Raw genomic sequence first — 138,000 nt, forward strand, 5'->3', positions numbered from 1 at the left:
TCCCAAATAGCTTTGACATTTGGCCCTCTGTTTTAGCGTTCAAAGTCCTCCATTACAGGCCTTCGCTCTAGTTAACTGTTAACTCGCAGCTCCCTTTGTCCGTGACCTTTCATGTGCTTGCAGTTTCCTGAACGACACTGAACACTAATCAATATGGGGATGCTGTGAAAGCATGAGGCAAGCCTGCGACAGGAGCTGAAACGTCTTTGTGGAGTTCATTTCCATAGGGGAGAAAGAAACCAAACACAAAGATGTTCTGCTCACTGTGACTTTCCCATAGTAAATTCCTGGCACCCAAAAGTAAAGCAAACAAGTAAACAAAGAGAAACCGTACTAAAAACGAATTTTCTAGGGACTTTAAGAGTGGTAGATTCCCCTCAGCATTGCCCAACGCCGTGCTTGCCCACTGTCACAGGACAAGGAAGAGGCCACGTGGCGACACAGACCCCTTCTCCATACTCACACACACACACGGCAGCTGTACCCAGCCCCGGATCTACCAAATAATCAGATTATTTCTTCTGCATATTGAGCAGGAAGAGAGGTGGTTGCTATGTCTTCTTAAGGAAAACGCTCAGCTACTCAATAAAGCAGGACGTTTTGTAGTAAGTTGAGTAGATAGTAATTTATTCTACTGTCCATTTAAAGTCCAGTCTCACAATAATAGATGGACAGCATAAGATGTGATAATGATAAACACATCCTACACTGCAACAAGACTTAAAGCTTGCTTTTTTGTTCCCTGATATTTGGAAAGTACTGTCAACATGTGGCTTACTAAAATGCTAAGAGGAAGGGCTGAGCTTTCATTACTGATTATACTTAGCACAGCACTTGTATTTGAATTCTTCACGTCCATGCGCATCCTGTTCCTTCAGAAAGATTTCCTCACATGCTGTTATTTATATTTTTAAATGCTTTATAACATTTTCTTTTCATTCTCTAAAATGTTTTTTCCTTTTCCTGAACGGCAGTTGTGTTCAATGCCTCCTGCAGCCAGCGACACGCCCTGCAGAGCACAACACACGATCAAGCACACCCACCCTGCGAAGCAAGGCGCCCACCCTGGCACGAGTGCTCCCAGCGCGTCCGGGAAGAGACGCACGAGGGTGAAACCCGGCGGCGCGTACCCCGCCGCACAGCATCCCCGACAAAAGCTCCGCTGCAGCTGGGAGCAAACGCACCCCGGTAGCAGAAGGGCCATAAGTGAGTAAGCACTGCGCCTTCCTGAATAGTCACTGCACATTCCCAGTTGATGAACGAAACCTAATTGACCTAAACGATGACTGTACGTACCCAGCTTTACCTTTAGCAAACAGTGCTGCTCATGACCCACTCACAGCACTTACGGTACATTCCCAGTGCCAGCACCGTAGCACAAGCCAGAGGCTAACATAAAACTCAGCCGTGTGTAAGGAATCACAAACAAAGCAAAAGAGGAAATCATACGTGAGTCTTACAAGATGTTATACTGTCCAAACCCACGCTGCAGGGGTAAGGATCGAGGTTACGCTTTCTTGGGAAGGAGGAAACCTTGAGGTTACAAAACAGAGATAATCAAAATTATCAAGGATTAATATAAACTGTTCGAATGTGAGGTTAAAAGTAAAGAATAGCACATCATCTAGGAATCAGGAATATCTAGGAAACGTGGAGAAACAACAAATTTATGGAGTAAATATCCACAAAGTTTATTTAAATAAGGCACTTTTTGGCCACTTTTTTCTAGGAAGGAGGTACCAGTTTTGTTGCTGTGAGGCATTAGTTAGGAATCCAGAGCGACTCATCCATGATCTGATTTATCTACAAGAAAGTGAACTGGAATGAGGAAAATATTCTTTTTTGCAAGAAGAATTATGAACACAGAATTAGGAATGAAGAGATTTGTTTGCTAATTTTAGAGCTGAAGCTCGTCTTACTCTGCAGTCTTAGGTGAGTCAATTCACCCCTCTGCTTCAGTTTCTTCGTTGACAAAAGAGTTCTGAAAATATTTACTTACTGATTTCAGAGTAGCAGTTTGGCTCAATTAATGTTCCTAATGCGATCTGAAGAGAAACAATAGATAGTTTCAGGGCTACTGTTGTCAGGAAAATGTTAGTTTATTGCTCACATGAAAAAGAGAGTTAACTTTTCCATCAGTTGTCGGTATCAGTTTACTCATTCCAGTTCTACTGATGTGACAACCACCTCGAATAAGCCCGTGCTTTGAGGTCCCACTCTAATACACAGCATGATGTCAGCAGCCGCACCCAGCTGGACTGCGGACAAATTCCTGTCCTTATCTCAGGCTCACTAGAAGCCTCCTGTAATTAAACAATATTGTGACGAGGGTCTTATCTCAGGGCATTAACTTCTTCTTCCCTTGGCAAGGATGTGAGTGAGCCGGACCCAGCTGGAAAGCTGTCCTGGCGCTGCTCTGAGCCCATTGCTTCCTCCAGAGTTTGACCTTTTCGTTGCAAATAAAATCTCCACAGTGCGAGCTCTTACTGTGTTGTGTTCTTGAGCCTCCAGCCTGCAAAAGGAACGACTCTTCAAGGGCGCCTCAAGATGTGTCCACGTACGAGCAAAGTGCTTTTGTAACCACTTCGGCACCCTCTTGGCCCCTGCGAGCCGATGCCTTTGCACAGGACAGTTAATGATAGCTAACGATACCGGGGCCTTGCCAGGAGCCTGGGCGAGCGCTTGGTTGTGTAACTCGAACTTCATAGGTACTGTTTTGGTTTGTTTTTTCCAGTGCAGCTAGTGCCCGCCGGCTATGCCTGGGTAATTGGTTTGACCTCATGAGAGATGAGAATTGTCTCATTAATTTCAGTGGCTTGTTCAGTTTTGGAGCACAATGCAAAGTGCAGCAGAATTTCGTGGCCGATCAGTTAGCGATCTGCTGAATACGCTTGCACAATGCAATTGGGCAATTCAGATGTCTGAGATCAAAAAAAAACCAATTAGGTATTTTTATCTGTTCCCTGGGGGCTTCTGAGGGATTGTGCCTTGTTATCTCACCCCTAGGATTCCTCCAGTTTAGTTTTGAATATTCCCAGCACGAATTATTCTCTCTTGCTTTGAAAGACTATGGTATTGATTAACAGCTCTGATTCTTTGGTAGTTTTTCTCTGCTTGTTTCAATCTGAATTTCTTTTTTTTATCCAGGTATGGGCCTTGTTTCTGGGTGAAAGGAAAAAATGGAAAGATATGCATCTCTAAGTACAGAGACGATGACAGCAGGAGGAAGAGGAAGAAAGCTACAGAATAAATTAGAAAAGCAGTATGTTGCAGACAGCATATTTAGATTGCTGTCATTTCCCTCTTTTGCTTGCCCTGCTTTTAGACTTAAAAGGCAAGAGTAGTTGTCATTTTTTCCTGCGCTGTAAAATCTAATGTACACCATATGTGAGTGACAGCACTTCTTAATACAGCAGTGGTCACACTTTAAAGTCCCTGACCGATGCCATCCGCTGGGGACATTGTGCAGGGAAGGACCCGGGGTGGTGCGTGGAGCAGCGTGGATCGGCCGTGTGCCTCGCGTTAAACCCGGCAGGGATGCGCTCAGGCACCAGTGTCCGTACTACAGGCAAAACAGCAAGACTGGGGAAATGTCTCACTTAAAGAACGGGGGGGGGGGGGGGGGTGTGTGTGTTCTTATTTTAATTCCTCAGCCTCCAATAAATCTGCAGAAAGATTTTCAAGAGAAAGTGAAAGAGCCAAGCTGGCACCAAAGGAGCTCATCCTCTGCCGGGGAGGGGTGCAGGTCCCAGCGGTGCAGGCTGCTCCTCCTTCCTTCACGGGCACTTTGAAGCGTCAGACTTTCCCCAATCTGTCACTGCGGCTTGACTCTATTTCCAGCAAAAAGACTACACTGTGTGCACCAACATAAGCTGTTATTATTGCGATGCTGAGAATGCAAGAGATGCCAACAAAACCCGACGCACCGCGCCCGCACGAGCAGCCATGCTGCGGCCTGCAGGCCCGGACAGTCCCGCTGGCTCAGCCGACGCAGCCCGTGTCCGCAGGCAGCTTGGGATGGCCGCGGGGGAGCCGGCAGACTCCAACACGCCTTGCCAACGCGGGCAGCCGCTGCGGGCAGCCAGCCGCCAGGCCTGAGCCTGCTCTGCCGGGCAGGATGGCCCCCGGGCGGCCGCAGAGGCCAGGAGACCTGCGGCTGTGGGGCAGCAGGGGCTGCCAGGGCCCGGAGGGGTGCCGAGGGGGCCCTTGGGGTGCTGCGGGCACCAAGAGGGCCAGCTGAGGGGGCCACCGGGGCAACGGGTTGCCGGCAGGGGCCATGGGGGGCTGAGGGGACCACCATGGGTTGCTGGCAGGGGCATGGAGGCCTGAGGGGACCACATGGGGTGCTGGCAGGGGCCATGGAGAGCTGAGGGGACCACCATGGGGTGCTGGCAGGGGCCATGGAGAGCTGAGGGGACCACATGGGGTGCTGGCAGGGGCCATGGAGAGCTGAGGGGACCACCATGGGGTGCCGGCAGGGGCCACGGGGGGCTGAGGGGACCACATGGGGGGCTGCCAGGGCCCTCAGAGCTGCGGGGCGCTGCGGGCATCGAGGGCGCCCTCAGAGCCGCGCGTGCGGAGGGGACCCCGCGGAGCTCGGCGGGCTGCGGGGCCGTGCCCGGGCGGCGGGCGGGGGCGCGGCGGGGCAGGCCAGGCCGGCGGGGTGCCCCCGGGCCGGCCGCAGCCCGCAGCCCCCAGCCCCGCCGCCCCCGGGGCCGCCGCTCCCGCCGCTGCCCGTAACCCGGCGGCGGAAGCGGCCGCCGGCTCCAGCCGCCCAATGGGCTGGTGCTGCGCGGCGGCGGGGCCCGTCACTTCCTGGCCCTGCAGCCGGCGGCGGCGAGGCGAGAGCCGGGGCCGGGGGCGGCGGGGCCCGCAGCCTGCCCGGCGCCCGCCACCAACATGCCCTTTGACTTCAGGAGGTGAGTGCGGCCGGGCGAGCCGCCCGCCCCCCCGCTGCGACCGGCCTCGCCTGCCGCTCGGCGGGGCCGCCGCCCCCGGCCCGGCCGCCCCCGGCCCCGCCGCCCCCGGCCGGGGCAGGCAGCGCGGGCGGCGGTGGGCGCCTCCCGCCCGGGAGCACCCGCTTGTGTGAGGCCGCTCCGCCACAGCGAGGCGAGGGCCGGGCCCGTGACCGGCTGCGGGCGAGGTGAAACCCGAGGGATGGAGGGAGGGATGGGAGAAGTAGGTCTGGGCAGGGAGGGGACGTGGGAAGCTGGGAGGCTCTGCCCAGCGGGCGGCTGTTACGATATGAGGCTGTTGTGCAAAGCAAAGAGGAGGTGTGTGGAGTTTCGGGCTCCCCCGGGCAGGAGGGGTGGAGCAGCGGGGCCCCGGGGGCGACCGCCGTGCCTGGGGCAGAGGCCCGCGGCGGGCTCGGGGCCAAGGCGGTGGGCCCTGCTCCTCACACAGGCCCTGGGCTCCCGCAGCGGCTCCGGGAGGCTGCTGCTGACGGGGAGGCTGCTCCTTACCGTGGCTCTCTGATGGCCAGGGAAGAGCGTCGGCGGCTCGGGCCCGGTTTTGGCACCTTGAGCAGGTGTGAGCTGTGGGGTTTGGCCTCGCTGCAGGGCGCCGGCGTCCCGTGGGCCGTAGCAGGCGGTTTCAGATACCAAAGCAGAAGCGAAAAAGATCCCTTTGACTCAAACGGAGCTGAAATAGTAACTGTGGATTCGTTTTCTTTTTGAGCCACTCCTGAACCAAAGACTTGTAACTTTCCACATTCGTAGGTGCCACGGGGGAGACGCACAGATGAGTTTTCTCATGTAGATTCTGCTAGAGCACTAACGTTACAATGAAAAATACATACGTTTTGGGGAATTGAGAGGTGCAGTTGTTGTTTGATGCTTCTCATGTAGGACCGTCATGAACCATACATTTGCACCCCTTTGAGATGATGGGGGAAATGGTAATATTGCAGTTTTAGTTCTCCCAGACAAGAGCTGTGTATTGTATTTGTGCTGTACTTCTAAACGAGGCCTCTCATTTATACAGGCTAACAGGATCCTGTATGTGATCCGTGGGGCACTGTTGAACACAGAGGCAGTTGCTTCTGAATGAAAACTTGCTGAAGCTGGAAACAGCATCTGCTGGATCATGTGGGATCCGGGGCCCAGAGCCCCGATTCTGCTTTTGTGTAAAATTTGGTAGAAAAAATTCTTCTCAGCTTTGGAGAACAATAAGGGATCCTGGGTTGTGGCTGTCAATCTGCAAGAGCAGATAAAGAAAATGTTATTTCAGATGTCTTTGAAAATGTAATTTTCGTTGGGTCTCAGAATGTGCATGTGGAAACACTGGCTCACCAAGAGTAATCATCTTAAGAGACAGCACTAGTGCCTCGCTTTGGAATGGAACAAAGACATTAAGTAAAGGCTGAGTTGCAGAGTTTGTGTTAATGAGTTACAGAAACATAGAGGCATCAGTTCGGATCTGCATTTGAAGGATTCACAGTCACAAATAGCTTCTTTGCCATTCAGATTGGAGGATTAGAAATAGACACTTCAAAGCACCTTCTGCAATAATGTCAGCTTACTGAACTTCAGCTTTTCTGCAGAGATGAATTTTTAAAAGACTGCCATTGATAACAAGAACTTTATATTTAAAGTACACAGAAACTATTGTCACGTGCAACAAACCACTTTCCTGTTTTAGAAGCATGAACAGCGTTCAGGACCAAAATTTTTGCAAAGGTTAGAGACTATCTTTTAGCCATTGTGGTTTTTGTTCATTGTGCAGTCAGTGGAACAAAATCTGCTGAGGTTGGAAAATTTGGTTGTCGTAGGTAAAGTATGATGCATACATTAAAAAAAAACGTACAGTTACTTCCTGACAGCTACAGAATATACAATATAATACTCTTAGAGAAATAAGGTTACCACCTGTAGTAAGTTTCTGAATGGAGAGGTGATGTTTTTCATCATGTAAAACGCAAGGTTTTCTTTCAGAGCTTTCAACTGGATGTTCTCTGTGGCAGGTACAGTTTGGCACCGTCTTTAGCACGCACTTTAAAGTGGGTGTTATGCCTATGTATGATTAGAGGGTTGGATTGTTAAGAAACGTCTAAAATTGCCCCTACAAAATTCAGAGGTTCCAAGTGGAAAGGCGTTTTGTTCTTCTGGAGGCCACAGATTTCCCAGGTCTGCGTTGCTAACGCGTCTGAAGAAATCATGGTCCTTAACTGCTCTGCTAGGGCATTTGGGAAGGCAAGTTCTGTTTTTGTTGTACCCTCCCCTCACTTAGAGCTTTTATTTTTGATGTTTTAGAGCGGCAGGACATTGACAGCCAACATCAGTTGTAGAGAGGGACATAGCAGACCAGCCAGAAGTCTGGGACTCGAGCTCTGTTTCCACACAAAATAGCTCTAGGAGGAATAGGTTGCCACAGTCTCATCTGGAGAAGATAGGGACACAAATGATAATTAATGAAAACAGCCCATGACCGAAAAAGTCCCTATTCTTCACCAACTAAAAGTCAAAGGAAGCATTTCTGTCTATGTGACTAAATCTCTTTCCTGTCTCCTAGACTTATGCGTTCATATTTGGCCCGACTGAAGAACCCAAAGTGCTTGAACGTGTTTCTTGGAAGTTGTCTCTGTGGGTCAAAGTCTGAGGCATATTGGTTGATATCAAATATGGAAGTAGCTTGTTTTGCTACTTGTACTTTTTTGTAATGTACTCTTTTTTTTTTTTTTCTGTAGGACTTTTGTTTTCTTGGCTTATCAGTGGTTCCCTTTGCTACAATGAAATGCATTTAATTTATAAATAAAATAATATTTTCACAGTAAAGTAATTTCAAGTGAATAATAATTATTCTGTCCCAAGTATCTTTAGGGTTTTAATTATACTTAGTACTTACCTAATGCTTTTCATTTTTCAAAGCATTTCATTTGTGCTAATCTCTACAGCCCTGCTGCGATGGTGGAAAGGAACAAAGTTTTCAGCTTCCAGATTGGAGCCGTCATTACAGGTCTGTTCAATGCATGTCACGAGACACCAGCCCTCCTACAGAACTACTAAATCAGTTTGTATTTCCAGAAGGCCTGGGTCTTTCTTATTTTTTAAAACCTATTTGGCTGTAAAGGAGAGACAGATTTTTCCCCCTGGTTTGTTAGAACTTGGGTCAGCAAAGCAGGTTCGTACTTGATTGGGGATTTTGAGCTCTATTGCTGGAGCTGAAAGGGTATTTCCCCCTTGAGCCTTTAACACCCGGTGTCACCTGCGTACTTGCAGCATCTGTGGATGGTTAAAATGATAATTAGATTCAGCTGTAAGCCTGGGTCATCTTGAATGGTGATTGTGGGCCAGAAGGTTTCTCACACGTTGTGTGAGGCGGTTAGCAGGGGGGCTTAGCTTCGGCAGCAAACGCCAGTCCTGGAATTTAGGGTGCTCTGGTGTTGAGAATTACAGAAGTAAAAATGAAGTGACTTCTGTGCACTGGACGTGGACGTGGTAGAGAGACACGTTGCTGCAAGTTCTCTTGAATCTGTTGGCTTTTCTTGGCATCTGCCTATTTGCATGCGTTACTGATGGCTTTGTAGCAGATGCTGAAACTTCTGAACTGTTTTGGTAGCTTTAACTGATTAGACTGAGAAAAACTAAAATAGACCACTCTGAAATCAAGTTTTTGTTCTAATTGTGGGCAATTCTCAGTTGTGCTCTGGCCACTTTTTTGGCATAGAGTGACAAATACCCATGAATCCTTATTTTTATATTTAACTGAGAAATTCAGAATTTATTTCCCATGATTAATCATTATGATGTTTTTATTAGTTTTTTTGTTGTTGTTTTGTTATTGTTTTTTACAGCTTGATAACCTGAATGAGGTAGCAGTATGTTATACCTGAATTGTGGAGGTCATGGGAAAGGAGCCAGGCTTAGAAGGGATTTAGATTTAAATGCTGATTTAGGGTGGAAGTTCTTTGCGGCAAAGACTCTTATTCCGTCTGCACGGTACAATGGGCCCCCGTAGTCAGCCGTTCTTTGGCACATCGGTGATAAATGATACTGTTTATGTGGGTATTCTGATTCAGATATAAACAGCATTTTCGTTGCTTTGGGACATAGGCAGGTCTATGTCTTTGTTAAATCAAATTGTCCAGTCTTAACCGAGGCTGACACGCTTCCAGCCTTATTGCTTTTAGGAGAGGCAGTATGTTTTGTTTTAATTTAGACCTAAGAGTTGTGATGGTTAATAGGCAAAGTGATGCTGGAGACATCTGACCTGGCACAGTTGCGAAAGCGGTGATATGGACTGCTTCAGCAACGTCGGGGAGGTCTGTTTGTCCGCCTTCGATTCCCAACCAGATTAGTGAGGACAAACCGGTGGATTGTAGGCGATTTGGAGTCTAAGGAGAAAAATCTTTTCCAAACTAAGCAACCCCTTGGACAACAGTTTCTCATTTACTTGTGAGCCTAAGGAACATAGCTTTATTTTAGTCTTCAGGCTTAAGGAAAGAAGGGACAAATCTGTCTTTCGCAATCCTACTGTTTTTCTTTCAACAGGTTTGTGAGGGTCACGACTTAAAATCTTTCTGTAACCCCTCAAATCTCACTTAAACTGGTGTGGGATTTGTTCGGCCTGTGTTTGAACGCTTGCCAGTTGTTAAGCAGAAATGGTGACTGCACGGTGCTTTGGCACTGCCTAATATCAAATGTTAGTGGCAATGTACATATTTGCTCAGGAGTTTTAATTTGGAATCTCTTTGTGAAGTCTCAACCAGCTCTGTGTTTCTCGTCGGATTGTGGTGCTCTGTATTCCATCCACCTCCTCGCTCTCTCCCAGCACGTTGTTTTAACTACCTGCGTTAACACGCACTAGTTCATTTGGCAAAATTACTCGCTAAACTTACTTTACAAATGAGCTCACAGTGCCTTTCCTATAGACGGTCCATGGTGGTGATAGCAGCAGGTAGGTGTGTTCTTGGCTTAAACAATGTGGGGAGGACAAGAAAGAAGAATAAACAGCTAAGGCTGGCTGGTACGGCTTCTCCTGATGAGATGAGTTGTGCCTGCTGGTTTGCGTGCTGCGATGGCACATCAGAAAGGTCTGCGTGCGCCCGGTGCTGAGCTCTGCACGGTCACGCTCACTTCCACAGCCATGGACTTGCACAATGATTTTGTTCAAAATCTTAAATCCTGTACGTGATTGAGCTGGTACCCATCGCTTCCTAAATTAATGTCTGCATTTGTAGCTAGTGGCTGTAACGTTGTTCTGTGTTGGTGAGATAGCTGCCTCTCTGCCCTTGGAAGGGACCTGCGCTTTTTCTCTCTAGCTACTGAAGCGGCAGCTCAGCCCTGCCGAGCGCCTGGTGACTCTTGCAAGCGTATTTTCATCTTGAACTGCAGCCACGTCTGGCAAGCATGTTCCACTTCACATTGTGCAATGTCACTGGTAAACAAGCCTTCCAAGCGGTATTGCTGCCACCTTACGTAATTACCAAAGTTGGTTTTGGTGCCAGGCTGTACCATGACTAACTTTGTTTCAACAATAGCCCTTTGAGGGCACCTGAGAAATTATTCTGCAGTCACAGCAGTCAGATGGGCAAGCAGAGCTGTACAGACAGAGTCTATTGATGTTTATGCCACAAATAACTGATTATACATAGCCCGCGTGTGTGTAAATATTTCTTCCTAAGTCTCCCTCATGCTTTATTTCTCTTAAAATGTAGTTGGAGCAGCAAACTTTTCCGAAGTACTGAAGTATTAAGGTCTGCCTTTGTAGGAAAGTTTTGTATTGTTCCTTCTGAACTTTAACTGTCCCCCTTTGTTCGCTCGTTGATGACACAGATGCTTTCTTCATGCCATCATAGTTCGTTGCTGTGAAAATGACTGAATCACGCTGTAAACAGAGCTGAAGCAATACCACCAGCGTGGAGCGAGAAGCTGTCGAAGCTGTTGAGCTTCTATTTTGCAGTGTGCATGTGTATTTTTTAGGCATGTAGTTCAAATGGTGGAGGTGGTGAGAAAAGAATAGTCTTGCAATGAAAGAAGAAATAGTAGAATCATCTGGGGGTTTTTGTCTTCTATCCGAGCACAAGCCCTGAAGTGTTGTCTAGGTGTTCCTGCACTGAGCCAGCTGCCCCCAAAATGGAAAACTTGTTCTGCCAAAACATTATTAACCACAATCTACAAAATCTTCCTTATACTGAAATGCTGGAGTATTTTAGTAGTGATCACGGGAGACACACGCAAGTAAGGGCTGCAGTTGGACCGACGGACGGTGGGATTGGCTGCGTTGGAACTGTGTGTGTTTGGGTGTTTGCTGCTTTGTTTGTTTGGTTTTTAAGGGTGTTTCCAAATAAGATGTATCTAGTTTAATCCAGAAAAGCCAGGAAGATTGGCATTTAATAGAAGAGTCTTCAAAATGTTAATATAGACAGGCATGTGTTACTACTAACAGGATTTCAGGCAGTCATGGTTGCTTGGTATTTATTTGCCAGTCATATCCTAAGGCAGATCGCTTGCCTCCCTAATTGCTGTCCGTTTCTGTAGACCTCTGTGTGCTGTGAATAAAACCAGGTTGGAGAGCCTGCTAACACACCAGTACAGCCAGTAATGTCACTATGGCTTTGTGTTTTCTGAGAAAGGTGACGTCTCAGAGCCTCACTCGGATTCCACGTCACCCTAAATCAAATGTGACCCTACTGAGCTGAAATCTGAATCTGGCTGCTGCATTGTAACAAGTTAAATCTGGACTAACAAACACTGGTAAGCCTGGTCCCCAGCTACCCGTTGCAGCTCTATCTTGAGTCTTTGTCAGTCACGTTTTGTAGTGGGATAGCATCAGTACGGACGTTTCTTGGAACCTGAGTCAAAACCAGGAATTTCACTTGTTGAAGTGAAAGTTGAAGTTGCCCCTAAATCTTGAGTCTTAAGAATGGCTTTTGTCCTACAGAAATTGCTTTGGAGAAGGAAGACTTTGTGGTGTGTGTGTATGCAGCAGTGAACACCGTTGTCTACTCCCTCAAGTCAGGGTTCTCCCATTGACTCTTTTCAGCTTCAGGCAGGTAGCAGTCCCTTTCTGAGCCTCAGCGACTGATTTGTTTCAAGGGGACCTTGCTTTGTTTGCTCGCTTCGCAGAGCAGTGGCTGCACGGTTTTTCCTCGGAGTGGTTTTCCTGGCCTGGTCCAGCATGAGGTGGTGAGCCGTGCAGACGTCTAGGGCTTTTCCTTATTGATATGGAGAAATCTCTCTGTCATGCAGTAGGGTATGGATTGGCCTGGGTGCTTTTGAGGGAAGCTTTATGAAGACGGAGCTATTTTCTTCACCCTCTTTGTTTGTTTGTTTGTTTTTAATGCTCCAAATGCTATATTTGTTCATGCTGTTTTGTACAAATCGCTGATTTGTGTGCTGTCCTAGTGCAGCTGGGACTTAAACCTTTCAGAAAGCAGCATCCGCAAACAAAATTCACACAGTTTTGATGCTAAATTAATCTTACCAGATCTTGTTTCAATGTGTTCAGCAGTACAAGGCAGCAACAGAGCCTTAATGTTTTGTGATTCCTAGAAGCGATGGGAAAGGCTATGGTACAACTCTTTTTTTTTTTTTTCTTTTTTTTTTTTTTTCCCCATAGCTGTGTCCTGGTTTTGCTCTGAGTTGTGTGTAGGTAATTTCTTGGAAATCACAGTCCAAGTTTGAATTTTGTTAAGTGTCTGCTAGAGATCAGGACTTTGTGTCTGTGGGGAGGGCTGAGGAGTTGGCCACTGAGGCCAGTAGCACTGGCAATACTGGGAACCAGCAGCTGTCAGCAGCGAGATGGAGCTGGAGGAACATGGCAGGAGGTAGAGGAACCCTGAGCTGGCAGGTCTCCAGTTGGGAAAGGGAGAGATGGATGTTCAGGACTGGGGGGCTCACAAAGGAGGGAACGGGTGAGGGACGGCGATGGGGGATGCGATGGTGGGAGGCACTGGGATGTGCTGGGGAGCTGCAAGAGCAAGAATCTCTGAGCTTAAGGGGGATGAAGGCTCCGCGACAGGAAGGGTTACAGTCTGCTGATGACATTCAGGTATCTGAACAATTTACTTAGTTTGGGGAGCAGCCATATATGTTTAATCCCGTCCCCCGTTATTTCTGCCTCTGTTCTCTCCGCCTGATCTCCAGAATACGGCACTGCCGCTCAGAAGCACAACCGCTCTTGCTTACAGTCCAGTGAAGGGCTGGATCCCTTGAAATACCAGTCCCCTTACTTGAACATTTTTTCTTCATGACGCTTTTCTCCTGTTTTGATGAAGCAGAGTATAGTTTGCTCACTTTATTAAAAATACATTTCTCTTCCATCCTTCATTTTGACACCTGCTTCACTGCCTAAAAGGAAATAAAATGCTTGCTGGCAGGACTCCACCATTGAGTATTTGAGATTATAAATACTTTCCTCCTCCTCATTACCTTTGAAATATGTTTGAGCCTAACATTTTATTTGGAAAAAAAATGTGATGTACTGCTTCCTCTCTTCCATTCTTCAGTGCCACCTAAAATAGTTTGCACTTTTGGTGTATTTCAGCAATAGCAATCTCTGTGTATTCCTGGGCGACAGAGAACAAGCTGTTTACGCACTGAAAGAACAAGAGCACAAAATTTAGAACACGGCTGACAAAAATGTGCTGTGCAGGACAGCAGAGTGGAGTCAGGGAGGCTGGCAGAAGAGAGAAACAGGAGAGCTAGCTCCTTGGAAAGAAAGACATTTGAACGGGAGCAGAATGTACTAATTTTTTGTGCTCTCTTTCTTCAAGTGCTGTGGGGATTGATAGTCTTTTGTCCTAGAAATAAATGGGTTTGTGTTGGGGTTTTTTTCCCTATACAAATCCTGTACCTGCTAGGTGAGTAGCAGACCAGATGACATAATGCTGCAGAGGCTGATGCCTCCGACGTTCTCCCGGCCCCTTTCCCTAAATGCCCAGTTACCCAGAGGCTGGATTATATAATTAATGACAGTCCTCCTGGCTAACCTTGTTTTCTTGTCCTTAGTACTCCTCCTTGTTTCAGAAACTTCCTCTGTTAGTTTCATTATGTTCTTGGAACTGGAATTAAGAGGGAGGAGCTGGCTGGCAAGGAAACCTATTCCTGCATTTCACTCCTGGGCTTAAAAGTGTGGAGAGTCAGCAGATAAAGAAAAAAATATTATTTGGAGGATCGTGCTTTGAAAACTGGTGTGATGTTGTGAGTCATACAGAATTTGAAAATTGCAGTCTTCACCTGCTTGCAGTAGATAAACTGGTTTAAAACCACATTAGCCCCTCCACCTTCTTGTCCGGTTCTTTACCTATCAGAGCTTGCCGAAAGTGTATCGGGATTAAACAGTTTCCAATGTAATTCTGAAGCCTTGAGAGTTTGTCCATTAAAGCTCAACTTCTGCAGAATGTGTGTTAATACCCTATTGTGTGTAAATGAGGACTAGCTGATTACTTAATGATGTTTGTATACTATCTGCTGTTACGCAGGTGTTAATCTTATAAAATGTGTTAATAACTGCTTGGTATTTACAAGTATCGGCTTATTAGTCCTGCTTTGAATCTTTATTTGCATCTTGAACTCACATTCAGGGCCAAGCTTTGGTAGCTTTATATTTGGTGTTTACTTTCCATGTGAAACTTAGATTACCAGGATCACTTATTTTACTTTCCACATGCTTTGAAGTTTGAGTCGCAATTCACAAAACCATTCATGATCGAGATTGTCCGTAAATGTGCACTCTAGGCACAACCCTGTTACCGAACCAAGGTTCAGCTCTTGCCGTACGCATCCAGTTTGTTTTCATAGGCATGTTTTCCCGGAGCTTTCCTTGCAGAGACCTTCACAGAAGTTGGAACTTTGATTGCAAATCGTTCGTATTTCTGCAGAGTTTTTCAGTTGTAGATTTTAACGGGCTTGATGAAAAGCGGGCAAATGTCACCAGGTGCCACTCTGAAAAATGAAGAAGAACGATTTAATTGACTGGAACAGAAATTGCGCGGTGAGTCAGTGCTGGGAGCGGAACAGAATTCAGGTCTGTTGGCTCCCACCGCTGCATCCCACCCGCAGGCCCGCAGCGTGGCTGCCCCAGAAGCTGTCCCGAGCTGCTCCCTGCGCGTTATGTTCTCATCTGCCGTCGGACAGGAAACACAGAAATGTCATTTAAACAAAGAATTAACAGTCGCAAAACGAAGCACTCGGAGTCAGTAGTTCCTATTTCCTTCCCCTGCTGCTGACTTCTTGCCGTTGCGTTCCCACTCTCTCAAACAGGGTGATAGATCTCACCTACTTTGTTGGAGGAAGAGTTATTCCTTTTTATCTGTGCTGGACTGGGTAGGGTCTAAGTGTTCTTGCAGAGTTGTCAGAGTACATGCTTGCCTTTGGATGGGAAGAAAAGCAACATGATCTAAAGACAGGATTTCAGAATGAGCTCTTAAACTAGTATTTCTCCATAAAAATAGAAAAATTAGTGCTTCCTATACATTTATAGAGGAAGGCATTAGAATAAGGCACCTCTGCTTCCTTCGGACTGTTCTAGCGTGAATTTACTGGTGTGTAGAAAATCTTCTTTCTCTGACAGATCTGTGGAACAAACTTCTGGATTTTTGTCCAGAACAGGTACAGCAAGGACCGTAAGAAATTGAAAATGCATAAGGAGTTGCTGCTTTTTTAGAGTTTTTAAGAGAGATTTGACTTAAAAAGATATGCTGTTCTTGATGTTTCCCCAATTAAAAACAAAACAAAATAAAATAACCCAAGAGAACTAGTTCTGACAGAACTTCTGCTCTCTAAATCTCATTGCTTGATTTTAATGCTTCCCAGTGTCGCTGAGGGAAGGAGACCCTCTTGCGTTGACATGACTTTGGAGGGAAGATGGCACTTGGGGTAGCTTCCCTCTCTGTCGTTCAGAGGTCTCCAGCCCTCTCACTCAGGGGTTGCATCTTCTCTCCAGCCCGTGCTTTCCTAGTTTAGGGACTCACTCCAAACTGCTAGTCAGACCACGTCTGACTTGGTTTTTGTAGCAGCTTTCAAGCATCTGGGGTGCATAAACCAGCCCACAAAACTGCTGAGTAGTCTCCTGTGTAACCTCTCCCGCCGTCTGCTCGGTCCTCTCCCTCTCTCCCAGGGGAGTCTGGTATGTCCAGCCCCTCTCTGGGTCACCAGGCAGGGCAGGGGGGGTCTTGCCCCGCTTGTTCCTTCCTCATCCTTGGCCCAGAGACTAGCTGCTCCCCAGGGCCATCTTCTGTAGTGTTCTGATTATGCAAATATTCTGTCGTTAGGCATGGAATGGGGTAACTGGTCTTTCAGGCCTTTTCTGCATACCCTAGGAGTCAGCCTGCTGTTACGGTGTTGAATAAAATCAATTTAACAAAGAAAGAGGTTAATCTTTTTCTCTCTGCTCCTGGTCACAGTAGTTCTAGGTATGGTTTTAACAACTGTGAACAATAAAAGTCCCCCCAACAACTTCAAACAGGTGCCTGGGATTTTATTTTTTAAGTAGGTGGTCTTTTGTTAATCAAAAGAGCCCTACGTGTGCAAACCTGACTCAGCTGTGGTGTTTGTTCTACCTTTACGTTTCCCTCGGCTTCAACAGTCCCACTGAAAACTAAATGGGTGGTTTTAGATTTATCCATTATACAAAAGTAAGAGCTTTGCTTTTAAAGACGTTCCTGCGAGTGTCTGACGTGCTTCGTAGGAGGGAACAGAGCGCAGAAAGGTGCGCTCTGTGTTAGAGGTGTCTGCGTTCGGTGGAGTGAGGGCGTACGTATAAGCCTGCTTGGTTTTATTTAGAGTTAAATGGCCTGCGAAGAGGTTAAAAGCTACTGCAGGGCTCCCGAGGGCTGCGTGCCGATGGCTTCTGCTGCTCGGTGGCGTGGGTGGCCTGCTCCCGCTGCCCAGCCTTCGAAGGCAAAGCGGGGATGCGTCCTCCCAAAGTCATTATTTGAGAGCAGTGACCCAAGGAAACAGAGGAACAGTTGCTGCCGGTTAAACAACCTCTTTTTTAAGCTCTTAGCCAAGTAATTTGATATTTTGGTTTAAAATCTTTTGTTCTTCCAGTAGCATTGGAGTATTCCATATGCTTTCCTAGTTTCTCTTAGTTCTTCTAGCACCTTGTAATTTTTTTTTTTTTAATGTCTGTCTCAATTAAAGAAGCCCTGAGAGAGAAAGTCCTGGGGCAGCCATTTCTTCCCTTCTTACTCTAGTACCTACAGCCTGAGAATCTGTTTTACTTCATATTTGTGTTGTGGAGCATGGGGAGGCGGCCGGGCAGGGCCCGGCACTGGGTGTTCCAGTGGGTGCTCTCCGTAAGCCAGCTCCTTTCGCTGTGCTGCTTCATGAAACCTCTAAAACACGTCGGTGAACACAGACCCCGCGGTACCTTGAGCTGTTGGGGAGGCAGGTTTTCTCTTATGCACTTTGTGCTTCTGATTCTTAAGCTTTGGTTAGATGATGGATGCCTCTGCCTGAGCAGTCAGCAGATTGCAGAGATACAAGTGCTCCTTGGCACAAAGCAGCATGCCTTTGGCGGGAGGGTTTCTCTAGAAATACCAGTGGGTGCTGCTGGAAGGGTGTTTCCCTGCTGCCATTAGTCTCCAGCCTTAATGATCTTGCTCTGACAGCAGTCTCTCCATAGCTTCCTTTTGAGTTCATGAATTCACGCAGAAGATATCCAATATGGCCTCTTTTTTTCTTTTTTTTTTTTTTTTTCCCCCCTTCTACCTCCAAGCTACACTGATTTTGGGGGGCAGAAGGAAGCTTCTGAGACAGATGTGGTGACTCAATTCTGATCTCTCCTTTGTAACCTCTGCTGAAGTTTTCCTGGAGAGAGAAAATGGAGTCTATTTGTGCACAGTCGTCTTTGAATGTCAGATGGACTTAATCCAACTTACATTTATCATGACTGAGTTTCTTCTTGCTTCCCATGTCCTCCTTATAAATGATAAAGCATTTTATGTGAAGTGAATTGCTGGATTCTCAAATATAAGTGGTATCTCTGCCAAGAGCCTTAATAGCACCAGGTGTTGAATGAATCCTAGTCTGTAAACTCTTCTGTTGTCTCTAGGGATGCTTCCTCCAGAGGCGGTAGCAGCAGTAATACATGGAAGGAAAGTTGTGTGGTAGCCCGTACCGTGGACTGGTTGAAAACTCTTCAGGGCCATCGTTCCAGCTCATTTCATGTGCACTTAAACATGTTTCCTCAAGTGGGGTTGAGGTTGCTCATTCTCCTCTCCCCACTTCACACCCACCTTGGTTTCCTGAACTGCTAATGCACCTCTTCTGTCGTGAAATGACAAACTTAAAAATAGATACAGCTATACAAGTCTTGTGGGAAGAGCTGGTTTTCTGTCTCTGCATCAGATCTATAGCTCCTGTGGGGAACCAAACAGAGGTGACTGAACCAACCATCTCTGCTCTCTGAATCATGTCTGTAATACGGCAATGTAACAGAAATGTTCGAGGAGGCAGATAGGAAACGGTAAGAGGAAGAATAAAAGTGTGTAGCGTGACAAATCCCAAGGTTATGTCCTTCTCTCCAGGCAAAATTAATCCTTCTCAAAGTTAAGGATGATTCGTCTCTTCAATGGCAGCTGAGTAGAAATTGTTAGTTGGCTGGATTCACTGATGTCTACATGGAATAATTAAAGAGTCTGGTGTAATTCAGAAGGATGTGGCCTAAAAATGGATTTATTTATAATGTCGAAATGGTAGGTGCTCTCAAAGAAGAGCAGACACTAGGTGTTTTCTAACCTGTTATCAGACAGAGCTGCCTCAAGATGACTCTTACGGAAAATGAAGTGGATGCTGGCATAGGCTTGACTGTCCAAGGTTGTATTTGGCAGCTGCCTTGCTCTTTGTGTGCCTTCCACAGAGCGTGCAGAGTTCATCAAAAGCAGTCTGGGGTGGTTGTTTTGGATGAATATACGTTCCTAGAAATGCACTGTGCAGCAGTTTTTCTATCCACCTGAAAAAGAAACCCAGTATAATTAAAAATAGAGTGCTTTATCTTCTTTTGACAAAAAGCACCTTTTTTTTTTTTTTTTAAGAATGAGTTTCTTAAAACTGAATGTGTCTGCTCCGTGTGGGATACCTCTGTGGTGTCGTATTTCTTGGACGTGGCAAGTGCAGAGTGTAACGGTAGAAATTCTCTCTTCCACAGTGTAACTCCATTTACTGGTGAGTACGTAGTGAATGGACTCTGTAAGGAACAGGCAAGCTCTTTCGTTACGTTAGTCAGGAATTGGCATGCGTGTGGAGAAACACCAACATCAAGCCGTCTTGGATTCGTGATATTTGAGGCCTGCAGCCGTACTGTGATACACTTTTCTTTGGTTTGCAAGAAGGACTTGAGAAATGGGAAAAACCAGCAGCGATATTGCACAGATCTCCAGTTTGTGGGAGCTGTGCTACATACTGTTAAACTGGGTAAGGGCATTACCGGCACACAGGTAGAAGCGCAAGGGGAAACAAGTTTTGAAAACTGCTTTAACCAGCTTGTTCCCCTGTGCAGTCGCAAGGTAACATTTCTTGCATTAAATGATTCTTAAAAGGCCAGCCTAATCTTGTCTCTCTTTGTAGAGCAGAGAGCTTGGCCTACGAAGTCAGCGTTAGCTGGTGTGCCGGGTTTTAGAGCTTGCTTTCGTGGTATACGAAAGGGTCGGTGGTTTTAGTGTGACACAGTCTTGCTTTTGAAAAGGTTCTGAAAAGACAGACTTATTCCTGCTTTCTGACTTACGCAGCTGTCTTGGGAGTGAATTAACCTGTATTGCAGATATTTGAATATTGTGAGAGAAGAGGGAATCTCAACAGAAATCTGAGTGATACAGCCCGTATCGATCCCCGCAGCCTCCCGCTGAAGTGCTGGCTGCCGCTGAAGACAGCGTTTATTATTTCTTTGCTCCTTTGTGCTGTGATTTAAACTTGAGATGATGTTTGACCAAGGGCTTTTGTTGATCCAGGAAGCCACCTCAGCTTGGGAAGGTGTATTATTCCTCATTTCTTCAGACAAGCAACCTGTCCCTCTGTGTATGTGTCATAGGTGCCTTCCCTTTCTCTTCTGGAATCTGCAGCCCCTCTGTTTCTCAGAGCAGTTGTGTTTCTTGCCAAGGAGGAAGCAATCGGGGATGGAGTTTTTGCTGACCCTAAAAGCCCTTTGGGACAGGTCAGGCTGCAAGGCTTCACCAGTTGGCTTTTTCTTATCTGGGTGTTCCCCTGCATCTTGGAAACCCTAGGGACATCTCCCCCATGCCCTTTTTCTTCTCTTTGAGAGACATTATGGTATCTGATGGATTATGATGGAGATGTTGCTCCCTTCTCATAATGAGTGAGCACTTGTCCAGCACTGGGTCTCCAACGTGCAGCGTGTTGGAGTACACCGGCTCCGCAGCTCTTCAAATTTCTTATTGCAGCAGCAACACAATCTTTATAGTGTTCTCAAAGTTAACTTTTTGTATCTATACTTGATCATCCCCCCTTTGTCTGGTTTAGTCAAACCTGCTGTAAAATTTTCAGTTTTTTGGTGAACTTAATAGTGAAGTTACATTTCTGCTGTTAAATGTGTTGTACTTGCAAGTCACTTCAAGTAGAGTTACTTGTTAATGAAGCAAATTGGTTTGGCAGCACTGGGCCGTCTCTTTTTTCAAAGATACTGATGTGTAATAAAATTAAGGTAGTTGTTCACTGTGCACTGGACTCGTTACCGATAGTGAGTAATGTCACCAGGAATTAGTGACCTCAACTCCAAATGTGGTATCTGCTGAAAAATAGGTGCCACTTCTAAAAGCTGTTTAACATGGGAGGTGGGGAATCCAGCGTTGTTTCAACACCCACGTTCTTCTGTGTGAATCACAGCTGTGGACCCTTGCTGCTAAGACAAGATGACATGATGTATTTACGCCACCATTGACTGGCTAAAGGTGGAATATCAGCCACGGTACTGATTTTTTTAAAATTATCTTTTAATCATCTTTGACATCAGAAATGTAATTTGCTGTAATGAATGATCGTGTCCTCTACGCACCATCCCCTTTCAGTACGTGCTGCAGAAGTACCTACGATAGAGCCAGTATGCTTCAAAAAGACAAGTAATGTTTAAATATTCAGTTCTTCTGGGGAAAGACATAATCTGCCTGAAGAACAAAAATGTTTTTCCACTGTCTGTGAGCATTAAAGCTATTTTTCTGAATCATCTGAGGAGTGGAAAGGGATGAAAATTAATCTGTTTGCTGCTGACTTGTGGTGCCTGAATTCTGTTCTGTGACCAAGTGCCAGATGTAATGTGTCGCACTTTTGCTTGGCTGCTTGATCAACTGGCATCCCAAATACAGTCCAAGAGCTGCAAAACAACCTTCCCCTTGCCCCTGAGTTACATCAGTAAATGCAGACCTTGCAGAAGGGCGCACGGAAGCACCCCGCTGCCGCTGGCTCCGGAGCTGTGTTTCGGTGCTCCGCGGACGGAGGTGAAGCATCTGCTCTCTCTGCAGCGACTCCGTGCAGTGAGTCGGTAGCAGAGGGAGGTTTATAAGCTGTACCCTGCACGTCGGCCCGAGGTGACCTGGCCACTGCCTTGGGAGAGGTGGGCATGCTTGAGGGTTACAACAAATGCTGCAAACTGAAGGAGGAATTAGTGTTTTTCCTTCTCTGGTATGAACCCCTTTAGGTATCAGAGTTTCCCTTTGCTACAAGACATTCAAATTTAACCACTGTCTAGTTAGTTATACTTACAAGTATTATTTTTTTAATTGCCTCAAGTTCTTTGCTTCTCGCTCATGCAAAAAATTAACAGCATCTTACAGAGATGTTACTGTAGTATTTTATTGAAGCTCTTTTCAGACTCCAGAGATGTCAGAGAGGAGTTTTCTGTTTGGAGAGGTGGTAATCTTCAGTGAAATAATGTATTTATTACTTCATTTCCTGAAATATTTCAGACCCAGCCTTGAAGCTGTTCAGGTGTATGTAAAGCACGCCCTGGCAGGAGGCCCTGCCGGAGCGGCTCCTGCTGAGGGAGCGAGCTCATCCCCCTTCTCAGGGCAGGCATGTGAAGTATCGGCTGCAGAAGAAACCTGCGGTGTTTGGGTAGACATCTTCTGCCCGCCCTGTCCGCCCTCTTGCACTGGCAATCAGAAAGATTTGAAAGGAAAGTCGGGAGTCGCCCCAGGGCTGATGATGTCAGCTTGCTTGGTTCTGTCGGGTCTGACCTGCCACGGCCTCTGCGTGGCCAGCCTTGGCCGTGATGGTTTGTGGCTGGCCCGCTGGGATGAGCACTGCTGCATCTGCCTCTGGCTGGTTAAACACTTTGATGCTTTCTGTGGCTCTAGCAGATCCTGAAAATTGAACACAAAGAGCATATACTTCTATCTGAAGAAAAAAAGTTTGACTGGCAACAGCCCGTATTAGTCTAGATATAGCTTTTGAGTCCATCTAATACTTACTGGCACTTGAAATCTGCCATCCTTCGGCTCCATTGAGGTGCCCGGATCTGCAATTTTACCTCACTGTCCGCTTGTGCAACTGCAATCAGGTGAGACCAAACACGTAATTTCTGTGTTTCTCAGAGGACTGTTGCACACCCGTCTCTGCCTCAGACCTCACTTGATCGTGCTAAGGGTTGTGAATTCTCTGTTTGAACCTATTTAAGAATGATCCTTGTGCTGCTCTTCTTCACAATGCTGTTTGACCAGTTTGTTGACATTCCTGTCAGGGAGGTGAGAAAGTTTTTGGTTATGTCTTTTCAGTGTTGGATTGAGAAAAAAGTACTGTAGCGTTCCCTGATGTTAGTTATGAATGCTGGTTCCTGTGAAACTCTGACATTGCCAACCAGCCTTTTTTTATTTCTTTGTTTGCAACCATGCTCTCCATTGAAAGAAAAGACCATAGATACGCTAGATGTGTCAGGAGATTCCTTTGTTATCCTGATGACAGCCTGGTTCTATCCTTAGCCTTGTATTCTGATATTGCAAGGTCCAGCCCTCCCTCTGTGAGGGAGAGGAAGAGCTTTCCTAGCAAAAAGTTTGTTGTTTCCACTCGGCAGCTATTACTTCACCTTACAAGTCTTGCCTTTCTAAGCGAAGGAAGAAAGTTGCCAAAAGCTAGATATAAATAATGTGCCGGTCGTCCTGTGGAAACAGCACGTGTGCGTGCTTTGGAAGCGTACAGTAACGTATCCCCGCGTGAAAGCGGGGTAAGCTGCTGCGCGGTACTGCGGGTTGAGAGCGCTCACTTAGCAGTTACTGCAGGGCAGTGAACGTGACGTAAATCTACACCCTGCTTTCTCATGGTCATTTCGGATATGACTACAAGACTATCAAAGCGGATTTTCACAGCGTAGTACAGCATGTCTCGCTGTGTTATGAGCTGGCTGGTATAACCTTTCTGAACGTCCAGTCTTCCTCCACCATCGGTAATATCTTCCACTGCTTTGAATGCGCCAGTATCAGAAGTCTGTAAGGCAGCTTTTGCAATATATAGCGCACGAGGTTCCTCTCTGTTCCCAGGGTACAAATACTCTTCCAAGTGACCAATGCCTCAGGAACCTGGAGGCTTATTGGAATTTTTCCTGCAGGTGCTTGCAGGAACATCTGACCTGAGGGCAAGTAAAACCTGTTCCCCTTTACCATGCGTGCAACTCCATGGCCTCCTCCCTCGTACATTACAAATCATCTCTGGTGTCTAATCCTCATGCTTTTCTCTTCCCAGGATGGTGTAAGTGATCCCCTGAAATTGCTTTAAGCTCTCTGATGTAGGCAAGAAGCTGGCGGCAAAAGCAGAGGGGTTTGTCTAGTGGAGCCTAGAAGTTAATCGGATTTTTAACCCTTAGGTCTGAGAGGAGCTATGGCTTTCCCAAATCTCTGATTTCTTGGGGCTTTGGGTCTCCTGTTACAATAACTCTTGTCAACTTTACGGATTTGTTTGAGAAGTTTGCTTGATTTACTTGTTTATTGTAATTATATGTAATCAATGAGATCATCTTTGGGGTTCCATCCTCTACTTACTGCTGGAATCTCCTATCTCTTCTGTCTCACAAACATACTTTTCAAGCTGTCATCGAATCCTCTGCAATTTTTATCTCCTTTTAACTCAGTTTAAATCGGAGTTACCAAGATAGCTCTGTTCCCTGGCCATGCCAGCATCTTCACCATTCCCTTCAAAGTTTGATGTCTTGCTATCCTTTTGGGCTTCCAGCTTGCCCTTCTTTCGAATGCATAAACCCAACTACTGTTTTCACCATCCTGGATCAGACTAAATAAATTGGACTTTCTCAAGCTATGGCCAGTATCAGATGCTTTATGGGAAGATGCCTGGTACCCTGAAGAGTATTTATCCTTTATCACAGTATAAACGCTCCTAATCCAGAGCATGTATTTTCCAAGCAGATGACTGTTCTCCCAGGATACATGTACATACCCAGTCCTTTTTCTTTTGGTTTGGTAGTCTCTTGGACTTACTGGTATCATGTGTCAGTGAGCAAAAGCTAGCCAGCAGTGTTTGTCTCTTATTCCAAACCTGTCTCTTCCCATTCCCTTGCTGTCAATGTTAATCGTTTTGGTCATTTCGGCATCCTTCTGCAAGCTTAAATACGCCTCCCCTGCTTGCCTTCCCTTCTGCTGCTCGAGTCAGGTTCTGGATGTCGTCCCTCAAGCTTCTGCCTTCACCCAGAAGATCTCAGCTGAGCTTTCCTCCTTCCTCCCTGCCATCCAGCCTGCTCTCGTTGCCGCTTTTGCATACGCTGTCCACTCTCGGTTCTGTGTTATTCCTTAGTGTCTGTCCTTACCTAAAAATGTGTTAATTCTACAAAACAAAGCCCTTAAAGCTGTATGCAGTTTTCCTGGGCTGTTCTGTACTCTTCCTGTATGTGCCGCTAGACTGCAAGTTCAAGGGTGGGACGCCGTGTGCCTGATGATGTTTGCCCAGCAAGCTGGGTGCGCTCACCGTGCTCATACGTGGAGTGGTCCTTAAAGTGCGTCCAGGGCCTCGTGCGATGGCTGTTGTGAATGCGCTGTACTGCGCTCGCAGGGAGGCTTCAGCCTGGAAGTACAGACCCAAGAGTTCTCAAAACTCCAGGCGAATCGGGTCCAGAGACTTGCTTAAAGCCCTTTTTAGGTGTGTGTCACGGCAGCAGGAGAGAGAGGGAACGTAACGTTGTGGTAGAGGAGTTGGGAAGCAGAATAGCACAGAGAGGGTGGACTGCCTTTTAAGCACTTCAAGCCAGGCGATCAATGTGGCTGGGAGCCATTGATCGCTTTCTGTAGTGTCTTTGCCTAATCCTAGCTTGCTTATGCCATGTAAAACTTAAGTAACACCCAAAGCCCACAAATCATGTGAGTAAAATGGCAGTCCGAGAGGAGAGAACCCTGCCATGACATCAACTTTCCACTGAGTTATTTAAAAAGCTAGATTTTTATTTTTTTTAATCCTGTGATGGGTCATCATTTTAATACTAGTAAATATTTCTCATTGTAAGAACAGATTTCCTTTTATAGTATCCACATGCTGCTGTTTTTACTGAATCCAGCATAGAGCTATTTCCTATTCCTAATTGTTCACTCGCACTCAGCCGTCCTTGCGTGCTCATGTGCTCTCTCTCTCTCTCCCCTTTTCTTTGTCTCTCAGCTTTTTTAGCCTTGTTGATCTATTATTGTGACTTTGGCGCGATGGCACCAGCTTTCAGCGTTTAATGGGCTGCGAGCAGCTACTTCCTCCGCCTGTGAGACCGTGATGTCATCAGCTCCTCTGGGCTGCTTTCGCATCCGCTGCTGCTCCCGCTTTGGTGTGTGCGGAAAGAATGTAAACAGCACTTTCCAGATGTTCTCAGGGCAGCTGGAGAGCCATAAATGGACTGTTTGGTTCAGGAATATTACTAATCTATTTGGGAGACGGCAGTGAATAGAGTCATAGAAACATATGGTTCCAGTGCGTATTCTGCGCAGCACGCTCTGTCAAGTGTAGCACAGCGGGTTGTTGGAACGGTTAAGTGATTCCATAGCGTGTTCAGGACTCGAGCTGGGGAGATGAACCATCTTTATACCTGTTCTCCTTCCCTCTCTTACCCTTCTTTCCTCCAGCTTCAACTCCTGAATGAAACACAGCAGCAATGTCCTCCCCATCTCACGCAAGGCAGATGCTGGTTTGTTCACCCCGAGTGCCTCCAAGTTGTAAGTGATCTCAACAGATGAAGAGTGAAGAAAAGAAAGATGATCTAGTTTTTAAACTCTCAGTATAATATTTGGTGTAGTAGGAACTACTGAATAAAGATGCGGCTGTTTCATCTTGGTGCAGTATAGAGTAGGAATTTGGAAGCTGGTGTCTCTCATGCCTCTCCAGGGCTGGAAAAAGCATCAAATCTCACCCACTTGTGGTATATCCAAACGAAGTCTATTTTGGGGGAGAACCAGTCACTTCCTCCTTTAGGGTGTGTGTGTGTTTTTAATGCATTAATTAATTTTTATTGAGTGGTGGAAAAACTGATGTCAGAGCTGCATTGCGGCTGGACGTGCAGGAACAGAAGGTTGTAGGAAATAATACAGCTAACATCATAAGGGCAGCGAAAGTTTAACCATGGAGAGTTTAAAATAGCAGAGCTGAGCCATATGGATATTAAAAGAGATGACTGAACCAAAACAACGGTCTAATATTAAACTACATTTTGCTGGGGGAGTAGCAAACTTCTTGGGTTGATTTCTCCTGTGTATCCAGTGTCCAAGGGAAGGTTTCTTGTCGCAACACCTTGATTTCTGGCTTGGGTGGTGCCAGTTTCTGGCTGTTGCAGGACACAAACTACAAGGGGCAATACAGGTTGTGCCTCACGGGTTTTCTGCCAGGCCTCTTTATTCGGGAGTCTGGAGAGCATCCGCTTCCTTTACGGTGGTCTGTAAGCTTGTCCAGCATGACTGCCTCCCTGGCACCTCTCTCAGTTCAGACTGTGCAGATCCAGGACGGCAAGGCGGAGAGAAGCGCGTTGGAAACCGGAGCCAAGAGGGAGCGCGGTTACATAATTGTACAAAAGAAAAAGGATTTTTTGTTTTGTTCTGTTTTCCCTTCTCATATCCTTCTGCGAACTGAAAAATTGTTGTTGGAAAGCTGGGTGGAAAAACTTGAGCATCATTCATCCCTGTGGGGACGTGAAATGCATTGAAATGTTCCACCTGTTTTATGGCTGTTGCTTTTCCTCTTTCAGGTTTGACATCTACAGGAAGGTGCCAAAAGACCTTACACAGCCAACCTACACAGGGGCTATTAGTAAGTAACGCTGCTTTTTGATGTCCTTGCATACCCCCTGGTCTAAAATTAAAGATCCTTTGGCTTCCCTGTCTCCGGGGAGTTTTTTGAAGGGATATTAAACACTGGAAAGGGTATCCCTTGTTGCTGTGACAGCTCATTTTGCCCAATCTGTCAGGTCGTACTAAATGGTGGAGAAGTTTGCATGGATTCAGAATCCCAGGAACAAAAAGTAGTAAAGATATATTGTCATGAAAGGGAGCTCCTAAAAGCTAGCGCTGAAATACCCACGCTGCTAGCTACTGAAGTAGCTGGAGAGCTTTTTGCTGGTGTTTTCCCATGAGCAGAAGCTGTGAGTCTGCTCCAAACAGCGGTGCGGGGGGATGACTGCACATTTTTTTGCCTCTCTCTGGTAGGCATCCCCTCAGTCAGTGTAAAAAACAGCTGGTAGCAGCTGCATTCACAGGTAGGGTGTGTGGGCGTTTGCTTGCTGAAGAGGCTTGAGAAAGCAAACCGCTGCAAACAGGGACCCAGGCTGTGGGTCAGTAAGGAGCAGCGTGGGTGGCAAGAAGCGGTGGCCAGCGGTGAAGGTGATTTGGGAAACACGTGTTTCTCTCACAGCATACTCAGGGGATTCGTCTGACGTTGTAGGTGGGACTAATGAGCAGAGATCTTATTTTGTTGTTATTTGTCATGCTTTTAAAGAAGAAAAATTGCTTGGTCAGAAACCACCGATAGCGATCCACTCTCGCTCCCGTGTATCAATGCATAGGCTTCGGCTGATACAAATCTCTTGCCTTGGGCCCCTTTTCCTTCCTTCCTCCTCCTGAGGGAGGCTGTAGGCTGAGTAATGCCATTTCACACAATTATATGCAGCGAGCGCGCTGTGTGGAGTGGTAAACATCGATCGGGTTGATCCTGCCAGGCCTGTAATTAGACGCCTAATGCAGCTTTCCTGTTCCATTGAACAGTGATTTCCTTTGATCGTGTAGCTGTGCTCCATTCATCCATTCTTGTAGATGGGTCAGTAGCCTTGTATGTCATTGCTGACGTGAGTGATGTCATATCCCTTGGTGACAGCAGGCATCAAATAGAACTGAGTCAGTAGCGGTGAATCAGTGGGCACAAAGGAGAGCCCGTGGTGAGCTAAGGAGGCCCCTCACTCCTTACTGTGAGGGCGGTCAAAGACTGGAAGAGGTTGCCCAGAGTGTTGTGGAGTCTCCATCCTTGGAGATACTCAAAACCCGGCGCTGAGCAGCCTGCGTTAGCTGGGCCTGCTCCGGGCAGGGGAGTAGGAGGGGGTGATCTCCAGAGGTCCCTGCCAGCCCCAGCTATTCTGTGCTTCTGTGAAGACAGCACATTACTCTAAATATTTACTTTCAGAGAGTCCTTGTCCTCCCTGTTCTCCTGGCCGCTGAAATGACTTGTATGTTGACTCCCTTTTAGGTTTGCTGAAACTGTGAACAAAGGGCTTGAATAAAACTGTTTGCTCATTTAGAGGCGTATGAGATTTAGTGTTTTGAAAGAACACTTTGAACTTGTTAGTGATCCTGCCTTCTCTTCTGTTTTGGAAACTAAGAGTTCCCACACTGTAACTGGGCTCCCTTTGAGAATTTGTCTTGTTATGAATCACCTGCAGAAGAGTATGTTTTAGAAACAAAAAAAACCATCAAAGGCCATCCAGTGTTAGGCTTTCTGATCTGCAGTAAACAGCTCAAGTGATAAGTCTGTTGTGGGAAGGCTTGAAGGCTGTGACTCTTACTTAAAATTATTAGCTGACTTATTTCTCTCTATTGTTATTTGCAGCTTCTCAGGCTTTGATTTTCTTCTCAAACTGGTTCTCCTTCTTTTTGTCATAGTGTTTTTAGACAGGCTGATATAAGCTTTTGAACCACGCAGTCAGCCAACAAACTGTGGTGGCTTTGCATGTGAGGATCTTGTGTGCAGCTTTCCTAATGGGCTTTCTGTCTGACCAAGCCTCTGACTTGTAATTTGAAAGCCAGTAATCTTGCGTGTTGTAGGAGGCCGTGAATGAGAGCAGCGCATCTCCATGCCAGTTGGAAGCCTGGGAAGGTTGCACGATTTCATGATAAATGCTTTAGGGAAGTCAGCTTGTAATAACGTTAGGGGCTTGGAGGTAGGGGAACGTTCTGCCTCATAAAAAAAATCTTTTAGGCTCTGGTAAATGTGTGAAACAACTATGGCTGCTACTGTATTTTGGCTTTCTTTAAGTCTTCCAAGGTTTACAGAGCAGATATAAAATAGCCCGTAGTAGCTGACCAGGGGCTGTTTTATATTTAGGCCCTTCCCATGCAACTTCTGCTGAAACTTTAGTTCAGTATCGCTTCTGGTGCTGAAGGCTTTCTGGAATAGGAATGGATTTACTGCAGGATTCCTACAGTTGTTTTTGGATTGTAAAAAGGCCTTTTTTTGAAAAGTTTGAGGTTTATTAGGGAAGAAGGAAGGGATCAGATTCCAGAAGAAAAGAAGTGGAAGGTACCAGCTCAGCTTCTGACCACCAGGGCTGAAGTGGCCCGCTCCTCTAGGAGAGAAGCAGCTCAGGGAGAAGCGTTAGGGTATTTTGGTGGAGAAGAGCAGGCGATCTCGAACACAGACAAGTGCAGAAGCCAGCTGGAGGGTTACTGAGTCTTTCTGTTACGTACGGGTTTGTAATTTCAAAAGTTGCAGTGAACGCGGCGTACAAGGTATTTCAAATCTGTGTAGCAACCCTTCCAGCTATCAGAAATTAGTAGGAGTGAAGGAACCAAGAACAGGCCACTGCAGTGTAATGGATTGAGGTTTGTATAGAACAACATACCCACTGCTGTGGACTTTGCTGAAAAGTGTGAAGGTACTCATTCCTTTTTCTCGCTAAAAATCTCTTCTTTCAGGCAGCGTTGCGATCCCTGTGCCGCTCAGCCAGTCGTGCCGTTCTTGTCCCTCTTCCACCAGATGCTTGTGCCAGTCTTTGCAGGACTCCCCCCCGTGCAGCGTGTCTGTGGTGCCAGCCCCCGGCCGTTCCAACAGACCTGACTACCGTGGTGACAGCTTGGCCATGTTTGGCTATGTGGGCAGCAGCAGCACGTGCCCGGGCTGGCTGACGGTTGGCATCTGGCTGGGGAGGAGCCGTCTGACTCCTCGAGAGAGGGGCCTGCAACTTGGACAGCTGCTGTAGCAATCCAGCTATTTAACAGTCAGTGGTGTGGGTGCATAGTTTGCATGCACATGTTGTATGCACACATGGTAATGTTATCCAGAAATACTCTATGCTGTTTGGAGGCTGGAGTTTTAAATACACATCAGGAAATATCAAAGTTATGATTCACATGGCATCTGTAACAAGACCCGTTCCTTGCACTTCATAACAGTTTGCTCCATTGAACAATAAATACTATTAATTTTATGCCTTAATATAGACATGGATCCACATTCTCAGTCTGCATGATGTGTTAAACACTTCGCGTTTCTTTCATTTCTTGTGGGGTGGGGAGGAAGAGTCAGGAATGTGCATAGATGGGGTATGTATCAGAAGGGATATGTACAAAAAGGTTAGGCTGTCAAAGCTAGCGTAGGGAAAAAAAGCTTGGGAGAACTTGCCATCCTTTTGGGATTACCGATTAGCCAACAGCGGTGTGTTCCAGTGTCTCTAACACCAGCAACCTTTGATGTATTGATCGTGTTATCATACTAGAGTTTTAAGAAACCTGTCTTAGATGGTCCTTTGAGCTCTGTGGGAACATGGCAGTGCTCTTGCAGTTGAGCTAAGCGTTATGCATTAATTGTTTTATTCTGTCTGATCCTAGCCTTTAATCTACTTTCCCAAATATAATACAGTTGTCAAATGTGGGTGGCAGGAACTGCACATTTGCATGGAAGCAAGTAAAGGCCTTCACTATGAAATAAGTAGCTGAAGCACTGTGTGCGTAAATTCTTATGCTGGGAACATTGCATGTGCCTGCAGCTCCACGCTAAGGAGAGGAGCTTGCATTCTGTGTCTGAAAAAACGTTGGCTCAAGAGACAGTTTAATGCATAAGACTTTGACGTAAGTCTCATGCCAAAGGCACCCCCGTGCCCTGAAAACGTGTGTGTACAAGAGGAGTTTAACACAAGAGCGGCCGTGCTAGGTCAGCGCAAACGCCCGTGTAGCCTGGTGCCCTCTTGCCAGGAGTGGTCAGCAGCAGATGCCTGAGAGGGAGCACGAGGGCGGTTAAACACGTCGCCAGGCTTCGGTCGGTTGGCAGGTCTGGGCCTCTTGAGCTAGAGGTGGTTCCTTTGCGTTTAGTAGCCCTCAATGGATTTCTTCTTCAGGGCATGTCTGATTCCTTTTTGAAATCTTACAGACCTTTTTTTTTTTAAGCATCCCCAACATCCATAGCCAAGAATTTTCAGAATTTAGTTAGCTGTTGCGTAAAGGAAAACCTCCTCTTGTTTTTAACCTCCCCCTTCCCTCCCATTCCCATACTGGAAGACAGTGAGTGGTCGTTCCCCCTTCATCTCCTTCAGGCTGCTCGTGGTTTTATATACCCCTCTCACGTCCCCCCTCAGTAATCTCTTTCACAGGTTGAAAACTGAGTATGTCGTTTGAAGACTGGCAAAAGCATTGAGGACCTTTTGAAAATCAGGTGTTTCAGGGCATTCTCACAGACTTAGGTTAGTGGAATTTTACTGTACCGTATTTGGTAAGTATTGTCACAAGCCTTCACTGCAAGAGCTGCATTGGAAGATGGACTTGAGGGAGCAAATACTTTGTGTACTGGAAAAAGAGAAGATAATTTGATGATGGAAATGGCAGAGAAGAAAGTTTAAAAATTGGAAGAGAGAGAGAAAGCTCTGGGAGAGAGTTTACAGTTAGTAGTGCCAGGCTTGTGCTGGAGAGCACAGAGGTCTAGCTGATGCTGTGGGAAGCCTTTACAGGCTGATAACAAGCAGAGAGGAATATGGGAAGCAATTAAAGAAGAAAGGGTTGTCTCTGTGTCAAATGCTCTCCCCTGCATACTGCCAAAGATCAGAGATCTTGTGTCCCTGCTGTTTGGTGATTAGCAGTGAGAAACACTGGATCAACTAGTCTTGTGCCTAGCTTGCTTTTTTTGTGCTCTTAAGTAGGTGTATATGTTCTCATAAGGATTTGCTGCTGTGCTTTACGTAGCCCTTTCTCCTCCCCTGCGCCGCGGGGTGCACCGTGCCCGTGGCGTAGCTGGGTTCCAGCAGTGGTGGTCTTCTGTGTCTGGACAGCCAGGACTTGCAAGCAACTGTGTGACCATCTGAGGTTTCTCTTTAGAAAGGAATATCCCCTCTTGCTTCCCATTTTCCTACTGGTCTTTGACTTTGTTCTTCCCTTTTCTCCCTTTCTTCATCCTAGCTAACAGATTGTTTGGCATCTTTTAATCCCTTGCACTCTTCAGAGGGTCAGTAAATTAATCCGCTGTTGAAATGAGTCTGAGGAAGGGGAAGCAGCACATTTCTCTTTCCTCAGAACTATAAACTGACTAATCTGAAGAATGAGGCACGAGGCTTTAGGTCACTCGAGGGTCTGTCTCGGTATTTGCCTCAAGTACCTCCTCTTTCCTTCCCATACCTCTCACATTCTCTACCGAGGGAGTTTGGACAGGCGCATTTTTATGGTAAAATTGCTCCCCAGCCGGCTGTTGCTTGAGCTTCCCGAAGGAATGGGTATTCGGGCTGTATAGGTCATGTGGAATAAAGTTGAGGAACAGGGGTTTTCTTACGTATTTCTCAGTCCCAATTAGTGGCTGTGGGGAAGTGATCATTTCCGAAGAGTGCTTGGTGATTGTAACTCTGCTGGGATGGAGGGCTGAGCCGGATTGTACTCCTGTTGTGGCAGCCCTGGACTAGCACGCCGTTTCCTGGTTTACTCCTTCGTATAGTGATTCGTGGTGAACTTGGGTATTTGATTTATACAAGTACGCGTTGCAGCCCTGTCTCCTTGAGCTGGCACATCCTTCTCTACTCCAATCGTCCCTGCTCCGTAGGATCTACAGCTCCCCTTCCTTCCAGCCCCTCCTGTGCGGGTCAATGACTGTGTCACTGCTGCGTGGATGTCACTGGACAACGTTTTGAATAGTTTCCTGATGAAGAGTAAGCAGTAATATGCCAGTTACTTTGAGTTCCCTCCTTTTAACTCTAGGTTGGCATTCTTAGAAAAGACAAGGGACTTGTTGTCCACGTACTTTGCATTCCCTTCGCTGGGAATTTTCCCTCTCTGAAGAGTCAATATATCGGCAAATGGAGAAATTAGAGCAGCGTCAGGCATTGGCTAGACTAGTCCGTTATCGCCATGTCTCTGCTGTACCTGCTCGGTCTGGTGGGGAGTGCAGGCCGTGAGATGACTGACACGGAGCCTTAGAACTTGTCAAAGAGCCAAAATGTCTCCTAATCCACAAAACACTGTATAGCTGACTATATGCTTTTGAAGCAAGGAGGTGTTGATTCTTTTTCCTTTCCGGAGGTTTTAGTAGTAATAGAATTACATTTGGAGCAAGGGCTCCAAAGAAATCATATTGTCAAGAAGGAGAGAGAGCTGGCAGACCAACATGGTGCTCTGGAGATGGAAAGCAGGAGCCTCGAGGAGATGGAAATCACAGGGGAAAAGGTGGCCCAAGAATTGAGAGACCCCGCAGGATGTTGGGTACCCAGCCATTGAAGTCACTGCTCTGGTGGCCTGGTCTGGGTCTGGGTCGTTGTCTCTAAAGACTGTTCTCGAGTGTGTCTGGGTGGCTTATCCATGGGGGGAGTAATATGCCTGTGTGAGAAGAGTTTATACCTTTGTCAGAGATGTGAAACTAACCTTTGCCTCTCCTTGCCTCTTTTCCAGTCTCTGTCTGCTGCTGTCTCTTCATACTGTTTCTCTTCCTGTCGGAGCTCACCGGATTCATAGCCACTGAAATGTAAGTAAAAATCATGTTTTCCTTTGAATGTATGTGCTATATGGTTCTTTGCAGCTTTACACTGTTATCTTGGAAAAATGTGCCTGTGATTTCACTAGGTCAGTTAGTTATCTAATGGTTTTTGGATTCCTTTTGGTTGAGTCCGAATTCTCAGTCAGTCATTCAGCGTTTTAATTTACTAAAGTATGCTAGGCAAACGTGGTTTTAAAATACTTTTGTTGGAGAAAACTGTTCCCGACCTGCTTGATCCTTTATTCACTGCATACTGGATTTCTCTGCTGAGCACAGTGGATATTTTTCATGTGACCACAGCCCACATCAAAAGCGTCTGACCCTTTTCGGTGCTCTGGTGATCAGGTGTCAGGCAGCGTGAATACTAAACAGATCAGCGCCAGCCACTTGCAGTTTCCCTCTTCTCCTTGGGCTGTTGATTTCTTGTCCTCACCCGAGATTTGTTTCCCCTCTCCTCCTGAATAGGCACTTTCCTCTGTGCTTGATTCAAAGTGATTCTCAGAAAGTAGTGTATTTGTCATCAGTGGTACCGTGTGTTTGCGTGTGGTGCCTGCTGGGTGAACCCACGTGGTCTGTGCTCCAAGGCCGGGGGGTCCCGTTGCAGATATGTCTCTGACAAGACGTTTTCTTTTCCCCTCGCTTCCCTGTGGATGAAATGGGCATCACATTCTGCCAGTCTTCACTGGATGCTTTTGAGCATGCTTTTTGGAAAAATGAATTGCGTAAAATATGAATTATTATTAGTTTAATGTTAAAAATACTTTTTTTTTTTTTTTTAATGGCAGAGCTGAATCTCTGATACATACAGATAGCTCTACTCACACATGAGTTTTATCTTCTTTCTTTTCACGTGTTGAGCCTTACTTGGAAACTTATTTGGCAGGTTTTGTGCCTGAAGACAAGTTGTCCCAGGCAACCTCTTTGGGACGTTGGTTTGAGCAAAATACAAATAATTTCCACTTTAAAAAATTGCTCATAGAACAAGTACTTTAGTTAATCAGATTTTTTTTTTCCCCCTGTTCTCATGCTCCTCCTGCCTTGAAGTAAACTTTTCTTAGTAACTGTTAACGCAGGTACCTTTGTTTTGGGTTCTAGGAAACATTCTCCATCATCCTGCTGATGTGGCAGTGAGCTCAGGAGCCTGTGATGCGGAGTTCCTGGAGAGTTAGGAAGGGCGGAACTTCTGTCAGACTCGCGCGATGGTCCAGATAGCAACCGCTGTCACTGCCGAGCAAAAAAGCTCTGAGACGCGTGGGGCTCATGTGCCGTATTTAAATTGACCGTGCTGTACGTGGCTTCTGATAACCGTGTGGCTTTTCCATTGTTTTTGTGCAGCTCTGACTTGGGTCAAGAATATAATTGAGTAATGTTTAACCTTAAGACAGTAGCATAATCTAGCTCTAGCTAATTTTTTATGCCCATTGCATGTTTACTTCAGAGATGGTATCTTAGGTTTCTTACTCGCTGTTTCTTTGAATTCAGTTCTGTGCGCTTGCTTGTAAGGTGCTAGGGTCACCTTATCAGCCCACTTCTCTCAGGAGAGGAGTGTTCTTGGTTTTCTTGTTTTAAAAAACAGAGAAAAGCTAGGCAAATTGCTTCAAGTAAAATAGTACTTTTTCTTGCTCTCCTCTTAGATCTCATTCTCTCATCTGGTTTTCTTTTTTCTTTTAGGTAATGCTTTACCAGAGGAATTAGTACCATTTACCTAATTTTGATCCAATTATTTGAGTGCACATGCCTTTGCGTAGTGGTAGTTTCCTGACTAGAGATTTCTTTTTGAACAGCAAAATGGTATGATTCTCTGAGGTCTCTTCATGCTTTTTTCTTAACAAGAAAGTTCCTGCGTGCGCAGCTGACAAGTTTCACGTTACAACCTCAGAGATGGTAAGCTGCCTTTCCCAGCAGGAGCTGCGTGGGGAGGAGGTGTTTGTAAGCAATAAAGCAGTAAAATTTTAGAGAGGATGTCATGGAAGAGACTGAGACAAATGAATGCAGGAAACTGATTCGTCATGGACTGACCAACACAATAGCTCGCAGAGTATGAAAACCTCCTTCTGATGAGTTATAGGTCATCAAAATCTCTCTTGCTGGGAACAGATCACCCACAGCATTTGTGAATAGGCTCTCCCTGTAACAGTGGAAATACTTCAGAAAGTCACATAACGAAGTGCTTCCCAGTTCAGCAACCTCTAAAGTAGAAGTAAACTTTCTTTTTCCATTTCTTACCCGTTGCTTTCTCTTCCGGGAAACCCAGTGCCTTAAAGGTGTTGGAAGATGTTGCAAACGTCTTGTGTTTCTCTTTCAAGTGTGTATTACTGGCAGTGCGTTGCAAGGCAGCATAGTCTCGTCGTTTGGAATAAGGGTGCAGAAGTGTGGAGCTCTACGTGGTCTGGAACAAACAGCGTGAGAACTCTGTGCCACCACTTAAACTGGGTGGTAGCAAATTACGGGGGAGATGTTATCTCACAAAGATATTTTGAGCCTTGTTTACCCGTGAATCAAATACTTTTGAAGATATGGAAGATTCCATCTGTGCAAACTGTTCAATTCCCATCAACTTTGATTGCAAGCTTTGAGTTTCCTTTGTATTAAGAGTCTCCTACAACAGATATCTCTCCCAGCTTGAAGCTTCCTAGTGTCAGCCAGGATCTGAACGGTTAACTAGAGTGTGCACTAACATGGGGTGAGCTTTCCTGCTTTGCCAGTGCCAGCTGTACTGTGAGACTGCATCGGTCTTTCTCCTCTTGGGCCCTATTTCCCTTAAAGCAGTCAGGCGCTTGACAAAGCTGGATTGCGTGGGGATAGCTGCACATTTTTGATGGCAAGGTGAAATCGAGAGCACTTGGCCTGGTGCCTTACATCAGAGACGTACCCGGTTGGCTGATGTGGACTCATGCTTACCTCATAGCCCTATTATGCCGAGTAATTGTGCATGGTGTGTGTGCATGGACAGCCTGCTTCAGGGCAAGCCGGCGGCAACCTCAACAGCAGTGGTACCCACAGGATTAACCATCTGACTCTCACCACCAGGAGGTTTCTTTGGTATCTGCATCTAAAGTGAGAGGTCGGTGTGGTTTGAACTCATGCTGCAACATGAGAAAATAAGGTCTGCTCCACACCACGCTAGCCCCTAATACTTGCTAGCTTCTACCCACTGTTGGACTTTCTTCTACATTCGTATGACTGTAGCAACTTAAATTCCTGGTATTACTAGAAATCTCAGTTTGGCCACTCTTGCTCAACTTCAAAGCTGTTCTTCCTTGACCAGCCCATTGTCTTAGCGCTTGTAGTCTCAACGGCCAAAGACTCGTCTGGGTGGCAGAAAGCCAAGAAATTACACCCTCATCTTGAGGATAACAGTCATAACACTAAAACCAAACGGATTACCTATGTGGGGAAGACAGCGTGCATCATAGTAGCTATGTCATCACCCGTGTGGGCATTTCTGACGAGCACTGAGATTGCGTCTGTGCACGGGAGTTTACTTCAGTTAGGAAGCCGAACGAAGAGACTGTGCGTGTTACGGCGGACACGCAGGAAGCTCGTGGGGCACAGGGAACGCGTTCGAACTGCACATCCTATTTTGCTGCTGACTGGCTTCCTGTGTAGACGAGCCCTGAGCGGGGCAGAAAACTCCTAGTTTCTCATCTTCTAGATCTGTTGCGTGACCCTGACAAGCAGTCCCCAGAGCAGCCACGAAGGAAATCAAAGCTTGGTTCTTAGGTGGGGCTGCATCCTTTTCAGGAAAAGCACAGTGAAGGGCTGGTGAGGGAAGAGGTTTTTCTTTCTTGGCTCAGCCACATCCCATCATTTCAGTTAAGGGGAGGGTGAGTTTAATTCTGGAAATCAAGGATCATCTTGATTTTTTGTTTGGTTTTTTTTGTTTTCTGTCCAGACTGAGAGTGATTGAAGACTTAGTCCAAAACAAGAACTTAGATCAATCTCCTCAATTCTTTAAAAGACAGATAAAGAAAGGGAGGTCCATGCTCCACATTTGAACCTCTGCAAAATTGACAGTATCAAACACTGTTGTCCCACTGAGCAAATGACTCAAATGGCTGAAGAAATGAAGCTAAAGTGTTAAATGTGTCTGGTATTTCCTGGGCAGGATTGGTAGTAGATTGAGAGCTGAGAGTACATTGAGGGCTAGAAATTGCTCGGCCTATCTTTAATGGCCTTCCTCATTCATCTTGCTGTTACGTTGCAAATCCAGAACATAGAAATCACCTATCTCTTTTCTAATTAACTCAGATCAATGCTAGAAGTTAATAGCTGGCAAGATGATAATCCTGCAGTTTTATCACCGTAATTAGGTCATGAATTATATTCTGTAGGATCAATAAGAGTTTTCCAAGTATTCCATCATTAAGGAGGAAAGATGTAATTAACCAATCTAGTCTGCCTTGCATTGGCAGCCAGGGGAAGAGGTAGGAGGGTATGAATATGATACGTGTGGTATGAATGTAGCTGCTCAACAACAATTCATCTGCCACAGCACGCTGTAGAAAGCAACAGACCATTCCTGGCAGTGTTTTATTTTTCTTTCTTTTTTTTTATGAAGTAACTGGGACTGAACAGACTGAAGTGACAAGTTTGCCTCTTGGAAGGCTTTGCCCCCTGCAAGGCAATTTAATTAATCTGCAGGGCAGAATATCTGTAATAAAAATACTGCCTTTGCATAAAAGCATAAATCGTCAGCAATGTCCAAATCTTTTGTTCATTTAAGGTGACCAGATCATTCACTGGGGATACCTCTTTGCTTTAATCTTTATGACAAACACCCTGGCCGGTCTGTGAGTGTCACACAGCCCGCCTGCCGTGCCGGGACCGCATCACACGCAGCACGACGTGGCTGTCCGTGCAGGCCGTCAGGTACCCCGAATGCGGGAGGAAGCAAAACGCCAGGAGCTTCTAGGACCAACGTTGCGTGTTCACGCTGGATTCATTTGCATGCCCAAGACCGACCCTGCAGTGACGCAGAATTGTTACCATACCTGCCTTGGCAGCTTTTTTGTCCCGTAGCTCTCCAAGGTATGTTGAATGTGTTGTGTGGCTCTTGGCCTATGAAAATTTCTCCTAACAACCTGCAGGATCAAGCTGCGCGTGCTGTAAGCAGCAGAGTGTGATGCTGGTGCAACAAGAGTTCCTTCTGCTGGAAACCGTAACCTCGGAGCATTAGCTATCTGCACCAGGAGCACAACGCTGCGACTCATATGTTCTAGTCCAGGTCCCAGACACTAAGCTGGAGATGCAAGTCCAGCTCCACCAGCTCATCCGGTTGAGGCAGATGAAATGTTGAAGCAAGCTAGACCAGCGCAGGGAATACAGCCTACTAGTCCGAGGGGAATGGGAGTTGTAATCCTGCTCTCGCCATGGACTGACCTTGAGACAGACACTTTTCTGTAGAAGGATGTAGTACTTAGCTGCCTGCCTCTCAGGGGTGCTAAGAAGCTTAATTAATGTTTGCGTAGTAACTTGGAGATTACCTAATAAAAGGTGTTATATATTTGTGAAGTGTTGTTATCCCGTTTGTCCTAATGTACGTGTGTGGGTTAGCAGGAAGTGGAAGGTCGTGTCATGATGTCACTTGCAATTTCTGACTCAAATCTACGTTGACGTCTTTCGAACCCTTCTCCTTCTTCCTGCCTCCTGGAGAACTGTAATTCCTTCCTTTGTAGGACAGTGTGTTTTCTGTGCTTCACAGCTGGGCCAAGACCTAATCTGGGACAAAGACCTTCTCAATGAAGAACTGATTGAGATTCAGGGCATAGAAGGACGATTACAAATGGCAGAGCAATAGACATACGCACAATTTATTACACAGTAGAGAATTTGCTGACCTGCTTGTTGTTTCTTCGCACAAATTGAGAAGAAGATGGGTTGTTTGTCCTGTGTTGGGTCTTCTCTGGTCTGGCACAACTGAGAAGGTGGTAGCGCAGGAATCTCAGCTTTGGATAGTTGTGTTTCTGGAAGAAGATGGTTGATTAGAGCTGAAATGGCAAATGGAGCCAAGAGAGCTCGCCTGAGCAAGTCTTTTGAGAAGCTTTGGGCTCCCTCAAGACAGAATAATTATTTTCCCTCTTAGGCTTAGGGTCATGGAGACCAGAGAGTGCCTCCTGGGAGCGGGAGGACAAGGTAAAATGCACCTTGCTGGAGTAAGCGGTCGTGTTTTCTGTATGGCTGATGACTGGGGAGGAGGGTGCAGGCTTGGCTGATGTGAAAGGGGGAAAAAAGGCTAGAACTTGAAGCAGAGAGTAGGACAAGGAGGACAGAGGACAAGGAAGATGCGTTTAGAGAGCACCCAGGCAGCGTGTGAAGCTCTGAAAGGGCAATGCAGCGTGTCTCCTCTTGTGTTCAAAGGGCCGTAGGCTCTTCAGCTGTTCAAGTGCTGAAGTGTCCAATGTTAGTGGCCAGGGCTGCTGGGTGGAAATAAGTTGCTGGGGAAGTTTTGTCTCTGGGGAAACAAAGCTGTTATGTCATAAATCTGAGTCCTAAAGCATGGAGAACAGGTCTGGCTTTCTTTGGATAAAATCTTAAAGAAAGGCCGAGCCCTCTTGCCACTCTTTCCCCCTTTCATTCTCTCTCGCGTGCCATTTGCGTGATCTGCAGTCTTAGCCAAAGAGTCGCTCCAGCTCTTTCTGTAATGCTGCGAGTTTGTAAGCAAACGGGAAAAGCGGCTGAGCAGACCAGCAGCACCGCTCAGGAATGTGAAGTATTTCAAAGTGGCTTTTTCTAGAAGTGAAACAGATTCCTTCTGTGTGGATCACGGCTCCTGCTGCATGGGGAAACTTTCCTCCCTTTCCTTGAATCAGCGGTGGGAGGCCCTGCGGAGGGAGAGGTCTACCTCTCGCCTGTCCTGTTGCCTTCATTGTACTTTCATAGCTCTGCACCTCACCTCTGCATTATTGTGCCACTTTTATTCAAATAGTCCTTAACAGCAGCCAGTAAAATACCAACTCCTACGTGCTTAGGGTCTTCGGAGGAGGTGCGTGCCATCTTTGGAGTCACAGTACGACCCCATATGCTGCCTCCCTAAACAGCCATAGAAGCAGCTGTGTTTACAGCATCTTTCTGCATGACCTCGGGTTTTATTTCCCTTGTGACCAGCCCAGATTCACTATTAAGGACTGTCACTCCTGGGACACTTTATGTTCCAGGAGGGACAGCTATAAATTAGAGCCAACTTCATTTCTTCCACTCTCCCCCTTCAGGGAGAGTTGCTAGAGGTGGTAAATGGTGTTTTTCCCAGCATCCCGGGATTGTCCGGTTAAATAATTGGAAGGCTGTGTGCAATTTGGCTTCTTGGCCCTGGGGAGGAGGACAGCAAGGGAGGCGTGGGTGCCAGTTCTCTGCCAGCTCCATCCAGAGTTAGGTGGTGGTGGTTCAGGAGGAGATCCTGGAAGGAGTAGCCTTGACCCTGGAAGTTTGCTTTACCTGTGAGGTACCCAGACTGTATTTTGGGGGTGAAATTTCCAGTTTGTTGAAAATGACGACGTTTCTTCTGAGGTTTGCCCCAGCAAGCGTAGCCTGGGGTGTGTTGTCATTGTGCCCTTGGTTCCCCGTAGCGAGAGGAACCTCGGTAACAGAGCAGGTCAGCGCAAAGGGTGCACTTGGGAGCCCCTGATGAGAAACCTTGCTGGGTTTGTTAGCTTGGGCCCTCTGCAAGAGCTGATGCTGCCAGCAGGAGGCAGCGGCCGGAGCTGGGAGGGAGAAGCAGGGTTCGGCAGGCAGGGTGCTCCATGAAAGGTGGCACTGCAGGTCCAAGGGAGGGGAAGGAAGGACGGACTGTCACGAGCTGTCAGATGTCTAAGGAGTGATAGACAGGGTTATGAAATTAGGAACATGAGTAGGAGAGGAGCAGGGGGCTACTAGGTGAGGAGGAGGAGGAAGCGGCCGTCAGCCTTGCCCAAGGGACAGGTTGGGATCTGTTGGTCCAGTGACCCGAGCGCAGGACAGGAAACCAGTTTCCTTTATCTGCGACTAATGGGCTGCGTGACGTGGACAAGCTGGCCTGCTTCTCTTTGCCTCAGTGATCCAGTCTGCAGCCGGGTGACCTCACCGCTTGCCTTCCTAGGCAGGAGCTTCCATGGGCTCCCTGTGCACAGTTTATTCTTCGACTTCTACCAGCAACCACTTCTCACTCGCTTCTCACTGAAAGGCTTATGTGCCTTTGCTCACAGACCGCGCCTGGCCGCACGTTTTCTGGCAGGTTCAGAACTGGAAATCAGCAAATACAAATACTGACCTTCCTAGAGCTTTCCTCTGAAGCGCTGGCGTGTTCAGCTGAGCTGCTGAACCTGACGCGCTCCTCTGCCAGCCCTGGCGCGAACGTTCCTTTTTGCCAGTAACATCAAGTTGCCCGTGGCGCTGGCTGGGCACGGCCCACATCTCGGGTGGCAGAGAGCTGGGAAGAAGCCAGGTGCTGCTATGAAACGGGCTGGCTGGCAACTGGGATCTTGATGGGAGGACTCAGGGAGCGCGGAAAGGTGCATTGCTTTGGGGGATTAATGCCTGTCCTGGCTGGAGCTGCTCCTCACAAACGTATTTGGACATATGACTTAATCCCAATCGCTACCCAATCTGCCAGTAATAAACATGTAGAAGATTTAATGCATTCCGCCCAGGAGAAGAGGGCTCAGCCAAGAAGCTGCTAACTAGGTCACTGATGAGCAATCTTTCCCCTCCCTCTGTGTCATTTTTATTAATCACTTGAAAAATACGTTGAGTAATGATTGCAAGCAACTTGTCAAGCCAATTAAAGACAGAGAAAGGTAGGGCTGTGAAGCTGAAGACAAATGCTGTGCTGGTTTTAAATGAGTGTCTGTAAACCCCACTGACCTGTGAGCAATTACCTCCGAAAAAATGGGCAGCTGTGTGCTTCTCAGTGTGAAGGCTTGGTTCTTCTGAATCCGCAGGGCAAACAGTTCATTATGGGCCAGAGATGTATCACCAGAGCAAAATCACTTTGAGTCTGTAGCTGCCCTTGGTCTGGTTTGTCTGTTAGCGTATAGACTCTTCGGCAAGGGCTTGTCAAAGGGTTTCATGCACTTTGAGCATTAAATAAAAATAATACAGAGCACTTACTAGCGAAGGTAGTTTAGTTTATGTAGCTTGCCTCAACATACGTTCCCATACCTTTGTAATCTGCCCGACTGGAAGATAAATTGTCAAATCTTCTTATTTGATGAGGCTGAAGTGTGTTGGACTTTGAGGGAGAAAGAGCTGCTAGGTAATCTCGCCATCTCGCTTCGGTGTGGTGGGTTTCCCTGGCGTGGGTTCTCTAGGACCGTTCAGCTAATTCAGCTGTGTTTGAGTTGGTTTTCTTTTTTTACGTGTCAGATGGATTGTATGTGCCAACAATAAATATTTATACTCCTGTATTCCTTTCGCTCTATATCTGTATTTTGTCTTCTGTGAAATATGTGCCAGCACTGTGGGTGCTGTGAAACAACATTACTCTTTGGGAGGCTGTTGCGTAGTGTGTTAGATCCTGCCGTCCAGGATGTTTCTTCCCATCTGTTCCTGGCTCAAATCCACTTCTCAATTTTAGTCGTTGCTTTTGGTTACCATTCATAGATCGAAATGAGATATTAAGGAGAGAGATACAAGTAGGCCATGCTGCCTTCTCTTGCCGCTGCTCTGTCAGCTGGATAGCAATAACAAAAGCCAATTAGTGACACAAATAAGCTTTCCTGGGGGAGAGTTGCGAGCAGCCTTTCTCTACAACTATTTATGAACCAAATCGAAAAGCGCACGCTTCCCTTTTTCCTCAAAGGAGTGACAGCCCAGGTGTGCGGAGGGCTAGCACGCTTGCCTGCCGCCTCTTCAGCATCGGGTTCTTGTTTGTATCGCCCTGGGAGCTCAGGCTGGGGAAGGGGGCAGGCAGCACAGGTCCGAGCCGGAGCTTTGTTTTCTGCTGGTGCACGGGCCTTGCTTAAAGCCTCCTGCACTTGCCAAGCAAGAAGTAAAGTTAAATCGTGATTTGCCCCTGTGCAGTTGTGGAGGGCTTTCCCTGCTCTTTGTCCTGTAGCTCTGTGGCGGCTGTCACACAGTCCAGCCCCCTGCTTCAAAGTCTCCTTTTTTCCCTTCCCGTGCAAGTTGTTGGGTTTTTTCCTGTGGAACGTGGCTGTGTGCCTGAACTCGCCTGTGTTTTCTGTCCTCCAGAGTTAATGAGCTCTACGTGGATGACCCAGACAAAGACAGCGGAGGCAAAATAGAAGTGAATCTGAACATCAGTTTGCCAAACCTGCATTGTGAATGTGAGTACCCCTTTTCAGTTATCAGTTTTTCTCTGTATTTTAAGGAATACCTGAAGCGGGCCCAAACTGGTACAGTGGCCCTTCTTCTGTAACCAGGTGGATGGAGATCAAGTAGCTGCAGCCTTTACCAACACCCCATCGCTTTCTGTGCCAGGGCAGGACCCCTGTCTTCTTGCACCCTGTGCTCGCTCCGCAGCCTGTGTTAGCGGCTGACCTCCCTCACCGGCTTCTTTCTAAATCCCATTTCCTTTTTTCTTAGCAACCGTTTGGTGTCTGGGAGCAAGAAACCTTCCGAGTTTCTTTCGTAACTCTGAACGCAGCAGCGAGTTGTTGGCTTTTCACAAATCACCTGCCTTGTCCGCCTGAAGTTTTTCTATTTGTGTAACTGAGATTGCAGTCAGCTGGCAGGGTACGGGAGGTTTATTTGTGTCAAGTAGGCAGTCTGAAAAGTTTGGTTACAAAGCTCTTTCTGAAGAGCTGGTATAACAATTAATATTTGACAAATGACGTTACTAGCACAGTTTAGTCAAATGTCAGGAAAAAAGATGGGGATTTTTTCCTCAGTAAAAACAGTGCATGCTTTTCCTATGCAACCTTCCTGTTATTTCTTTTGTTTTGATTTGTTGTCTCCTCCCCTCCCACCCATGCAGTAGTGGGACTAGACATCCAAGATGAAATGGGAAGGCACGAAGTGGGTCACATTGACAACTCGATGAAGATACCTCTCAATAATGGGGATGGCTGCAGGTTTGAGGGCCATTTCAGCATCAACAAGGTGAGCTGGAAGGACAGCGGGTGAGTGTGTGCCGGCTGGGGAAACGCTAGCAAGATCCATTTGTAAAATGCTCATGAAAACCCGTGTGTCAGTGGCTCTCCTGTAGAGCGTACGGTCATGTCCCTAACCAGCGGTAGGGTTAAGCCTCTCGGCGCTGCAGAACAGCGGGGGGAGAGGAGGCTGTGTAGTTAGACCCACAGAGAACGTGTCAGATCAGGCTTTTTCTTCGTTCTTCAAAACAGGTAATGGAGATAGCATCGCTTAATAGCAGAGAGCAGCTTTGCATTGCGGCCAGCGCTGTCTCTTTCAGTGCAGCAGCCTAACGTTTAGGGGATCTATGAACTCCCTACAAATGCCAAATGGCTTCTACGTTTACTCCTCACGACTTTTGCACCTCCAAAATGTGACTCACTGTGCAGAGGTCTTTGGCAATGTCTCTATCCAAGTGCTTTTTTGTTCCGAGAGCTACAGAATGACAGGAATGTTCCCTACTAGAGGGTGCCAGCATAACAGAAGCGGCCCCGTGCTGAGATGTTTGGCATATGTGCACGCAGGCTCTGCGCACGCTTTGTCGGGATGCTCCGTTTCTGTCTCAAAGAATGAAAATCCAGGCCTGGAGGAGGAGGCTCCTCTCTGGGATGGGTGTGTTCAGAATTGAATAATCTTGCTATGTAATGCTGGAGATGACTAGGTGGGGTGGGGGAGGCCGTGCTGGGGCCCACTGGTGTCCTAAGCAGGGCACACCCTTTATTCACGCCTCCTCATGTACCACAGGCTACAAAATCCTACTTCCTTCTTTTCCTCCCAGGTCATGGTAAATCGCATCTAAAAATAACAGGCAGAACCTCTTACTGATTCTGTGGCATGGAAAGGATTAGGGGCTTAAAAAGAGGACGTTTCTTTCCTCGCCTCTAAGCCACCAAGATTCCTGGCAGCTGATAGTCCACAGAACTGGGAAAGGGCTTCTTGAAAGGTAGTTCTTGTTCTGTTAATTCCCAAAGCACAGAGCCGAAATACTTGTGGTTTTGTCTGCTAGATGTGGTGTGTTCTGCTCACCAAAGCAACTCCAGAGGGGTCGCTGTATGCGGCAGCGAGGAGCTCCCTTCGCTGCTTAGCCTGTGAGAGGCCCCTGATGGCGTTGTCTCAGGCAGTGGCCGGGACTGCTGTCGGAGGGAGGGCACCGCACCCAGCGCTTCTGCCTCCCAAAACCTGAACCTCTCGTGTATGAGCTGAAAGTCTGCAGTCCCTTGGCAGAAATTTTACAGGCTTCTGTACGAGCTGATATCTGGAGTGGGACAGGGCCAGGCTTTGAAACTTGACCAAGGGTTGCACTTGAGTGTCTTCTCAAACCTGAAGGAGGAGGACAAGGTAACAGTGGGATGACTGTGTGTACTACTTACTGCAGATTCTGCCACCCTGTTTACCGAGCTTGTGTATGACACAGCCTGTGTCCACACCTGAAAGTCTTCCCAGGAGTGCACTGCTGTTCCTCAAGTCATGTAAATTAGCTTTCCTGAAAGCACATGGATCCGGCATGTGGCCTCCCGTGGCCCTGCTGGTGCGGCGTCTCTGCGGCGAGCACAGCGAGTACCAGTTGTATAACCGTCCTCCCACTCTCGTCTTAGGCCGTGTCAGATTGCTCCTCAGCGTTGCTTAATTTCCCAACCTTTTCTCGATAGGAAAAAATTCTTGCACCCTCCATAACAGTGATTAAGCTGAATCTGCTGAAAGACTTCACGGCATAGGGCTAGTGACCTGAAAAGTGTGTGCATGCTAGAGCGATCCCATTGGAATGACACCAGTGCTCATTTTCTGTCTTGGGTCTGAGTCCTTAGGTGAAATCTGTATTTTTCAGAACTTTGTATTTCCCTCTGTTTAAAAAATTAAAAACAGAAAGTCCTGTGCTTGGAAGGGCTATTGCCAGGGCTAGAAGCTGAAGATCTAGCTTAGTTTGTATGGGAACCCCGTTGGTTTTGGTGGGGTTTTTTTTCTCTTTTTGTATAAAACTCATTCTTACAGATAATCTTCTCAAATGTAAGGTCGCTCGTGACCAGTACTACGATAAGAATACATCCACAGCTTTCTTGGGTTGTCCTGCAGCAGTGGGGCCATTTACAAATGCGAGATGTGGGAGTAAAACATTAAGCAACTGTTTGTTGCCTGTCAGAGACATGAATCTTATTTCAGTAGGGATGAAAGACATAGCCTTAAGTGTTAGGAATCCCCAAAGTTGGGAGTGATCCACTCATGTCCTCCTAGTCAGCAGCAGTAGCAATGTGAGGGTGCCAGGCTCTTGGGCTGCAGGACGTAACCGATCTCCGCTCTGTCTGCAGCGTGGTGGTGGTCAAGTGCAGGAAGGTGTTTCAGAGCCTTTCTCTGACGTGCCAGAGGTTGTCCACTGCTAAGCAGACACAGCCTGCCAGGCGGGATGGATCCAGGCGTTTCCACTTCATATCACAGAGCCTAGCGATGCCTTGAGGGATAAAATGTGAAATCCTGTCTTCCTTGTCTTGACTAATTTTAGGTCCCTGGTAACTTTCACGTGTCAACGCACAGTGCCACTGCGCAGCCTCAGAATCCTGACATGACTCACATCATCCACAAGCTCTCATTTGGGGACAAGTTACAGGTGAGTTCTCTTCCCTGAAGATGCCCTTCTCTAGGGGGCTGAATGCAATGAGAGTGACTTTGGCTTTATGGAAGGGCCATGTGCAGTGTGGGGAGGGCAGAAGAAAGGACTGCCTGGGTAAGCAAGCCCATCCCTTGCATTCATGCAAGGTACACTCGGTCCAGAAGAGTTTGCAAACTGTTTACGTGCCACCACTTCAGGTAGGAGCAGTGTTCAGTCATAGAGTAACTGTGCTGTTTTCATCTGAAACTGAAAGTGCTTTTGGAAAACTATGTGGCTGTCTTCCTGCGGGGAGTAGAAACGAGGATTCATGGCTTTGCAAAATCCTGTGCAGTGCTGATTTCAGTATTAATACAGCAAACAAGTCCTGACTGCCTTAGCGGAGGGGCAGTGAGTATACTAAGGGAAGATGTGTGCTCGCTACTGTCTTTACCATGGCACCAGTCAAGTTCTTTTTAATTCACTTCACCATGCTTGTGTAGCAGACACCTATTAGTCAGATTTGTTCTGTGGAACACAGGTTAGACGTAGAACCGCCAGTTCCCTGCTGGGAAGAAGCTGAATGTGTGCACTTGCCCAGTGGATAGAGTTTCACCAGGTGTTGTGAGTTATGTAATAACTGCTGATTTCTCAATAAGGACAGATTACAGCACTTCTCTAGCCTACTTCCAAGGAGCTAGCATCACAGGTGGGAGTTATATGTGTGCACACCCAGTTTGCGACTCACCCTAAACATTGCTTACCCGTAGTCTCTCTGTAATCTTCTTTCCTCAGCACAGACGTCTCATTAGTCTGCTTCTTGTACACCCACTTCCAAAACCCTTTTTCATGCTAACAAGTCTAAGCGTGGCTTTGTAGTCTTCTGATTCTGCTCCCGGCTTCTTTTAGGAAATATCTTGTGTGGGAACGCTGAAATATTAGCATATAAATAAGCTTGGCTTAATGTCTGTAAAGCACACTGAGATTATGAAAAATATTAGGTAAGTGCTAATAGGGAGTTCTGCAGTTTGCGTGGGAAATTGGCGCTCTAAGGTAGCGTTCCCATTGTTTTATCGTGGAGTCTTGGAGCAATGGAGCTGAAGTGTGAATCAGCATGAATGATACGAGAAGCCTGGACAGTTCGGGGCAAAGGAGCAAGTGTCTTCAGTTCTGGTGGTGAGAAACCTGTCTAGCAAACATGTGGTTGGCTCCTGATTTGGACAAGTTCTGATTAGTATTTTCAAAGTTCAAAATAACTGCTCATCATCTCCCTACAGAAGAATGGAGCATGTAGGTGCTGCTGATCCTGTAGGCAAACATGAGTTCAACAGCACAAATTAAAGGCGGCTGTGTTCACTGAGCAGGTGCTCCCAAGACTCAGCAAGCAGTGTAGAGAGCCAGCAAGTACGGAGAGCTTTAGATCTATCTAGGTACACCTTTGAATATTTTGGGTTGTCTCCACCTGCTTTGATGTAATATATGCTCGTATTTCTTAAAGAGGGTGAGGAGCTTCTCGTTCGCCTGTGTCATGTGCCGGGAGTTAGTTCTTTGTAGGTTGTTACCAACTCTGCCGGAATGATCCACTAAGGCACATGATCTTTTCTCCAGAAAAAACAGTCTGTTTGAAATAGAGATTTAAATCTTGTCTGGCATTGAATGAGCTTCAGTTCTTCAACAGCAGTTCATGCACAGTAGTGGCAGAATTTTGTAGATTTTTCCCTCATGTAGATGAGACCAAAATTCAAGCCAATGAGGTTCTTGCATGTCAGGTAACCCAGTAAAGAAAGAGATGGGGAAAGTAGGAGATTATATGGTTTTAATCATAGAATTCTCTCGAGTGCTAGATCATCGTGTTGAATAATCCTGGTTTTAACCTTGCGAGGGGTCTTGTCTTCCCTTGATAGTTGCAAGGTTGGAAGTTATTTTAGCCTGCTGTTGGACTCTGCCTGAGTTATATGTCTTTGCATGTGTTCGTAGAGGTTAAAGGCTAGGGTGTTCAAGGCGCTGGCAAGCGTCTTTTGGAGCTCCATGTTGCAGGAGAAGAAAGCGTTGGCACTGTTAAACCATTGACTGGCCTCCTGTGCCACTGCTCCAAGCACTAGATTTGGCCTTGGTAGCTCAGGACAGTCCTGAGAACGTCTGGCTGAACAGGGTTGCTCAAGTTCTCCGTTGCAAAGCAATTTCGCTACTGTGGCCAAAAGCTTACTCCTTGTTGAAGTCCCTCCAGGTACTTAACAAGATACAAACAAGTACGTTCCCCCGAGGAACACACCTGGGCACTTTGTAGAGCAGGGATTAATTAGCAATCTACGGACAGCAAGTATTGTAATGGGAGTCCAGAATATTCCACAAGGAAAATCATGGTAAAACATCAAATAGGGAGTTACAAATGCCACCCGTGTTGCAAAGACGAGAGAGGCGGATGCACCAAGGGACCTGATGGGACAGAAGCAGGCCGTTGTGGAGATGTCTGTTGGCTTCGTCTGTGTGGAAGCTCTGTAGCTCACAGCTTTGCAATCTCGCCGTGTAGAGAGATGCAGAGCAGACAACTTTTACATACAAACAGAGGCGTGGATGCTGGGGAGCCAAGGACAAAGAATGTAAGTCCAAATATACAGGTACCTCACAGGATAGATACAGTTGTTTGCTGAGTAACCGCTCAAATATTTACTGGTTTTGAATTTGGACCTTAAAATTTGAATTGGACCTTAAAGTCTCTGGCCCAGGTATGCTCTAAGACACTTATTTCTCAGCTGTATCAAGAATGGAACATAATACTGTAGCCCAGTCCAGGGGCTTCTCTTTCTTCATATGCTTTTTACAATGAGTAAAGAACATGTACTGTCTGTGTGTGTAGTTCGGAAACGGTTGCTGTTCTGTAAAGTATTTGAAATGCCGGCAGACGGAAAGGCACTGTAGGAGGTTCAGCTGTTGCTTTTGCTCCGTGCTTGTTGCCAGCACCTTACCGGTCAAACTTGCTGATGATTTTGTCTCTCCAGAATTTCCTTTCTCGGGAGAGAAACAAATTCAGGTGCTGCTTCCTCCAAACCATCATCCACTCGGTAGCATTCGGAATAGCAAAGCAGCCATTAGGATGAGACAAACACATCCACATGCTGTCAGCTGTTGAGAGGGTCTGGGAAGGAGATTGCGTTGCCCTGTTAGTGAGGTGAAACTCTGTCACACCCCTGACCAAATACTTCTTCCAAACTCTTCTTCCCTGTTGTCTGGCTTAAGGTCAGGAGTTTCTAGGTTGTGGAGTTATTTGTCCTTTCTGTATAGCTTACTGGACATTATGTGAATGATGCAACCTCTCATCTACAGCCGTTGCTGCGGGGTTTTCCCTCTCTAGAGAGGTCACAAATTGATTATTCTGTCAGTGGACATCAGACTCCAGATCATAGTATGTGGAAGGCATGGGATGGAAATCCTGTTATTCTGGGCAAACGGATACTTGCATGCCTGGCCCCAGCTGCAGGAAAAGCCGAATGGATGGCAGCGTTGGCATGTGTCCTTCCCATCTCCAAGGGCATAGTGCGTGCGGTGTGAAAGCCGGGCTAATGAGTTAAAGCTGGACAAGCCCAACAGCTCTGGCATGAGCTACCTTTACGGGAGAACTCTTGGGTTTCAACCTGAATATGACTCCCATTTATTTCCCTTTCAGCCTGATAAATGAATTTCACAGTTAACTATGCAAAGCTCTTAGGAAATATCTCACAATGAAATTTCACAACTGGCCTCTTTCAACTGCAGTTCCTTTAGCTTTGGAGTGGTTTTGGACTTTCATCTTGTAAGACATTGTGAAATCAACCTTTTTACTTGGAACCAACCTCTGTGGTGATGGTCACTGAAAGATATTTCAAGTCATCTTGTAGTGGGTTGAGGCTTTGTTTTCGGAAAGGTTGAATCAGGCTGATCTCCTTGTTACAGGATAGGATAGGGAAGCAAAGGTCAAGAGTACCAAGTCGGAGCATAGTTTCTTCATACGCCTTTTTGCTTTCCAGGTCCATAACGTTCACGGAGCATTCAATGCCTTGGAGGGAGCAGACAAACTCAGCTCAAATCGTACGTATTCTTGGTGATTACAGGTCTTAGCCACTCTCTGTGGAAGGGAAAACAGGGCCATTCGTGCAACACTATATCCACGTGTATCCAGAAGTCTTTAATCTGCCTCTTTAGTCAAAATGATCCAGACATTGCTGACTGACGTTTCCATTTTCTCCAGTACCATAGAGGAGTCTTAGCCCAAAAGGTCCTTTGCAGCCCTTCTGCAACCTGGACGTTGTCTGTTACAACCGACTCAAGAGTTACTGAATTTTTTATCCGTATCCTATTCCTATAGCTTCCCTTTGCTGCTGTCACCACGACCAGAACTTTTCCTTGTTCTTGTATTGCAAGTTAGCTCTTACCTTAAGTTCTGCCCTGTGGCTGGAAGGACAGACATTTTCATTGCCCTTCTTTATGATCAGCAACACAAACAGAAATTTCCAGTGCATGCTACAATTCAGCATAGCTTTTCTCCTTCAAGTGTTCAGGCTTCCGCAGGGTATCAGTCTGGTCTGCTTCTTGGAACAAAGTTTCTATGGCTGGTTATTTGGTTGGTGTTGGTTTTTTTCTTCTCTCTCAGGAGCCAAATGTCGTTGTGTTACACTTGGCCAAAGGATCCTGCAGAGAAATAATTTAGAATTCTGTTTTAAAACTGTTTCAGCAGACACGAAAAATGTCACAAGCCATTTAAATAATGAAAAAAAAATGAATTAGTAGTTGTTAAGCAGCTGTAGGATAAGGAAGAAGAGAAGGAAAGAAAGATGGGTGCACAAGGAATGGGATTGCACAGGTTGTTACGCCTGAGCTTTTCCTGTCACAAGGAGCTCAGTGAGCTGCAGCTCTAGCCTTAGCTAGTTCTTGGTTTAACCAGGACAGCTTTTTGTGGTGCTGATAAGTCTTATCATTTATAGCTGCAAGCAGTTGGGAAGGTTCAGGTGACCCGAACTCATCTCCGTGGGTCGTGGTGCTGCAGAAGTCTTGAATGGTGGGCAGGTTCTGGTGTCATCCAAGCACCTTACAAAGCTTTGTACAAAGGACCTAAACGTAGGATGTGAAATTGTCACTTTGTCATAGAACCTGAGATAAGGAGGAGGGAGATACCTTTTCTGACTTACTTGTTTTAGTTGATTTCACACGTTTACTTTGAAACGTTATGTAGGCTGCGATTCCTTTCTCTGAATGCTAACTGATACTTTCCTTTTCTGCCCGCAGCTCTTGCATCTCATGATTACATACTGAAGATAGTCCCGACGGTGTACGAAGACATGAGCGGCAAGCAGCGATACTCATACCAATACACTGTAGCAAATAAGGTAAAGCGGCAGGTAGTTCTCGGGGAAGCTGCCCATGGCAGCCCGGTGGAGGGTTCCCCATGGAGGGATCCCCATGGAGGATCTTCAGGCAGCATCCCTGCTCCCTCTTGCTCCTCTGCTCCGCAGCCGTGTGCGTGTTTGTAGGTGAGCAGTAGCCTCTGCTGGGAGGAGGAGGAACTGAAGCTCTTCCGAGGGCCTTCCTGCTGCTCCTGCACTGCCCTTCGCCAGGATCGTGAGGCCTTCTCGGAGCGGGTGGTGGTATTGTTTGAATTCTAGAGAACGGTGTTCTTACTCCCGACTTTCTCGTAGGTCAGCGTAACTGGTCTAGATTTCTGTAAATTGTGTGGAAGGTTTTTACGTGCTGCAGGAGCTCTTGTGGTTTGTGTCGAGGTGCATCTGGATGGAAACGAATCCAGCTGAACATACGAAACAGCACTCCCACGTGGTTTTATTAATAAAACACTCGCAATTGCGAGGGATGGATCAGACAAATAAGTTAGCAGAGTTTTTAGAAAATGTTGACTTCACATATTAAGCCACCGAATCTGCAGCAGGAAATATGTACTGGCTGACTATTTCACAGTGCCTACTTTACTATGGTGGATTGTGATAGTTATGGTAACTTCATAATTCTTAAATTAATTTATATTAATTGTGAAGATGTTTGTGTTTTAATAATACAATATATTGAACTTAAAAAAAAACCCAAAAAAAACAAAAAAACAACCTATTTACTTTTTAAGGTAAAAAGCCTCTTTCAATTTAAAATGATTTGCCAGTCAGGTGCTAAGTGAAAGTCCAGAATCTGTTGATAATACTTAATTACAGCTAGTTTGCCATAACTGAGACTCAAGCATGCGCTCCCATGGACCAGTTCTCCGATTAATGTTCCTGTCGGGGGACTTCTGGGCTCGCTTGTGCAGCGCGTCCCAATGATTTGGCTGTCTCCCTCTATTCAGATGACAATGTATTTGTTCTGCTTAATGTCACAACTGTTGTTCTGATAAGGCTCTTGCGACGCAAGTCCTGAAAACAGTTTGGAAAATAGCAGGAGCTTTTGACACTTGTGTGAGCGTGGTTGCAAATGGGGGCGTTCGGCCAGGACTGACTCATGAGGGCAGGAGGGCTGGTGGGGGAGAGGGGAGAGGAAGGAAAAAATGAGGTCAGTTCTATCAAAACCGAAGTGCAGAGAAGCAGTGCTGCCTCTGCGTTTTCTTCTCATTAAAAATAAAAATTCCCCTATCGGTGCTTTAGTCCTTGACTCCCATACTGATCGGTGGGAAACAGAAATTGGAATAGTCTGGCACAGATGGGCTAGTATGACGAGATAAATAGAGCCTGAAGTGTGGACTGTCTGTCTCCTCTCCCCTTTCGCCTCCTAGGCCCTGTTTCCTCCCTTCCCCAGGCAGCCACCGTCCCAAGATACGCTGCAGAACTGCGGCAATAAAAGCCCTGAAAATATTGTGACTAGGGATTTCAGCCGCATTCTGCTTCTCCTGTCATTCATGGGAAAAAAAAAAAACTAAATAGAGGGAAATTTGTGATTTATATGAGATTAATGAAGGGATAGATGCCATTTCGCTAGCTCCCTCTGAGCTCACGGAGAGTAAAACTATCTTTTTTGTATCATGCTCCTGGGTGCGCTATTGCTTGTCCTTTCTTCATCTTTCTGAAGTATATGAGGTTGTCTTTGCCTCTGTGTGAAGGAGAATTAAAACAGAAGAGGTCATCTGAGCTGGCAGGCATGTCGTAGGGCTAAAGAGGGGAAGAGCAGCTGGGTGACGAGGCGGTGTGTGCCGTGCCGGTGCTGATGGCTCTCGGCAGACTGCTGAGTCCCTGGCCTGCTTTTCTTTCATTTTTTAATTCAGTCTGTCAAGATAAATGTCCTTGAAACTGTCCTTGAAACTTGATATGTATGTCCTCTGAGAGCACAGCGAAAATATGAGCTCAGAAAGATGTGGCTTTTGATGCGAAGTCGATGTTGGTGTCTGTTCTGCCTTGGCGTTGTGCAGTGTGTCTGGTTGGGGTGTTGTCCTGTGGCTGATCGATTGCACTGTGCCTGTTATTAAAGAGATGCATTGACGGAGATCATCACTGACGATGTCTCTCCCGAACAAGCTTGGAATATTTTTGAACCTTTGCCAGTAATTTTCTGTATACAGTTTCATTTTGGCTTTCAGCGTGATTTTTAAACGTGGTTTAAACATGGCTCTGCGTGATTCATACGGAGTGGGAAAGCACTCGCATTGTTGGTCCCGATGCGACGGGGGCCTCACGGACGGGAGCTGCTGCTTGCTGCTCTGAGGGTGTGGATAAGAAGGGCTTTTCAGGTTCTTGCAAACTAAATGCTGTTTATTTGATGAATATCCCAGTATACGATTTACATACTGACAGTACAAAAACTTCACCTGCAACCACTTAAGAGACTGCTCGTATTTGAATAGAAGAAATCTAAGCTAGAGAAATCAATGGCAGCCTTTCTGTTTACTTCTGTAACTTTGAACGAAGGTGAGAGTAAGCACCGTCGCTCTCTGTGCCCAGCTATGTCGTTATCAGACTGTAAAGCACTTATTTTCCTATTTGATAAGGCCGGGATGTATGAGCAGTCATACGGGAATGAACTGTTTGCTTCTTTCGGTCAGGTTGTTAGTACAAAGCAGCGGAGCAAGGGCCAGATCCACAGAAGCCGTTTTATTGCAGACGCTCTATCTGGAATGAGATTGCTCACGTTTTCTGCCGTTTTTCCCCCACTTTCTTTTCTAGGAGTACGTAGCCTACAGTCACACTGGCCGCATTATCCCAGCTATCTGGTTTCGTTACGACCTGAGTCCCATCACAGTGAAATACACAGAGAGGCGACAGCCTTTGTACAGGTTTATCACGTCGGTGAGTTACTCCAAGCCTTTAATTCTCCCTTCCCCTGCCTGCCTCTCCTTTCTCTTCTGAGCATTTCTTGTCCAGAAGAATTGAGTTTCTGCTTCAGAGCATTGCGACATGATTGAACTAAAGCAGTACATCACCGCCGTCGTACTGAAGTGGGAGGGAGGGAGCTGGTAAGCCCTGTGCTCTGACAATTTGATTTAATAGCTAGGCACAAGAAGAAAGAAAATTATCCTATGCCAGAAGTGCCGAACTCTGTCTAGGCAGGCCGGGCTCTATTGCAGCACATCAGAAACTTGGAAGTAAAGCTAATGTGGTATGCAGTAAAGCAGGCTGCAACACACCGTCTCTGCAATGAAGAGATCTAACTTGCAGAGAATGCAGGGCGGTGGTTTTCCTCAGTGCTGCTGCTTGGCTTAATATGGGTATGCCCGTTCCAGGCTTTTACTCCTGGGCAGAAGTGGAGAGGAGCTGCATTATCAAATTCCAGAGGTGTTTTCCTGACGAGTTGGTTTGATGTATCCAGATAACATCCTGCAGTACTGATCTCAGCATCTATAACAAAGCTGTGCCGTCCAAACTGCTGGTTAGGCAAGGAGCTATTTAAAGATCTTCCAGAACTTTAAAAAATGTGTCCTGAGGGAGCTGGCTTAAAATGTAAGCTGCAGTCTGCTGTGCCAGTGAGGCATGGTAGAATGTGAAGTAGTTGATAAATTGGCTGGAATGAAGACCTCAGATTTTGATTTTTAAACTGTTTGAATATTTTAATTGGAAGTAACATAAACAGTGTGGCTGTGTTGCACTTAAAGATTTTGATTTTGCAGCTTCTGATAAACACCAAGTTCCCTTCGCTTCACTTCAGAAACGCGTGTGATCTCTAGGATACACAAATGCCAAGAGAAAGGGGCTTGAAGGAAAATCTAAATGTCGTGGTTTAAGACCTTCTCTTCTTAGCACGCCTGTTTGGTTTCAAAACATAATGCTAAAAAAAGTCAGACGTCAGCATTTTCTGACTTGTACTGCCTCTACTTCTTTCCCTAATGATATGCTCTCATACGCAGGGGTTTCTTACGCATCTTGTTGGGGGTTAGGGTGTGGAGGTGTTTTTAATGGGAAACAGTGTTTGGGAAGGATTGATAGCTGGCATTATTCTTTGTCATGTCCCTTGCTAGCATTGATTTACTGCTAATGTGCCATTGTATGCATATAAATAGCATCTTTGTGGAATTTGATACCGTGCTTCAGAGTTTATGTAAGGAGTCCAGGGAGAGGCTTTCCTGACTGCTTGCCACAGTGAGCGTTTGGAGTTGAGACGGCCCCAGCTAGAATTTTGCCCCATCCTCTCTGTAAAGTTAGCCAGGCGCGTGCTGGCTGCTAAGCTGCTGAAGAAGAGTTTTACAGTTGATTTTTGTCTACTTTCTTTGGTCTTATAAAGGGCTGTAGTCTCAAGCAGCTCACTGGGGGCCGTTCCGATTGAACGTCCTTCCTATGGAGACGTGTGGATGGCACCGATGCCTGCAGTAGCTGTTAGGCAGTGCCGTACCCTTTTCAGAGGTGGCTGACGTAGGGACAGATCCTTGTTACAGATGCTGTACCGTGGCTGTCGGTCTGGACTGTCCGGACCTTCTGGCCCTGGTCCAGGTGGCCTGCTCTTGCTCTCATTTAGGCTAGGAATGTTTTACAGTAGGGCAGCCGTGGCTGCCTATGTGCTACACTTAAAGCTTTACAGCGTTCAGGGTGGCGTTGAAAAGGCTGGAGGGGGGAGCAGTGCTGCAGAGGATCAAAGCACCTTTTGTCCTAGGTTTCCTTGCCCTGTTTTGATGACACCATCTGTTCCGTTGTCCTTTCCACTGCTTTAGCCCCTTCCTGTATCTCCAGCGTGGCCTTTTGCATCACAGTTGCTCTGGAGACCGGTTAGTGATAATCAGCGCTGGGCTGAGGTCCAGCCAGAGGCTGTGCTGGGGCATCTGGAGCCGTTGCCGAATGGGGCTGGCCAGGGAAGGCATCAGCTTTTTCTGAGCAGCAGCTGCTTAATTTAAAACCCACAAGAGGGGCTCTGGGGTAGGCAGGGATCACCTGTGGCTCCTTTCAGCAAGCAGGTTGTTTACTAGGGCACCCGTGTGGCTTTCAGTAAATTTAAACGTGTCCCGGGGCTGGGGGAGGATCCTGCGGGCTTGCAAGAGACTTCAGCCGTTGGGGACATAACGCAGCGTGTGGCTAAGCATGGCCGCCTGTCGGGGAAACGGTGTCGCTGTTGGAGGGAAGGACACGCTACGGAGGGACGATCCCGTGCGGAGCAGTCAGATGAGAGGGGGGTGTTGGCTGTTCAGCAGAGAGCCAAAGGAATCTCATTCTGCTGCTGGGAAGGTTATTTGATGCTCTTTGTTAGTAATGAGCTTGCCCCCCAAACACTTCAGCGCTGCTACGAGCAGCGTTGTAGCACCATAGCAATGTTCCCAGGTCTCCTCTGTTCCCAACGGACCCTCTCTAACTCGTGCCTCCTCCTTGGGTTTTTGCGGTACGAAGAATTATCCTGATTTTCTGTACCACATGAGAGGTGCTTCCTGTGCAGGACAAAAGGCATTGGTTTAGCATAGATTTCACTTTACAAGCCACGCTTCAAAAAATTCAGTATTAAATAAGATTTTGTGTTGCTCGTGGGTCAGTGCTGCCACTGTCACTGTGCTGTGAGTTTGCCGTGGATCCTGGGGTTAACCACAGACACCCGGCACAGTGTTAAACACGGTAGCTTTTGCCTGTTAAACCGTACTGCTTAAAATCAAGGCATCTCCCCATGAAGAGAAGCCATTCGTGGCCTTGTGGTTGAGGTTGTGGAGCAAGGGGGAAAGTTTTGCTGCTGAAAATTTATGAGTTCCTGTAAGTGGCCAAACTGAAAGAAGGTTTTGCGATGAGGTCAGTCTAGGGGCTGGGAGGGGAGAGCAGGCAGAAAACAAGCCAAGGTTCTGGTGAAGCATTCAAAATCCAAAGAAAAGAATAGAATGTTTTTCCTGATCTGAGAGGACTCGTCTGCCCTCTAGGTATGAAAAAAATTAAACTGGAAATAATGGAGGGGGAAATGGTTGCAGGGAGAATTATTTCAGGCATGGGACCTGTTACCGACAGGTATCACGGACTCAGCCCCGTGGCGGATTTAGAACCAAGACAGTGTTGTTCTATAAGATGTGCTGCAGGTCATCCGGAAATCTGAGTGGGATTCTGCGCCTTACCTTACTGGGAATTACCCGCGGGTCCTCCTGCTCCCCCCTGTCCCCAAAAGTAATTTTCAGATTTTAAGACGTCCCAGGCCCACACTGATGTATCGGACGCTTGCCCTTCTGTCATTGTTCTTGCAGCCTTGCCTCCCTACTGCGTACCCAGTCGTGTTTTCCGTTAGCCTTCGGCCTGCATCCCAGCCCCCAGCCTGGAATCGTGTTCTGTTCAGAACCCTCCTGCGCGCCCACGTTGCATGGTCTCTCGCTGCTGCCATCACTACACTGCTGTATTCCTTTTCCTTCCCCCTCTAATGGTTGGGCCTGAGTCAAACTAACCTCATGGAGCCAAACACAGATCATTTCCAGCATAAAACTCCATTAAATATAAATAAGTGCATGATGCCTAAGTTCCTTCAGTGCTGCTAAGGAGGAACGCTCCATCCGTATTAGAACGGCGATGATGAAGAAACGCAGCGGTGCAGCTGCTGCGCTGACCTGGAGGCCAGCCCCGGCGCTGCCTTTTTTTTGTCGCAAGGACAGGAGGGCCGGGTGTGTGCTGGGGGCAGGCGCCAAGCGAGTGCCAGGCGTGCGTGACTCACAAACACTCAGCGGTACAGAGCTGTGCAGATTAATATATATTTTTTTCTGTTCCCCACCCCCTTGCACTGCTGCGCTGAAATCAGATTTTCCTACCATATGATGCAAAATCTTGGTGTTGGACGGTTTTTCTGTTGTTTGCGGTGTAACATCTCCTGTCAGCTGAGCTGCTGTGACTGAAATAACCCAGCTATTGCGGTCATTTTCCCTGAAAAGCCAGCCTGCGTCATGCCCCGAGGGATGGCGAGGAGGGGGGCACGGAGGGCAGGAGCCGGACTTGTCCCCTAAAAATACAAACTTTGCCTCAGGCTGGTGCTCTGGTTTTTGAAGCCTTTATCTGCTGGAATGCCAACTGTCCTGCAAAAGCCACTAAACGCCTATATCCCGGTTATAAATACGCGTGTAAACGAGTGCTTTAGTTCTTGCTGCCTTTGCTCGCCGTTAACGAGCTGTTTGTTCTGTTGCCACCGAGCCTCTCGTGTCGCTCTCCTGTCTGTGGCTTTGCCGGGGGGGTGCGGTGCTGTGCGGGAGAAGAGGCATGGCACCGTAGGTCTGGGGTGGCACCGGTTCCCGTCTGCGTCAGTCGTGTTGCACCTCCCTGCTACACTGGCGTACTGATTTGGGGTTCTTCTCTCTCGGCTTCTGCCTCACAGCAAAACCCCCCTTTTCCTAGGCAGGCCCTTGTCAGAAGATAAGCTCTGTCCCTTGTCCCGTGCTCACTGACCCAGTGTCTCTTATTCTCAGAGCCACCTAATCCTACGCAATGTAAAAGACCAAGTTAAAAGAGCATCACAGTTACGAAGTCAAAAATGTGGGAGTTAGGAAATGCCAGGTGCTGTGTAATTATAACTCGGCTGTCAAACGTTATTGGGTTACATTATTGTGTATCATACTTTCCATGTGAACCCTGCCTCGTGCAGCGGGGTGGGGTGGCACCCCGGGAGCAGCGTTTCTTCCCACCCTGCGGTATTCGACTGCTGCAGGTGGGTTGTGCTGACCCGTCCTGAGCGCAATCGCGTGTTTCCACAAGGAGTCTGGGACGGCTCTTGTCGTGGTATTGAACCCTTCAAATGTGTTTTCCCTCGCAGTTTCCCTGGGAGGCAAGTTTGGCGTTGTCCCCGTTTCCCAGATAAGGGATTGAAGCAATGTGTTGCGGAGTCCGTAACTGGTGCCCCCTGATTTTGGGCGCTCCAAGCCCGAGCACCTTTGCTTTGACGTGTCAGAGTACTTCTGCGTTTTTCTCGCACTTGAGAACTGAAGCTGTTAGGCTAATCAGGAGATTAATTTTTTCCCTAACTCTGTTCTTGAAAACGATTACGTGTTTTTACTGATGCTTAAATAATTCAACCCGAGACATCTTGCATGGAAAACTTTGGCCCACGAAGAGTTAAGCTGGCGGTGCTGTTGTAAGCAGCCCTTGCAATGGAAAGTGTTAGACAGCCTGAGCCGTAGGTGTCACTGGTAGCTGGGTTTCTCTGTTAGTCACTGTCCTTCACAGGCTATTTAAGTGTCTTTTGCCTGTTTGCAAATGCCGCGTCTTGTGAAATAGGGAAAAGACTACAAGGCCGTGGCATTTATAATAGAAAACAGTAGTAGGAAGATGTGAGCAACGCAGAGCTTCTAGAAAGCGTTGTTAGGTGGAGCTTCGCCCAGAAAGGAGCAGCGTTCCTGCCGCGGGCTCCTCGGGGCTGGCATTTATGATCGGCTCAGGCTGTGATGAGTTTGGGAGAGCACTAAGTTATTCCACTGTAGGGGATGGTTTTCCTGACTGACTGTCGTGTAGTTACGTCCCCAGCACTGTCACCCAGTTCTCACTGTGCTTCCAGAAAATACCCTAGCAGTGGGCAATAAGAGCCTTCCCCCGGTTTCAGGCTGGGGGGTTTCCCTGGTCGCTGACAAACGTGTTTCCCCTCTCTGCGTTTCAGATATGTGCCATCATCGGAGGAACTTTCACTGTAGCTGGGATCCTCGACTCCTGCATTTTCACAGCATCAGAGGCCTGGAAGAAGATCCAGCTGGGGAAAATGCAGTAGCGGTGAAACTCTACCCGAGTCTCCAAGGACAGGAGCAAAGATTGAGAAATCTACCACTACCTGTTTTTGTCTTTATTTTCTATTTGATTGAATCAGTAAGTTTTTTCTCTAATCAGGCTGTTCAGTGAAGACGTCTTCAACAAATCAAAGAAATCTCCATGCATTTCAGAGCTCTGAGCGTGACAAATCAATGGAATTGGGGCGTGGATTTCGACTCTCTCCCCCTAGAAAGAGAGGTTGAAATGCCGTAATGAAATACGCCGTCAGATCTCAGCGAGGATGACAGTCTGTTCTCTGGGAGGTTCCTATGGCAGTGTACAAACTAGGTAGTAGATTGCAAAGAGTTGAGCTGTCTTGTGGCACTTTTTGGAATTCTGTTGGATTTGCATGATTAGACAATCGACTTTTGTGTAAGGCAAAATTATACGTTAGGAAGGACTTCCACCCGGGGTGCCAAAAAGGTGATGTATCTGTTGGAGAGGAATGGGAAGTGTTAGTCCCCGTAGCAAACGTTAGAGACAGAGGGCAGAAATAACATCAAGAAATGTTTTGTGCTTTTATTGAAAGCTCTTTCATTCAGATGTGACCTTTCTAATGACATGAGCGAAGAGAAGAGGAAGCCTTCCCCCAGCTACCTTCTCCTGGGTAATCCCTGATCCGGGCGGTGGAAGGTCTTTCTTTTGCTCTGGATGTAAAAGTGGGTTCATTTCTTCCCAGAAACTGAATATCCAGTCTTGTGTTTACAGGTGGCATGAAGTAAAAACCAAACTGAGCAACACAGTTTTATGTGGCCTTTGCTTTGAAAGGGAATAGTTGTCTTTACAGCATTAGCTTTTATTCTTTCTTACGTTTTTTAAACACAGACCCCCCCAGCAGTCTGGGTTCTGCACTTGTGCTTTATTACTCTTGTTGTTATTTTGAAAAGGGGCTGTGTATTCTGTGCGTTCAGAAAAACGGTGCGGTCTTTCGGGTGGATGACGAGCACAGCTTACTGCCTTGCTTTGTGTGTGTCTGTGGGATACACCTGTCAAACGTGGGGAGCCTGTTCAGGGTTTAAGGTGCCTCCCCTTTCCTTCAAAACTCGGTCCGGCATCTTTTCTGCGCCCAGACTGCCCCTGCTCGCCCAGGGGTACACCGGAGCAGGGCAGGCGTTCCCACAAGCTGGCCCTGCTGGTAGCTGGTTTGGTTTATTCCTTAAAATGGTACCCGAGCTTCCATGCCCGCTCCTTCAAGCCTTGCCTTCTGGGGCCTCCAACAGACGGAGGCGGGAGGGGAAAACTACTGCCGGGCGCGGCTTGCGTGTAACGGAAGACGTGAGTTCGCTAAAGTTAGACCAATAGCCACCAGCACGTTTTCCGTAGCCTCCTAAACGTTCCTTGAGTAGTAACAGTCTCTGCATGCTTTGTAAATGTCTGAGCTGAGGATACACAAATTTTAAGTGTTCCAGGATGGATAAAAATCATAAAGTAAAAATCTTTAACTCAGTCAACGCTTTAAATTCGAAGACGGGTGCAGGATTTCTCTTGGATAATATCTACTGCCCACTGCCCTTTCCTGGAGGCAGAAGTATCCGAACATTATGCTGTAATAATATGAACCTTTGAATATTCAGTGTTAATGCTAGAGTCAGATACATTTCAAAAGTATTCCTAATACGTGTCTGTTGAAATTGTCTCGTTGCTTTGGAAGTAGGGAAGGTAGCCAGTTTTAGCCACACACCAAAAAGCAGCAGCCGCCCACCCTCCCCCGCCGTCCTCTGCCCCGTAGCGACTTCGGACAAATGAGAGCGTTGGAATTTTTTCCCTGTTCTCGTTCCGGACTGATTGCTGTTACTGTAGGTGTAAACTGGATTGTGTAACTTCCTGTATCTGTTAATGTATGGATAGATTTTATACATTTTTTTTTTCCATTTACAAAAATCAACTTGAAAATGAGATGCTTGTCTTCATTTCGGTGCGTGCGTCCGCGTGCCCGTGAGCGGTACCCGCTGGATGGCGGCGGCCGCCGGTGGGAGCCGGGATTTTCCATTGCAATCGCTTCTCTTGCTGGCTGAAGGATTTCCTCTAATCCACTGCGACCGGCTGAAGCTTACAGCAAAAACGTCCTAGTTTTTCCTCTGGAAGTTGTTGAGTCTCTGCTCACAGCTTGGGAACCCAGTGGATTACAAGGATGTTATTTTTAATATCTTAGCAGCGCGGCCCTCTCCCGAGTTGTGCAAGAGAAGGCCTTTGCGGCGCGGTGGATTGTACCGTTAGTCTTTTGAAATGTCTTCCCTGGTACAGTTTCTTCGACACAAACAAGCGAAGCTGGCTGCCGATTCCTTGTGTCCCCTGGCGCGTTATTTCTGCCCTGCTCCCATCCGCTGTCCGAATTAAGCGCTGCCTTCTGTGCAGTCCAGGCCCGTTCTCTGAACCGGACCAGTGAAACTGTGTGGCTTTTTTTGGAAATGACAGATGCATACTTCAGCGCGCCTGCTTTCTCTGCCAAAATGTCCACTGCAATAACCTAATAAATCACATTTTTTTTGCTAGCTGTGGAAACCAAATTGTACTCGCGTTCTGGCAAAACTCTGCTGAGGAAACAGTCCGCACCTTAGCTCTCTAAGCCAGGTCTAAGCCTCGGAGCACTGCCCAGCCACGGCTGCCTTCTGGGGCTGCTGGAAGTTGTGGCGAGCTTGTCCTCCAGCCGTGGCTGCCGTGGGTCGGGCCATGATGCTGCAGCGTCTGTTTACAGAAGAATCTGCTCTTCCTCTCTCAGATGTGAAAGCGAGGTGGTTGCTGCTACAGCAGTCCTGCCCCGCGCTCGCCTGTCTCCTGAGATTTCACTTTTCTTCTCAAACACTTTCTAGAGACAAAATGAGCGTAGTTGTGCTTTTAAACATGGATGCAAACACAAATAATTTGAAGACGTAGTGGAAGGAAAACCATCGATCGTAGGTGTTCATCCCTATTCCTGACTTTGCTCTTTCAAGTCAGCATTTTGACAGAAGTATTTGTGGTTTTCCAAAAAAGACATCCCTGTAGGAAGCGAAATATTTAGAACCTGGGTATATTCCAGTTTACATAAGCCCCCCTGGAGCTGCACTCCATCGTACGGTGGGAACTTGTGGCGTAGGATGCTTTGCAATGGTGGAGTTAAAACGTTTCGCTCTAGGGACAGCTGTGCTTAGGTATGTTCTAGGCAGTAAGTGGATTGCTGAAGACAATTTTTTAAGGAAAAAAATGGAAATGGGGTAAGAAAAAATTGGAAGACGTGCATTTGTGCATGTTTGATTTATCCCATACCTGCGTTCAACTACTGCTCTGTAAAAAGGGAAATCTGCAGCGTAGGTGATAATGTCTGCAGTTCGTTTCTGAATGCTGCTCATTTAAAGTTGGTTTTATTTGTGTGGCACACAAACTGTTGGGGCTGACGACGACTGCGATGAGTGTCTGCTTTAGAAGAGCCGTCGGAAGTGTCAGATGAAAGATGTCAATGAGGTATTTCTCGATAGTCCTCGAAGAGGGGAGAGGGGCGGGGGAGGGAGGACGTGGCCCTGCAGGATGCTGTGGCGACGGTTAAAGCACAAGTCTTCTGCATTTTTAGAGTGGAGGTTATTAAGGAGTTCCGGCATTTCTCTTTTAATTTGCAACCTTATGTTAATAAAATATTAGTCTTTTTAGTTCTATAATTAAAAATAAAAGTCGTGTTTTGATTGGCTTCTTGTTGCACTACTATTGCAAAATCAATCTAAAAGGGCTTTTTCCTCTTGCTTTTTTAATTATTATTTCAGTGAACTAAGCGTTATCTCACAATGAAATCACTGTAAGGCAGGTCACTGTGTAGAAAGTTAACACGAGGCTCTTTTGTAATCGGCACTGAGTCACGTCTGGACATTCAGTGCTTGGATTCGAACAGTACCAAGTGTCCCAGCCTCCCTCTCTTTCATGGGAGGTGAGCGGGCTGTGCTTGGAACTGGCTGCGGTTGGCTTTAGTCACTGCGCCACTCGGTCTGCCGCAGAACCCGGGTTTTGTTCCCACCCCCACCTTGGTTTCCTTTTAGCCTTGCCTCACTAAGTATTTAGAAGTAAGTGTCTGACAATTATTAAAGATGAAATAGTAAAGGGTTACAACACAGTGAATTTGGGCACTATATATCTGCGCCATAGTAAGGAACCAATTCCTTTAAAGTCCTGGTATTGCTTACTTGTCTTGGTGTCTGCTGTACAACACCTTCCCGAAGGAACAGATCCTGCCCGCTTCCGATTAACCTCTTTACAGACTGGAACTCAGATTTCCAGAAGCAACAGGACGGTGCTGAAGGCTCCTTACTCTCTGTAAAAGATGGGTAAGGGCACTGGGAAAGGCGTTTGTCCGGCGCTCAGCCTGCTGCAACTTGGCGGTCCGGACACTTTTCCAGCCTGTCTTTATAAACCAAAACCCAAGCAAGTGTCTGCGCTGCTCCTCGCCCCACTGAGGGGTTCATTTCTACCAACGAGACGTTAATAATTTTCCTCGAGAACAGATTAACCTGTGTTCTGGAAAAATGCAATAGCCCCAGATCTCCCTGAAAGGCAAGCGGTTTGTGCAGGTAAGTTAGGTCGTGGGAGCGGGGATGGAGGTGACCGCATGCGGGCAGGGGAGCGGGGTCCAGGCTGAGGGGTTGGAACCGGGCAGAAGCCCCAGGGAACAGGGCTCCCGTTCGGCTGGGGGCTGTGGGCAGGGGGCTCTCTGCTGGCGGGGCTGCTGCTGAACGGCCCTGACGTTGGGCACGGTGGGAGGAGGGGCTGCGGGAACCGAGGCGGGGGTACCGGGGTGACCGCAGAATCACAGAAGGCTTTGGGGTGGAAGGGACCTTCAAAGCCCGTCCAGCCCAACCCCCTGCCACGGGCAGGGACATCTTCAACCAGGTCAGGTTGCTCAGGGCCCCGTCCAACCTGGCCTTGAGTGTTTCCAGGGTTGGGGCATCTCCCACCCCTCTGGGCAACCTGGGCCAGTGCTTTACCATCCTCAGCATAAACGATTTCTTCCTTCTGTCCAGTCTGAATCTCCCCTCTTTCAGTTTAAAACCATCCCCCCTTGTCCTGTCGCAGCAGGCCCTGCTAAAAAGCCTGTCCCCACCTTTCTTGTCGGCCCCCTTTCAGCACGGCAAGGCCGCAGTGAGGTCTCCCCACAGCCTCCTCCTCTCCAGGCTGAACCCCCCCAGCTCTCAGCCTGTCCTCCCAGCAGAGCTGGGCCACCCTCGGAGCATTTCGGTGGCCTCCCCTGGCCCCGCTCCAACAGCTCCATGTCCTTCCCGTGCTGAGGACCCCCGAGCTGGACGCGGGGCTCCAGGGGGGTCTCCCCAGAGCAGGGCAGAGGGGCAGAATCCCCTCCCTCGCCCCGCTGCCCACGCTGCGGGGGACGCAGCCCCGGAGACGCTTGGCTTTCTGGGCTGTGAGCGCACATCGCCGGCTCGCGGGCAGCTTTTCGTGTATCAGCACCCCCGAGTCCTTCTCCTCAGGGCTGCTCTCCACCCCTCCATCCCCCAGCCTGTGCTGATACCGGGGTTGCCCCCACCCAGGTGCAGGACCCTGCCCTTGGCCTCGTTGAACCCCCTGAGGTTCACACGGGCCCCCCTCTCCGGCCTGCCCCGCCCCCTCTGGATGCCATCCCGTCCCTCGGGCGGGTCAGCTGCACCCCTCAGCCTGGTGTCATCTGCAAACGTGCTGAGGGTGCGCTCGATCCCGCTGGCTGTGGCACTGATGAAGATGTTGAACAGCACCGGCCCCAGCAGGGACCCCTGCGGGACCCCACTCGTCACCGATCTCCATCTGGGCACCGAGCCGTTGACCCCCACCCTCCGGATGCGACCACCCAGCCAGTCCCTCACCCGCCGAGCGGCCCGCCCAGCACATCCGTACCCTCCCAACGTAGGCAGGACGGCGTGGGGGCCGTGCCAAAGGCCTTGCAGAAGTCCCGTGACGCCCCGTGACGCCCGGCGGGCACCGGGCTGACGCCGGTGATGCCCCGCGGGTACCGGACGCTGGCCGCGCCGCAGCCGGGGCCGCCGGCCGCCAGGGGGCGCAGTCGCCCCGGCTCCGCGCCCAGGATCTCGCGAGATCCCGGCGGCCGCTTGGGGAAGCGGAAGCGGCGCGCGCTCCTCTTTCCGGGCGGCCGTCGGGGCGGCAGCAGCGGGGTAAGGGCGGCGCGGCGCGGCCCGGCCCCATCCGCCGCCATCCTGCGCCGGGCGGCCCCGCGCTCTCCCCCGCCGGCCGCGGCGCGGCGGGGGCCCCCGCGGCGCGCCCGGCCGGGCCCGCTGGGGGAGGCGGGAGCGGGGCGGGAAGGGGCTCGGGCGCCTCGGGCCCTGCTGGCGCGGCCCAGGCCTCCGCGGCGCGGGAAGGGGCCGCTCGCTGCCTGGGGAGGGGAGCGGGGCTGTCCCGGCCCCGGCGGGTGTCTGGCGGGGCAGGCCTGCCCCGGCGCTGCCTTCGGGGGTGCCCTGGGGAGCTCCCGGTCCTCCGGCCCGTGGTTTGGTAACGGGTGATCCGGCGGAGATCGGCGGCGTGCTGCTGGGCCCCGGCCCGCCCGGCCGCTGCGGGTGCGTGGTGCTGGAGGGTCGCGGAGCTGAGCAAAACGAGCGCAAGCACCGTTTAACGGGCACGCCTGCGTCAGTCAGGACGAGTCGTGCCGGGACGGACGGTCCCGTAGCGCGGTTGTCAAGGTTTGGGGACGGCCCCGGGTGTCTCGGGTTTGCAGAGCGGTTCTGTGCGCCAGGCCGGTGGCGAGCGTCGCTGGGGGCCCCGCAGCCGTGGGAGTTCCCTCGCTCCGTGCGTCCAAAGTACACGTTCGCTTTATGAATGGAGGCGGCTCGTGCTGCAGTGCAAAACGAAGGCTGGTCAGTCAGGTGTCCTGGCCGCAGCGCGCTTTGGGTCAGAATGGTCTGATGTGCACGTGTAGCTCATCTGTCAGTCACGGGGCCGTTGTCAATCAGGGAAGAGGCTTAAACCTTACTTGAAGTCCAGTTTGTAAGGTCATACGAGCTGGGGGCGGGATTAAAAACAAGTTAAAATTGCTTTTTTATGTCTTAGCGTACTTTGCGATAGCAGATGATAAAGCACAGTGTTAACAAGCATCTCTCAAACTACTGTTTTCCTTCATGCAGCCAAAATGAAGTTCAATCCATTTGTGACCTCCGACCGTAGCAAGAACCGCAAACGACACTTCAATGCGCCTTCTCACATCCGAAGAAAAATAATGTCCTCCCCGCTCTCCAAGGAGCTGCGGCAGAAATACAACGTCCGCTCCATGCCCATCCGAAAGGACGATGAAGTCCAGGTAGCTGCGCTCTCCCTCCTTTAGGTCGTGCTCTCGCGTGGGAACTCCTGTCTGCGCTTTGGTTTTTGCGTATAGCCTGGGCAGAAGGGAAGGGCTGGAGAAACTCGGATTGGTGCTGGAGCTTTGCCATGGGTTTTGCAGAAATAATGCAAGTTAGTGTCGTCATAGACTTGGGCCATTGAGCGTTTCTTGAGATCACATCGGGGACAAGGGAAATACCAGGAACACGAGTGTGCTGGCAACGTTACTGCACCTCAGTTGCATGCATTGATTATCGCACTGGATTAAGGGCTTTTAACAATAAAGCACAAAACAAAGAATTGTTTCTTTCCTTTTTTTATAGACTACTTGCTACCTGGGATATTTGAAAGATCTGTGTAGAAATGAAGCCCGGTTAAGTGGCTTTTTTAATATAAAATGCAAAGATAGGTGAAAAACTGAGGTAAAAAACTGTTGAAGTTGGCCATTAGCCTTCTGGTTGAAAAGATACGGAGTTCCTTCGTTAGGGATTGCTGCAGGGAAAATGAGCAAAAAGCACGGCTCTGATCCATTGTATTTTCCATTTTAGCGATTGCTGAAATTGTCCAGTAGTTGATGTCTTTTTGGCACGTGTTTTCAGAGCAGAGTTGGGATTTCAACCTGTGCAGTTCTGGTTTTCGGTTGGGATAATTAGATGGTGTTTCTTAAGATCTGGTAGTTGTTTAGGGGGGGGGTTGAAGTGCGGGACAGTGTGCTTCTTATGTTGTTGTTTAGGTTGTCCGGGGACACTACAAAGGACAGCAGATCGGCAAGGTGGTCCAGGTGTACAGAAAAAAATACGTCATCTACATCGAACGCGTTCAGCGCGAGAAGGCCAACGGCACAACTGTCCACGTGGGGATCCATCCCAGCAAGGTACGGCGCGAAGCGAGGCGCGAAGGGCGTGAGGAGGCCTGGCTGGCCAGCGCCGACGTGGAATAGTGGATTGAGATACGGCCGCCTTGGGGGGTAATGAACAAGGAAATGTCAAGGTGTTGTGATGGTAGAGAAGCGACAGTTGGAACCAAGAACGCCTCGACGTTTCTAGGGCTTATTTGGTGGAGAAGCCGCTAGAGGCTTTAGCGTCTTGCTAAAATACTTTTTTGAAGAACTTGGTGGTGTTAAAGCACAAAACAGGTGGTTTAGAAGAATCCTTCATCTTTGCTGTGTGGCATTTGCACTGGTTAGGGAGGTGTTAGAAATGGTTAGACAGGTGCCCAGAATCGTGATTTGTTCTTGCGGGCTATTGTGAACTAAGTTCTTCTGAGCCTGGTTTTAGCCTGAAGTGATTTACAGAGTTCGTGAAAAGTAGGCAAAGCCTGTTTAGATCATAATAGGAAAACCTTTCAAACTAACAGAGCAACTAGCCAAAACCTGGTTGGAAGCAGATGAAATCAGTCTGCTTCAGCCTTGCCACGTGGGCACGCATACTGAAGCGTTGGTGGAAGAAATCCAGTTGTAGCAGGTTTTCTGGTCTAAACGGTTGGTGTGTTCGGCGGAGGGAGAGCAGAATTATTCCAAAACACCGCAATGGCTTGTGTGCAGTAATAACATCTGACGGACAAGGTGACATTGCGATGGAGCCAGCGTGCGAACGACTCGTGTGGTAAACAGTAGTGAAAGAAACGGAATTTTGTGCTGGTCCTTTATTTCTGTGAAAGTTTTCTTTAATTGGGAATCAGACCTCGATAAAGCTTTGCATAAAGATTCTGGTTGTTAATGCAAAACGTACAGAAGAACGTTTCGTTTGTTGCAAACTTGCAGTGGGGTGGAGGAACAGTTCCTACCTCTCCTAGCTAAAGAGGTAGGAGTTAACTACAATTAAGAGAGACCTAAACGCACAGTGGAACTGAGGAGTGCGCAGCCCTGCTGCAGCCTATGTGGTGTTTATAGGATTTGATTGTCAGTTGTATTTTTAAGTACTCCTTCCAGCAATATCGCCACATTTCTTTCTTTGCTGGTTTGAGGGGCACAGAGAGCACTGAAGGCTGCTGATGCGCTGAAAGTTTGCTTCTGCTGCTTTGTTAGAAATACCGTTCAGGCTGTGGCAGCAAATGGTCTGTGCGATTCACCTTTTGTGTGTCCGTGTTAGTAACACGTGGTAATTGCCTGGCCGCTTCGCAACGGTTCAGTAGCCCATGTGTTCTTCAGAATGTCTTTCTATGAGTCGCTACGGTGCATGAACTGCTGCTGCTGCCCGTAGTTAGCCAGGTGCATTGGCGATTCCAGGCAGTACGGCCGTGATACGATAGTGGCCAGCGGCAGCAGCGTGGTTTTCCAGTGTTCCAAAATTTAGGTAATATTGTTTAAAACATGGAGAAATTAAAATAGTGATCCATTACTTGCCTTTGTGGTGGTGGGATCAGCTCTACGCTGTGTTTCAGGTGGATGTGGCATCCGTCATGTTTGAGCAGCGTAATGGAAATTAGATTACTTCAAAGTAATTATTATGTAGATAAATAGAAATTTGGCTGCTCTTCAGTTTGTGCAAGTGTTTTGGCTGTGCATCGAAGGAACTGTCAATATACTCTGGTCCCTGAGCGTACCTGGGAAAACTGTGAAATCCGGGGGCAATTCGGTACCTCAGTTCCGCTCAAACCGAATGAGAGAGTCCAGGGCAATGACACTCGAGTGCCAGAGCAGATCTTCCTGGGCCGTGCTGTCTTACCACCGTTGTGTCAGGCTGCTGTGCTGTTACGCTGAAGAGACACTAAACTCTTTATCCTTTCTCTAGGTGGTGATCACTAGGCTAAAGCTGGACAAAGATCGCAAAAAGATCTTGGAGCGTAAAGCAAAATCTCGCCAGGTCGGCAAGGAGAAGGGCAAATACAAGGAAGAAACAATCGAAAAGATGCAAGAATAGATGGTTTCCTGTTTGACACCATTAAAGAACTGCTAAAATTAAACCTATCGTCGTGTCTTCTCCTTTAGAAAGTCTTGGTACAGTGTGTCTGGTTAGGGTTTAAATATTCATTCTCATGTTTTGATGTTGGCTATGTAAAAAATATTTCCACTAAATGAAAAAGCTTTTTATACCTTTTTTTTACTTTTAAGAAAACTGAAGACTTTTTCCCCATAAAGGAATTTCAGTCAACATTAGAAAGAGTGGTGCAATCCTGAAAGCATGCATCTAATGGCCATTCTACTTCTGTCTCTTCCACTGATCTTTATCTCTCTTCCACTGATCTTTAACACTTACTTGGATGTGTTCGTGGTTTTACATGAACGTGTTCATTGTGTGCGCTGCATATATGTAATATTTTATCAGACATTTGAAGTAAGCTATTTCTGGCCATGAGTCTCTTTCTGTGATCCTCTTAAATGATGTTTTTTAAGCTGTCTTATGAATTTGACAGAAAAGGATGACATTTTGGAGGTTCACCAGGTGTGTTGTGGCCAAAGAGCACGGAATTTGCTGTGTGATGTCCTGGGGTCTCAGGTGAAGGCTAGAGCTGGAGGAGGGGGCTCTGCCTCGGCCGTGCTCGTCAGCTGGAGCTGTCTGGTTTGAAAAGGGTGGGAGTGAAGGCGGTCTTGGTGCTGTTGCTAACGCTATTTTGGATGAACTTTTCTGTAAGAAGAAATGAGGTTTTTAGCGCTTTATACATTTAGAATTGAGAGCTGCTGCAGCGTGTTGAAAACAGCCCTGCAATTAAGCGAATTCACTGGCTCGGTGAACAGCCCTCTCATTGCTGACACAGAGGGAAGGGAATTCAGCTCCTTCCCGAACACCGCTGCCAGCCGAAGAGCGAAGAGCGGGATGCTGCGGATGGAGGGGAATCCCATCGGCGCTTCCGAAGCCGTTTCCAGGCGTTAACGCGAAGGCCGCTTCAGGAGGGGGCCCTGGGTGTCGCTCCCTTCCTGTCGGTTCCGGGTTCTGGTCCGGGCGCGCACGCCGGCTGCCTGACGAGATTTTTCGTTCCCCTCGAGCCCTCAGCAGCCCCCGGTTCCCCCTCCCGGCCCGCCGGGACCTCGCCAGCCGCCGAGCTGATGCCGGGGCAGGGCGCGCCCTCCCGCAGGAGCCTTCTCCCTCTTCCCGAGCTGTTTGCCGGGCTCGGGAGCGGCCGGGACCCGAGGGCCCGCCGCCCTGCCCCGTCTCCTCGCCCCCTTCTCCTCAGCGCGCTTCCCGCCGCCGGCAGCGCCGAGCACGGGGGGCGGGGCCAGGCGCGGCACCGCCCCCCGGGCCCCGGTGAGGTGGCGGGCGCTGATTGGAGGGCGGGGCGGGGCGCTGCGGCCCGGCCGAGAGGAAGGGGCGGGGAGGCGCCGCGCCGGGTCGGACCGAGCCGCTTCCCTCCGCCGCCGCCCCCGCCGGCCCGGCCATGGCGTACGGTGGCCTGACGGTGCCCATCATCGTCATGAGCGTTTTCTGGGGGGTGGTCGGCGGCGTCCTGCCGTGGCTCGTACCCAAGGGGCCTAACCGCGGGTGAGTGACCGGGGGGCAGCGGGAGGCCGGGGCCGCTCTGAGGGGGCGGCGGGCCCTTCCCCTTCCCCTTCCCTTCCCCTCAGGCATGAGGGACAGCGTGTGAGGCGGGCCCGGTGCCCCGAGGCGGCGGCGGCCCGGCGGAGGCGCGCCGTGCCCTTGCGGGCCTGCCGGGCGGCAGCGGCCTTGCGGCTCCGGCCCTCTCGAGTTCCCCCTTCCCGCCCTGCAGCGCCCTGCCCGCCGCCCCGCCAGGCCCGGAGCCGCCGCCGCCTGCCGCAGCGGTGCGGCGGGCTCTCGGTCGCCGTGCTGGCGGAGGGCGAGCGGGCCCGGGCGCTTGTGCCGGCCGAGAGCCAGCCGGCGGCGGGAGGCCGGAGCAGGCGCCTGCGAGGCTTGCGGGGCCGGAGCCGGCAGCGGTGTCTCCGCGCCTCGGTGACCCGTCACGGGCCTGGGTTTTCCCCGCAAGCCCTGTGCAGGCCCGCACACACAGCGTCCTGCGGCAGGGAGGCCTGTTGTTAAGTTAGGTGGTGTCTGAGCAATAACTTCCTTTTTCTTTCCTTACTTGACCGCTTCTGACTTCTTCCACCATCCTCTAGCTTCGTGCCAGATGAGACTGAAAAAGTTGCTGTAGCAGATCTCCGTTCTGCCCTTAAGTGTGTGCTAGGGGCCTTGTAGCTGTGATGGCCTGAGGACAGAAGCGGGGCACCTAAGCAGAGACGTTTTTCCTGCAGTGATCATAGCTGCTCAGATTAAAAAAATAGACAAGTTTTTGTCTTTCTCTCTTCCCTAGGAGATAATGACTTCTTAATCTCTCTTCCTCTCTCTGACATCCCCTCTACTCCACAGGTACCAACTGTCTTTTCTCTTAGTTGTTTATCTAAACTTGAAGGAATTTCCCTCGAGTTCTGTTTAGCTCAGATATTTGCTGCCTCCATGTCAAACCTGAAGTGTCTTTTGTGCCTGAAAACTTGCCTGTTCTCAGAAATGCCTTGGAAATGTGTCTTCAGGCACATCTTTAAAGTATGTGGGAACTATGTGGGTTGCCAACAGATGTTCTGTTGTTATTCCAAAATGTGATTGTTTAATAAATATGAATAGAGTACTGCTGTGTTCTGATTCTATACCATGTCTATAGTAACACTGTGTAGTCTGTTAACTTCTTATCTTCTTAAAAAATAAAACAAAAAAAACCCCTCTACCCGAAGCCCATTTCTGAATAGGATTGTTCTTTTTCTAGCAAAAGAAGTCAGTGCAAACTTTAACTGCCCTAAGAATTCACATTGCATGGGTTAAAACTCCCAAGCAATGACTCTGGGACTCCCTGGAAAGGAGGGGTTCCTGAAGCCGAACCCAGGCTATGTTAGCTTTGTAGCGTTCGTTTGAATGTAGACGAGGTGGGTGTGTATTGATAGATGAAAAATATTGAATTGTTATCCATGTCACAAAAGGATTGGAAGTTACTGACGTAGCACGAGTTTTTGTTACTCAGTTTGGGGGGGGGGGGGAAATACATAGAGGGAAATCCCTTTTAATAATTTAAAAAGGAAAAAAACCCTCCACTTTGCTACTAAGTTCCATGAGCTGCATAGGTCACTCACTGTTAGAAAATCTCGTTTCCTTTCCTCCCATTTCAAAATCCTGTGTGTGTATAGCTGCAGTTTTACCATTTTCAGTTTCAAGAGCTGCTTGGTTCTTGCTTCTTTTCAGCTTAACTATGGTTTCTGACACAGTTTTCCTTCAGCAAGAAAAGAAAAATCTTATCCTACAGATCATTTCATGTGGCTTTGACATTTTATTTTGTATTCGATTTGCAAAATCCTCATTAATGCTATAAAAGATATATTTTGATACTGAAATTTTCTGTAAGCAGAAATTTGCAAATGGAGGAAATATTTATTGTTTCCTGTTAGCATTAGACCATCCAGCTTCAGTAGTTTACTAATTTGCTGGTAGAAGTGACTGAAATGGAGCAAGGACACTGACTGCATGAGATTTTGCTCCTATTCGGAGTGATTTCTGTTAAATACAGCTGTACACCTCTGTTTGCCAGAGCTGTGTCAGTTCTTTTGCAGAGCCTTAGCTGTGCCTCTGCACTTACTCAGCTGGAAGAAGTTAGAACACTCACGTTGAGTCACCTTCCGTATGATCAAAGTTGAACTCGTTCTTGTTTGCTAGGGTTTTTTTTCCGATGTATCTTGTGGTCAGTCATAACGTGACACCTAATCAGCTGCTTCTCTCCTTCCTTTTTGCAGTGTTATCAACACAATGCTGGTGACATGTGCTGTTTGCTGCTACCTGTTGTAAGTATAAATAACGTCTTGCTCCTTAATCAAGGCACAGTTCTGATGTAATCAAAAGTTCCTTTTTTATATCTTCAAGACGTCTACGAAGAAGCCTTTCAAATGTGTCACAGAGCTTTAGACACATGGTATTCTTTGACAGGTTTTAGAATTCTTAGTTCTGAAGACCTTCAACCTGCTGAAGAAGCAGTGGGTGGAAAACCTTATACGTGGGGGTTTTTTGATATATGACAAATAATTTTTGTGACAAACTTGTGATGCTTTGATATATTAAGGCTGTTTCTTTTTAAATGCACAGTATATTTTGAGGCTGCCTTTTTTTCTGTAAGAGAATTAGTAGAAATAACAAAATGACTTGTTGAGGAACTCCTCATACCATGTTTGGTTTTTTGGTTGTTTTTGTTTTTGTTTTTTGTCAAGAGGTATGCCAGCTGCAGCTGGAGTCTGCAAGAGAAAGCGTGGTTATTGTTTTCTTTCTCTCTCTCTCTCTCCCTCCCCCCCCCGCCTTTACCTCTCTTTTTTTTTTTTTTTTCTTTTTTGTCTCTTTTTTTTCCTTTTAAGACTGTAGAGACTGATCTTGTCAAAGAAAGTGCTATGCAGAAATAACTTTGAAAGGTGTTTGGGAAGAATTTGGTATGGAGAGTAAATTGGTAAAAGTCTGGTTATAGATCTTTAGGGTTAACTTGAAATGAAATCATTAGTCAGAGTTCCACTTGAACCTGAGTAGTACTTATACTTTCCTGAAGTGTTTAGGCATTATTTATGCTACTCTAAGGAGCTCAATATGAATATTTAGAAAAAGGCATCTCTAATCTCAAGACTTGTTCTTAAGAACTGGCAGCCAAAAGCCATATTATCAGTGTTGGCACGTTCCAGGAGGGGCCTGTTCGGTTCCACCTTGGGCTGGCCTGTGGCACAGGCTTGTGCAGGTTTGATCCAGTTTAATCATGCGGTATTCAGGTGAGGCTTTTTTTTTTTTTTTTTTTTTTTTTTTTTATTCAGAGTATTTGACACGTGACATCTTAAGAAATCATTCTTCTGGATAATTGTGAAAGTACAGCAAACTTGGTTCTGTGTTTTGTATCTATGAAAGTTTTGTAAGTTAAAGTTTTGCTGAGCAGATGTAGAAACGTAAGAGCTTTGTGGTGCCAGCAACTTGAATTTGGGATTGAAATGTGGGAATCTCAGTGCTATGACGGCGTCCTTGCCTGCACATGAAGTATGTCACAGCCCAGCCTCACGGTAGGTCTGAAATGCTTGGCTAAGAAAGGGCAACTGGATGCTCGGTTTCACTAGGTTACTGCATTTAGGTTACAGCAAGTTGGTTTTATTTTTTTTTTTTTGGTGGGGGGTGGTGTTTTGGATTTTGTTTTGATTTTCTTTAAGTTTGAAGTTCTCCCTTAAGTTCTTCCTATTCTGTATTTTAACAGAAATAATGTCCTACTCTTCTAAAAGCCTTGAAGCTTAGGGTTTGTTTTCTGTATTGTTTGAAGAAGGACAGTTTCCTTGAAGTTGAGGCCACGTGGCATCTGTAGAATCCTCTGGATTATGATGTGGAATGTATTTGTTGTAGAATTTCTTAACTTTGACTGAATGCTGTGAACTCTTCAAATGTACAGTGGTATTTCACTTATAAGTTTAGTGATTTTTGTACCGAAACAGACCTCTTAAAAATCCAGTGTCATTAACATGATTTATAACCTGTTCTTACCTGTCCATTGAGGGGTTTCTTTTGTAATCTTGTGGGCTCTAACTTGGTTTCTGTATTCCCTTTGGCTTTCTCCAATTACACCTTGAAAAAAGAGAAGCAGCAAAATCTTACTGTGTTTTAAACCATCCGTAGTTATACCCAACCACATAAATTACATATATAATGTCTGCTTGGCAGAATACAACAAAAAGCAGATTTTTCTCCTCATGTTCCAAGATGGAACTTGCCTCATCACACAGTCTCTCTCTCTCTCTCTCTCTCTCTCTCTTTTTTTTTTTTTTTTTTAAATGAATTCTGTATAAAATCATAGAACAGCCCCGTTTGGAAAGGACCTCACAAGATCATCTGGTCCAACCCTTCTTTCCTCTATTTTATTCAAACATATGTAAGTTTGTTCTTCCCATATCCTTTTCTGGTGGAGGCACTGAAAAAATTTCAGACCTTAATTTCTTAAGAAATTCAGGCCTTAATTTTCCTTAAAGAAAGAGACTAATTTTTCATACCAGTCTTGAAGGAAGCCTGAAAGAACGGTTTCTGAGGATTCTTCGTTGGATATGTTAGGGTTAAAATAACTTGTGTGGTCCCAGGTATGGCCTTCTGTACTTGTGTGTCCTTAGCAGGTGGCTGGTGCTGTTATCGACTTCTTTTTAGAGTTAGTTTAGAACTCTGCTAGACCTATTTTCTTACTCTTTGAGTTACCTTTCCAGTTGAAAATAGGGGAAAAAACAATTTCCTGTTTTCATTAAACACCGCTTGATTGACAAATAGATTTGCATCAAACTGAATTTGTGCTAATTAAATTTGAAGTCACTCACGTTTCAACTGAAAGCTGCTTCTTCTGTGTTTAGATTTAACAGTGATCATTTTGAATAACGATATCGATCGCATGGTGTTAATTTGGTTGTTCTATGGAAAATTTTTGCATGGGTAAGTGCATAATTTGCGTACAGGTATTGTACCCAGCAGCCTTTTGAAGGAGAATACACGAGCCTCAGGAACCTGATAAAATATAAGGCAAAGTATAAGGAGTTACTGCTGCACAAATTATAGGTGGCACCATGTTGTAAGGTACTGCCAAAGTCTAAATCTATTTTGCTGTTTAGAAAGCAGTTCCTGAAACAATACCATGATATTCTGCTAACAGAGGGACAGGGTCCTTGAAAAATGGTGTTATTTGCTACTGAACCTAAAAGGATTAAAATATGGTTGCCCAAACTGACATTTAAACAGAGATAGCAGGACCTTAATTTGTAATAGGCAGCATAGACAGATGGCAGTTATGGCAGAAAGACCTTTTAAAAAATCTTTCTGGTAGAACATAAGGGACTTTAATTTCCTTGTCTGAGCTGGGTAATTAACACGAACTGTTGTAACTGGTATCTGGTAGAATTTAAGGACCCGTGGGTGGCTCGAATGCCATACCTGATTTTAGCAACTGTAGAACATTACACGTTGGATACAGAGGCTTGCTTTGTTTTACTTTGAATGCCGCGTTCTGTTTTGCGTTGTCATGATAGATTACTGTATAAAGCAGCATTGCTTTAGCAAAACGTGGGAAAAGCTTTTTTATGACTTATCTTGAATGCAAGGGAGTCGTAGAGTTCAGTGCCTAACTACTGCTTTAAATTATTAGGCCCTAGCAGAGCAGGGAGGAGGACTATGCTATTGACCTGTAATGCCACCACGGCTCGGAGCTTGGGTATCCAGCATGGTCCCAACAAATAGCTTTTGAAAACTGCACAGCGCTTGCCTAAAGCATGGTTATACAGCTGGGACACGTCAATATTTTGAATGTGCTTCCAGCTCATTTAATTCACAGCCATGCTGGGTCTGAACTCAGGAGGCAGAGAGAGGTGAGATACTTGTGCATTGACTTCCTTCCTTCTGTACAGTGAGAAAGAGAATAATGTGCTTTAACAGGCTTTTAGTGTTCCTACCCTCCTCCCACTTCTGTTAGTTCAGGATGGTGAAGGCAGATGGTACAGTGCTCTGGTACCCCTTCTAGCTGTCTTTTGTATGTGAAAATTAACCCTTGCAACATAAATTTCGTGGTATTTTTAAGAGCTAATTTGCTTTTCCCTTAAGTAAATGTCACAAAGTGATTAGCGTGGTTTCAAAATACGTTGTTGTTGTCCCTTTGGATAGCAAAGTAGAAACATGTCAGCCTAAAGGTTGTTGGCTCGTCTTGCTGGTGTCTTGCTGATGTTTTAATTGCTTTGTAGAGCCTGCTACATATTGCAAGGCTTGCGTGACCGATGGACTGCTGCAGGCTCAGCAGGTCGTTTTAACTCGAGTCCTACTTTGTGCAAAACTGAAAGCGGCATTGAAAATAAATATTTGTAAATTTTAAGAGGATTGATGCGTTTTCTTTAAGTCTGGCCCACGTCTTTTGCCCCTGGCTGTTGTAGCCATTTTACAGCAGACCTGCACTTCGTTTGCTGGTCAAAGCATCAAGGTTTGTGTGGAATTTTCCATGACTGCCTAAGCACTCTGATACATTTGTGGCAGCTCCCATTACAAAGCTGCTTTGCTTTTTCTCCTCCTTACAAAGCATTCTAGAAATAGCAGACAGATGAGCCAGTGTGTTCACTAAATGTGTTTATATAGTTAGTATTTAACATAGATTTAAATCCATGGAAGCATCCATTGCTTTTTCTGAATCTTGTAATATTTACAAAGCAAATGTATCTTTTAACAGTGGAATATTTATTTCTGTTTAGCTTTCCTGGATGTTTTCCACAAACGACATTCCTCTTGTTCTCGGTTTTGGCTATGGCTTCTGCAGTGTCAGTTTGTGAACTGCTCTGATGACAAGGCTGCTGTTGCTGATGATCCGGGGTTTCTTGTCGTATTGGTTTTGTTGTTGTGGGGTTTTAATTTGTGTGTGTGTGTGTGTGTGTGTGTTCCTGTAGCATTGTACTCCTTTGCTTCAGGTCCCTGTTTCTTGGCCTCTGTGCCGGGTTTAAATTGACTTTTGTTCAATCTTGGATGAAAAATATACCATGTCTGCAAGGGTAGGTTGTCATACGCTGAAAATAAGAGCAAAAGAGAGAGAGCATGTTTCTGAGAGGTTTTTGTTTAAAGGGTGCTTCAAAGGCACTGACAAAAGGTCTGTCTCTCTTACGTTTCTATTTTCTGAGCCCACAAATACCTGAGTTTCAATGTCTCAAAACATTGTCCTGTCAAAGGAAAAGTATGAGAGAAATGCTGTCAGGTGGTTTTGTGTTGCTTTAAATTGAACAGGACAATTTATTGTTTCATTTGTGGAATGATTCTGTGCCAGATCTTCATTGATGGTATCTGGTCTTTGTGTATGAGCTTGAGTAAAATTTTGATTTGATACTAGACCTTCCTGAAAATCATCTTTTCTCTGATAGTACTTGTGCTTTGGACAAGCCTCTCCATTGTCATAAGCTTTCTGATTTGGCTGATGATCTCTCTTTTGGGTTGGGGGGGTTGTCTTGCAGTTGGCTGATTGCGATTCTGGCTCAACTCAACCCTCTCTTTGGGCCGCAGTTAAGCAATGAAACAATCTGGTATCTTAAATCTCACTGGCCTTAAGGATGTCTGTCCTCGGCTGCAATTTGTTGACTAGGTGAGTATGATCAGATTTATTAATATATTTGGTATGTTTAAAGCTTCTGGAGAAATTGAACAGTAGCGTAAGCAGTGTGTTCAGAATTGCTAGCTGTTTTGCAGGAGAGATCTATCTTTCTGTAGGCTGCAACAAAACATATTTTGGATGTTAATCTTGACTGGACACCGTGAAAAGCTTGGACTGAATTCTTGTACGGTTATTTGTCTCTGCTATCATGCCATGTGGTGCTGTGTTCAGTAAGCAGGGGTTCGTAAGGAGAACAGCACATTTTTTTCTTCCTACAAAAAAAAAAAAAAATCGGGCTGGGGTGTCTTTTAATAGCTAGCATAAGTGGATTTCCTAATCTTTAACAATTGTTAAACCTTTCTTCAAGCCTGCTGCCGTTTCATCCAAGGCCTGTCCTGATTTCCAAGGCAATGTACGGTTGCCCTCGTTCATCTGGGAAGTCAGAGCGAGAACTGCAGTTGGAATGGTTCTTTATCTCCTGTCAGTGTATAGCGCTAACACTGAGCTTACAGATGAATGTTTCAGTTGTTTTAATGATAGCCTGTATGCGACTTCAATCATGGATGAGCCTGGCGGTTGCTATCTGGGTAGTGCTGTTGGAATGCTGTTGCTGCAGTTCTTGGGCATGCTTTCTGGCATGACCAGCAAAAATACCAAGTCTTGTACTAAAAGTACCACGATGACTTCAGGTTTCTCTAGAATGGCGGCGTTTGGAGCTGAAGGTTCAAATGAAGGACAGCTGTGGAAGGAAGTACCCATGACTTTAGTTTTTATGCTGGTAACTGAATAATTAGACACACTTCGGTTTTTTTACCTGTTTTGTTTTTTTTTGTCCTTTTAGGTTTAACTGCCTACCCCCTTGCTGTTACTACTTTTAACTTCTGTTTACAGAAGTCTAATAGCAGCAGACAGATGACAGTTGATGTTATAGCTCAGTTAAATGCTGTCTGCAGAGCATCCTGAACATTTACCCTGCAGCAAAGCTCCACTGCTTCAAAGTAGGCTTCATCTGAACCGTGGTGGTGTCAGCCTGCGGGGGGGGTGTGTGTGTCTGTATCCTCGCTTTTAAGCAACAAGCAGAAGCTAAAGGTAGACTTGGCCCTGCTTCAAGTAGAGGCCTGTAATTAGCTAAGTCAGTCAAGCTGAATTGCCTAGGTGCATTTTCACTGCTCATGTGTTAACACATAATTAGTTAGCGAAAACAGAGACCAGTGTATTCTGGTAATGGGCATACAGATCCCTGAATCCCATAGGATAATTCAGTTGCCTGGGATCTGAACTTGAAATGTAGTTATCTGGACAAGTAGATGCCTCGGATATAAAAACTGGGCTTCCCTCTGACTGATAAATGGTCTGTGTGTTTCAACCAGCACGGACAAACTGGAGTGAGGTACAGCTCTTGGACTCTAGGCACCTGCTAAAAGAATCAGGGCTTTCCCCCTCCCTTTCAGTGAAGGATTTTCCAGGGAACGGGAGGTAAATTTGTGCCAAGGAAGAGAGGGAACTAACGTGTTCTAGGATGGCCAGAAAGTTTATGTGAGGAGCTGTCATTTTCAAACTTCTTAATGGGGAATGAGACCTATATAGCGCACGCTGTTGTGTTATATGAAGCAGTGTGTTTTAACCTTGGATATGTCCAATTTCATTGGCTTGATTTTTGAATAAAATTAAGGTTTTTGTCTTTGTGAAAAAGAACGCTTTAAAAAAGTAAAAGCATACAACAATCCTCCAATACCATAGTTAAATACTATGTTCGTTCTTGCTAGAAATGTGCTATTGCAGGACATGCTGTTCTCCCCGATCTTGTTTGAATTACTCTGGTAGTGTTGAGCGAGCTGAGCGGCGAGGAGGTGGCTCCCTTGATCAGGCTGCAGCGTCCTGTCTTTTGCTGTTGTGTGCCTCTGCACTCAGAGCCTCCTGTGGAGTTTCTCACTAGACGGAGCTGTGAATTAGATTCCATCTGAAAGAGTTGCGTTCTCTCTCTGACACTGCACAGAATCCCATAAATATAGCTACCATTTCTCGTTTGACCAGTTATTTCTGGCTTTTGAGATGTGCTTTTCCAGCACTCAAGGCGCATGTACGATACTTTTTTCTGCCTCCCGTTTCTCTTTCAGTTGAGGTTTGGATGGATTAGTACGGACAATGCAAAGAGAATGACATGCTAACTCCCAGAGTGGAGAGATGTTACTTAAAAATGAGGATAGTCTAGGCAAACCCATTTTACTTGACCAACGGAGCAGGCTGAAAATGCACACAGGAGGCTACTGCGTTCTAGTGAGGAGCTTCTGCAGATGCCGACTTGATTGATCTATGCCAAATTACAGAAGTTTGGTCGGTCTTTTCGGTCCGTATCCCTCCAATTCAAGTGACGACAGCGTATCAGATGACTTGTCTATATAATCGAGTTAATGGCTTAGATGGCAGTCTGTAAGAACATGCAAACTTCTGTAGCCGTGGTAAATACGGGCTGTAGCCTCTTAAGCAATGTGATCTAACGCCGCCTTTTCTCCTTAACTTTGTCAAGTTACAGTCTGTGTTCTCAGACCAGGAATGTTCTTCATGCAAGCGCAAGAAGGGCTGTCGTGCAGATGACTGGATGCTGCCACAGCATTGAAAACTTTCTAGAAAAATAGTTGTTCCACCAGCTTATAACGTATCTAAAACTACTTGCAGTAACTTCAGAAATGAAACTGCTAAGGAACTGAGAAAGTAGAGATTATTCTTGAAGCTCCATATAGATGAATTATCTACAGTTCTTGACCATTTCTCAGTGCATTTGTGGAATGGAAATAGCTGTGGTTAACAACCAGGTCTTCAATTAGTAAATCGTCTCCATGGAAAGGAATAACTAAGTTGCCTCTTGCTTTGCAGGTAAAGAAGACATTTCCTCCAGATGAAAAACTCCACTGACCCAAAGGTGCCCTTAACATAGTTGGTTGGATACCAAGCCTGCATTAATGCCTTAACTTTCTATTGTCCTTCAAACGGCTTGTTCAAAGCCCTGTGTTTTTTCCTACTGTACTGTTTAACAGTGTGCCTAATGCTATTTATACTCCTCTTCGGTACTGTAAATTTTTGTCTGTTAACTTCCAAAATTTTCATCGAGTTTTTATGGGTCATAGTCGGCTTTCCTGTTCATGTTACTCCCTCTGTAGGAACACTGTATATATCTTACAGGTCTTAGGCTGTCTGTTGCTGTGCTGTTCACCCCTGTTCTGTTTGGCTGCACTTGGAAAAAATGTGTGCGATGAAACTGTATGAGGAGAGGAGAAACAGCGGTGCCAGATGTTGATGGCATTTGCTTTTTAAAATGAGTTGTATTCTTGGGAAATTTGGTCTTAATTTCTCATGCCTGGAAATAAAACTCATCCTCTGCTTTATACAAAACGTTCTTGTGCCATGTTTAACTGTTCCGACGTGCTTTTCTGTGGTTTGAATCAGGTGATAGTTAGCCAGAGGTGAGCTGAGGAAACTTAGGTGATGTGGATAAACTGTAATAAAGTTGTATGGTGTGGTGAGACGAGCTCACTAATCTAAAATTGCTGAAAGGTCTGCAGGAAGAAGCGAAGGCTTAGCTCGAGAGCCTCTTCTCCGTGAACTTCCCGTTGTCTGATACGAGGGGGACTCAGTAGCAGAGAGAACCTGAGTAGTCTGAATGAAGCGTAAATAGTAATTTCGATAGGAGATTGATTTACTCCCTGGCCTTTGCGGAGGATACATACAGTAACAAGCAATGTGGTTGTGATATTTCGATACAAGTAACGACGAGTAGCTTCAAAGGATATAAATACTACTGCATGCACAGGAGTCTTCATGTATACTTTCTTACCGCCTTACATCATGTCCAGCTAAACGGCAATTATTCCTTACTGTGTTTTATTGTTATGCATAAGGACGTAATGGAGCGGTTCATTTTTGTTCCTTTTTCCTTTTGGATAGCACTGCTAATTTGTTCAGCGGGATAGTACTCACTGCTACACGGGAAATTCCGAGATCCTGACAACGTGCTGTAACTTGCGGTGATGGAAAACTGGACAGCGTGCGTTGCAAAAGAAATGTGTCCATTATTACAAGGACGCGTAGCGACTGTTGGGACCGGAATAGGGGATTTATTCAAGTTACCTACTACTGAGAGCTGTGGTTTAACATGCAAGAAGCTGTACACCATAATGCTATGTAGTCTGTGGCAAATAATTCCGAAGAAAACTGGAAACCAAATGATCTTATAAAAGCTTGGGTGGTTGTTTAGTTGGTTTTTTTGAAGTGTGGAGGATAATGTATGTTGACATCGTATGAGGAGGGGAGGAGAAATGCTTCAAGACATTGTTGACAAGTTTGAATATGTAACAGTTTCTAAAACATATTGATCTGCCTGTCGTATCTACCCTAAAGTGAGACATCAAAAAGGAAAACATCCAGTGACAACAGTGGCATTAGTATATTGGTATTGTCACTTTCTTTAACAAGCTTTCTGGTTTCGGTTCTAAGCTGTCCCTCATTGCAGGAGATACAGGAGAAGTAAAGCACGGTTCACACGGCGTGTCTCGCTGTTGGTGCGCTTAATGTAAAGAGCTATTCAAAGCCTGGACAAACAAGCCATAGTTCAATTTTTATTTGCTTTCCAGTTAAAGAAATTTCCCTTTATCTCCATGGTTAATATTTTCTCTGAAACGGATGCCAGGCCGTAGCATGATGGAAGAAGCTGAAAAAATAATGTTTTGTTTCTGTTCCGCTGAGTGTTGTGTGACCTGCTGCCTGCATCGTGATCACGGAACGGCCGCTCCCGGTGTGCCAGGAACCAACGCTGCTGCAGATCGCTCCTTTTTTTGCACGGCTGCAGGAAATGGGAGCAGGCAGATTCGGCCACGGGTGTTTAACAAACAATGCAGGTATCAAAGCCTTTAACAGCTCACTCGTGCTTCGTGGCAACCGGAGAGGACGCGGAATGTTGCAGTATGTGTGAAGGCAGCTTGCTGGTGCTTGAAAGGGATGGAAAGGAGGGAACCAGGCTGATCTCCGGACCTGTACTGGTGTTTGGGGGAAGGTAAAAAGTGAGGAAGGTGAAAGAAACGGGCTCCGTCGTCTTGAAGACTTTAAGCCCTAAACGCTGGCAGCACGTAGAGCAAGTGCTTAGGCCAGGGTCATTTGAAATGCTTTTAACTCCTTCTGTTCGTGTCGTTTAGGACATGGAAGGAGCGGCGTCTGCGCCCCTCACGGGAGATTGCTGGGAGGAGCCGATCAAGTTTGCTTTTCCTCTGCTGGAAGTCGCGGAAGCATTTGACTCATGCGAAGGGCTTTAAGTTGGTTGTCGGAGGTGGGTGGCTGGTCCCGTTTCCAGAATCGCGCATCGGCGAAGTCTTTGGGGCAAAAAAATGTGGTTTGTTTGGGGTTTTTTTTTCCTTTGTAGTGTCAGGCACGAGGGGGTTTGGGTACAGGGGGAAGAAGTTTTGTTACCACAGAGGGGTGAAATGCCCCAGGTCGCCTGAACAGTAGCAGAAATACGCGTTACAGAGAGGGGGCTGGGTCTCTTTTTCCTTTCCTGTGAACGAGCGATTCCCCCGGCTCGCTGAAGCGACGGGGGCGGCCGCGGCCTGCCCCCGCCTTCCCCCGTCACGTGACGGGGGCGGCCCGGCCGAGGCGGCGCCCCATTGGCCGACGGGGCGGCGGGCGGCGATTGGTTGGCGCGGCCCTTTCCCCCGCCCGCCCGCCCTCCCCACGTGAGGGGGGCGAGTCACGCGATTTCCGGGAACCCGTCAGGAAGGGACATAAACAAAACAAACCCCGAGCCGCATGGGGGGTCCGGGCCGGAGCGCGCGGGGCCGCGCCCCCTGCTGAGCCCCGGCCGCCCGGTGAGTGCGGGCCGCGGCGGCCCCGGGGGGCGGCGGGGCGCGGGGGGGTGTGTCTGCCCGGCGGACGGGAGGGGAGCGGCGGGAGCCCGCCGCCCCCTCCGCTTCCCCTCGCTCGGCGCGGGGGGGGTGTGGCGGCCGGTGCTGTGGGAGAGCGGCCGTGCGCGGGGGGGAGGGGGGGGGGGGGGTCCGGTACCGCCGGCTGCCGGAGCGGAGGGGTCGGGCCGGTGGCTGGGGGGGCTGCGGCGGGGACGGAGCGCGGGCTTGCAGCGAGTTGTCAGCGTCCGCTCCAGCCTCCCTCCCTCGGGGCGGCCCGTGCCTTTACAAGGAAAGCGTCTCGCAGCGAGCGCCGGGGAAACGAAAGCGCCGTCCCGCCGGGGGAGACCGGTCCTGCTGGTTGTGCGGGGGGAGAGGCTGCCCGGGTACGCGGCGCCGGTGCGGTCGGCGCTGCTGCGGCGGGGATGGGGCGCAGCGGGGCTCGGCGGTTCCTGCGCTCTGTTGCTTTTCCAGGCTCGCAGTCGCCTCCTCCGCTTTCGACCTGTTTGAATGCTCGGGACGGCCGGGGCTGACCCGTGGGTGTGCGGGGTCTCCCTGCCCGGGGCGTGCCGGTGCCCGGCGGGAGGGCTGCGGGGCCGGCGGAGGCGGGGAGGGGTCCCGGGCCGGCGAGCGGCGGGGCAGGGCGGCGGGAGGGACTCTCCCCGCTCCGCCACGGCGCTTTATGTAACTGGCTGGGGTGGGGGGGTACGGAGGTTCACCGGCGAAGGCTGAGCGGCTGCCCCGGCCGCTGGGGAAGGGGCTTCCCGCGGGCAGCGGGCGATGCGCTCCGCGGGAGGCCGGCCCGGCCGCCCCCAGCCCCGGCGGGAGCCGCGGGGCGGGGGCTGCCTCCCGCGGGGCAGGGGAGCCCTCCGCGCCCTTCCCGCCGCGCAGGGGCCGCGGGGGGAGGCCGGCGCGGGGTCCCGGTGCCCCGCGGGCGGCGGACGGGGCTCGGGGGCGCCGGCGCTGCGGCCGGTCCCCTCCGGAGCGGCGGAAGGGGGTTTGTTTACATGTCGCCTCACCCTAGCTTGAAAGGACCGCTGGGCGGGTGAGCGGCGTGGGCGGCGGCGAATGGGAGCGCGCCTGGCTGAGGAGGGAGCCATTGAGCGGGCGGGGAGGGCGGGGCGGGGAGGCGGCGGCCGGGCTAGGCTGCGCTCCGCGCTGGCTGGCGGGGCGGCCATGTTGGCTGGGAGGTGTGTTAGTGGGTCAGGGGCGGGGGCGCGGTGCGGGCCGGGGGCCGCCCGCGGCGGGGCCGGGGGCCGGAGCGGTGCCGCGGCCTGCGGAGGGTGCCCGCGGCCCCGTCCCTCCGGAGCGCTGTGCCTCAGGGCGGCTCTCGCTCCTGGGGGTCGGGCCGCCGGGGTCCGCGGGCGCGGCCGGAGCCGGCCGGCAGCCGGTGCGCAGCCCGCGGGTGGGCAGTGCCCGCACAGGGGTGATCGGTTCCCCGCTCCGAGGGGAGGACGGGGCGCGGTCCCGCCTCCTGCTGCGAGCCCGTTCCCGCAGGCTGGACTTATAAAATACCGGTAACTCCCCCCGGCCGCCTCCGGAGCTGCCTCCGGGGCCGCCTCTGGCCCTCAGCGTCCCCCCCCCCCGGGTCCTCGAGGCCTCCCCGGGCCTGGGTTAAGCTCCCTGAGTCGGGGGCGGCTTGCCGAAAGCCCCGGTGTCACCAGGGACCAAAGCCTGAACTTTATTTCCCCTCCGCCCCGAAGGCCCACCGCCTGGACGTTATTTTACGCGGCGATGTTACGGCACCGCTGCGCCCTGGTCCCCCCGGAGCTGGCTCTGGTTTAGGGCGGCCAGCAGCGCGGCCAGGCCAGCCCGCAGCGTTGCTCAGGGCACCGTCCAACGGAGCTGATCGGGTATCAAAGATAATTTAATGACCAGAATTCACTGTGTCACGCTCCAGTATAAAATACACGCTCTTTTTCAGGCTTCTCTACGCAACAGGCTGAACAGTTTGAATCATTCAGCTATGCCAGCTGAAATGTTAACTTCTCATTTAAAGTAAGCGTAGCCTTCATGTTGTTGCCACCTGAGGGTAACTTGTTGAAATCATGCAATACATAGCCTGCAAAACAGAATCGGATTCTGATACTGTCTTTTAAACATTTTAAAATGTTTTAAAGGTGGTGGTAAAAGGTTGGTTAGCCTTTGGCCTCAGGTTGCTTAACCAAGTGGCTTCTAAGCATCCTCGTGGGGAGGGTTAATTATTATTATTATTACGCATACATTTTCATAGTAAGAATTATAGAGGGGCAGACACGGGTGCTTTAGAAACTTGGTCGATTTTTATTGTTGGCAACTTAAATGAGAAGTTGCATTTTCTATAGGAAATATATTGGGCAATTGTTTTAACAGGGAAGGTTTCTTGTAGAAATCTCAATGCTCAGCGACAGTACTTTTTAGGGGCATGAATAACAACTCAGAGACCTCATACAGTGCTTTGTAGCCAGTAGTTTACCTGAGCAAAGAAAGAATTGCTTTGTGTCTGATGGGAGCATTACCTGATAAGAGAAGCCTGCAGCAGAGGCATCAGGCCGTTGAGCATCCTTGCCATGTCTTTTTTAAATAATGAGAGTGGCAAAAGAGCTTTTTGAAGGACCAAAGGTTTGAAGCCCCTTCAGCGTTAGCAGGAATTAATTGGGAATAAACAGAAGCTTCTCTCCAGCTAATAGGCCGATAGTGTGGTATAAATAAAGGAACGCACTGGGTTAGATTCCCATGACTTGCATGTCCATGCTGTGTGGTTTGTGAAGCCTAATTAAATGATGTTTTAAAATAAAAGTTTGATAAGGATATTTGGCACTTCATAAGAAAGGCTTGAAAATTTGCATTGGCTTGAAAGTCAAGCCAAAAGTTCTCTGAAAATCATAGATTTTAAGGTTTAGACCTTGCCATAGTCATTTCCATGATTATATTATTATATTAAAAAAAAAAATCCTCCTTCTCTTTTTGAACTCTTACGCTGTTCTTTTTTTACCTTTTGGACTATTTTGACTGCATTTTTCTGATTTGTTGCTGGCTTTGAAGTATGCTGTTCTGGTAACCCGTTTCTAACAAAAGTGTAACAAAACATAATTTTACAGTATGAAGAGTAGGCTAGATTGTACCAGTCCCTTCATCAGAAGAGGTTTTTTTCTGGGAACTACAGAACTAATTTTTTTCTTACCCTGAAAGACTTTGCACTGTCAGAAAAAAATATAGAAACAACCATCATGTAGGGATGTAGAATATTGCTGGAGCTTGTAAGCTAAATTGTTGTCTAGTTTTGCTTTCGTTTTCTGTCATTGCTTTGGCCGCACTCTGCTTCAGGAGAAATCTCGGGCTTAAAAAAAGCATGTGAATGTTAGTCTTACTGCTAATTCTCTTGTGCAAACAACTGTCCTGACTCTACAGTGGTATTTTAATAAAGGTTTATGCAATTTGTATTTTAACTATAAAAAGTCTTTTAAATGAATTGAAGTGTGTTAATATCGTTCTAATAAGTTTAACATGCTGCACATCCCACTCTTGGCACTGAAATAATAATAAAATCTCAGTCTTTGTTCCAGAATGTACAGAAAAGCTAGCGCTCCTAGCAGGAATATATTATTCTGGGCATAGTTGTTATAAAATACGCAGATGCAATACGTTGTTTGTTGGTTTAAAAAAAAAAAATCACTTTTTTTCTTCTGCCTCTTGCATTATGATCAGTTATTGGCATCTGCCTATTTGCTCACGCAGTCGTGCCGAAGTGGAGTACCCCTCCAAAGGCGGGTAGCTGGCATTGAGGCGTAGGGGTGTTAATTCAAACAACGATCCTAGTGCTGTGTTCTTTTTGGTAATTCTTTGACCTGAGGTGTTGCGTGTGATTGGAGACCAGAGCTTCTGTTTAGTAGTATCACTTCCAGATCTTGCAGCCTGCCTGCCGTGGGCAAGTAGGATTGGTAAAATAATGTTGGGGGCGGAAGGGAAGGTCAGCAGAGGAAAAGGAACAAAGACCGTGAAGTAGCAGTTTCCCTCTCCTGAAGGGAAGAGGCTTAAAAGAAGTGAAACAGTCTTGTATCTTTAGTTCTTTCAAATGGCAATGCTCTGTCAGACTTAGGATCTGGGTGTCTTAAGCAGCTGTTGCTTGCTCTCCGGGATAGGGAAAGCAAAGGGCATAATGTCTTAGATGCTTATGCTGGCATTTTAATACAGATACCTCACTGAGAAGGTAGAGGGACTTGGCTTCTTTGGATGAGCAGGCTATGGTGGGTGGAAGCAGAGGAAGACCTTTTACAAGAGTCTCTTCGCTCACCTGCTACGGAAAAAAAAAAAAGTAACAAAACCCCAAAAAAGACACAAAAGAAAATTTAGCATCTTTGTGGTGGGGGAGAAAAGGAAAAGAATTTTTTTAAGCCTGGCTAATAATTCAAGCAGCATATAGAAAGAAGGAAAAAAAAAACACCAAGACCATTACACTCAGAAACAAAACTAAGAAAAATGCGTTCTGCGCTTGAAGACCGCACTGAGCAGAGCATGTTCTGTAATAGGAAACAAACTGGCACAAACCGTGGAAGGAGAAAAAGTTTTAAGAGAAGCGTAGGAGAACGTCTTGCCTCTCTAACTGTAGGACTTGGTAAAATGTCCAGATACAGCAAACGCTGCATAGTACATAATGGTTCTTTTAAAATACGTGGCATAGTTTTTGTGCATTCTCTGAAACTCAGAGTTCAGCGTTTTGAATGTTTTAGCCCGAGTTTGTAGGTTCAGTATGGACAGGCTCTTGCGAGGTGCTGGTTTTTTATCTGCATCAAAAATGTAACTACAAACTGCTGCATGATGCACGGTCACCATCATGAACGGTGTAATTGTTCATGTAATGTATTTATAACAGGCGTTCAGCTGCTGTGATAATAAGCACTGTGCAGTCAACAAAATGGTATAGCGACTCTCCGTGTGCTTTTCAGCTTGTACAAAATACACATCTGAATTGAGACAGAAATAGCAACTTTAGTTATAGCTGCAGTACAAATGATTCATACAGGTGACTGAGGAAGACTTCCAGAGTTGTCAAGCTGAAAGCTGGCAGTTTAGGGTTTTCTCTTGTAGGGACTTCTTTGGAGATGATGGGTTGTTGCAGAAGGGTGCTTGACTAGTCCCGGGAAGCGGCACGTGCATGGTAACTGCCATGCGTCTCCGTAATGCTGCCTGTTTTGAGTTTAGGTCCTGCTGTCCGCCCGTGTAAGTGTACTGCTGCACCAGTAATGTCACGTAATAAGCCTGCCCTTAGATTGTTTGAAGTTCAGTCTTCCCAGGTGTCTTGGGACCACTATTAAACTATTTTAAATGCATGTTTTCAAACAGTAAATATGCATGCAGAGGATTTTTATTAGCATTTGTCATTAGATTAATGAATTATTAACTCTATAGAACAGGTTTTGATTACTTATCGATGACTGGTGGGGATTTTAACCAATGTATACATGCATGCCTCCATCAGCACCCCAAATTCTTAAATGTGAGATGAACGTGGCAGTTCCTGAGATGTCTTGCCCTTCCTCACGCCCAAGCGAAGGAGCGAGCCTTCTCCTAGGAGCAGGGGCGCAGCTCTGCGCTGCCGTGACTCAGGAATCTGCAGACGCAGAACCAACGCAGGGCCTGGTTCCTTAATCACCTTAATCTGATTGAACCGCGGGCTGCTGCCAAAAGGAGCGGCGGCGGGGCCTCGGGCTGTGCATTCCACCTGCCCTTCAGTTGCTGTGGAGCAACTACAGGATTTCGCCTCTCTGTCTCTGCGTTTGGGAAGGGCCCGTGTAAGGCATTAATAAAAATTGTCCTGAAGCAGGAATTCCTGCTATATTTATCTTCGGTAATTCTTATACCACTGTTCTTGAGCTCTGCCGCGGATCTTTCAGCGCATTCAAATCTGTATTCATTATAGATAACGTAACAACTGTACTATTCTGTTCTAACTCGGGTCTTGAGCCGAGTGCCAATAGTGATAAATTCTGTAAAAATGGGACTTCAGCTGTGATCCACAAAGTTACTTTCCTTCACAGCGAGTTCAGATTTTACGTCCGTGCTTCCATATGTGTCGTTGACTTCTACTATGCATCTTAATTTACCGGTTCGTGAAAAAATACTGGTAGTTAAGTGTGAACACTGGGAGCCTTTTCATGAAGGTCTGGATGATTCTGGGAAATTCAGAAAGCGGTTGGAAGGAGGTCTGCTTTGATGGGGGCACGAAGCATGCCCAGATGGGGCTGCTCCCTGAGGCAGTGTCTTTTTATGGCCTCCCTGTGTTTCCTCCCTCCGTAGAGCTACCAAGAAAAATCTGATGTTGTGGAACGCTTGAATAGGTCCTAAGGAGATTCAAATCACATTTAAATATTAATATTATAAAATTTCAAGAATGAAATATAAAGAGATTTAGGGGGACGATCAGATTAGCTGATATACTGCTTTGACCCAGGAGCACATACACCGTCATTCCTAAGTGGTGCTATGAGTTTATAGCTAAAAGATTACTCCAGTCTTTGAGACGGTAAAAGTATTTTGAGCGTTTATTGTCTGTTTCGAGGATTTGTAAAGGATCCAAAAGCTCCCTGGTCCTGACACTTGGAAGCGTTGGTCGGTTGTTACTCAAACCAGTGTCAGTACAGATTAAGTTTCACCCCCCTTCCCTAGTTGTGTCTGAAAGGCAGTGGAATGGCTTGAGGTACCTGTTCTAACAACAACGTGACAAAGAATAACTGGTAAAGAGGCAGCAAACGCCTCCTTTCCGTCCCCTTTATATCGTGCGGGGCAGAACTTTGGCAGTCTCCATGTGAATGATGCCGTTCTGGTGTTGGCGTCAGCGTATTAATCTGATGTTCTGTGGAAAACGACGTCAACCTCTGCCGCTCCGTATGTCAAGGAAGTAAGGTGCTACTCAGGTATGGATTGGTATTAAAGATGATATCCTTCTCCCCTCTTTCTTTGCGTATGAGAACATCGTATGTTTGTTTTAAAGAACAGATTCTGCTAGGTCAGGCCAGGTTGAAAAGTGAATTAGTCCTTCGTGCCAGTTTGGCAGCACGGGCAGGACTAGTTCTGCTGCGGTGCGGCCTGTGCTGGGAGAAGGGAGACGGGGCTTGTTGAGGCACGTTGCCCTGGGATGCAAACTAACTTTAAATGTCACTTTAAGATAAGTAAAAAGAGTTCCCTGGAAGTGTTAGAGCAGAAAGAAAATTTTCTCAGAAGGAACTGGCACTCGACGCAGGGCCCTACAAGGAATGGCTTGCTTTGGCAGTGGTAGCATGGTTTTACTGAGAACTTGTGTAGAACTGGACTCGTAATTTTTCTTTATAATCTAGCCGCTCTTTGAAAAGCAGTGTGTTTTGATAAGTAAAGACTTCTTCGCATAGTGTCTGTTTTTACCGCAGTCTGATGGTATATATGCTGAATACAACAAAATAGCTGAGATACTATCTGAAAGTAGGAATAATCACGGGGATGCTGTCATGTGCTGGCGGGAGGAGGGTTCTGAGCGTAGCTCCGCTGTAGGAGAACACTTTCACTTTACTATTTGTTTTTGAAAACGAGAGAATAAACGTAGCCCGAGCAGGTTGCACCAAAGTCTGACTTAGGTCAGCAGTGCTGAGTGAAGAACTCTGCTCAAAGAAACAAATATATTTTAACTGATAATGCTGAAAAACTGTACAAGTATGATGGTTCGGTTTTTTGATTATGCTCCTCTAATGCTGCTTTTTTGTTAAAGAGACTTTTTATATAAGGGTAGGGATCTTGCAGGCAAGCAAGACGGTAAGAAAGCAGCATCCTTGAAGACAATGCAGTTACGTTAGATACTAAGGTTTGATTCCATGGATGATATTTTTATTGTTCTTTTTGATATAACATTGTTCTTTTTTACTTCCTGTTACTTATTTTATGAGTCTTTTGTCATACTTCTAGTGTAGATATAGTTACTGATATTTGTGCTATGGCGGTGCCTGCTTTTCTACAGTTCAGTTTTTCCTTATGTTGTTAAAAAATGCAGGATTAAGCAGGATATGAGGCTCGGAAAAGTCTTTAGATATACATCTGAAGTAGCAGCAGGTCTATAGAAGCTACTAAACTGGTAAAATTACTAATAGATAAATTGGACCAATTTCAACATGTGCCTTACTTGAAATTAATAGAGGAGATATTTTATTAGGCAAGTATGTGCCAAATTTGGCACAAATTTTAATTTGTTCTGTTGGGGAAGCCTGTCTCTTCCCTTCCTCTGCTGCTGGGCGGTGAGCGTGCTTGCTGTGATCCCTCTACCACTAGATGTTGCTATATGAGTGATTGATATAATCTTATCTGATGCTGGGTGGATTAATCTCTTAAGAAAAGGAGGAGATATCGCTGAAACAGTATTACTGCCTGTTCTGAAATTAGTATTTTGAGACGTTTGCCTGAGACATTTTTAGAATTTATTGCCTCTGTTATATTAGTCATAAAGATTGTTTCTCTCTTGTATACCCAGCAGTATGCTAGTCATTATTTCCAATTAGGCAGGCGTTTCTTTTCATATGTCTGTGGAGCTCGTGGTCTCGGTAACGAGGAAAAAAGGCAACAAAATGTAACTCGGCCAAAAAGGTTTTAGCAGGAACTCTGTTCTGTAGCATCTGTGGCTTTTCATTTGATGAAAGATGGCAGGGGAAGACAATTGCTGTACATTCCAGCATGAGGAATAATCACTTTTCGGGGAAATTTTTTTCTTTACTTCACTGTGGCTGTTTTTTAAGCACTACCTTTTTGGTGAAGGATTACTTACCTCCTTGGGGGTTTGCTGTGTTTATTCTACACAGAAGTCTACAAATAGAAGAGCTCCACCGGCGTGAACTGAAGTTGTCCTAAGGAAAAATTTCATTGCATGGATTGTGTAAACTCACTGAGACTGAAGTAAAGCTGGAAAGGAACCTACAAGTGAATAAAACAAGAAGTTTGGAATTGGATTTGGGGAATCTGGGCTTGGAAATGCCTCAGGTAAGTCTGTTGTGATTTTATTTGCTTCTGTAAATAATTCTGTTTCCTTATTAAAAAAAAAAAAGAGAGTTTAAGAGAAAATTTGACTGGCATTAGTAGGAAGAATTAAAGGGTGTATATTTTTTAGGGTGGCAGTAGTGTCTATGGTGGAAGCTATGTTGCTGCTCTTGGTGCTGTATTTGTTCACACAGCAAGATTTGGCAAAGTTGTCGCCTTGCCGAGGGTGGATGCCTGGAGAGCAGCCTTTTATTACTGCAGTGATTCACACATCAGCACACTGAATGACTTTCAGCAGTACAGTGTTTCTCCCTTCCCAGCCCTCAGGGCGAGTGTGTCTAGAAGAGAAATAGAGGTCTGGAATTAAATGTAGCAGAAAGCCTTGCTGCCCATTCCCTGCATACCCAGTCATCCTGCATAATGGTTTTTTTGCAAAGTTCCACTTCTCTCTCTCGAGGTATAACACTCTTGATTTAGTTGTAATAAATTTTGCTTTTGTTACAATCTCAGGTGGAAGTTTTATGAGCTCTAATGGTTCTAAACCCAGTCAACACTGCTTTAGTACAAAATGGTTTGTATTAGGGTGAAGGCCCTGCAAGCGTGTGGTGCCTATTGATACTCACAGATCTTGCCAGTACTCGCTTTCCTCTTCTAGAAATGCTAACATATCCCTAAGCTTGGCAAACGCATGAGAATTTCAAACCAACAAAAAAGAATGACTGAGCAATGCTCTTGCAGCTATATGATGAATACAAATGTGTCCTTTGATTAAAGAGCTGCATGTTGTTAGCTGCTCTTAAAGCATTCTCTCTCTCTCTCTGAGAAATGACACGCTTATCTGTGTAGGTAAAAACCTTCCAGATGCAAGTACAGCACAAATTCAGAGACTTGGATGAAATGGCGATACTCTTTATGTTTTGTTGAAGTAAAGAATATGCCTTTTTATAGCATGCTTCAAATGTCAGCATCAATTTCTTGTAGCCCAGTGTGAGTGGAATGGACCCTCCTTTTGGGGACGCCTTTCGGAGCCATGCATTTTCAGAGCAGACTCTGATGAGCACGGATCTCTTGGCAAGCAGTTCAGATCCAGACTTCATGTATGAACTGGTAGGTCATCTTTCTCTGTGCGTACATAACTTCCTCTCCTTGACCAATACCCTGAGTTTGTGTAGTAATAAAGGGGTATTTGTTCAAGAATGCTAGAAGATTATTCGTTACTGCTAGCTACTGATTAGGGAAGAGCCAAACTGCTTGTCCAGCAAATGTGATGCTTCCTCAGTAGACGCTCCTTAAAGCTGGCGGTCAGGAGAGGCTTGATATACAAGTCTCAAAGAGAGCTGTGTTGATGTTATGTAATGATGCTTGAGACTCTTCCTTACAATCTTTTCTGCAAGAGCAGCTATATGCTACTTCACCCAAGCTGTGAATGCAGGGGAAGCAAAATAAAAGTTGACTCATGAGCTACTTACACTAGCATTCTTTTTCTTACCCCCCACCCCCCCGCATCAAAGGAGAAAGGTAGCTCGTAGTCATTAACTGATCGTGTTAGAATGAGGTTTTCCAGGGAGTGGTAAACTTGAGCATATTCTGTTAAGCACACAGCAAAGACTGACCTAGGTTAATAGAGATTACAACAGCTCGCCTGTGATGTCCTTCATATTTTAAATGCGTGGATGTTGGTACTAGTCTAGTTCCTGATGACCAGATGCATTTGCAGTAGCAGAAAAAGAATCCAGCAGCATTTGACTTGTATCTTTAGCAATCTCTTCAGAAGTATCTGCTGCTGAAGCATGGAAGCTGGGCTTCATTCTGACCTTGAAAAGAAGCTTTTAGTTGGAAGCTGAGGTATCTTCATATGTTATCGCTCTCTTACACTTCACTGGAATTAAGCTCACCGTACTAGATCAAGTAGAGGACAGAGATGATTGACACTTTTTTTGTATTAATTTTTAACTTGTCTTATTGTGCACAGGACAGAGAAATGGACTATCAGCAAAGCTCCAGAGACAACTTACTTTCAATGGAGGACTGCAAAGACCTTGAGAACTTGGAGTCTTTTACGGACATCCTGGACAAAGAAGCTGCTCTCACCTCAAAGTGGGAGCAGTGGGACACCTACTGTGAAGACCTAACTAAGTACACTAAATTAACCAGCTGTGACATCTGGGGAACAAAAGAGGTGGATTACCTGGGCCTTGATGACTTTTCAAGCCCATATCAAGATGAAGAGGTGATAAGCAAAACGCCGACACTGGCTCAGCTTAACAGCGAGGACTCCCAGCCCGTTTCTGACTCACTCTATTACCCTGATTTGCTCTTCAGTGTAAAACAAAACCCTTTAAATTCTTTGTTACCTGGCAAAAAAATTGCAACCAGAGCAGCAGCCCCAGTCTGTTCCTCCAAGAACGTTCAGGCTGAGGCACCTTTGTCGGACTGTGTTCAGAAGGCAAGCAAACCTGCAACTCAGCCTGCTTCCAGTACACAAATCATGGTGAAGACCAACGTGTACAATAACGAAAAGGTGAACGTTCATGTTGAATGTAAAGACTATGTTAAAAAGGCAAAAGTAAAGATCAATCCTTTACCGCAGAGCAGACCAGTGCTGAGCCAGGCACATGCTGATGCAGCAAAGGAGAACACCTGCTATTGTGGTGCTGTAGCAAAGAGACAAGAAAGAAAAGGAATAGAGTCCCCGCATAGTCACAGTACGCCTCCTATATTGCCTTTTAAAGAGACTCAAGAACTGCTCCTCAGTCCACCCCAGGAAGCCCCAGGGCTTATTGTGGGGGAGAGCAGTCTTTCTGCCAGCACATCGGTGTCAGATTCTTCGCAGAAGAAAGAAGAGCACAACTATTCTCTTTTTGTAACAGACAGTTTGGGTGAACAGTCAGCCAAAGGAGACCCCGAGGAAGATGAGGATGATGAGGATGATATTGAAGATGAGGACCACGATGAAGGATTCGGCAGTGAGCACGAGCTGTCTGAAAACGACGACGAGGAAGAAGATTATGAGGATGATAAAGATGATGACATCAGCGATACTTTCTCAGAACCAGGTACCAGCAATGTTGGGCTTTGTTAACATGGAGGTTGATGGATTGGTCTGCCAAGTAGGAAAGAATGGTTTTGAATGCTTTATAGTTACAGCTGAGCAGCACTGATCTTAAATTATGAACTTCCAGATTTTCTAAGTGCTTTGCAAAATGTAATTAATGAAAACTATACAAGGTCTCTATTGCCCTGTTTCGAGAAAAACTGCATAAACTGCGGTCATGCAACAAAAATAATAGAGAATACAGGAAAATCAAGCTTGTAGCCTAAGGTCACAGAGTAACTACCTGCATTTGTTGTCTTCTTTTTTCGTGGCTTGATGATAGGATGTGCAGAGCTTTCTAGTGCTTCAGTAGGTTGCTGCTTTGAATTTATCCAGAGTTGTATCTCTTGATAGCTGGTATGAAATCATAGCCCGCGTGAAATAATTTTGTAATTACTTAAGTCCTGCTGTAGGTACAGTTTTCCACACAATCCAAAGAATACCTGCCACTGAAACTAATAGAACCATTTCTTGGTGGTTTTCAGCAGTAACACTTAGTGGGTCTTCAAAGGATACTGAATTCCTCTCTTCTGCATGTAGAAATGGAGCCTTAACAACAGAAATAAGAACTAACCTTCACCTAGAAGGTAACAAAGCGGTAACGTTGTGTAAAAATAAAATCTGAAGGGAAAGGGACAGGACTGTAACCAAGTATTAGTTTCATTGTAGAAAGTATTATAATATTCACATTTTATAAACGCTTTGTAGTAGAATATAAGCATTAAGGTATTCAGACGTTTGGCAATATATAACTTTGGGGGGGAAAGCAGCCTTTTTAGAATTTTGCCTTTTTAAAAACAGCAGCTTCCCTAAAGCTTGTCAGTGTGTGTCGTCATGAACTCCCAGATCAAATTATTTTCTAAGTAGATTTCCTGAGTTGGCATTGAACTTGTTAAGCATTATGCCCTTTATGTTACTTGTACATGTACATAACATGTTTTTATTAGCATTTTCAAACCTCTTCCTCCCTCCTTCTGAATGGAACTCCCTCTACTTTCCGGGGCTTTGAGTAGCTATTACAGCGCTGTAATGACTGCTGTACCGCACGGTGCCTTGCAGCCCACGGAGGCATGTTGCACAGAAAGCCTGGTAGCCCTGAAAAAGAGATGTCCTACTGAAATGCTGGGATTTCGGCTGGTGGAATTACATGAACTATTTGCCGTTTATTCAAATTTTACTGACAAGCAATTGCTCTCGCCTTCTAAATACAACTGCGTCGTCCAGGACAGGAACTGAGGAACTTGGCTTATACAGGCTTGCTAGACCTTTAAGTGAATGAAGCCATTCACCTTGAGTATGGTGATACTAACAATTTCATCGTATGTTTAGATTATATTAGAAAGTAATTTCTCCAGGTATTTTAATTGTGTCGCTCTTGTACTTTGTGTTGCTTTTTTACCTTTAGAGTAAAGGGAAATGCTATGGATAAAGTTTCTAAAAATAGGCATGGCACAGGAAGATTTAACCTTCCGTAGTACTGAAACCAAAATCAGTTGAGAATTCTAGAGTGAAGATGTAATTTACTGAAAGTACAAAAACTTACTCGTTATTGCTGACCCTCTGATGTATTTTATACGCAGTTTGCTTTTGTTTATTCTTCTTCATGTATGTTTTTGGAGTGCCTGAAATGCTTTCTTAAAGCGTTAGTGTTGTCTGAAGAAATACTTGGATATAGTAAACTTCAGGAACTTGGAGAAATAATTAAAATGTGACTGGCTGTTGGGCAAGTTTGGGCAACAGTGTTTTTATTACCACCATGATAGAGATTTAGCAATTCTGGTCACCTGCAAAGGTAATTTATTACGGGAATTATCAGCCCAGGCCTTTTTTAGTGCTTAAACTTCTTTTGCCATTACTAGTATATTTTTACCTATCTCATTTAATAGAAATATTTGTAAATGACTGCTTCTCCCATCAAGTAGTCAAGAGATTCCAGAAATGAGTGATGCAACAACTGATTCAGTTTTCAGTACCACTGGAGAAGAAATAGCTGAAAGGGGAAGGTGCTTGTGGAGACATGGAGGTTGTTTAAAGAAGTTGCATTGCATCTGTTCTGAGCAGCTGGACCATCAGCTGGGGGACAAAGACTCGTAAATGGTTTGACAGAAGTCAGTATGATTAAATAATAGAGAGCAGGGTTTTTTCTGGTTTTGTTTTGGTGGGGCTATTTTTGCTTTTGATCTGGTAAGACACAGAAGTCACGTCTATCCTGTTCTCTGATTTACTTAGTTTAACCCTATTGAATTTAAACCTAGAACCATAGTAAGGGATGTGAACAAAGATTTTTAGGAGGGACTTGCGAAGGGCTTGAAAGGTAAATACAAGAACCCTTTCAGATTTCTTAGAAGCCCGCCGAAGAAAGTGAGGCTGCTACATGATCTTTGCTAGGAGGAGAATTCAAGGAAGATGAATACAGTGCAGAAAAGCTAAACAGATTTGTGGCACTTCTGTATGTTACGGACTAGGTTAGGACGTGGTGCACTAGGTTATTCTCTGTAACTTTAAAATAATAGCAGGTCGATGCTAGAGTTGCAAGGCAGGATGCATTAAGTCAACATAATTTCAGTTGCTAACTTAATTACAGTTTAAACAAGCAAACAGGAAGTCTTGATTTTAACCTTGTACATTTGTACACATCAACTCTTAAAGAGATTTGTTTTCATCAGTTGGCTTAATTCTGTATTATCATGAAGATGGGCTAAATTTATACATCTCTATATAATGAGTTCCATAGCTTGACTTTTTTTTCAAGTGGAAAGTAAGTGGGGTTTTTAAGAGTATTTTGATACTTATGTCAAACAGCATTTGGGTAAAATGGAAGTACAGTTAAAAATATTTATGGTATTTGAACCTATAATGTAAATTGTCATAATCATTTTGGCTATACAAGAAAAAATGTTTTATAAAGCATGTTTCCTTGTTTGATTTGCCTTTAAAATACTGTCTTTTTAATAAACCAGAGAATCAGAGTAAATGAGTTGATGAAATGATTAAGAATCAGAACTTTAGAACTGATTTCATCCTTCTGCGCACCTAGCTTTTATTCGTACTTTGGGTTATGAGGTGAGAGTCAAACCAAAGCAAGAAGGTTTGTTTTTTCTCTTTCAGCTGGTTTTTCAAGTGCAAACAGGCTCATTGAATGGACTGTTTTAAAAAGAAGAAAGTGTTCTTTGTGCTACTGTTAAAAGATGAAGCAGAGCTCAAGCGTAGGGGGTCAAGGCTTGTTAAGCTCACAGTCCGTTCAGTGGTTGGCTTTTCTTTAAGCTTTGTCAGTGTATGTGGTGTTTTGAAATGCATTCTTTTTTAGGTAAATGTGAACTGTTATATAGCATTTTATTACAAAAGGTGATGCAGTGGTTTGGGGTTTTTTAACCTTAGTATAGGTTGTCTTTGTTTTCTAAAGCATACCTAGGATTTTAAAAACTGTGGTTTGTGTTTACAAAATTACGGCATAGATGTTTACGCAATGTGGATAGTGGCATTACGGTTTCCATGTACTTCACGAACAGTTCATCCTATCAAGTGCATCATAATAGACCTCTGATCACTTCCCTTCATCCCACTAAAGAGGTGAGGAAGAGGTTGAACAGCTTGTGTCCAGATCCCTTCAGTTCAGATGGTCTCTTCTTACGGGTTTCAGGTCATCGTCCCGATAACAGAGCCCCCTCCTCTAGGCTCTTAGAGACGGGTGGTTTGATTTATTTCCCAAAGGTATTCGAACTCAAGGAAGAGCAGGAGTTGGACTCAATGATCCTAATGGGTCCCGTCCAACTCAGAATAATCTATGATTGAATAATTTTGCTTTCTTTATTAGTGTTTTGCTAATCCATCTTTATCATCTGCTTCTCTTTCCATGCTTTTTGATTAAAGATGAATTAAACCGTGGAGGCGAGTTAGGATTATGTTCCTGCAAATTCATGGAGAAAATTGTAGGGATGGAAGAGCACTTTCCAACAGCTGGGTCCTGTACCCTGCAGTGGAGGGACTGTGGGGGAGAGGAGCGATAGAGCTTAAGGGGGCAGAGAACGTAAAGGGGCTTTCAATGCATAAATAATTTGTCTCTTTTCAACTGATGAAGCACCATCACTGGCTCAATGCCTGTTCCTGGATTTAAGGCAAGTACCCGGTAGTAGTTGATGCCGAAACCCAAGTCTATTAGATAACGTAAAACAGGCCTTGTCTGTGGCGTTGCTCCTAACTTGAATGCTCAGTCCACCGTTAAAGGGCTAGAAACAGTTTTGTCAACATTATATAAACAATGCAATGCATCCTTTTAGGGTATGAAAATGATTCTGTGGAGGATTTAAAAGAAATGACTGCAATATCCTCTCGGAAAAGAGGCAAGCGAAGATACTTCTGGGAGTACAGCGAGCAACTAACGCCATCGCAACAAGAAAGAATGCTGAGGCCGTCCGAGTGGAATCGAGATACCTTACCAAGTAACATGTATCAGAAGAATGGCCTCCATCATGGTAAGAATAGCGTCCTAGTTATACGTGAATGTCTTTCGTTCTGACACCTTCAGTAGCCAAACTCTCATACTTGCAAGTGCTGAGAAGTTGCGTTTTGGCCATGAAAATAAGTGATTAAAACACTGCAAGTCTGTTGCTCAGTTCAGCAGAGTTCTGCACAGTGTCCAAAGAAGGCACAGTGAACATACAGTAGTAACTTTCCGTGTGGTTTCTTCCCAAGGAAAGTGGATGAATTGAGAATTGTAACTTCCAAGGGCTTTCAGTGGAAACCCCAAGAGTTCGAAATTTTCTCAGTGCGGTACTGTAAACATATTGGATGGGTCACTTGACCGATATTTGCTCCTCGTAGCTGTGAGTTTCAGTCTTGCTTGTGTTAGAAGTAAGCTGGAAGCGATCTGAGATGCCAAGTTGACATGAACCGCAGTATGAACTGAAGGACAAGCAATAAGGCGTAACTGTCTCGTTTTGCTCCTCCCTACTTGTTTCTCCCACCTATGTGAATGCAGCACAGTGAAGCAGTTACTCTTCTGTGAATAAACTATTTCTTGAAGATACCCTCTGAGAAACTTAAACCAACTGGTTTTATAAAACTGTGTTTTATTCCCGTAACTTTTTGATGAGCAATTTGCTGTACTGCACGCATGACTAACACCACCCAGAACAAACCACTCTTAGGAGTGATGTTTGTTTTCTCGTCACAGGACCTCTTTGGTAGGCTGCTCCATTTGATTTTGGCTTTGAAGGGGAAAATGAAACCAGCTTCCCTGGTTGTAATGTTAACGTTCCCTTACAGTTGAAAATTGCTCTCTCTAACATGGCAGTTTACCTTCTGTTAAACCAGAAGATTTTTTGTTGTTGTTACTTGTAGATTTATTCAGGGAAGAAAACTTTTTTTTTTTATCTCCTTAGTTTTTATATGCTTATTTATCTTGTAGTGAAATATCAGTACCTAAAGCCCCTACCACTGTTCCTTCTTATGAAGGCTTATATCTGTACTTGTAATTAAACAACAAATAACCAAACGTGCCTCGAGGACTCAGTCCCACCAGACACTTGGAGGAGCAAGTGGCCTTTAAGTCAGGTGCGTATGCGAGGGATTTGTAGGATCAAACATGATTTAACATCCAGAAGCTACAGAATATAACATATGCAGGATTTTTTTATTTTCACATACAGCCATGTACCACGGTTATCTGCCATCTCAGATAATCATGCTAAATTATCAGCACTCTAATAAATATTTCCGGAGCAGGTTTTGTTAAGTTTTATTAGCATTTTCTTGCAAGTGTCTGTAACAACTGGCATTTTTAATAGAAACTTAGAAAAAGACACATAGCAGTGGCAAAGAATCTTAAGGAATAAAGACTTTTTGTCTTGTGTATTTCCTCAGGAAAAACAGACCTTAAATAGCTTCAAATACATACAAAAGGGGTTGACTAGCCTTTATCTGGATCATTGAAGCTTGGTATCACTGAAGATCATTTCCGTACCAGGCCTTGACACTCTTTCTTAATACAGAACTTTAGCAATAATAAGATCATTTAGGAATTTAATCAACTTGAGTGTGCACGAGGATATATCGGCTGAACACATGAGTTAGAAAGTTACAGTTGGGGCAAAACAACTGGGTTTGAACTTGTGACATACATTTTTCCGCACAGTTGTGTGTATACCGTCGGTCACATCCAGTAGCCTGGCCAGCGGTATTTGCTCTCATCTGATCTGGATATAATATGAATTGTACAAAGCAGTTTGTCTGGAAATGCTCTTTCTATTGTGAAAGGCCTTAGGGATCACGTGATTCCAGTCCATTCTCTTGTAATGAACAAAGGAACTTAAACTGCACCCAAAAAACTACATATTGAAGAATGTTTTTTTGCAGGGTTGTGTATGTATTGTGCCACTTCCCAACCCAATTTTCTGCATATTTACAACAGGAAAATATGCAGCAAAGAAGTCACGGAGGACTGACGTAGAAGACCTGACTCCCAACCCCAGAAAACTTCTACAGATTGGTAATGAGCTGAGGAAGCTGAATAAGGTGATCAGTGACCTGACGCCAGTCAGTGAACTTCCCTTAACGGCCAGACCGAGGTCAAGAAAAGAAAAGAACAAGCTGGCTTCCAGGTACGTATTAGATAACGCTACATGAAAGTACATTTGCATTACTACAACTGTACGATTAAGATCTAACTAATTTTTGCCTCAAGAGATCCTGCTTCTGCAATGGGCTAATTACCAGTTTATCAAAGCAGGGCAACTGGCACTTTGGAGATGTAGTTTGCCTGTTCCCTAGGTAGCGATGTATTTCCACTGGAAGCTGGCTTATTTAGCTGCAGGGCAAACGATTGATACAGTGATAAAATCCGTCAGTGTGAAATGTGAGCAAATACAGGTAGCAGAAAGGCGAGTGAGTAGATAGATGATTTTGTACGTCACAGCTCTGGCAGTATTGGTTGATAAGTTCGTGTGGCAAACAAACAGATGCTCTTAGTACTCTGGAATTTTTGTTAGTGTTCTAATTCTTCCCCTCTTCTTACTATAGGGCTTGTAGACTAAAAAAGAAAGCCCAGTATGAAGCCAATAAAGTAAAACTCTGGGGTCTCAACACGGAATATGGTAAATACAACTCTTCACATCTTAATTTTTCTTTTGTTTGGACAAGTCTGTGTTTTGCACCATCATGTAACCTGGGTCATACCTGGCAGTTTATAGAGAAAACAGGGTTGGTACAAACCCAACAGTTTGGTTGGTACAAAACCAGTCCACTCCATAAAGCGTACGTAAATTGGGTTACCTGCAGTGTTGAGCTACTTTTCGGCTGTAAATTATGTAAATGTATGCATGTGATGTAAACATTTTTGAAAATATGTTTACAGATGTAAACTGTTACATCTTAATTTTTACAGTAAGCGTGATGTGACACCTTTGACACTTACAGATAACAGTGTGTGGACAGCTGTGGATCTCTTTTGCTCCAGGGGGAATGTGCTGTAAATCTAAGCCAGGTTTTTTTCTTTGCAGATAATTTACTGTTTGTGATCAACTCCATTAAACAAGAAATAGTTAGTCGGGTGCAGGTTCCTAAAGATGACAGAGGAGTCAACATGGAACAAAAGTTGAACGTACTTATTAAAGACACTCTTGGTAAGCAGTAAACTTCATGTGTTTGCGTGTATGTGAGGAGACAGAGAATCTATGATACGTTAGACAGCAGACAGTTTCTGGAATAGAGAAAAGAAAGAAGTGCTTCCTAATTTCAGTTGTCTGTGCCTTTTGGCTGGTTACTAACCAAAGCTTTCATTGGCTTTGTATTACTTAGAGGAACGTACAGATACGTGCAATGGAGAGTAACCTTACAGCACGTTTCCTTGCCCTCCCTTTGTAGGACTCCCTGTAGCTGGACAGACATCAGAATTTGTGAATCAAGTTCTAGAGAAGACTGCAGAAGGAGACCCCACCGGTGGCCTTGTAGGGCTACGAATACCAATGTCAAAAGTTTAAGACCTGACTTCAGCCGTTCCCACTGGTCAGATTCCACCCGTGCTGTCAGTACTTCCCTGTAAATGGCATTCTGGTCTGCATGTCAGTTGAGCATTACGTAAACACTTACAATTAGGTTCCATTGTTTTGAAATAACAACGTAGTAAAAGAAATCAAAGCATGATATAAAATGCTTAATAGCATTTTTGGAGCATAAACCAGATAGTTTCAAAGCTGCTTTAAGCTTAAATAGAGAGATGAGGATTCTTTTTAAAATTATGTTATCTAGGACCAGAATATATCACTTTTCTTTTAGAAGCAAAACCATGTTTTTGCTAGTAAAAGTTTGTAGCACATGCCAGACATTGTGACAGGTTTATGCTCCAAGTAAAATAACAGGAATTGTTTTTTTGGTAAAGCTGTCAATTTAGGGAGTTTTTGTTTTCTTTTTTTTTTTTTTTTTCTTCAGTAATTGGATTTTCTTTTGTTCTTCTTAAAAAAACAGTAAGCTTTCTTTGCAACCATTAACTTGTACATAGCACACGTGGCATTAGAGCTAGTGTGCCATATAAGACTTTAATTTTCTGAGCTTAATATAGTATTTAAATGTCTGTGCAAGCAAGAGAAAAAAAGTATATTCTTTGTGCCTTGTATTTTGGGGGGAGAGCTATCAGTATAAGCTGGTAAAGTTTTGTATGAAGAAAACCCTGAGGGGAAAAACCAAGATGTATAGATGGTAAGATTATAGGTTTTAATGTATTTGTTCCAGCTCTTAAAATTTTTGAATGTATATAGGAATATGTTGAAAATGTAGATATATGCCACAGAGTCTATGTATTGTATAAAAGATGGCTCTAGAAAACTCAATTTCGGTACTTTGGCCGGAAGAAAACAAATACTTGCACATTAATGCGATTGTTTATTTTTGTACCAAAGACAAATGCAACTGATATGGCGAACTGCCAGTCTAAGTAAAGTTTTGCACAGCTTATATGATACTGTACTGAATGTAAAAACAAATGAAAAAAGAAAAAAAAATTAAAGGTCAGGGTTAGGGATCTTACTGAACTGTGAATTTTTTTGTTTGGGTCCAATTATCTACAGAAGGAGCATTCATACATAACAATATTATTTTGCTGTTCTTGTAGTTCGCTTCCATGGTAGATAAGTTGGTGGCCGTCTCGGAGTCTTTAAATCTTTTTTCTCTGCACTTACTGTAGGAGATTTTAATATATTTGGATTTTAGTAAGCTATTGGTAAAATAGTTTTCAACTTTGAGAATTTAAAAAAAAAATATTTAGTTTGTTGTAGTATACTTCCACCAAACAACCAAAATAAAATTATTTTTATTGTAATTTGTATATATGTAAAGAGAAAAAAGAGCTACAAATATCTAATTCCTTAGTTGCCACTTTTCCAGTTGATGTATTATTATGCATGTGATGTTTCCAAGGATCAACACAGGCTTCAAACAAAAGAAAAAAAAAATTTATAGACTTTTATATTTTTGTACAGGTATTTCGAAACTAGCTTCTTCAAACTTATATGTGACTTATTCTTGTTAATTCAGTAGTTTCTATGATTGAGGAATATTAACACACAGTTCTTATTTGCTCTTCTGCTAATAAGAGTTGGCTTTGTAGTCAGTGTTAACGTACAGATTAAAAGCTTTAGCTTTCGGTGAGAAAGTCCTTTATCTCAAGGCAAGATCATTCTCTGGTTTCATGGACCGCCCGCCCCCCCCCCCCCCGCCCCGTTCCTCCCTGTTCTTTCTCTCCCTATTTAAAGATGACAGAACACTGTTTACTGAAAATAGAAATACCAAATATTTTCAAATGTAGCTGCTGAAAAAAAAATGCAAAAGTCCATGAAGGCTTTCTCCCCACTCCCTTTGGGGAATTTCTCCACTTCTAGTTTGTCTGAGTTTGTTTGTACTGTGATTCCTTTTTGTTTATAAGTAGATTATTTTTATATCCAAGCTTGTACTATAAAAAAAAGTCTGAATCGGTAATAGTGCAGTAAGAGCGGCCGATGAAGGTGGCAGGCCTGCCGCGTGCTTGCGAGCGTGCACGCAGCTTACTCGGTGTCTCAGTGCTTTGGAAGACTCGAAAGGGAGGAGGAGGCCAAAATACCACTACTGAGCTGTACAGCAAGTCTTTCCTACAGGAGACTGAACAAAGACCCTGGGCAATTTAGGCAAAACTTTGTAAATCCACTTCAGACTTGCAAACTCTGAGTGGAGCGTGGGTGGTTTTGTTTCAGGTGGTGGTGCTGGTGCTAGGGTGAGGCGAGTTGCTGCTGCTTTGCGCAGGGGGTCAGGTGTATCCCTGTCGCGATTCTTGCCGACGGTGCAGTTACTCCGGAGGTGCATACGGCCCGTAGAACCCCGACAGAGAATGTCTCTTGGGAAGTTAGGGCCGTGTCCGTACCCAGATTTGAATACTGTCGTTCCTTCCTGATGAATGCTGTTAATGCGCTGCTCAGATACCAGAGGGCCTTACGCCAGATCCAAGCTGTGTAGGCAAGGCAGCGTTTCTGAACGTGAAGAGAGCAGTTTTGCAATCAGGTAAAAACTTCTGTGACAAATTAAACTGACAAGGTATTAAAAGGCCCCTTTTTTACTGCTCGGAAATACTGGGCAAATACAACTTTATAGCTTTTTATTTTTGTCTGAAAACCAGAATATGATTTTGGTCTCGCATTTCAAAGTAGACTTTGAATCTTTAGTGAATTCCATACCCTTGCATTTCAGTGTTTTCTATGTATTATTTTAAGTTAAAGCTTTTAAATAGTTGAGCTTTTTAATGTTGACACTTTATTTTGTACCTATTTATATGTATGTATATCTTAGAAAAGCACTTTGTTTAAAAAAAAAAAAAAAAAAAAAAAGAAACTGCGTTTTATATGATTCCTGCCACTTGCTGCTAACTCTGGGCTGGTCAGAATGCTGCAGCGATACTTGATATAAATAAAACCTGGCAGTAAAATGTAGAGTAAAGATAAGACCTTTTGCTGGTTTAACTTTATCATAAAGGTGACATAGGCAAGCTGTGCAGCTTTACATTTTAACCAGGGGACTCTGTGGCATTTAAACCGTCTAGAAATGGTTGTACTTTAATGCCAGTAACAATCTGCTTCCTCTAGTGTCATTAAAATATATACATTTAGTGTATACTTATCACAAACAAAAATCTTATAAGGGTATAAAAACCAACAAATGTACATGTTCTGTTTCTTGGCAATTGTGGCATGCATTTTTGGATGATCTTTAGAGAAGACCGTTTTCTAAAGATTTTCAGTGTTCATACATGGTATGTGGATCTTAATGAAGTCCTGGATTTTTTTGTTTGTTTTTGAGTGTAGGCATTGTGAATATTCACTTTTAATCCTATATCCAAAAACAATTATACATTTTTGATTTAACACAAACGAAAGCTCTTCCTTTTTCTGATACACTGGATTCTCTAGAATTTGTTTCCATATTAAAAGCATGCTGTCCTAACTGCTCTTGTTGAGATCTCGTCAGTCTGAACTTCGGTGCCACACTTTGAATCGATGGACTGCTCATTCTGCTGTACCATGTATGAGTCGCGTCCTTTCCTTCTTCCTTCATGACAGATGATGATGTGGCTTTATATTGTGCCTTACTCGTACATCTAGAACTAAATGTTTTTCGTTCCCTCTGACCTCTCCGAACCTAACCCTTCTGAAATCGAATCAGAACTGCTAAAAGCATCCTGCAGAAAGTCGGGATAGATCTGATTGCAGTTGCTCTCTGTAGCAGTCCTTTTGTATTTCTATGGAAGACCAGTTTTTGAATGGCCTTGCAAAACGAGGGGGTGCTCACGAAGGGTGTTTTTGAGCCCTAAGCCCCTTTTGCTAACCTTCCTTCTAGGGTTTATTGAACACATTTACTGATACTTGGTGAGTACTATTTTTTTTTTTTTTTGGATGAGAGAGACTTACTACTAAAGCTATGTTTACGTGTGGATGGGCTGGATTTTCTTATCATACTGGTTGAAATCATTGTGATTTAATGAAGTTGCATTGCTGTAAAGCTGATGTGAGAGTCAGGCTCAGCTGTGTTCAGTTCCTAATTCTGCGTAGCTAGACTTTTTTCCATACTAAGAGGGCCAGGAAAAAAGTGATTGTTTTTTGTTTGTTTTTTAAAAAAAAAAACCAACCAAACAAAAAAAAAACTAAAATGGATGAAGGGTCTTTTAACTAACTTAAAAGCAACTAGACACTTCTGAAACACAGCGGTGTCAGTTTTGATTTTATTTTGAAAAGATTCCCGCCCCCTAATATTTATCTGATGTTTGCCTTCATTAATAAAACAGTTAGCTTATTCACAAAATATAAAGACTGGATGTGCTTTTCTTTTCCATAACTCGTTTAAACATAGCTATTTTTTTTAAAGCTCTGAAAGGCTTTATCAGGAGAATTTCAAAGGGTTGTATACAAGTTGCCTTCAGCAGAAACAGCAAATGCAATTCTGTTCCTCAAACATGCTTGCTAGTCTTCCTGAAATTCTGTTGAGGCATAACCCAGTTATGTACTGCGAATGTTAGGATCTGTATTTGGCCTTGAGACCTGAATTTCAAGAATGCATTTAATCATGATTTTATTTTCTTTTTAAGTTGGAGGCTTCAGTTGGAATCATCTAGTTAAGTGTGCTGCTAGATGTGGTCTTGGCTTATTGACACAGCCTTGCACACCGCTGAGGTTTATGTTGTTTACCCCAGGGATCATGTGAAGTACATTTCAAACAGTTGCTGCTTCAGTGACTGATTCTTCTTGTAACTGTATTAAGGGCATTAGTATGTTGAGAAAACACCACTCTTGAATATCTCCCAATATAAATTGGGACTCTTAAATGTCATTAATGAAAGATGGCACTTTTAGGTTATATTTTCTTTGCAGCATACAAAAATGTCTCTATCTTTCTACAATTTACATTTCACAATATGCCATGTTTTTCCCCCCAATGCTTCTAGCATGATAAGAAGGTGTGTGTGCGCACTGAATTATAATCCTCAGCCTCTTAGACATTCATGAACTTCCACAAGAGCAAATACCGACTATGCATTTATTGTCTTTCTAATGAGCTGTGGAGCCGGAGCTATTTTAAGCCGCACTTTTTCCACATCCCCCTCCTAAGAAAAAAAAAAAAAAACCTCCAAACGTTTTAGGTAACATCAGCGTTCTGAGTTTCTGAGTCGAATATTTTGTAGTCGGGTATCTGCGTAAGTCAAATTTGGGTGAGTGAGCTACTGTAAGGAAAACTTCTGGATTGGATTTGGAATTGGCAAAAGCACGCTCCGCCCTATCAAAATCTTCTGATTAAGAAACAGTAGTAGCACTTAATTTTATTAATTTTCTTATAATGATGGATGTTCATTCTGATCTGAGTTATCTGTCCTCCCAGAATATTATGTCCAAGTAAAACTTACTGCTCAGTATTTGTGGTTGGGTGAACTCTTAAGGCTGATGGCACATGCGGACGCAGGTGGTTGACAGGCAAAAAAAAAAAAAAAAAAGGCATTTTAAACAAAACATGGCATCCTGTTCTGCCTCTGCTTGGGGTCATGATTGTAACGCTGTCCTTGGTATTCTATAATCAACTTCCAACTGGAGCTCAGAAAAACTTACTGAAAGTCTTGTCTCTGTTAGAAAATAAATTTACCTTGTTAAAAGCATGATCTGTTAAGAGTTGCAATGTTTAATGTTGGTTAATAGTTGTGCAGTTTTTATTTTTTTTTAAAAGAGGCACAATTAAACTATTGACTTTGTTTACTCTGTCACCCTTGATCCCTAGCACTTCTATTCAGATACAAATTCATCAATGTATGCAACATCCTTTGTAATTTAAAATAAAAATTGTGGAGGAAGCATCGTCTCGAGTCGTTGTGCGCGCGCAGCGACGGCGCAGGGCGCGTGCTCCCCTCAAGTCAACGCCCGGGGTCTCCTGGGCCTTGTCAGCAGCTTTCCTGGGGCGGGGACGGCAGCCAGGTGAGGGGTGCCCGGTTCCCCCGGTCCGTGCCCACACGACAGCTGCCCGGCGAGGCTGCGGGGCCCCGGCCCCAGCCCCGCTCCCCTTCCTCCTTTCGGGGTGCAGGAGGCGCCTCGCGTTGCTCCCCCGGCCCCGCTCGCTGGCACCGCTGCCGAGGGTCGAAGGCTGGGCCTGTCCGCCGGAGCGCTTGGGAGGGCCGGGGGCTCGACACCGCGCAGCCTCCGCGGCCCCGGTGCTCCCGTGGGGTGCTGCTTCGGGCCCTTTTCTCAGCCCGTGGGGGCTAAGGACCCGCCTCAGCCCTCATCAGTGATAAACCGCCTTTACTCGGCGCGCGAGGGGACGTCTCGCTACCCGAGGGACGGTAACACCCGCATCACCCGCGGCGCCAGAGCGCGGTACGCCCAACAGAACAGCCGCCTGCCGTTCGCCGCACCGCGGGGCTCCGGGCCCCTCCGTGGCTCCCCGGGGCGGGCGGGAGAAGGCCCGGGGCGGCGGCCCAGGCCCCGGCTCCGGCTCCGGCCGCTCCTCGGCGCCCGCGGGGGGGCGCCCGCGGGCCGGGCGGCGGGGCCGCGGCCTCCGCCTCCCCTCCCAAGATGGCGGCGGCCGCCTGCGTGCCGGTGCGGGTCTGCCACCAGGAGATCGTCAAGTTCGACCTGGAGATCAAGGCGGCCGTGCAGGTACCGCCGCCCGCCCCCGCGGCGGGTCCCCCCTGCCGGGGCTGCGGGGCGGCCGCCGCCTCGCGCGGGGAGCCCGGGCCGGGCGATGCCCGCCGCGGGCCGCGCTGACCGGGCCGTTGTCTTCCAGGACATCCGGGACTGCCCGGGGCCGCTCAGCGCCCTCACGGAGCTCAACGCCGCCGTGAAGGAGAAGTTCCGCCACCTCCGCGGCCGCATCCAGGTGGGGCTCCCGGCCGGGGCCCTCCGGTGAGCGGCCTTTGCTCGGGCCCGCGCCGTGCGGCCTAGCCTTCGGGCTGCCCCGGGCGGCCGGCGTGAGGGTCCCGCCGGCGGGTGTGGGTTTGTCGGCCTGTCAACGCCCTGCCTGGCCGGGGGCGGGCGGTGCGAGCGGCAGGTGGCGGCAGCTGTTGATCGGATTTTCGTGTTTCTGCTTTCTGCCAAAGGAGCTGGAGCAGATGGCGAAGGAGCAAGATAAAGAGTCGGAGAAACAAGCCTTACTGCGGGAAGTGGAAAGCCACAAGAAACAAATGCTCAGGTGGGTCGGGCAGCTGGTGCTGTGTACAGGCCCCCTGTAACCAGAGATCGTCCGACTTCGGCACGGCGTCTTTCGGATCCTGTTTCGCAAATACGGTCACTGACGTGATGCTGTTTTGCCCAAGGGCAAGAGAGGATCGGGGATGGAAGGAGTAGGACGCCCTTCTCCTTTCCTCTCTCCTGTCCTGGCTCCCTAACCGTGGCCTGTCCCTTTGAGCAGTTGAGCATGTAAGTAGGTGGCTTGAGGGTCTGTCCTTTGACAGCTGGCACCGTTTTCTTCTCCCCTTGCTCCATAAGCAATACTCTTAGGAGAAGAAATGGCAGGACAGCGTGTTGCTATTCTGTGGCATAACGTAGAGAAAGTCCATGCACGTCTCTGGGGCTCTCGGTTACAGTGGCGATTGCTTTGTGAAAGTTGTTTTCGCTTGCAAGGTGTGACCATCACGTGCCAACGTTGTGCTCTTGTGATTTCAGCAATCAGGCAGCTTGGAGAAAGGCAAATCTAGCTTGCAAAATTGCTATCGACAACTCTGAGAAAGATCAGCTGCTGCAGGGAAGAGACTCCTTAAGACAAAGGTATCACACCCTCCCACTGTACGATCTGAGATTTAAACAGCGTACGCTATATTCACTAGTTTTAAATAGAAGTGACGTAATGTTTTAAGTTCCTTAATTGTATCTGGAACATAGCTTTCCTTTTATGAGTGGATTTACTTTTTGTGAAGATTTAAACTGTTAAGGACTGTGATAATTTCAGGTTTTCTTGGCGTTGGCATGTCTAAGCAGAAAAGGGGATAAGTTAACCTTCATAGTTTTTCTGACCATCTTTTACATTAATTCCAATCAGGGTTATAAACAAATAATGGATCATTATGCAAGCTCTTTTCACGTGCAAAACTGGATGTAAGCTTATATAATTTCTGTATTGAAAAGTCGGCATATTTAGTATCATGAAGCAACAAATGGGATACACAGGGTAATAAAGTGGTGGTTTGTACCAGTGCGTCCATACCTGCTCATGAAGTTGTACAGGCGTGGATGAATAAGTGGTGAAATACGGGCCCCCGTGAGATTCTGAGCCACTGGCAGGTGTTTTGCCTCATGACTTTAATATTCCGTGGGGTTTTTTTTTGATTGTTCAGTGAAGATAAATCCAATTTTCTCATGCGGTAAAAACTAGTTGTGTCTGTTGTACATTGGCAGAAACACTTGGTGCCAAGCGCTGTTCTAAGTTCCCTGGCAGCAGCGTTTTCCCCGCAGTACCCAAAGACATAATTTTATCCCTTCCTGCTTTAATTTTTCCCTTTCTTTTTCAGGAAGACTACGAAGGAAAGCCTGGCAGAGAGTGCAAGTAACATCACGGAGAGTCTGATGGGCATTAGCAGGATGATGTCACAGCAGGTCCAGCAGAGCGAGGAGACCGTGCAAACCCTAGGTACAGCTGGTATTGGGGTGTTGGGGTATGGATTGGGTGATTGAGGCACCTTTCGCCAGTTCTGTTAGGATGGGGGGAGGCAAACTGACACGGTGTGGAGTATCGTGGAAACCTGCTTTGCTGTAGGAGAACGTACTACGATGACAATTAAAGGAGCGTCCAGCAGAACTCCTCTAACAGTTGGATGTAAATAGGAAATAATAATGTACGTTGTGTGGAGCTGTTTGCTAGAATTCCTGTTTCATGGTTATGAGTAAACAAGGAAAAGGGGGCAGGCTGAGGAGCTCTTGTTTTAGCTTCATATAAAAGCCTAAAAGCAGTTGTAAAAGCAGCGTGAGTTCACGCGGCGCTAAGAGCGTGCTTGGTGTTACTCTGTGCCACTGTCCTGGCACGCGCTTGGTAATGGCAGAGAAAATAAAAGCGTGGGTACAAGTCCGTACGCAGAGGAAACTTAGCATGGCTGGGAGACCGTTTTCACCCCGTCTCCAGCTGGGATGACTAAGAGACGAGGAGATCAAGTGACTTGAACCCGAGGTCACTTGCTCTGTCAGCAGTGCATCAGGGACTGTGAAACCAGATTTCACCCAGTTCTTTGGCTCAGACTCGTAAGACAATAAATCAAGTGACCTGTCAGAACTGGTGATTCATGAAGCATTTAGAAGTTGGATCTGCGTTGCCTCGGCCTCTTACGAGCTGTGCTTTTGGGCAGAAGAGAGAACAGTTTAAAGAGGAGGATAAATGACACAACTTTTGCCCTCCTGGTTTTCTGCCCCCATCCGAGGATGGCAGCTGGGCACAGTTTGTTCATGCAAAAGCAGCATGTTTCTTCTCCCATTAAAAAGACAGTTTGGCAGACACTTCTTCACCCTGTTTCTGACTGAACAGCACTTGGAATTCATCAAGGGAAAAACTAGCAAAGCTCATTACAAAACCCAGCTGCAGATTCTGAATCAGTAGTTAGAATTTCCTTTTTTCTGAGCAAGTCCTTTCCTACGCAGTGAATATATGCACGTGTGAAGCAGGGATGCTCTGCTTTGTCATTAATGATGGGAAACAAGCTTTCTATTTTCACTTGGATCAAAATGCCTCTTTAAGATGGGGCGTAATGGTTTGCAGAATATTGCAGACGTATTTCTACTGTGCTTGGTTTTGTGAACTAGACAACATGCTTGGAGTTTGACCTTTCTTTAATCGATCAGTTCGGTACAGAGTGATACACGGCATTCGCTGTCATACAGGGTATGCGCTCTGTAATGGAGGAAAAAGGGGACTCCTGGGCTTCTGCTTTCATTTAGTAATTTGAAAGGAGGAAGGCTGAGGAGTTTGGGGCGTGCGTTTGTTTGCTTGCTTGCTTGCTTGCTTGTTTGTTTTCTCACAGGGAAAGACATTGAAAGGGACCGATGTTCCATCTTGCTGTTTTTGCATTTTCTCAAATTCCGTCTTTAGTTGAGACTGATCAACACACTTTTCCTCTAGTTGATTTTCTCTTTTTAGGAAAAAAAAACAAACCAAAAGACATATGTTTTGTCAAAAATAACTATTAAAAACTGTTAAAATTGTTTGAACTGAATAATTAAGGATCTCTTACTGCTGCATGCTGCTTTTTCACTTTCTGCAACCCCATCTGAATCACGCTGATTTACTGCTCTGGCTTGGGGGAATAGTTTCAGTTGTGCAATTAATACATTCAAATATTGACCTGTCCTGCTGCTGCTAGAGCTGATGCTGACAGTGATGCTGATTTCTTTCTTAAATTGGTGGTTCTAGCACCATTCTTATCTCGCTCTGCTTCCAGCGAGCTCTCGGGTAGCGCTGACTTTGTTCATAAAAAATGTGAACTAGATTCGATCTGGTAACCTAAAAATTAAAAATTGAGGAAGGGGATGTAGGGCCTTTAAGCCATTCAGTACTCTCACCCTTTCCAATACTCTTACTTTGCCCTGCCTTTTTCCTTAGCAGATCAGGACTGAGTCATGGAAGCTTCTGCAAGAACACAGTCTGCATTTATCTTAGCCATAAGTCAGCCTGACCCAGGAGGATCTCGCAGGCACTATCCGTATTACCAAATATTGCATGCTTGTATCCTTTGTCATGTAGTCTTGAAGCGCAACCAGCTGAATTATTTTTTTCCCTTCATTTCAGCCAATTCTTCACGAACCATCCTGGAAGCAAATGAAGAATTTAAGTCCATGTCTGGGACCATTCAGCTGGGGCGAAAGCTAATAACAAAGTACAATCGCAGGGAGCTGACGGACAAGCTGCTAATCTTTCTCGCCCTTGCCCTGTTCCTGGCCACGGTGCTCTATATTTTGAAAAAAAGACTCTTTCCATTTTTGTAAAATTCCAAAGCTGAACTGAACTGTTACGAAAGATCAGCAAGAGATGGCATAACAATGGTAGGGTTTTTAAATAAAATAATAAAGGGATATTGCAATAGCTGAAAGAGCATTAGAGCAGGCATGACTCTGTGCTGTCCCCATGGAGCATGCGACCTGCCTAAGAAGAGCTTAAATGAGCACAGGTTGGGAAGAAGCAGGTAGATCAAGGTGTGGAAAGAAGAAACACCAATTTGCCTGTAGGTTTGGGGAACCGGACAAACACGTGAGGAACTGGGCACTGAAAGGTGCCAGTCTTAACTTTCAACCTCTCTTCGTTTTGCCTTGAAATTAACTTTTTCCTTGGCTCGGACTGGAAGCTGCTTTGACATCTTCATGTAAAGTGCCGAGAGTAAGAGGAAGGATGGAAGAGAGAAACTCAACATGCATTCCATTAATAAACTATTTATTGTATCCATGTAAACTGAGTTTTGTTCAAAACCAAAATCTAACAGATTGAAAGAGCCTGAATAACTTCCAGTGTAAAAATTCTGTTTAATATTTGACAGCAGTGGTTGCTTGTGGATTGTTTTTTCTGGGAGCATAGCACACGTGCAGTCTGGCTCTGTTCCTCTGCCTGGGGACGGCTCTGACCAAAGCAAAAACGGGAGCCCCATTTGTTCCTATCAATTCATGCAGTATATTTGAGAATTACATTGCCAATCTGTTAAAAGCCTTTTTGCTCCTTTTCTTTATAAAATTCCACTTAATATATTTGCAAAATACTGCAAAGTTGTAGGTTCGAAAGTTTTTCTTGCTGGTAGGGTTGATCTTTTCTCGGTTGGTAAAATCTTTTCAATGATTACTTTCCATACCTCTTGTGCTTTAGTAACGGGAGTTGATTTGCTTTAGTAACATCAATACCAACCTGCCACGCTCCCTGTAGTACCCTGAAGTACCAAAAACTGCACTGCGGTGATCTTAACACTGGTGTTGCCTTCCCCTCTGGAAATTGTTTCATTGCTTCTTCAGAGCTGACTGGTGAAGTTGACATTCTGTTCAGGAAATGCGCACAGGCTGGTTAAACGCTGCCTTAATTGAGTAGTTGGAAGTAAACTTTTTTAAAAGGCAGTGCTACATATATCCTAAGAAATACGACATCAAGCAAATTGCAGTATGTAAGTTTATGTGAAATTTCAGGCTCGGTTACCTTTGTAGTTAGTACTCGATAGTACATTTAGAGAGGTGACCAGTCGATTATCTTGTTGTTGTAATACTCATTCGCTAGGTGTTACCAGTGTTCAGGATTTACCCCTTTGCCGGCTGCTGCTAGAGCTTGCTTAAACACAGAAGTGGCAGCAGGTTGTAGCAATCCACACCGGAGTACGGACGGCCGAAGTGGAGACTGCGTGGCTACGTGCGTAAACGGGAAAAGTTGGAATTCGTAACGGAGTTCAAAGCCGAGGGCTCTGCCTGAGGAGCTGGCCCCCGCGCCTCGCCTCCCGGGGCAGTAAGAAGGGGTGGGAGACCTGCGGCAGGAGCAGCGCAGCCCGCAGAGGGCACTGCCGCCTGGGAGACGGGAGCGATTTCTGGCCCTGGAAGTCCCGGCGTACGCAGGCTAGACAGAATGGACTGGCTTTTCCCGTGTTTATTCACCGTATTTCAGTGCAGCCTTCCTAGTGGCCTTTCCTGAGACGGAGTCGCACAAAGATTGAAATAAATGGACAACGTGCATGTTCTCGTTTTGACTGAGAGAGAAATTACTTGGCGTTAAAAAGATACCTTGCACAAAGTCAACACGTGTGCTTTGTAATAATAAAAGCCTTGCTTTGGAAGAAGTCACTGATGAGCAGGCGGCTACCCGAGGAGTGCGCGTCGTCCGTGGCGCCGCGACGGAGCCCGTTTCACCCGGCTTGGTGACGGGGGCTGTTGCGTTTCGCGCGCGCCGTCTCCAGCGTCAGGCCCCTGCCCTCCCCGGAGCCCGCTCGTCCCCGTGCCCCGCGGCCCAGACGTGTGTGAACATACGAGGGCTGATACCAGTATGTCCGCCTGTCCCCCAGTCTTGGAAAATATGGCTTTAAATACAAATAATACTTAAGACATGAAGATTATTTAGATTATAAATACATTTCAAACAAATTGCTGTGCAGCAGTTCCTGTTTTCCAGATGAGCAGTGCAGTGCTGTTTTATGCAACTTCGGAGCGATCAATAAAATTCCCTTTTTATGGACTGCTTACTGCTCCTGGGCCAGATGTAGCAGCGCGGCTTGATTTTTTTCAGCCAGCTTGAAAACAGTCTCGTCTTCCTGAAACACGGTGCCTGCAGGCGGTCGCACCCGAGCTGCCTCGGTGTTCCCTCCCGCCCTGGATGCAGTGTAAAAACAGGTTGTTGCTGATCTCCAGGATGCTGGGATGGCAAGCAGAGAGCGCCCTGCTGTAGGCAGCGACGCAGCGCGACTGCAGGACGGTTCCCTGGGTTTCTCTCTGCGACGTGCTCCCGTCAGAACGTCGATCGACCTTAAAAAAAGCAGCGGCTTTCTCACAGTGCTGAGAATTCCAGTAAAGTTTGTTTAAAGGGGTGATCTTTTTGGATGGGGATTGTAGTGTAGCAGTTTGGGGGAAAATAAAAGGTCTGTTGCTGAATGTCTTGGGTTTTGGTCGGTTCTCATCTTGTGAGCTTTCAGACCTTGACCTGCTGGAACACTCTGAGAGCAAAAAATAACTTTTAAGGCCCTTCCTTATGACATTTGCTTTCTGTTGCATCCAGTTTTCATTAAAAAAATTTAGTCCTTTTGTAAACATACCTCCCTGCTGTGCATAAACTGGCTGTGCATTTACAGTCCTTAGAGACAAGGGAAATCAGTCAACAAGGATCAAGGACAACTGGACCTCTGGGGAGAGGGGAAGAGCAGAAATCCGCCCCGGGACGCAACGGGTCCACCTGCAGCACTTGGGAGCTGAACCGTTCCTTGGGCAGCCAGAGGGCACCCAGGCTCCTGACGGGCCACAGACCTGAAGGGAAATAATCAGGGGAGCCAGCCAGATAAATGATATTTCCCCTTTGGGGTAAGAAGGGTGATTTGGTGAAGCGCCATCGCTAACGTGTGCCTCAGCAGCCACCCAGGCTTGGCGGCCGGGTGCTGGAGCCGAGCCGTGGCTGGTGGTAGGTGCCCAGGGTACGGGCAATCAGCCCACACGGCCGGCAGCTGGGGACGGCTGGGTGGGCATGCTCAAACCTCCTCCCTCCAGCCTGCAGCATGGCCTCCGGCTTGCTCCTTGCCTGCGGACCTTGCTCCTGGCCTGAAGGTAAGGCTCTAAATCTGATGTTTTGAATCAGCGTGCGGGAGCGGTGCTGCGGGAAGAGGGGGTGGTTGTGCCTGGCTTTTTGTTTCTGATATTTGTGATGTTTATCCAGGGAGTGTGGAAAGTTGGGCCCGTGCGGTTCTTCTGCGTCTACAGGGGGATTTATATTTGCACCTTCTGCCTTTTGGGCAGCCCACCGGCCTCCGTGGCCACCTCTGAATGGGAAGGTGGGGTTTGAATCGCACAGGGCGGCGTCTCAGGTCTCGCTTTTGCTGCGTGCCCGAGGTTGTGTTGTGAAGGGTAAAAACTGGCATCACACCAATTTATTTGAAAGGGAGTAGTGTTTTCTTTGGTGCTTCACCCTTCAAGCGTGCCCTGACAAGTGCAGCAGACCCATTGCGGACAGCGAGGAGAGGGCGGCCTCTGCTCCCCTGGGCTCGGGCGTGATGTGGGGGCCAAGGGTTGGAGCCCTCCTGAGGCCAGAAGCTTTGGGACTGCGGAGCAGAAGGTGTTCGGGAAGCTTTAGAGGAAGAAAGAGGGCTCTGGAGAAGTGTTCAGGGCTGTGCCGCAGAGTTTCTACGCAAGGGAAAGCAAACAGGAGCCCTGCTGTTGCTGCCTGGACCGTTCCTCCCCGCAGGCAGCAGGTATCGGATGCGGCCCTGCAAGCTGAGAGTGGGATGCACTGTCGCAGAACAGTTGCAGTGAAAATCTTTTTCCTTCAAAGAATAATACTCCTTTAAAACAAGGAGCAAGGAACTACTGTGAGCTTAAAAAGGGCCTGAAATCCCCTTGCCCTGGAGTTGAGGGGCCGAGGCAGGCAGCTGGTAGCAATCAAGCAGCTGCGGGTTAATGAGCTCCCACTCCCCAGCTGAGCGGTGGGTAGCTACCTGCCTCCTCCCGGCAAAGGGGGCCGAAGCCCTTTCGGGGACTGGGGGTGTTGTGCTGTGCAGCTGGAGCCACTTAGGGCTGAGGATGGGGCGGTTCGGGTGCCTCGGCGGAGTGAGAGGCCGCGAGCTTGCTGGTTTGTGGGAGTCCGTGTCAGGTCCTGCCTGGGGAGCCCAGCCTGCTGAGATGGGTTTGCTTTTTCTGAGCGCCTGGGGAAAAGGGGAGAAGGCCTGGAAGCTGACCCTCGGTGTGTCAGGGGCCAGACAGCGCTGCTGGATATTTAGCTGTGTTGCCAGCACGTGGTGAGCGAGCTGTGGGTGCAGGCGTGATCCCGGTCTCCGTTCCTACGTGGCCGTGATGGGAAGCCCGTGGGCAGGAGCAGGCGCCTGCCAGGTATCCGTGGTGCCGTAGCTGGGCTCGTGGGCATCTCCCCAGCGCATCCCCGAGGCGTGCAGCGTGAAGGTCGCTTCTGAAGCATTTAATTAGATGTATTTTTTCAAGGAAAGTCACTTTTTAGTGATTGCAATAAAACATGGACCTGAGGGAAAGAGTTGGAAATAGTTTTAACATACGGCGTAACTGTGCTGAAAAGACTGATTTGATTTGACTTATAATTATTTCATTATTGGTTATAGTGTCAGCAAATACAGAAATATTACAGGATAACTCTCTGTGGGAAAATAAATGAAAAGTGTAATATTATTTTTTTCCCCCTCTAAGAATTGAGGGGAAATTGAGTCTGTATTTGAAGTTCTGCTTTTGAAATGCTTTCCACATAACTGGCTTTACCAAAATGGAAGGGTGAATTCATAGCTTGGAAGTTTCTAAAAATGTCTCTGCCAAATGTGCGCGGCTGCTATCACATGCCAAGTGGTCCAGAGCAAGCCAGGCAAGTCAGGCTGGAATCTTTGGGGGCTGAGAATATCCAGGGGGCCTGTGCATACTTGTCTGCAAATGTGTGGGGCTGCTCTTTGGGGGGGGAGCGGGCAATCGGCTTACCATTGCTTCGCCTCCCGCTTTGTAAAGGGGCGATTCCACCAGAAGAGAAATCTTAAGCAAATACTTTAGCAAGATGCGGTGTCTCCGTGACTGTGTGTTGCTGCAAAGTGCACTGAGCCCTTCGTGTAACCGGTGCCTGAGTGCTTGCTGCCTTTCTGTCCCTTAAAGGCGAGGTAAGCGTTCTCCAAACAGGCAGGAGGTGCCGCGTACCCCGACCGAAGGCGCCCAGTGCTGCCAGGGCAGGGTGGCAGCCGCCGTATGGGCCAGTCCTGATGCTCTGCGGTATTAATGCCAAGCGTCCCCCAATGAATTTTCTCGAATTGCTGAAAGACTGATGCAGTTCTTTCTCTGAGGGCAGCTGGTGAGAACAGGAACCTTGCTTCAAAACTTAGCCCTTTTAATGGGGCTGGAAGTTTCCTCTGCGGTTGCTCAGTTTCCCTGGTTATCCATGTTTCTCGGAGTTGCAGACCAGTTGAGGGTGGCAGGGACCTCTGGAGGGCATCTGGTCCAAGCCCCTGCTCGCGCAGGGCCACCCAGAGCCGTTGCCCAGGACTGTGTCCAGGTGGCTGCTGAACACCTCCAAGGATGGAGACGCCGCAGGCTCCCTGGGCAACCCACTCCGGTGCTCCGTCCCCCCACAGTAAAAACATTTCCCGGTGTTCAGAGGGAACCTCCTCTGTTCCAGTTTGTGTCCATTGCCTCTGGTCCTGTCACGGGGCACCACTGGAAAGAGCCTGGCTCCCTCCTCTGTGCACCCCCCTTCAGGTATTTCTACAGATGGATAAGATCCTCTTCCCCGTGATAAGAAGCCTTATCTCCTCTGGGCTGAACAGTCCCAGCTTTCTCGGCCCCATTCAGTCCTTATTTGTACTTTTAAGTATGGTATTTTTACATTAGTTGAGAAATAATTTCAACTTAAAAGAGGTGGAAAGAGCTCGTATTCATACTTTAAATTTTAGTACAACATTTGGTTCTCTCTTCTAGTGCAGCAGTTGATGATACCATTGAATAGTTCTCAACCCCGTACATGTAAGGTGTGCTTGTTAGGGAATAACGGGATCAGTTGGTGATGAGGTAATCTTTCCAAGATTTGATGACTGCAGGATTTGTCACTTATCTATAAAGAAATAAGAAGGCTAACCAAACCTAAAATGTTCACAGGTGGAGAAGTCAGAGTTCTCATCTGTCTCTGCTGTGTACTGCATTGCTCAAAGCTTGGTAGGAAAAAAAATTAAAATGCCAGTGCTTCCTGAAAACAAATCTCAAATCACATCATTCAAATTCATGTTGTGTAAGTAGTATAACTAGCTACTGTGGTATCTGGAGCAGGATCATCTTTATCTTTCCAGTTGCGCAGCACACTGTGAATGTCCACGCTCACATCAAATATTCACTGAACAAACACTTCCCAGGCTGCCGGTCAAGCAGGGACGGCCCATTCCTGAAAACTGATGTTCTCCTGGTTGCAGGCTGTGCTGGGATCTCTGACGCATGGACTAACTGCAGCTGGGAGTCCCATTACCAGTTACTGCTCCGTCTGCGGTCTCTGCATCTGCCCCATTGTGCCGTTGGGGTTTCAGCCGCATAAAATGCATCCAGGGGCTCTTGCATCTTCCTCCCGCTCTTGTGGGGTGGCTTAATGCAGGTGTCTGGCCCTGCAGCAGACCCTGGACTTGTTCAGGCTGAGACTGTTACACTGAATAAGCTAAACTTTATTATTATCTGCTTGCTTATATGAAACAGTACAAACGGGGTTTGGGCTGCTCTGTGCAACAAGGCAAACGACAGCCCACTGAGCTGAGGTGTCAGTTTTCTCACAGGAACATACGATGGCAGAGTTTGTGCCGATTTCTTTGGGCAGCGCGTGGAGAGAGATGCTCTGGGTGTGCCGGTGCGCTGCAGCTGCGCCTCGAGCACTTGATCCGCACGCAGAAGGCGCTACGGTCTGAGGAAGGGACTGGGAATCTTTACTGACTTAATTGGGTTGAGGGCCTGGCCCTTCGTGTGGCGTACACCGACATCTCCGCTCAAGTTAGCAGAGGCACAGCACGTGTGGTTAATATTGAAGTCCTTTACTGTCTATAATTATTCACGCTTCTGCAGCCACTGAGAAAATGTTACCTAGTTGCGTCTGTCTGTCTCCATGTGCGTGCGCACGGGTTTCCCAGGCTGAAGCCCCTCCTCTGTGCACTGGGCTGGGGCCACTGGTCCCACCAGCACCAGTGATGTGCGGAGCAAACTGCCAGCTCCTGGCACCGTGTCATCATGAAAAGTACCAAATTCTACACAAGCAGATATATGGTCTTCACAGTAGCAAGCAAACAAGTTAAATGTGAACCCTATGGAATGCTTCATAAAAAGGAGCTTTTCATTTTATTTGCCTCTGGTTTGGGGTTGGCTTTTAATGTCATGATTTTAAGGCTATCACGGAAGTGTCAGGTGCCTAAATCATAGCCTCGGAGCGTTTGCGGCTGCCAGTTTCTCCTTGCCGAGGTACGTCCTCACCGGCTGGCTGATCCCGCCTGCTCCAGGTGAGCAGGACAGGCCCGGCCGGCCGGGGCTCGCGTGGCGTTGTGGGAACGGCACAGTTCCGCCTGGGCGCTACCATAAAGCAAGAGCTGCGGTGCCCACGGCCGCGCGTCTGCCTCGGGGCGATGTCTTGGGTGCTAAAATGCTGGATGAATCGTGAGGCTCATGCAGCCATGCACAGTCATGACAAATAATTTGGTAGGAGTTGAGAAGCAAGTCCGGTGAAGGTCTCTCCCTGGGGTGCTGTGACATCTCGCCATACCTTAGACCACCGCGGTCTCTCGCTTCCACTTGGGCTTCCTTTTATTTTTAACCTCGCAACGTGCGACTGATCAGATGTTATCGCCCCTGACCTTTGTCTCCTGCTGCGACATCGGAGCTGACTCGCGTATCCCACTTATCTCCCGCTGTAGAGGCTGCCAGGCGGGGTCGCGGGCTGCGCCGCGGCGCTGCCGAGCGCTTTGCCCCGCGGTTGGTGTCGGTGGCTGCATGAAAGGAAAATGCCACTCGGCTGCTCTGAGCCTGGCCTGGTGATAATGCTGCGTGCGTCCCTCTGGTCCCGCGATAAGCGCCCAAAGGGCAGGCAGGGAGAACGTCTCCTCGGGGATCAGCGCACACCAGGCCCTATAGATAGAACCGCATATATATAGAACAACATGAAAGCTTTTTGCTTTCTTCTTTTCAACAGCATGATGGCGAAGTATCGCGTCCAGGGACGCTTTCGGACCTGACCCCTCCTGGGGTCTGGTCTCGTTGTACCCGCAACTTCTTCAGTTCGCATCGTCCCAATGGGAATGGCGATTTGAAACCAAAGCCCCCACGGGCCGCGAAGCGTTGTTTTGTAGTCCCGATAAACGCACAGACACCGGGAAGGGATGGGTCGGTTTCCCTTTATCTTCAAAATGGACAGCAGGACAAAATACTTCTGTTTGGGTTATTGGCTTTTCATAGGTGTCGGCCAACTACCAAACAGTTACTGCTGCTGCTGCTGGGAGATAACTCTGTCAGTGGCATCTAGGTGCTGACATTATGGCTAGCTCGTCCGAAATGAAGATAAGATTTTTCTATATTGAGTAAGGCTATTGATCCAGTTGGCCTCCTGTTCTGTGTCTGATAATGGCAAATACTTGATGTTCCCAAGAGAAGCGAGCCTTCCCCTGTTATTGTTATAAATTGTGTGTGTGTGTATATATATAAATTATCTATTATGTGTATATCAGTGCTGCATATTTTGGACTAAACAATGAAGAATTCCTTTATGAGCCGTGTTCTTAAAAGCATGCTGCTTTTTGTTTGGTTATAAAATTGCAAATGCTGCTAAGGATCATAATGTTATTCCCATTTGTTTCAATGTCGGAGATGATATTTGAAAATAGCTGAAGCAAAAATGCGAGTAGCTTAATGTCAGCGACTCCCGGCTTTCACTGACTGGTTTGTGCCAGTAATCTGTCTGCTTATTCAAAACCAACCGGTCAAAAAAAGGGGGGGGGGGAGAAAAAACCCACAATTCTCTTTATCTTCAGATTTATTTAAAATACTTTTGTCATTGCACCAATATCTTTGGTAATTGCAGACTTTGACCCAAACTTAAGTCCAGATCTTTCACAGACTTAATGGTCAATAACTGTAGCCAACAGGGTAATATTCATGGTGAAAGACAGCAAGTGGGAATTTACATTCTCATTACTGCAAGGTAATTAATTTCTGTAAAGATGAGGGCGGATGTTTAGGTTTGCGGATTTCAACAAGAGCTTCTGGTCTTATCACCTTGTCAAAAAGACGTGACATTACCTGGCTGGTAGAGGACTGCAGAAAAGATGGTGAGCTTCGGGAGAGAAATTGCCGGTTGGGAAAGCTTGACGCCTGGAACAACAAGCAGTAAATATCGACTACTCCTCTCCAAAAGAAAGAACTCGTACGTTCAGTACTGAACTCTGGATGAAGGCTTTGCTTCTGCCTCTGCAAGAGGGGAGTGGCAGCAGAGCTGGTTTTTGGATTAAGGCCAGAAGATATTAGCAGTCCTTTCTGCACTCGCCGAGGGCGCTGGATTTAGTGTCGCTGTAGTAGGAACCCCACGAGTATTGTTAGTTAACCTGTCTGAACCTTACTCCCGTGGGGTACCTTCGCCGTGGCGCTGGGGGAGCGGAGCGGCGGGGTCCCTCGTGGTCCCTCGTGCGCCCGGGCGCAGCTCGGCGGCACCGCGGCCTCGCCGCGCTGTTCCTCAGCCCCAGGCGCTGCTGGTGACAAATGACATTTTCTTTCCCTTTGTACACTAGGGCGTAAGACGTGACGTTTACATTCAAGATCAATTATTTTTAACTGAAGAATGATAGCCCTGCGTCAAAATTATCTCAGGGCTTAATTCACATCAGTTAAACCTTTTCAAAGGCTTATTAAAATTCCTTAAGTGTGTCCAACTTATCAGCAGTTGAGTGTCGATGGCATTATACAAATGTTGCTATTGGAAATAACTGTTAAGTATTGTTTGACTATATTATTCTCATATATATATATTACACCTGTGACTATTAATACTACTTAGTACTTACATGACTCCTTTCATCTGGCGATCATAAGGCATTGCCCAGGGAAGCAAGTACCATTCTCCCCTTTCTAAATATGGGAAAACCGTCATGTCCAGCGGCTGCATCTCATGCTTGGGTTTAACATCTTCCACTGAATCCTGCCAGGCTGGGCTCTCGGTCTACCCTATCTGTTTTTAACGGGACTTCTTGTATTTGTGCTGCTGTAGCACCTAAACCTCGCAGCCTAAACCTAAACCCGGGCAGCGCTGCCTCCTGTGTGGGCAAACGCAGGGCAGCGGCGACGCTGGAGGACGGACAGCTCGATATATAGATCAGTACAGACCGACAGATGCCAGGCGGGGAGGAGGTGACGCTGGGCCGCGCAGAAGGCGGCGGCAGCTGAACTGTTGCGGAGCAAAGGGAAGTTTGAGAGGAGCGAGGAAAGGTTTTGGAGGGGAGGCGGCCTCGCAGCTCTTGCTGCGGAGCATCCTCGTGCTGGCAGGAAATCTGGGAAAATCTGGTCGGAGTCTGGCATCAACATCGTGATGCCGTGAGGGAGGGGAGGGACGGCTGCCGCGGGGCTGCGGCCGGCCGCGCTCCTGTGCTGGTCCCGGCAGCGGCGAGGGAGGGAGGGAAAATCCTGGCTGTGCCATAAAGGCGCTGCCTGTCCTGGCATCGGTACAGCTGCAGAAGGCTGGGCTGGGGCTGCTGGTGCGCGTGTGTATGAACATCCAGTCCCAAATGCTTGGGATTAGTTCCCAAGTGTTCATATGCATTTATTCCTTCTTTCTTTTTTTTTTTCTCCTGTGGTGTAAATATATAGTTCCTACCCTTCTCAGGCCGTGGTGGAGGCTTAGGTTTTATGCACATTTGTATTTACTTCACATCGAAGTTCTGTGCGCCGAATGCATTTTGACTGATCGTTTATTCCAGAAACCACTAGGTAGCACTGTGAAATAAAGTTCTGCCGAGCCCCGCACGCCTTCACCGCTCCCTGCCCAGCTGCGCTCCGGAGCCAGGACAGTGCCGGTTCTGGGGTGTTCCCTACCAGCACGGATCGCACGGGCGGGTTTGCAGCTTTCTCCAGTGCTGTGCCCGCAGTTGGGCGTGGGAGAAGCCAGCCGTGACACAAATATGACTGTCTATGCTCTGAAATGGTTTGGGTGCTATTCAGCAAAATCCTCCAGCGCATGCCCGCGCTGGGCACAAGCTGCCTGCTCGTGCTGAGGCAGGCCAGGGGCTCCCGCGGCCGACAGCTCCGCTCTGGAAGCAGCAATACTGCTTTATTCTGCTTATAACTGAGTGTGAGCACCGAAGCTCTGCGGCGCAGATGCTGCAAACATTCCCAAAACGATTAATCTTTGTGCTTTAACGCCGACAGCTGCATGTTATAGCCCAGTTGTACTGCGCTCAGATTTATGGCACGTTATTCTCATAATAACATTCTGTTGTCGTAAAAAGTCTCTTTATTGGAATATAATTTTGTACTTTTTATAGAGGAATTATGAATGGAGTCCAATATATTAATTTTCAGTTTGATACTCAAAATTATTTTCAGTTAAACTCTGAGTTTCTTCTCTCTCGATGAGATTTATTAATTCCGATGAGATCCATTATATTTCTAATTTTCGTTGGAATATACCATGAGGGCAAATATGTTGCCTTGCTTTATTATGTTAAGGGTTATTCTTCCAAAGGAAGAGAGTCAGGTAAAAATTGGGTTTTGATTATTAACTTGTTTTTGTTAAAATTACTTTAGGTATATCGGAGAAATACTTTGGATTATTAATCCCTAAAGTATTCTAACAAGAAAATTGGCAAGTCATCTATTTTAACTTTTGAGCTTCAACACGTTAGTAGGTTAACTTTCTGCATTTTGTTCGGCTTGACCGAGTACAGTCAACTGCGTCATAGCCTAGCTGTAGACCAGCGTACGCGCGTTTATATTTAAATACCCAGCAGCTAACCGTAACGCGTGTGACTGCGCCAGCACCGTATCGCTGCTTTTTAAAATTAGACCTCGCTCCGGCTGCCGCAGGGAGAGGAGACGCGATAAAGGGACGGAGCATCGCGCTCTGCGGTAACCGCTGGGCTTAAACGCTCCAGTGGCAGAAGCCCGGAGCCGCCACCGCTGCTGGAAGGGCCCCCGTGGTCACCGGCCGCGGTGCACGCCGGTCCCCGTCAACCCCCTGGGAGACCTTCGGCATCAGCGTTGGCTGAGCAGCTGGAAATGGGCACGAGAGATTCTTGTTTGTATCTGCTATGGCTGTACCTAGGGTAATGGGTTTTCTAGCTGCAGAATAATTACGTTCACAAAAGCGTTTTTTGAGTTGGGCGTAATCCACGACTGTCGGGGAAATGCATGGAAAGTCCTGACCAAAAAGGGCAAAGTGTGTATCCTAAAGGCTGGCTTTCATCTCGTGCAAGCCAAAGATGCCCCAGTTTAAGCTGAAATAAAATGTCCTTATTTTGCCCTGACAAGGGCCTGAATTGCTTGATGTTTTCACCTTTTTATAGGTTTGGCCACCCCGGCTCACAGCAAAATAACATTGTGGCATCACCTGTTGTGCTAATGGCGTCTGTTAACACTTGCTGGGCGGTCGCTTTACCTTATCGGGTTATTTCTGCAACATCTGCAAGCAAGTTATGTGGTATTTTCATCCCCCTGAGGCTTTATGGTGACCTCTCGGGGACCTCAATCATTGGATCAATACGCTTCTGACACCTGTAGATCAACATAAACTTGACCCTTGGTCTTGACAAATCTATCACCACGATGCCCTTTTCTTTAAAGCCTCCCCACCGCGGGGAGCGGAGGGGGTTTGGGCTGGACGGCAGCGGCGATGGTGGCGGGGCAGAGCCCCCTCTGTCTCAAGGTCAAGAGTCAAAATGATAAAGGAAGCGCCCGCCCGCGGTGCCCGGGCCGAGCGCGGGGGCACCGGGGAGCGGCGCGGAGAAGGGTCCCCCCCGGCTTTTGGGGCAGAGCCGAGTCCCCAGAAGGACCAGCGACTTGCCGAGATGCCGGCCCTGCGGGTGATCCCGATGGCTGGGGAAAGAGCTCTGAAAAACGCCGGACTCGGTGACAGTGCCGTTCCCCTCCTCGGGGACGTCTGATAAGACGAGATCTGCTGCTTTAAAAAGCTGCTGGTTGCGCTCATCCTATCTTTAGCTCAGGTCATCAGAAAGCGTTTTCTCTTTTGAAAAGTCAGTTCCTCTCTGTGCAAAGGCTTTCCCGCGCTCAACCCTGCCCCGTCCGTTTTTCCATCCAAGCGCTCCGAAGCAGGGATTTCTGGCCGTGTCTTTGCAGCCTGCCTGCCTTCAGCGGGCGATGGGGCACCCGCGCTCCTCACCCGAGCTCTGTCCGTAACGCGACCTGTGAGGTTAAACGGCGTCTTGAGATTCTGCATCAAATGAATGTCAGAGTCAGAATTAAAATAAGGTCTTCCCAGTTTCAAGATCTCACGAACACTGAGTTTACTGGAAAAAGCAAAGCACCAAGCAGCAGCAATAACAAGCATAGGTAAAGAGCACTCTTCAGAATAGTGAATTGCAGCAAGGCTGTATTTTCACAGAGTGATTTCCCCCCCCCCCCCCCCCCCCAAAAAAAAAAAGTTTTCCACAAAATGTCAGTGACTCAAAAATTTCTAAGTCATCAGTTCTGTTTTTAAGAAAAAAATAAAAATATAGAATGGAGTCCTGTAGCCCACATTATTTAGAGGAGGTTCAAAATCAGTTGAGAAAAACACTTCCACTTTCCCTCAGAAGGCGGGTGGGATGCTGGGATGCTGGCTGATGCAACGGGAATGGTCTCAAAGGAGACTCTTGGTTTGAGAGCATCTCTCTGATGCATTTTGAAGAGGATGATGCTCTTCAACTGGCACACACTAAAATCCGCAAAATTTGTGTGATGTTATTTCACCTAAAGAAGAACAAGGTGGTGTAAGTGGGAATTAATTGCTTGAATAGCCTCGCCGGTCCCGGACACCTGTACCTCAGCCGAAACTTGGCGCCCGTGGCTTACGCTCCCTGAGCACGTCACGTTGACTCCTGGATGAAAGGACCGAGCAGAGCTAACGAGTCCTGGTGTCTTGATTTCAGCTGCAGTTGGGAACAGCTGTGCGAAGGGAAGGAACCTGCCTGGAAAATGAAAGGAATGGCCATCTGGGAGGCAGCGGGAGGAGGAGAAAATAGTCAGGAGATGTTTCCTTCTGCTCTGCAGTTAATCAAGGTCTCCGTCTTTCAAGACGAATCTGGGAGGGCCATCTTGGCTTTCCCGGAGAAGAATCTTTAAACCAATTGCTTTTGCACTTGTAGTAAGGGTGCATTTTACTACTGGGAGCAAATAAGTCTGACTTTGGCAAAATACCCTCTCTATTCTGTTTTGGTTATACACGGAGGTTTGAATGAATCCACCCCCAAAATACCCTTCTACACAGGACAAGTTGAGCATAAAGGTGTTGACTTTCACCAGAAGAGCCGCCTGTGTCACCAGAACTGAGATCATGGCTTCTCTGTGCCTCGAAGGGCCTTGAACTCAAGTTTGGGTCTGAAATACGTGACATTTAGAAGCACATTTATATCCATCCTTTGCTTTGGGAGCCCACTCGCTCCATCTCGAGGTTTTTAAGGCCAGAAAGGACAAGTAAGATGGTCTGGCCTGATATCGTCTATGATAGAGTCCAAAGTGCCTTCCCCCTTATGATTTCCTACCCCTTCTCTGTTTGAGTAGATAAAATAGCGCTATGGTACCTACTATGCAATATAGCTCTCCTTGCAATGAACCTCGAGTAACTCCTGCCATGACCAAGAAGTTAGCAAGTCAAATGCATTGGAGAAGAAACCTGTATCATGGTGACGATGCGGGTATGCATTTACGAAGTGTAAGTAGAGGGAGTCGGGGTAAAACTGAAGTTCCTGGACACCAGGGGTCCAAAGCATTGAATTGTCATCTTCTAGGGAGAAACAAGGGAAGCTCTGGGTGTGTAGAAGGAAAACCATTTCCCCAGTGATTTTTATGGGATTTAAAACAAGATTGGCATCTGAAATCGATTCTTTTATTCAGAAATCTTCACTCCACCAGGGCTCAGCCATCGGTGCAGGAGCTTTGATGTGAAACCTTGGGTTTCACCTCTCACACTCCCTGATCTTCTAAGTAACTTGAGTTAAATCCTTGTTTCTGGATGTATCATTTCATCAACTGTGAAATGGTGGTCCCAGTAGCTTGTAGGGATGACCACCAAATAAGTAACACTTGTGTGTGTGGTGCTTTGAAATGCTAATCTGAAAGAACTGAAGAAGTGTAGATCATTATTATTTTCTAATAGGTCCTAAAATAGGTCTTTGGTGGCTGTAGCCATCAGGTGTTGTGCATGCCCCGCTGATCCCCCGGCGCAGGACGGGTTGCTGCCGCACAGGTTGAATTCAGCGCGGGTAATCCGGACAGGCGCTGCCAAAAGCCATCCGTCATCCCCTGCTGTGACCTCCTACCACCTGTCTGTCCCATGCAAGGCCAGCAATTAAAATGTAAGGTAATGAAGACAGGGAGACATGAAAGGGCTTTTCACTAGCTGATCAAAGGGGCAGAGCGCACTGTTTTCACAACCGGAACATTGAGACCAATAGGACTGGAAACGCGGTTAGGAAAGAAAGACAAGCAAAGAGGATATTTGGAAGTTAACCTACAACGGGCCCAGTGGCGTCCCGGCACCAGGGGTGATTCTCTCATGTGCTCTTACTTTTTTTGGTGGGGAAAAATATCGTTTATTTTCATCTTGTTACATGGGAAATAATCTTTGTGTGTATAAACATGAAATGCTATAAACAGCGTTGCTGCCGAGGACTGAACAGGGAAATTTGCTTTCCAGTTCTAACGCCTCATTGTGTGAGAAATCATCTAGGCTTAAATTCTCAAGGTGAAACCCTGGTGGGCTCCAAGTCGGCGTCTAACCAGACGAATGTAGTCACCTCAGGCCTGGCTCGGGAGGTGCCGATGACCAGCAGCTCTCACTCTTTTTTTTTTTTTTTTTTTTGTGCATCTAAAAGGAGAAATTAGCCTGAGGTCCCAGACGGGCACGCTGGATGCCTGTGAGTGTTGGATGAGAGATATGGCAGAACGTCTCTTTTTATAGCAGCAATTCCGCTTTCATGTCTTCAGAACTAGGGTTAAGTAAAGCATTTTTTTTTGGCGTTGCTTGCAAAGAGCTGCCTATAAAGATGCCAGTGAGGAACCTGCGTTCTGAGCACAGCCGTATGCGTGGCAGCTCTGTACCTGTAGTGGCTATAGGATGGGGACTCTTGCGCTACCCACTGATGTAGAGGGTAGGGATTGCTGTCTGGGCATGTAATTGGAAAGAAAAACTCAGAGGTACCCCTTAACCCAGAGCAAGTATAAAGACTCCTCTAACCCCCATAACCAGAAATAAATAGCAGAAGGATACTGGAGCCTCGGCATGGGAGGATGCCAGAAATGCAGCCGGGTGTCAGCATGTCCGTCTACTTCCACTCCGAGCCCTCGTACGCTGTCCGTGTCGGTATGAGAATCTTCAGTGGGATTAACCACGTCCGTAAAGTGAAGTGTGTGTAATTGCGGGGTGGATCTGGACCTGTCTCTGCGGGTATGCGGCGGAGAGGGAGGCAGCAGCTGACACTGCGCGCTGCCGAAAGCGGTCCGTGAAACCTCAAGTCAACCAAGATTTGTGTTTTCCTTCCCTGAAATAGCATAAATCATCTCATTGATATCATTAGAACTGACTTGCTGAAGCCAGGCAGTAGGACTTCATTCTGATTTTTTTTTTTTGTACTTAAAGATATAAGAAACTTTGACTGAAATGGTTTGGGAGGTTTTTTTTGTGACCTGTTTTTTAACGGCTTCTCCTGATGACAGCCAGCCAGCACTATGCACATGTCCATAGGCTGCACCTCCGCTGGCTGCTCTGAAAGCAGCTTTTCTTCTTCACAGACAATAAGGCGTACAAACAAATCCTGGCCAGGACGATGGGATTTGGGGGCAATTTCTAGGAGCCAGTACTGTGACTTATTCAAAGCTTATGCTGGAGGACAATGCAGTCTATTTAGGAAATGTCTGCTGTGCTAAAATAAACTATGGTGTGTTCTTGTGGCAAGAGAGCCCACCGAATCCTATTCCCAGTACGCAGAACACCTAGACAGTGTTTCTGAGGGTAGGTGTGTTTGACTGGGGAAGTTAATTGTATGCTAAAGAACCAGATTTGTTGGCTCTAGGACTAAAACTCTAAAATGCCTTTGTGAGTTATGTTTGTTATGTTTCTTGCTCTAAGTAGTAGTTAAAGCAGTTCACAGAATTTGAACTACTTGGCAAATTTCCTTTTTCTTTGCTATTTGAGCCTGTTCACCCTGAGCCTGCCCACCGGACAGCAGTATCATTCACGCTTGTTTCTCCTTCAGCCTTCCCATCTCCACAAGCAGTAGTTTAGCTCCAGGATGCCTCCACAAGACCAGTCAATTTTATCCAACCCTAAGAAATAAAATTATTTTGGCCACTAAGAGATTCCGCCCCTTTGCAAGTTAGTTTTTATTTTGTACAACTTGTTTTTCCAGCACATCAAACGAAGCGAGGGCTGAGCGATCTCTGCAAATCACATTGGCGAACCTGCGCTTGCAGGGCCCCTGCTCACAGCTGGGTAGGAGCGAGGGTCTGCCTGTGCTCACCCCCTTGCAAAGGGGATGCCCCTCGCTAATGGAGCTGGGAAGAGTGCCCGGATCTCCTGACTTAGACCTGTGGTTTAGCCATTCGCCTATGCTGCTTTGGTGACACCAAAAAAATGTTATTTTAAGCAGAGGTGACTTAACAGACGTGTTACAGTCTCAGTAGAGTCAGTGCATCAATTGCTCAGCGCACAGAGCTGGTTTAAAAATGCCCTGCTTTGCTTTTCTGAATTTCTCCTTTCTTTTCCTGGGCTTCTGTCAGCTTCTCCTCCTGCTCCGTTCCCAGGAAACAGTTTATTTTCTGTCTTGTTCCGCCTCTTAGCTTATTCATCCCGACTCCATTGACGTGGCTTTTGTCGTTTGCAGCTCCAGTAACTCCTTTACGCAAAGACAGAGAAACTCGCCTAGTTTTACTCATCTCGGCCGGCCCAGCGGCTCTGGTAGCCGCTTCAAGCAGCAGTCTGGGGCAAGTCTGTGCAGCACTATGGTGGAAATGGTAGAGGTGCTTTAAAACCGGTCTGTTAGCTGAGGCAGGGCAGTACAACCTTCCCTGTAGCAATAGTCTAGTTCAGCTGGTGCTTTTGTTCTGTGTGTTCTGAGGACTGCAGTGGGAAGGGAGAGGAGAGGAGTTTGAGGTCCTTAAAGACCCCTTGTGGGTACCCAGAAGGAAAAATCCATGTGGATCAGCGCACAACCCATGAAGTGGAGCGAGCAGGAAGGATGAGACCTCTGTAGAGGCTGGACTGGAGTTTGTACTAAAATAATAAAGCAAGCTGTTTTGGGAGTTGAAAAGCTGGTGGAAAAAAACCCCACTGGAATTCCCTTTGGTGTGGAAGTGAACTGGGGAGAGGTTAGGAAAGGGCTTTGGCTAATGGACTGCTCCGAGGGTGATCTTGTCCTGACATGAGGCCTTCTCACTGCACGATGCTCCGGAGTGGCAGGGTTTAAAATGACTGCAGGAGGCAGGCAGTGATTTTCGAGTAACTTATTCTGTGTCACTTTGCTAAACCTTGATTGATTAACTTTCACAAATGTATTGCTAGTGCTTGATCTTCTGCTGGGAGAAATCTCCGTTTCCCTCTTTCTGCATCAAAATGTAGCATTAAGCTCGTGTTGTAGTAACGAACTAACTGCCCAGGAATGAAAAATCAGACCTTAGGCTGAAAGCCTATCCCTTCTCACTCTGCAGACAACACAGAGTAGCATTTTAAAGGTGTTGATTCTTCTTAATAATCCCCATTAACAAGAAATCACTTACTGCTGATACTGATCTAAACTGTTGTCAGTGAGATGAATTAGGAGCAGGGGGCTGGGAGAGAGGGCTGTTGAGCTGCTGTTTTCTTGCGGGGCTTCTCAGGATCTTTGAAACATTTAGCTAATTCCTGCCAGGACCGTATCTCCTTGTTTTCTGACTCCAGAGAGCAACTTTCTATGGGAAAACTCCTTGAACTTAAATAAAATTCTGGCCGCAGATGCACTTTAGGAACTGCAGGGGTGTTATTTGGGAAAAACAGTTACTTCAGTTTCTACCAAACTGCTAAAGGCGAGGGATTTGGTATCAGTCCCCTGCAGCTGACAACTTGTTCCTGTACGAATTGTGTGAATTCCAAACAGTTTGTACAAACCTACCATATGCGGTTTGTCTGAATTAGACAAGCGGTGCTGGGCTGCGCTTGCTGCTCTTACCTTCAGGTGGAGTCGGGGCACTGAATTCTTCTAAAAAAGCTGGTCTAAAACAGAGAAATGAATGCCAGCGCCAGGCTGCGCGATCCAAAAAAAAGCTGAGGAAAGGACAGTGAGATCAAATCCAAGTGCAAATCTTATTAGAACCTCCTTCCTACACCACTTAGCATGCCCCCAAACACCGAGGGGGTCTCTGCCGGGTTCCCTGGGGAAGCGCCAGCATCCTGTGCTTTCCTCTGGAATAATGTTTTCCAAGTACCGTATTTTCCTATGGCTCTATAGGTGTGAAACGCTTCAGGCTCAGGCAGGAAAACATGTCAAGTTTGATGCGTTCAGTTTTTCTAAGCGTTTGAGAGGATTGGACTCAGGAGAGCACATCACCGTGCTGCG

The 138,000-nt window shown here is 46.7% G+C and overlaps 5 protein-coding genes and 4 long non-coding RNA genes across 15 annotated transcripts; 7 read left to right on the forward strand and 2 right to left on the reverse strand.

Annotated features, from left to right (window-relative positions):
• Window positions 1–1,356: 1,356 nt before the first annotated feature.
• Window positions 1,357–3,431, forward strand: LOC148056121 (uncharacterized). The gene is made up of 4 exons (XR_015703846.1): window positions 1,357–1,494; window positions 1,730–1,932; window positions 2,512–2,708; window positions 3,148–3,431. It is a non-coding gene; the product is annotated as an uncharacterized LOC148056121 (long non-coding RNA).
• Window positions 3,432–4,801: 1,370 nt separating this feature from the next.
• ERGIC1 (endoplasmic reticulum-golgi intermediate compartment 1) lies at window positions 4,802–63,722 on the forward strand. The gene is made up of 10 exons (XM_087753708.1): window positions 4,802–4,919; window positions 27,106–27,167; window positions 33,980–34,052; window positions 44,229–44,323; window positions 44,974–45,098; window positions 47,623–47,727; window positions 51,711–51,771; window positions 52,966–53,066; window positions 55,830–55,952; window positions 61,681–63,722. Exons 1-10 carry the CDS (start codon window positions 4,900–4,902, stop codon window positions 61,786–61,788), a joined length of 873 nt encoding a protein of 290 aa, XP_087609834.1. The 5' UTR covers window positions 4,802–4,899; the 3' UTR covers window positions 61,789–63,722.
• On the forward strand, window positions 35,166–39,578 carry LOC148056122 (uncharacterized). Its single transcript, XR_015703892.1, has 2 exons — window positions 35,166–35,351; window positions 35,736–39,578. It is a non-coding gene; the product is annotated as an uncharacterized LOC148056122 (long non-coding RNA).
• A 1,548-nt stretch (window positions 63,723–65,270) lies between the features above and the next one.
• Window positions 65,271–67,793, reverse strand: LOC148056123 (uncharacterized). Its single transcript, XR_015703847.1, has 2 exons — window positions 67,671–67,793; window positions 65,271–66,102 (listed from the first exon to the last, which is right to left on the reverse strand). It is a non-coding gene; the product is annotated as an uncharacterized LOC148056123 (long non-coding RNA).
• A 19-nt stretch (window positions 67,794–67,812) lies between these two features.
• Window positions 67,813–72,005, forward strand: RPL26L1 (ribosomal protein L26 like 1). Its single transcript, XM_087753709.1, has 4 exons — window positions 67,813–67,945; window positions 68,909–69,081; window positions 69,835–69,975; window positions 71,834–72,005. Exons 2-4 carry the CDS (start codon window positions 68,914–68,916, stop codon window positions 71,960–71,962), a joined length of 438 nt encoding a protein of 145 aa, XP_087609835.1. The 5' UTR covers window positions 67,813–67,945; window positions 68,909–68,913; the 3' UTR covers window positions 71,963–72,005.
• A 1,310-nt stretch (window positions 72,006–73,315) lies between these two features.
• Window positions 73,316–84,616, forward strand: ATP6V0E1 (ATPase H+ transporting V0 subunit e1). Of its 2 annotated transcripts, XM_087754053.1 has the most exons (4): window positions 73,322–73,519; window positions 75,766–75,813; window positions 80,992–81,119; window positions 84,003–84,616. In XM_087754053.1, the coding sequence occupies exons 1-3, from the start codon at window positions 73,416–73,418 to the stop codon at window positions 81,083–81,085; spliced, it is 246 nt and encodes an 81-aa protein (XP_087610179.1). In that variant the 5' UTR covers window positions 73,322–73,415; the 3' UTR covers window positions 81,086–81,119; window positions 84,003–84,616. The 2 variants fall into 2 exon arrangements, with proteins under 2 accessions (XP_087610181.1, XP_087610179.1); XM_087754055.1 differs by lacking the exon at window positions 84,003–84,616 and having other exon boundaries at window positions 73,316–73,519; window positions 80,992–81,121.
• A 1,112-nt stretch (window positions 84,617–85,728) lies between these two features.
• On the reverse strand, window positions 85,729–86,707 carry LOC148056124 (uncharacterized). Its single transcript, XR_015703929.1, has 2 exons — window positions 86,586–86,707; window positions 85,729–86,488 (listed from the first exon to the last, which is right to left on the reverse strand). It is a non-coding gene; the product is annotated as an uncharacterized LOC148056124 (long non-coding RNA).
• Window positions 86,708–86,856: 149 nt separating this feature from the next.
• CREBRF (CREB3 regulatory factor) lies at window positions 86,857–111,998 on the forward strand. Of its 6 annotated transcripts, none has more exons than XM_087754250.1 (10): window positions 86,857–86,980; window positions 95,809–95,986; window positions 96,949–97,090; window positions 97,956–99,039; window positions 99,563–99,664; window positions 103,355–103,549; window positions 105,487–105,676; window positions 106,095–106,168; window positions 106,574–106,696; window positions 106,938–111,998. In XM_087754250.1, exons 3-10 carry the CDS (start codon window positions 96,980–96,982, stop codon window positions 107,051–107,053), a joined length of 1,995 nt encoding a protein of 664 aa, XP_087610376.1. In that variant the 5' UTR covers window positions 86,857–86,980; window positions 95,809–95,986; window positions 96,949–96,979; the 3' UTR covers window positions 107,054–111,998. The 6 variants fall into 6 exon arrangements, with proteins under 6 accessions (XP_087610376.1, XP_087610373.1, XP_087610375.1 ...); XM_087754247.1 differs by having other exon boundaries at window positions 96,965–97,090; XM_087754249.1 differs by having other exon boundaries at window positions 96,965–97,090; window positions 99,566–99,664.
• Window positions 111,999–113,571: 1,573 nt separating this feature from the next.
• BNIP1 (BCL2 interacting protein 1) lies at window positions 113,572–118,082 on the forward strand. The gene is made up of 6 exons (XM_087754254.1): window positions 113,572–113,722; window positions 113,850–113,942; window positions 114,163–114,254; window positions 114,728–114,829; window positions 115,570–115,688; window positions 117,831–118,082. The coding sequence occupies exons 1-6, from the start codon at window positions 113,639–113,641 to the stop codon at window positions 118,025–118,027; spliced, it is 687 nt and encodes a 228-aa protein (XP_087610380.1). The 5' UTR covers window positions 113,572–113,638; the 3' UTR covers window positions 118,028–118,082.
• The last annotated feature ends 19,918 nt before the right edge of the window (window positions 118,083–138,000 follow it).

This window comes from Nipponia nippon, unplaced genomic scaffold (genome assembly GCF_047370975.1).
Source record: "Nipponia nippon isolate SJK-2023a ecotype South Korea unplaced genomic scaffold, ASM4737097v1 scaffold_17, whole genome shotgun sequence".
Classification (NCBI taxonomy): Eukaryota; Metazoa; Chordata; class Aves; order Pelecaniformes; family Threskiornithidae; genus Nipponia; species Nipponia nippon.

Excerpts from the sequence above, each read along its gene's own strand:
- CREBRF (XM_087754247.1), top strand. Across the intron at positions 105,677-106,094 it reads AAGAACAAGCTGGCTTCCAG|GGCTTGTAGACTAAAAAAGA; the intron begins GTACGTATTAGA and ends TTCTTACTATAG. Across the intron at positions 106,697-106,937 it reads ACTTATTAAAGACACTCTTG|GACTCCCTGTAGCTGGACAG; the intron begins GTAAGCAGTAAA and ends CTCCCTTTGTAG.
- BNIP1 (XM_087754254.1), top strand. The coding sequence starts at position 113,639 with ATGGCGGCGGCCGCCTGCGTGCCGGTGCGGGTCTGCCACCAGGAGATC. Across the intron at positions 114,830-115,569 it reads AGAGACTCCTTAAGACAAAG|GAAGACTACGAAGGAAAGCC; the intron begins GTATCACACCCT and ends TTTCTTTTTCAG. Across the intron at positions 115,689-117,830 it reads GGAGACCGTGCAAACCCTAG|CCAATTCTTCACGAACCATC; the intron begins GTACAGCTGGTA and ends CCTTCATTTCAG.
- ATP6V0E1 (XM_087754055.1), top strand. The coding sequence starts at position 73,416 with ATGGCGTACGGTGGCCTGACGGTGCCCATCATCGTCATGAGCGTTTTC. Across the intron at positions 73,520-75,765 it reads CCCAAGGGGCCTAACCGCGG|TGTTATCAACACAATGCTGG; the intron begins GTGAGTGACCGG and ends TCCTTTTTGCAG. Across the intron at positions 75,814-80,991 it reads GCTGTTTGCTGCTACCTGTT|TTGGCTGATTGCGATTCTGG; the intron begins GTAAGTATAAAT and ends GTTGTCTTGCAG.
- ERGIC1 (XM_087753708.1), top strand. The coding sequence starts at position 4,900 with ATGCCCTTTGACTTCAGGAG. Across the intron at positions 27,168-33,979 it reads AACCTACACAGGGGCTATTA|TCTCTGTCTGCTGCTGTCTC; the intron begins GTAAGTAACGCT and ends CCTCTTTTCCAG. Across the intron at positions 55,953-61,680 it reads TGTACAGGTTTATCACGTCG|ATATGTGCCATCATCGGAGG; the intron begins GTGAGTTACTCC and ends TCTGCGTTTCAG.
- RPL26L1 (XM_087753709.1), top strand. The coding sequence starts at position 68,914 with ATGAAGTTCAATCCATTTGTGACCTCCGACCGTAGCAAGAACCGCAAA. Across the intron at positions 69,082-69,834 it reads GAAAGGACGATGAAGTCCAG|GTTGTCCGGGGACACTACAA; the intron begins GTAGCTGCGCTC and ends GTTGTTGTTTAG. Across the intron at positions 69,976-71,833 it reads TGGGGATCCATCCCAGCAAG|GTGGTGATCACTAGGCTAAA; the intron begins GTACGGCGCGAA and ends TCCTTTCTCTAG.